Source organism: Sorex araneus, chromosome X (genome assembly GCF_027595985.1).
Source record: "Sorex araneus isolate mSorAra2 chromosome X, mSorAra2.pri, whole genome shotgun sequence".
NCBI lineage: Eukaryota > Metazoa > Chordata > Mammalia > Eulipotyphla > Soricidae > Sorex > Sorex araneus.
In genome coordinates, this window is record NC_073313.1 from 57,480,128 (window position 1) to 57,624,306 (window position 144,179).

At 39.2% G+C, this 144,179-nt stretch overlaps 3 protein-coding genes across 3 annotated transcripts; 2 read left to right on the forward strand and 1 right to left on the reverse strand.

Moving 5' to 3' along the window:
• Window positions 1–5,545: 5,545 nt before the first annotated feature.
• On the forward strand, window positions 5,546–12,685 carry USP51 (ubiquitin specific peptidase 51). The gene is given in 10 exon segments (XM_055121043.1): window positions 5,546–5,653; window positions 6,009–6,132; window positions 6,404–6,909; window positions 6,912–7,106; window positions 7,109–7,390; window positions 7,393–7,664; window positions 7,666–7,756; window positions 7,759–7,858; window positions 7,860–8,382; window positions 8,384–12,685. Coding segments are annotated over 8 exon segments (2,076 nt in total). The 5' UTR covers window positions 5,546–5,653; window positions 6,009–6,132; window positions 6,404–6,452; the 3' UTR covers window positions 8,540–12,685.
• On the forward strand, window positions 5,570–115,198 carry FOXR2 (forkhead box R2). Its single transcript, XM_055121045.1, has 6 exons — window positions 5,570–5,653; window positions 49,482–49,591; window positions 106,327–106,383; window positions 108,351–108,411; window positions 110,576–110,628; window positions 111,060–115,198. Exon 6 carries the CDS (start codon window positions 111,165–111,167, stop codon window positions 112,104–112,106), a length of 942 nt encoding a protein of 313 aa, XP_054977020.1. The 5' UTR covers window positions 5,570–5,653; window positions 49,482–49,591; window positions 106,327–106,383; window positions 108,351–108,411; window positions 110,576–110,628; window positions 111,060–111,164; the 3' UTR covers window positions 112,107–115,198.
• Window positions 66,156–67,653, reverse strand: MAGEH1 (MAGE family member H1). The gene has a single exon (XM_004606580.2). The coding sequence runs from the start codon at window positions 67,414–67,416 to the stop codon at window positions 66,757–66,759; it is 660 nt and encodes a 219-aa protein (XP_004606637.1). The 5' UTR covers window positions 67,417–67,653; the 3' UTR covers window positions 66,156–66,756.
• Window positions 115,199–144,179: the final 28,981 nt, after the last annotated feature.

A 144,179-nucleotide genomic window follows, 5' to 3' on the forward strand; every position in this document is an offset into this window, starting at 1 on the left:
AGGGAGGGGTACTCAAACATTGTATGAGGGAAACACAAATATGAAAATTTATAAATCTGTTACTGTACCCTCATGGTGATTCACTAATTTAAAAAATTTTAAAAATAAAAGAAAAAAAAACAAAATACTGGCAAATAAATTACAACAACTCATCAAAAAGATCATAGACCATGACTAACTAGTATTTATCTTGGCCATGCAGAGAGAATTTAACATCTACAAGTCAATCAACATAATACACCATATCAATGAAAGAAAAATACAAACCATATAATCCTATCAATAGATGCAGAGAAAGCATTTGACAAGATTCATTACCCATTCGTGATTAAAAAAAAACTCTCAATAACACGAGAGTTGTAGGAACTTTTCTCAATCTAATTAAAGCCGTCTACCACTAGCCCACAGCAAACAATATTCTCAATGTTGAAAAACTAAAAGCTTTCTATCTAAGATTGAGCACAAGACAAGTTCGCCCAGTCTCTGCACTCCTATTCAATACAGTACTAGAAGCACTTGGCATAGGAGTTAGGCAAGGAAAAGATATCAAGGGCATCCAAGTGGGAAAGTAAGAATTCAAGCTTTCACTATTTGCAGATAATATGATAGTATACTAGACTCTCAAATATATGATCATCTAATCTTTGACAAAGGAGCAATAAATGTGAAGTGGCACATGGAAAATCTCTTCAACAAATGGTGCTGGGAAACTGAACAGCTACCAGCAAAAAAAAAATGAACTCTGACTTCTGTATACCGCCAGGCAAAAAAGTCAGATCAAAGTGGATTACAGACCTCAATATCAGACATGAATCCATAAGGTACATGGAGGAATATGTAGAGAGAACCCTCCATGACATTGAAGCTAAAAGCATCATTAAGGATGAAACACCACTGACCAAGCAAGTGGAAACAAACATAAACAAATGGGAGTATATTAAACTAAGAAGCTTCCACGCCTCAAAGGAAACAGTGACCAAAATACAGAGAGAACCCACGGAATGGGAAAAAATATTTACCCAATAGCCACCTGATAAGGAGTTAATGTCCAGTATATACAAGGCACTAGTAGAATGGTACAAGACAAAAACCTCCAACATCATCAAAAATGCGGAGAAGAAATGAACAGAAGCTTCCTCAAAATAGAAATACAAATGGCCAAAAGTCACATAAAAAATGCTCTGCATCGCTAATCATAAAGGAGATGCAAATCAAAACAACAACAAGGTATCATCTTACACCACAGAGACTGATACACATCAAAAAGAACAAGAACAACCAGTGCTGGTGCTGATGTGGGGAGAAAGAGACTCTCATTTATTGTTGGTGGAATGCCGATTGGCCCAGCCTTTTTGGAAAATAATACAGGTATTCCTTTAAAAACTAGAAATTGAGTCTCCATATGACCCAGTAGTACCACTTCTGAGAATATATCACGAGAGTGCAAAAAAGCACAGTAGAAATGACATCTGCACCTGTATGTTCATTGCAACACTGAATAGCCAAAAACTGGAAACAACCTGAGTGCCCGAGAACAGACGACTGGTTAAAGAAACTTTGGTACATCTACACAATGGAATGCAATGCAGCTGTTAGGAAAGATGAAGTCATGAAATTTGCTTATAAGTGGATGGTCATGGAGAGTATCATGCTAAGTGGAATGAGTCAGAAAGAAAGGGACAGACATAGAATGAATGCACTCATTTGTGGAATGTAAAATAACATAACATGAAACTGACACCCAAGGACAGTAGACACAGGGTCAGGAATATTGTTCCATGGTTGGTGGCCTATCACTCAACACCTTTATTGCAAATCACAACACCTAATTAGAGAGAGAGAACAAAAGGGAAGACCCTGCCACAGTGGCGGGGATGGGGGGGCAGGGGGAGATAGGATTTGGGGGGGGGAGGGATGCTGGGTTTATTGGTGGTGGAGAATGGTCACTGGTGAAGGGATGGGTTCTCGAACTTTGTATGAAGGAAACATGAGCACGAAAATGTATAAATCTGTAACTGTAGCCCCACTGTGACTCACTAATAAATAAATTAAAAATTTAAAACAAAATCCCTAAAAAAAAAACTAAAAAAAAAATAGTTTGGGAATTTAAATGGAGAAAGAAAGTGGGCCCTCTGGTTTAGTAAGCATTACAGTAGAAAGGATAGTCAATGCTATATAAAAAAAAATGTAAGACTGGTCATTCTCATGTATAAGACTATTTTTAGTAAAACAGATGCTGTGAATTTACATATTGGCATGCAACTGATTTTATTATATTATATTTTTCTCATACTGCTTTATGATCTTTATGCTAGGATAAGATGTACTATTTTAAATGATCATATAAGTAATCTTTCTATTTCATGCATTTCACTCCAAAGCAGTAAATTGTTAGAAAAAACGTCATTATGCTGATTAGAACCTGTGATAATAATTATGTTATTAATAAAAATAAAACCACACGAGTAGCAACTTGAAAAAAAAAACATGGTTGGTGGCCTACCTCATGAACTCGGGGAGAAGACAGCTGAAGTAGAGAAAGGATCACTATGTCCGTGATGCTTAGAGGGATTGTTCAGGACAGGGGATGTGTACTGAAAATAGATAAAGGGCCAAATGTGGTAGCCTCTCAGTATCTGTATTGCAAACCATAATGCCCCAAAGTAGAGAGATTATATGGAGAAGATTGTCTGCCATAGAGGCAGGGGGAAGATAGGTTGGAGAGGGGGATACTAGGGACATTAACGTTGGAAAATGTGCACTGGTGGAGGGATGGGTGTTTGATCATTATATGACTAAAACTCAAACATGAAAACTTTGTAACTGTATCTCATGGTGATTCAATGAAATAAATAATAGTATACTTAGACAATCCCAAAGACTCTACAGAAAAGCTCATAGAAACAACAGATTTGTATACCAAAGTGGCAGGTTACAAAATCAGTACCCATAAGCCCATGGCTTTCCTATGTATACATAATGAAAAAAAGAAAGAGATTTTTTTTTAAATCCTGTTCATGGTTTTGCCTCAGAAAATCAAGTACCTTGGAATGAGCTTAACTTAAGAAGTGAAGGGTCTATACAAAGAAAACGAGAAATAAAAAGAAATAAAAATGGAGACAATGAAATGGAGACATATCCCCTGCTCATTGATTGAGAGGATTTACATTGTCAAAATCGCAGAATTTCCCAAAGAAGTATACACATTAAATGCAGTCCCTATAAGAATAGCCTTGACATTTTAAAAAGAAACAGATGAAATAATCTTGAAATTTATATTCAACAAAAAATCCACAAATAGCTAAAGCAATAAATGGGGGGAAACTTGGTAGGCATCACCTCCTAAAACTTCAAACTGTACTACAAAAGAGTAGTAATTAAACCAACATAGTATTGGAATTAAGACAGACCTGCAGATCAATGAAATAAAATTGAATATTCTGACACAGATCCTTAAATACATGATCATTTAATCTTTGATAAAGGAGAAAGAAATATGAAGTGGAACAAGGCAAGATTCGTCAACAAGTGGTGTTGGGAAAACTGTGCAGCTACATGCAAATACTTTTTAATGCCATGCACAAATGTCAGATCAAAACAAATTAAAGACGTTATGAATCCATAAGCTACATAGAGGAAAGTGTAGGCAAATCCCTCCCCTCCATGACACTGAAACTAAAGGTATATTCAAAGACGAAACACTGCTGAATAAGCAAGTCAAAGCAAAGACAAACAATTGGGACTACATTAAACTAGGAAGCTTCTACACCTCAAAAGAAATATTGACCAAGATACAAAAACAGCCCACAGATTGGGAAAATTTGTTTTTGCAATGCCCATCTGATGAAGGGTTAATATCCAAGATATATCCACTGGTGGGAATTTACAAGAAAAAGCATCCAACACCATCAAAAGTGGAGATAAGAAATGAACAGAAACTTCATCAAAGAAGAAATACAAATTTTCAAAGGGCACATGAAAAAAAATGTTCTACGTCGCTTATCATTAGGAAGATGCAAATCCAAAAAACAATGAGTTGCCATCTCACAGCACTGAGACTGGCACACATCAAATAGAATAAGAAAATCAGTGCTGGCTTGTATGCAGTGAGAAAGGGAGGTTCAGTCATTGTTGGTGGGAATGCCAACTGGCCCAGCCTTTTGGAAAACAATATGAGCATTCCTCAAAAATCTAGAAATTGAATTTCCATAAGACCCAGGAATGCCACTTCTGGGAATATACCCTGGGGTTCCAATAGCACATAGCAGAAATACAGTCTGCACTTCAATTTCCATCGCAGCTCTATTCACAGTAGCCTGAATCTGCAAACAATCCAAATGCCCAAGAACAGATGACTTGAATAAAAAAAAAAGGTACCCAATGGTACATCTACAAAATGGAAAACTACAGAGCCACCAAGAAAAATGAAGCCGTGCAATTTACTTATAAAGGGATGGGTATGAGATTATCATGCTGGGGACAGACATAGAACAAATGCACTCATTTGTGGGATATTAAAAAAAACAAATTATGAAATTAATACGCAAGGAAAGTAGAAACAAGGGCCAGGAGGACTGATTCAAGGCTGGAAGCTGCCACAAGTTGGGGGGTGGGCAGGGTAGTTAGGATTGAGGAGGGACCACTATGTCAATGATAGTTGGTAATGATCACTCTGAATAAAAGAACAGCATATAAGACAACATTTTAGTACATGTTTTGCGAAACACAATACCAAAAATGAAAGAGAAAGAGATCAAGAAAGAAAGAAAAGTACCTGCCATAGAGGCAGGCTGATCGGGGTGGAGGCGTAGGTTGGCTTGGGAAAACTAGAACATTGGTAGTGTGAAATGTACACTGGTTAAAGGATGGGTGTTGGAATATTGTATGACTGAAACCCAGTCAGGAACAATTTTGTAACTGTGTATCTCACTGTGAAAAAAATTAAGAGCTCTAAGAGAATTAATGTCTTTTTCTCCAAGACTCTAAGTATGTCCTTTTATCATGGGCTGATTTTAAGGAAGCACCAAGAAAGGGACATGTGAAAGATAAAGCTCACCATAAAAACCTTAAACAGAATATAATGTAGCGTTTATAGTAAGTTATCATAATTTTTACCATTTTTATTTAACAAAGGACTCAAGTAACACATAACTAAGTATTTTATGATTTCACATAACTAGCAAGCTCCTGGGTTCTCTCGAGTGAGACTAATTTTTTTGCATATGTTTCCTCTCTCCACACTCCAAAAATTACTCTTTTTCTACTTACATCCCAGGGATTTCACTCTGATAGATCCCTCAGGGATTTTTGCTAGACAGTTACCCACCCAACTCCAGTGAATCTGTGTTTTCCCCTGTGAAATATTGGCCTGAAATATGGTGAGGTCAGAACTTCCATTCCAAGGGCTTTCTCTAGAGTTCCATGCTGTTTCAGAATCTGTTCCAGGAAGAGATTAGTCTGACAGTTTGGGATAGTGGTGCCATTCATTGGTGGTAAAGGTTAGAATCCGGGTCTAGGGACCACACGTTGAGAAGGGAGGGGCCAGGGGGCGGTCCCTTGTGACCAGACCCAAGGAGAGGTCTGGAGGAAACCTGGCTGACAAGCTCCTGGACAACAGCTGCTGCTAGCGCGTATTAGCCGCCTGGGGCCCAAGGTAAATCAGACCTTTCAACAAGCAATGGGGTTGATTTCTGTTATGCAGGGAAAGGGGATGAAGGGAAGTAAGAGGAGACTTCTGGAGGGTCGCGCGCAGAAGATGGGGGTGGCGAACGCCTGAAATGTGTGAGATGAAGGAATCATAGGGAAATGTGAGCGCTGAGGCAAAAAAAAAATGTGCGAGAGGGTGCACAAGCGCAAGAGAGCGCGAGAGGGCTGAAGAGCGTGGAAAAAAAAATGCGTTGGGATTTAGGGGTGGGACCAGAGGGTCAAGCTCTTCCCCTGGACCTATTTTCCATAAATGGCCCCCATTTAGTCATTTTTAAGGTAAATGTTAACCCAGTGTTTTTTAGGATATAAGGAAAGAACGTCAGAGGAAACTGTGCCAAAACGAGGCTGTGCTAGGCGCAGGAAAGGCAGTTAGAGGGTGGCGTCATTTTAAAAGAAGATTCCACCTCTTTCCACCCTAAAACTCAGGTAATATCCCAGCCCCGACCTTTTTCTTCCTCACTGTTGCCCTCCAACCCCTCTTCCCCGGCTCTATTCTATCGCCTTTAAATCAGGTAACTGCCTTGAGCCTTAGTCTAAGCAGCTAGAGCCTGAGCAGAGTGGGTGGAGCCCGCAGCAGCCTCAGGCTGAGCTCAAAGGCTGGTGGGACTGATCCCGGGGGAGGGGGCCGCCACCAGCCACCGCAGCCATGATGTTGACCAGATCATTCACAGAAAATCCTGTCTCATTCCATCTACAGTCGCAGCTCGATTCCAGATGCCTTTATCCTTTCGCTGCGCGGTGAGCTGATGGCCCAGGTTCGAGAAGCTTCCCTGCCTTCTGGCTCTTTGGTCCTTTGGAGCTCGGGCAGTGGGGGAGGGGCCTTCCCGTAGTACGCTATGGAGAAGGAGGGGGGAATGGAGAAGGCGGTGGGGGAGGAGAAGGTGTGCTCAAGCCTGGGAGCTGAGGAGGAGATGAAGCTGGATCCATTACAAGGGCACAAGCTCGCGCAGGAGGAGGACTTGATAATGAGTGGCGGCAGCGGCAGCAGCGGCAGCGGCAGCGATGAGAAGGTGCTTCTCTCAACGCCCCCTGGCTGTCACAGTGGCAGCAGGCCCCTGTGTTTGCGCCGCAGGCCCCGCCCTCGGGCCCACTCCCGAGGTCTGCCGGGGCGTTCCGCTCCACCCCTACCACTAGCCCATCCTTCTGCGTCTCTGCTGCTACAGCTGCCTCCGGGTGCCCGAACCTAGTGCAGATCTCTGCGTAGGTCTCCCCCCCCAGATCCAGGCGTCAGACAAAGCAAGGCTGTTCTGGAGATCGAAGTGGCTTTGGGGACTGGTTGCTGGAGGTGGAGTTTGATCACGGGCCCACTGGCTGCTCTCGTGTGGAGAGCTTTAAAGTAGCTAAGAACTGGCAGAGGAAGCTGCTGTTGATCTACCAGCATTTCGTTTGGAGTGGGACCCCAGGACTAGGAAACGTAAGGCAGAGTCGTGCATCTGTCATATATGTAGTACCCGTATGAGGAGACTCCACTCTTGTCTCTCCTGTGTCTTTTTTGGCTGCTTTACTGAGAAACATATTCACAAACATGCAGAAACAAAACAGCACAATTTATCTGTCGATTTGTGTCATGGGGTTGTGTATTGGTTTATGTGTAAGGATTACATATATGACAAAGACATAGAACAGATTTCCAAAGAAACAAAAAATAAATTTAAATTATTAACTTCCACCTCAACAGAGGTTATTAAAAACAGTGTATGACATCAGGTATTGAAGATAGGCGATCAGCCTGTGAGTCCAAGAAACAGGAGACAAAATTGGTGAAACCCAAGAAAAGGAGAAAGCAAACAGTTTATACTGTAAGCCTGAGGGGACTGATTAATCTTGGGAACATTTGCTTTATGAATTGTATTGTCCAGGCACTTATTCATATTCCTCTACTGAAATACATCTCTAATAAGCATAAATGTGTAATGATAAGCCCTAGCTTGTGTCTTGTCTGTGAGATGTCTTCTCTTTTTTCATGCTATGTACTCTGGGATTCGAACTCCTCACATTCCCTATAACTTACTACACTTGTTTTGGATTCATGCAGAACACTTAGCAGGGTACAGGATGCCCATGAGTTCCTCATTGCCATATTAGATGTGCTGCATAGACACAGCAAAGGTGATGATATTATACAGGAGACCAATAACCCCAACTGCTATAACAGACCTAATCTTCACAGGTGGCTTGCAGTCAGATGTCACATGTCAAGCTTGCCACAGTGTTTCCACCACAATAGATCCATGCTGGGACATAAGTTTGGACTTGCCTGGCTCTTGTGCTACATTCAGTTCTCCGAATCCAGAGAGGGCTGACAGCACAGTTGACTATATACCAGGAATTCCTTCACTCACAGATTGCCTGCAGTGGTTTACAAGGCCAGAAGACCTAGGAATCAGTTCCAAAATCAAATGCAGTAGTTGTCAAAGCTACCAGAAATCCACAAAACAGCTCATGATGAAGAAATTACCCATTGTAGCCTGTTTTCATCTTAAGCAGTTTGAACATGTAGGTAAACAGATACAAAAGATTAATACTTTTATTTCCTTTCCCTTGGAACTTGACATGACTCCATTTTTAGCCTCTACTAAAGAGAACAGAATGAAAGAAGGCCAGCCACCAGCAGACTTTGTGTCTACTGAGAATAAGTACTTGTTTGCAGTAATAAATCACCATGGAACTTTGGAAAAGTGGACACTATACCAGTTTTATCAGGCAGCAGAAGGATCAGTGGTTCAGTTGTGATGATGCTGTCATTCCCAAGGCTACCATAGAGGATTTATTCTTAAGTGAAGGATACTTACTATTCTATCACAAACAGGATCTTGAGAAACAGAAAGACTAGTCTTACCAGACTACTTATCAGAAAAAAGTAAAAGGGATGAATAAACAAGGATACTAAGGTGACATGCAAACCAAATCTGGAATGGACAATAACAACCATACAACAAGCTCCTCTTGAAATATCATAAAACCTACCTGGAATGAACAATTGACAATAGTATCTATGTGATAATTAGTGTCTTGATATGAATAATGTATTTTAACATGGTGTGTGGGTCTGGTTGGGGAGAGTAAATACTAACCAGTGACCATTTAAACTTAAAAATGGGAGAAGGAAGAAGAGGCTATAAATGGTCACGTAAAGTATATTTCAATGATCAAGATGCTTCAGGTGGTGAGAATGGGACAGGAGATGCCAGCATGATATAATTTGTTTCTATAAAAAAAAACTGTGAGAAGTCAAGGACTTTCATTCACCAGAAGCATCATAATTGGTATTTAAACTACATCTGACCAGTCATAGTTTGAAAAAAGATAATAGTTTATGACCAGGGAGATAGCTCAAAGGGCCCTGACTAGAACAGCCCTGGTATCTCCTAAGCAATGCTCAAGTGTGGCATTGATGGCCCTAATTGTCAGTCGTGGTGCAAATATACCAAGTTTTGCCAGGAGTGGCCACCAGGCCCCTGGACTCTCAAGCAGAGCTGGGATATCTCCTTACCCCCATCAAAAAGTACTTAATATTGTAAAAGAAACCTTGAAGTTTTTTATTAAAACTTTTTTGACTTTTAATAGAAAGTGTTGTTAAATGTTGAAATATTAAGTTAAAAATTTCAAATAGATCATTTAAATGTTAAAAGAGTTTTAAATTTAAAAGTTTAAATTTAATTAAGAAAACAATTTTAAGAAGTTAGTCTCCTGCTTTGTTATTCTATATTCCACAGATAAGTGCAATCTTTCTGTCTGTCTCTCTCTTTCTGACTCATTTCACTTAGCATGATACTTTCCATGCTGATCCACTTATATGCAAAATTCATGACCTCATTTTTTCTAACAGCTGCATAGTATTCCATGGTATTAAATAAATTCAAAATAAAAAAGAAAACAATTTTAGAAATATATTTTAAGAGGTAAAATTAATAAAACAAGGAAAACTGAATGTTTACATGAAAGTTAAAATGAAGAACAGTTTTAAAGTTAAAAAGTTAAAAGATAATGAAGAAAGCTCCTAAAAGAAAATTTTTAAATGGAGTAATATGCTATGTAAATATGTTTATTAAAATTTAAAGCAGGGTACAGAACGATTTTATAGCAGATAGGATACTTGCCTTGCTTGTGGCTGACCCGCCTTCCATACCCAGCACCTAATATGGTCCAAAAATCAAAAGTTAATAAAAGTTAGCACTGTAGCACTGTCATCCCGTTGTTCATCGATTTTCTCAAGCAGGCACCAGTAATGTCTCCACTGAGAGATTTGGACTTGGACTGGAGTGATAGTACAGTGTGTAGGGCATTTGCCTTGCACACAGCGGACCAGGTTCATTTCCTCCTTCCCTCTCGGAGAGCCGGGCAAGCTACCGAGAGTATCCTGCCCACACAGCAGAGCCTGACAAGCTACCCGTAGCATATTCGATATACCAAAAACAGTAACAACAAGTCTCTCAATAAAAGTTAATAAAAATAAAATATTTAATAAGAAATAAGTTTTAAGAAATAAGAATGTAATTAAAATTTATATTTAGAGAAAGTTTTAGAAGAGGAAAGTTTAGAATTCGATAGAATTGTCTAAAATTTTTAAATAAAAATTAGAGAAAGATGAAATAGGAATGGCTCACAGAACTGGAGGGCATGTTTTTCAGATGGGAGTCCTGGGTTCAGTTCCCAACACCACATGCTCCTCAGATAACCACAGGTGTTGTCCTCTACTCAAATTGGAGACTTAATCATGGTGTTTAAACAATCTTTGATAAGTTCAAGTTGAGAAATTTAAATAAAAGCTAAATATTTAAACAGAAGATACAAGGAAGAAAACAGTCTTTAAAAAGAAAGATATAAATTTTAAAAAATAAAATATTTCTGGGCTGAAGCGATAGTACAGAGGGTAGGGCATTTGCCTTGCATGCAGCCGACCCAGGTTCAATTCCCAGCATCCCATATGGACCCCTGAGCCCCGCCAGGAGTAATTCCTGAGTGCAGGAGTGCAGAGCCAGGAGTAACCCCTGTGCATTGCCGGGTGTGACCCAAAAAGAAAAAAAAAGATAAAATATTGAAATTGAAAAAATTAAAAAGCCATAATATTTTATTTCAATGTATACATACTAAAATCTGGGTTATGAAAAGTGAGTGGAGGGGAATGAATAACAAGGGGTTGTGAATATATGTATTTTAATCATGTTCATATATAAATTCAATTTGAAAATAATATATAATTTAGATGTCAGTGTACTATCCAAGTGTGGGATTTCTGCAAAGTTTGATCTATTCTACCTTCCCCTCTCAGGTTTCATACCCTATTTTATTTCCTGAAGTAAGTATAGCTATTTATTTGGCAGAATTAAATACATCTATGAAAGACGAACTTTAAAATTGGAGGCCAATGAGTATAGCAGATCAGGCACTTGCCTTTCAAGGCTGACCAGAGTTTGATCCCTGGTATCCCATATCGTCCAACACCACCAGGAGTAATACTTGACTGCAGAGCCAGAAATAAGCCCTGAGGACCACCCAGTGTGCCTCCCTGCGTAAGAAAGAGAGAGAAATGAAAATTGAAGCCAGTCTCTCCATTACAACAGTGTTATTTATACAAATCATTCGTTTCTGTAGGAAGTTCTTGACAATTTGGGGGATTATAAATATTAAACTGAATCCCATAAACTGCTTTGAGGAAGTGCTGAACACCCATATACGAGGACCTCTCACCCTCTTCTTTCCCTATCCCCTTCCATGGAGAAATGGGATTTTAAAATTTCTATGCTAGAACACAAGTTTTGTGTTTGAAAATGCTTTTACTTATTCTTTCTTTTACTCCTTCTCCCCTTATTCCATCATTTATTCCTGGTTCTCTGAACCCTCACTTGTGGTCCTTCCTATGCCACCTGGTGGCTTCTACTCATCTTCAAGACACAGCTCAGAGATGACTTCTCTGGAGACTTCCTTAAATTCTCTATCCAGGTATAAGTTAGAAAATTGTTTGCTGTTCCTCTATCCCTTTCACTGTGCCTTCAAAATATTTTATCTGTACTTTAGTAATAGTAGTTATTCTACTATGATTCTACTGTAGTTTTGTAATTGTCTTCCTCTCTGCACAGGATTCTGCTAACAGGGTACCAAGCCTTACTCAATTTTATGCTAATAAATGCTTGCTGAATGTGAGAATGAGTTCAGTTATTTAATTCACTCAGTAAATATGATCTCACCCATTATTTGTAATATGGTATAATATGGTGTAATCAATGTTATATTTTTCCCTAAATATGGTGTAAGAAATGCTTCTTAGTTGTAGGGTCTGGATTTAGAAAGAAGGTACTAGGTGAAGAAATAACAGAAATAACCAGAAATAACAAGTGTCACAAGGAAGTGAGAATAGGCCTGAGAGTTGGTGGCCATGAGAAAACAGGTGGTAGGGAGAGCAGGAGCTGCAGGTGAGGTGACACTGGGATCTGTGGTATATATGTGGCAACACTTCCCTTCACCACAGTGTCCCAGAGCTCCCGCAATATTTTCTCATCTTAAAACGATGTATCAAAAAATCTCCATAGTGTGTCACATGATTTTACATTCCCAGGAGATAGCATACTTCACTGTTCCTTGATATAGTAATCCTTGCTTCTTTATTTTATTTTATTTTATTTTATTATTTTTCTTTCTCATAAAGCATTTTTTGTCATCTGGACTTTATTGATCTAATAAAATTACATTAAGAATTGAAATGAATTATACATTATTGTGCTCATGTTTCCCCCATACAAAGTTCAAGAACCCATGCCTTCACCAGTGCCCATTCTCTACCACCAGTAAACCCAGCATCTCTCCCACCCTCCCCAGTCCCGTCTCCAACCCCCCAACCCCACACTGCCACTATGGCAGGGTATTCCCTTTTGTTCTCTCTCTCTCTGATTAGGTGTTGTGGTTTGCAATAAAGGTGTTGAGTGGCCATTGTGTTCAGTCTCTAGTCTACATTCGGCACGCGTCACCCTTCCCCCGAATGACCTCCGACCACATTTTACTTGGTGTTCCCTTCTCTGAGTTGCCCAGAATGAGAGACCAGCCTCCAAGCCATGGAGTCAACCTCCTGGTACTTATTTCTACTATTCTTGGGTGTTAGTCTCCTAGTCTATTATTCTTTTTTTTATTAGTGAATCACCGGGGAGTACAGTTAAAGATTTATACATTTTTTTGCTCATGTTTCTCCCATACAAAGTTTGAGAACCCCTCCTTTCACCAGTGTCCATTCTCCACCACCAGTAAACCCAGTATCCCTCCCACCCTCCCCAGTCCCATCACCCCCCACCCCACACTGCCACTATGGCAGGGTATTCCCTTTTGTTCTCTCTCTCTGATTAGGTGTTGTGGTTTGCAATAAAGGTGTTGAGTGGCCATTGTGTTCAGTCTCTAGTCTACATTCGGCACGCGTCACCCTTCCCCCGCATGACCTCTGACCACATTTTACTTGGTGTTCCCTTCTCTGAGTTACCCAGAATGAGACCAGCCTCCAAGCCATGGAGACAGCCTCCTGGTACTTATTTCTACTATTCTTGGGTGTTAGACTCCTATTCTATTATTCTATATTCCACAGATGAGCGCAATCTTTCTATGTCTGTCTCTCTCTTTCTGACTCATTTCACTTAGCATGATACTTTCCATGCTGATCCACTTATATGCAAACTTCATGACCTCATTATTTCTAACAGCTGCATAGTATTCCATTGTATAGATGTACCAAAGTTTCTTCAACCAGTCATTCCATTCTAGGGCACTCGGGTTTTTTCCAGATTCTGGCTATTGTAAACAGTGCTGCGATATAAGTGCAGATGTCATTTCGACTATACTTTTTTGCTTCTCTGGGATATATTCCCAGCAGTGGTATTGCTGGGTCAAATGGGAGTTCAACCTCTAGTTTTTTGAGAATCGTCCATATTGTTTTCCAAAAGGGCTGAACTAGTCGGCATTCCCACCAGCAGTGTAGAAGGGTCCCTTTCTCCTCACATCCTCTCCAACAGTGGTTGCTTTTGTTCTTTTGGATGTGTGCTAGTCTCTGTGGTGTGAGGTGGTATCTCATGGATGTTTTGATCTGCATCTCCCTGATGATTAGTGATGTAGAGCACTTTTTCATGTGCCTTTTGGCCATTCGTATCTCTTCCTTGGTAAAGTTTCTTTTCATTTCTTCACCCCATTTTCTGATGGGGTCGGATGTTTTCTTCTTGTAGAGTTCAACCAGTGCTTTATATACCATTGATATCAACCCCTTATCTGATGGGTATTGTGTAAATATCCTTTCCCATTCTGTAGATAGTCTTTGTATTCTGGTCACTGTATCTTTTGTGGTGCAGAAGCTTTTTAGTTTAATGTAGTCCCATTTCTTGATCTCTGTTTCCACTTGGTTGGCCAGTTGTGTGTCATCTTTGAAGAAACCTTTATCTTCAAGATCGTGGAGGGTTTTGCCGACCTTGTCTTCAATGTACCTTATGGTTTGTGGTCTGATGTTCAGGTCTTTAATCCATTTTGATCTGACTTTTGTGCATGGTGTCAGGTCGAGTTCTAAGCCCATTCTTTTGCATGTGGTTGTCCAGTTGTGCCAGCACCATTTGTTAAACAGGCTTTCCTTGCTCCACTTCACATCTCTTGTTCCCTTATCAAAGATTAGATGATCATACATTTGAGGTTGTGTGTAGGGATACTCCACCCTGTTCCATTGGTCTTCGGCTCTGCCTTTGTTCCAGTACCATGATGTTTTAATTGTTCCTTGCTTCTTAATAGTAAGTATTTGAGTTGAGACTCTCTTAACCTAAGAAGTGAAACATAGGAAAGGGCTTCCAAGAACATCTTGGACTCATTACGAGATTAACTTTGATTTAATTTTTGGTCATCCAGTGTTTAGAAATCTTTTACTACTACCAATTTTTTTGGACCCGCCATATTTAGTTATACAATCCCACCATTGGGGGTACAACCTACTTTATGAAGCTAGGTTCTGCATCACTCCATGCATTATGGTTTTGATACAGAGGAGTAACATTTATTTTTGTTGTTGTTGTTTTTTAAATTTATTTATTTTTAATTAGTGAATCACCGTGAGGGTACAGTTACAGATTTATACATTTTTGTGCTCATGTTTCCCTCATACAAAGTTCGAGAACCCATCCCTTCACCAGTGCCCATTCTCCACCATCAGTAAACCCAGCATCCCTCCCACCTCCCCAATCCCATCTCCCCCACCCCACCCTGCCACTGTGGCAGGGTATTCCCTTTTGTTCTCTCTCTCTGATTAGGTGTTGTGGTTTGCAATAAAGGTGTTGAGTAGCCATTGTGTTCAGTCTCTAGTCTATATTCGGCCCACATCACCCTTCCCCTGCATGGCCTCTGACCATATTTTACTCGGTGTTCCCTTCTCTGAGTTTCCCTCTCCCCAGAATGTGAGGCCAGCCTGCAAGCCATGGAGCCAACCTCCTGGTACTTATTTCTACCATTCTTGCGTGTTAGTCTCCTATTCTGTTATTCTATATTCCACAGATGAGTGCAATCTTTCTATGTCTGTCTCTCTCTTTCTACTCATTTCACTTAGCATGATACTTTCCATGCTGATCCACTTATATGCAAACTTCATGACCTCATTTTTTCTAACAGCTGCATAGTATTCCATTGTATAGATGTACCAAAGTTTCTTCAACCAGTCATCTGTTCTAGGGCACTCGGGTTTTTTCCAGATTCTGGCTATTGTAAACTGTGCTGCGATGAACATATAAGTGCAGATGTCATTTCTACTATACTTTTTTGCTTCTCTGGGTTATATTTCCAGCAGTGGTATTGCTGGGTCAAATGGGAGCTCAACTTCTAATTTCTTGAGAATCATCCATATTGTTTTCCAAAAGGGCCGAACCAGTAGGCATTCCCACCAGCAGTGTAGAAGGGTCCCTTTCCAGAGGAGTAACATTTAATGGTTGTATTTAGTGGAGAGCTGAAGTTTGTTTAGCATCATGTCCTTCTCCCATTCTTTGTGGTTTCACTGAAGCTATCACTCTACCTTCTTCTTATTTATCTCCAGAAGTAATGTGATTCAGACTAGGACATATTGGAATTATCAATTCCTCCATTCCTCTACAAGATTCCTCCAGTTCTCCTACCTCCTCTTACAAGATTTTTTGGGAATAATCAAAGGACCCAAGAAGGACTAATGAGATCCCACTGCTCTATTCAATATACATAGTGTGAGAAAAAATGGCTTGATCTTCACCTCTGGTCCTCAACAATCCCCCCAATTCTGTAATAATGACACTAGAATTGCATTGATGTGTGTTTCTGAGAAGTTGATATCATTAGCACAAGAAGATAAAAAGAGTCTGAGATAATAAAAAAAAACATCATTTGAATCTTGTGGATCCAGCTGTGTCTATGGTCCCAACATTCCCAAGAATCTAAGCCAAAAATATATTCTTTTTCTTGGGTTAGTTTGATTTGTGATCCTGTAACTTGCAGCCAAGAATTTTGGACATAGTCAATCGATGGTAGCATCTTATTCCTAAAGCCACAAGGGCAGAGGAGCAATGAATGACTTCAGATGGACTTTGCCATAGAAACCAGAATGTGCCCCTGCATGTCTTTAAGCAGATATTAATGCAGCTACTGACCTGTGCTAGGATTCAAATCGTAAAGAAATTGTGCATTTCCAATTTCAATTTAAGCCAAAAAATGGCTCTAGTATTAACGAATACCAAAATAAGCCAGCAGATAGTAACTTTGATCTCTATTACTTCACTGAGCCTGTACAGCAATCATAGGAGATAGGCGTTTATGAACACACTTCACGGATTGAGAAAGTGAGACTCAGAAAGAAAAAGTCATTTGCTTAAGTTCATTCTATTGTTAAGTTGATTCTACTATTCATGCATATTTCATCAAAACCCAGTACAGTTAGTTGAAAATAATTTCCCCCACTTGTTTTTTTATTCTGTTTGGGGACTATTCTTTTTTTTTTTTTACTTTTTGGGTCACACCCGGCGATGCACAGGGGTTACTCCTGGCTTTGCACTCAGGAATTACTCCTGGCGGTGCTCAGTAATATGGGATGCTGGGATTCGAACCCGGGTTGGCCGGGTGCAAGGCAAAAGCCCTACCCCCTATGCTATCGCTCCAGCCCCTGTTTGGGGACTATTCTTAGTGGCGCTTAGGGCTTACTACTGCATCTGCACTCAGGGATAACTATTGGAGGGCCTCAGGAGACCATATGCTGTTCTGGGGATCAAACTCAGGTAGGCTGTGTGCAAGGCAAGTGCCCTACTATTTCTTCAGCCATGTAGTACTTATGCATACGTTGTTACAGAAGACAGCACAAATCAGAATGGTGCAGAAGCTTTCCATATACCCAGATTTGGATAATGTGGGAAATATGAGAGATAGTACAATGTGTAAGATATTTCTCTCACATGTAGCCTACACAGGTTTGATTCTTGGCACCACATATGGTCTCATGAGCACAGAGATAGGAGTAAACCCTGAGCATCACTAAGTTTGTCCCCCAAACAAAGCATATAACCTGGAGAAAGAAATCTACCAACTGATAATAAAGAATTGAACGTGCTACTTAAAAATATGTCCCTGTGCCTGTGGTTGAATCAGATTGTTGAGACCAAATGACTCTCCTAATGATATCCGATTGGATAAGGTAAAAACTCCATTACTGGACATAGAACTTCAGTCAACTTCAGCTTTACTCCTATGCATGGCTGAGTACCAAAACCTGGGATGTTGAGGTTTTTTTTTTTTGTTTTACTATGTATTAAACTAATACACATTTTGTTACACCAGACTACTTTCTGGTTCTTTTTTTTTCGCTTTTTGGTTCACACCCGGCGATGCACAGGGGTTATTCCTGGTTCTACACTCAGGAATTACTCCTGGCAATGCTCAGGGGACCATATGGGATGCTGGGATTCGAACCCTGGTCGGCCGCGTGCAAGGCAAACGCCCTACCTGCTGTGATATCGCTCCAGCCCCCAGAGTACTTTATAATTTTAATACCTTCAACAGTAATTGTGTGTCACTTTTACCAATGGTCATCTCCTGACTTTAGGATGTCCATAATACCAGACACGTAAGAACAGACACCACCTGTCTGTTAAGATCAGATTTCTAGGTTGTCTAATATTGTTTTTAGTGCCAAACTTTGCACAATTTTCATATCATTTGTCATAATTCCTTCCAAACACACAGTAGTAGGTACTTAGGGTCATGATTAGAACTATGTATCTATAAATCTTTAAGCCCTACCTCAATATATGGTAGTTGCTTAACATGCCTGCTTAATGAATGCATGAGTGAAAAAAGAAAAATAAATTCACCCTACAGTTAGATTCAGTAGTTGAATCCATTTTCTATCTTTCTGGGATCAAAATACTCATAAATGCCTGAATAATCCATATCTGTATACTCATCTCTATCTAGTCTCCATATCAAAACTAGTTTCAGAGGAAAAGGAATCCTGCTTCCTTACTATTCCTGACAGGAAAGGAACTTTGCTCTTATTATTATCTCCATCCCAGTAACAGCTGTTTTCTAAAATAATTTGCAGCAACTAGAGATTTTCTAGCCGTTCTTCAAAAATTCTGTTGAATCATATATACAAGATATAAGAAATGATAAGAAATGTCCTCCAAATAACAATACTTCCACCCAGGAAATATTGTAATTCTACTTAATATTTTTGTCCCTCAAAAAAACCAACCTGGGGCTGGAGAGATAGCACAGCGGGTAGGGCGTTTGCCTTGCACGTGGCCGACCCGGGTTCTAATCCCAGCATCCCATATGGTCCCCTGAGCACCGCCAGGGGTAATTCCTGAGTAAAGAGCCAGGAGTAACCCCTGTGCATCGCCGGGTGTGACCCAAAAACCAAAAAAAAAATCCTGTCATACGATCTTTTTGGATGTTTCATGTTTAAAATAAAAATTCTACCTTTTCTATACTAATGTTTTACTATTCCTCCTAGCATTATTTCTCTTCTCATGGTTAAACTATGCTATATGTTTTTCTAACATAATTTTACACTTGCTCTCCTTTTTTTCTTACTTGACTTTGCCTGTAACACTTCATTAAATAATTTTCAGTTACTCCTCTTTATTTTTAGTTCTCACATGGGTTCTGCCTGTACTACTTTGTATATACTCCTCCTTAAGTTCAAATTGACTTAATTTTCCTAGAAACTTTATTTTATCTCATTTGCTAGAGAAATGCATGATAAGTTAAGGCAGTGGGACAATTGGTACTTATTTATTTTAAGCTTTTCTCACAAATCCAGGTTATGATTTTGCCACTTTGACCGCAATTTATGTGGTTACCCTTTTACTACAAAAAGTTCTGTAAGGTCTGAAGGAGTGGAGACACTTTTTATTTGTTTGTTTGTTTGCTTAGGGCCTCTTATACTAAAGGAACCATACAGTAATAAAGATTGAATCTAAGCTTCTCACATGAAAAATATACACTCAGCCCATTGAGGTATATCTCTGACCCAAGGACGAAATACATTGGGACACAGAAGTGTTGGACTAAGATTACATCCTAGATCTACCACTTACTAACAGGTGACACTGCATCAGAAACAGAACCATGTACACAAACTTCTCAGGACTCAATGCAGTGGAGAGTAAATGCAGTGGTGATTATAAGACATTTAAAATAAAGGAATACACACAGAAAAGTAATTTCTCTTGCCCCCTTGTCTGTATTCAAGAATTCCCTTTGAAACTTTGGAACCCTGGAAGTTCATTTCCGTATTCTCTATGACCAGTTCTAACATTAGCAAGTTTTTTCTTCTCCTATGCATAGATATACCAATGGAGTCTGTCTTACTATTGGTTCTACTTTACAAGCAAGGGAACATGAGATCCAGTGAGTTCAAATGTCTTTCCAAATTCATCCAGTAAATAAAATGAAGAACTCAGGGACAAAATATTGAGCCAGGCCCCTTATTCACCAGTTTTTGCTGAAATTCATGAAATGTTGACTACTTTAACTGAAATAGAATTTAGGTAATACCCATTGTGTCTAGAAAATATAAGTACTTTCAGGATCTGAGTTAAGAGGATAGGATCACTATAGAGCCTTTAGCCTATAGGTTCCTCACTGCTTTAAGTATGCATTACCTCCCCAAATACAAAGTCATGTGAGGAACAGGAGCAGAGACAGGAGTAGAACCAAGGTTCTGGGAGTGTTGTACTTAAAAATATTTATCCTTTAAGTCTGTATCTGTATTTCTAAGGACACCAAAGTTCCATGTGGCTGGAGAGATAGTACAGTGAATAGCACACTTTCAGTGGATAGTACAGTGGATAGTACATTTTCCTTGCACATGGCCAACCAGGGTTTAGTCCCTGGCATGGTGCCCCAAACATCGCCAGGAATAATTACTGAGTGCAGAGCCAGGAATAACCCCTGAGCATCACCAAGTTTGGTCCCAAAACAAACAACAAAAAAGATAACTAGTCCCAATAGATCACTAAGTAGGTGACTAGGGCCATTGCTAATGGAATTCTTTCAAAGGTGAAAGTATTGGAAGCCTGTAAACCTGTCTATATTTCTTCCAGTCTCAGGGAGTCAGCAAACAGAGAAATCCGTGTTGGGCCTGACAATGAGTGAGATTATATTATTGCTATTGCATAAAATATCTAACCTAGAAGATAACACCTGGTCTTTGAAAGGGTAATGGAAACAGAATGAGGTTGGATTGATTGCTGTCTTTTAGAGTTGAGAAATTTGTTCATTTATCAGCTCTTTGCTAATACTGGATATTTGTTTCTTGATAGTGTGATACAGTTTCTTTAGACAGGAAATTATCTTCTAGGACTCTTTTTAGAGTGTAAAGACATCTTCTATCCAGCCTAGTAGTTATCAGCCAGGGGAATCTAATCTTTTATGCACCCCAGGATATTCCAGGAAGGCCATAGATGAAAATCTGCTTAAAAGACAGAATAATAGAAAGCTCAGTGGCAAACTGGTAGGATGTAGGTGCATAGGAAAGAAACAAGTTTGGAAGGGGCCATTGTATAAAGCAGGGTGAGAATCACATTCCTACACTACTGATACAGGTATTGAAAATCTGACATTTAGCCGTCAATTCTTGTTTACTCCTCTATGGTTAAGAATTGCATCAGAGCTGACACATAATAAACAGTCTGACTCTTTCTGGAATAAGTGTATTTTAATTAAAAAAATAGGCCAAAAGTCTCTCAAATGGAGCCAAGAACCTTACCTGTCTGTTTACTTGTTCCCCATTTATTTGTTTTTAATAATTTATTTATTTTTAATTAGTGAATCAACGTGAGGGTACAGTTACAGATTTACACATTTTTGTGCTCATGTTTCCCCCATACAAAGTTCGAAAACCCTTCCCTTCACCAGTGCCCATTCTCTACCACCAGTAAACCCAGCATCTCTCCCACCCTCCCCAGACCGTCTCCCCCCACATCACACTGCCACCATGGCAGGGTATTCCCTTTTGATCTCTCTCTCTGATTAGGTGTTGTGGTTTACAATAAAGATGTTGAGTGGCCATTGTGTTCAGTCTCCAGTCTATATTCAGCACGCATCACCCCTCCCCCGCATGACCTCCTACCACATTTTACTTGGTGTTCCCTTCTCTGAGTTGCCCAGAATGAGAGACCAGCCTCCAAGCCATGGAGACAACCTCCTGGTACGTATTTCCACTAATCTTGGGTGTCAGTCTCATAGTCTATTTTTCTACATTCCACAGATGAGCGCAATCTTTCTATGTCTGTCTCTCTCTTTCTGACTCATTTCACTTAGCATGATACTTTCCATGCTGATCCACTTATATGCAAATGTTATGACCACATTTTTTCTAACAGCTGCATAGTATTCCATTGTATAGATGTATCAAAGTTTCTTCAACCAGTCATCTGTTCTAGGGCACTCAGGTTTTTTCCAGATTCTGGCTATTGTAAACTGTGCTGCGATGAACATATAAGTGCAGATGTCATTTCGACTATACTTTTGGGCTTTTCTGGGATATATTCCCAGCAGTGGTATTGCTGGGTCAAATGGGAGCTCAACCTCTAGTTTTTTGAGAATCGTCCATATTGTTTTCCAAAAGGGCTGAACTAGCCGGCATTCCCACCAGCAGTGTAGAAGGGTCTCTTTCTCCCAACATCCTCTCCAACAACGGTTGTTTTTGTTCTTTTGGATGTGTGCTTGCCTCTGTGGTCTGAGGTGGTATCTCGTGGTTGTTTTAATCTGCATCTCCCTGATGATTAGTGATGTAGAGCACTTTTTCATGTGCCTTTTGGCCATTCGTATCTCTTCCTTGAGAAAGTTTCTGTTCAGTTCTTTGCCCCATTTTTTGATGGGGTTCGATGTTTTCTTATGGTAGAGTTCAACCAGTGCTTTATATACCATTGATATCAACCCCTTATCTGATGGGTATTGTGTAAATATCCTTTCCCATTCTGTAGATAGTCTTTGTATTCTGGTCACTGCATCTTTTGCTGTGCAGAAGCTTTTTAGTTTAATGTAGTCCCTTTGTTGATCTCTGTTTCCACTTGGTTGGCCATTTGCGTGTCATATTTGAAGAGACCTTTATCTTCAAGATTGTGGAGGGTTTTGCCGACCTTGTCTTCAATGTACCTTATGGTTTGTGGTCTGATGTTGAGGTCTTTAATACATTTTGATCTGACTTTTGTGCATGGTGTCAGGTCAAGGTCTAAGTCCATTCTTTTGCATGTGGTTGTCCAGTTGTGCCAGTACCATTTGTTAAAGAGGCTTTCCTTGCTCCACTTCACATCTCTTGCTCCCTTATCAAAGATTAGATGATCATACATTTGAGGTTGTGTGTGGGGATATTCCACCCTGTTCCATTGGTCTTCGGCTCTGCCTTTGTTCCAGCACCATGCTGTTTAATTGTTACCGCTTTGTAGTAGAGTTTAAGGTTGGGGAGGGTGATGCCTCCCATCATCTTTTTCCCAAGAATTGTTTTAGCTATCCGTGGGCGTTTATTGTTCCATATAAATTTTAGGATTACTTGATCCATTTCTTTGAAGAATGACATGGTATCTGTGTTCCCCATTTACCAGCATTTATTGGTTTTCATAATGTAGAACATATTACAAACTTCTAGAAGTCTAGAAAAAGTATTATTATGCAAGTTACATGGAATCTTTGACTCCATTCACTCAAGTAAGAAAAGAATTTAAGTTGTCTCCAGGGTTATTTGCAACCCTTAAAAGTCTGAATTATTGTTATTTCTTACCTATAAATAATGACAACTTCGCAATAATATTTTCATTGAAAAACTTAAATATGGTATGTTTTTTATAGTTTAAGCAAAAGGAACATGAAAGTTGCATATTTTAATAATTTCACAATATATCTGTCCTTGATAATAAAAACCAGTTGCTTTGTGAGATATACTTCAATGATTTCCCCTTTTTTGTCACTATAATCAATGTTACAAAGAATGTACTTCTTCACTGGCATTTCAATCATCTACATATCTACCAGAGGGAAAATATATGGAACTTTATTTGAAATCAGTTCCCTGTGTTTTATTGAGCTTCAGACTGGGGACCAACATACAAACTTGTTCCCTGACCTCAAATAGCTCACGAATTAGCAGGGGAGACAGATATGCCACGAGGCTATGAGATCCAGGAGAGGACAAGGGCTGAGGCGGTGGTGGTGGTAGGTGTAACACAAAGGAGACACTAACCAGAAAAATTAGTGTAACACTGAATAAATAACAAATTTCTTACATGAACTCAGGGACTTTTGTTCTTTCAGGTTCACCCTTACTTCTCTATCAATAGTACCCAGCAAGAATTTAGCATAATAGAAGTTTCACTAAACATTTCAGGAGGATAATGCCAGATCTTCGGTTCCATTGATGATGTTGGATGTTAGCTTTAACTTTTCTCCTGACATTTTGTATTGTGGGTAAATTACTACCTGAAAGTTCTCAGAATAGGTTGTTGATTAAGACCTCAGGGTATGCATTCAAACATGGTTTTCACACTATCAACCAATGCCTGTGTAAACTTCAACAGATTACTTTTTGGTTAAACAACTTAAAACCACTCTATATTGAATGATTTATTTATAAAATAATACATAACAATAATGGTAGGAGCTAATTTTTAGAGTTGTGGAGAGTATTCAATAAATAATACACATGAAGTGCATAGAACAGAGCCTGCTACCTACTAAAAGGTAAATAAATACATGTAAACCCAGTGATCCTCTCAAAATATAAACATTTGGGGCATGGTAGTTTGAAATATAGATACTGAAAGGTTATCATGTATATATATCATGTATATACCTGATTTCAGCACTCAATTCTTATCCAGTGTGATGATTTTTGACCACTATTGTCAAACTGGTCCCTTCTCTATCTTACCTACTGTCGACCCCCGCACAAAAATAAGGTAGATTTTAACACCGACAAGTCTACCTGGCCTCTGCTTTCCTTGGCCTTGGATATTAGTCTCATGCTATTAAGAATATACCACAAATGAATGCAGTTATTCTATATATGTCTATCTTATTCTGACTCCTTTCACTCAGCACGATACTCTCCATGTCTATTTATTTATAGGCAAATTTCTTTTTTAAAAAATTTTATTGAATCACTGTGAGATAGTTACAAGCTTTCATGTTTGGGTTACAATCTCACAATGATCACACACTCATCCCTCCACCAGTGCGCATTCCCCACCACCAATATCCCAGGTATACCCCCCCTTTCCCATCCTCCCCCTGCCTCTATGGCAGACAATATTACCCATACTCTTTCTCTGCTTTGGGATATTATGGCTTGCAACACATACACTGAGAGTTACAGGGGCTGGAGCAATAGCATAGTGGTAGGGCATTTGCCTTTCATGCGGCCGACCCGTGTTCGATTCCTCTCCCAACTCGGAGAGCCCGGCAAGCTACCGAGAGTATCTCACCCACATGGCAGAGCCTGGCAAGCTACCCGTGGTATATTGGATATGCCAAAAACAGTAACAATAAATCTCTCAATGAGAGACGTTACTGGTTCCCGCTCAAACAAATCGATGAGCAATGGGATGACAGTGACAGTGACACTGTTTATTTTGAGGTGCAGAAGCTTCTTAGTTTAATGTAGTTTCATTTGTTTATCTTTGCTTTCACTTGCTTGGTCAGTGGTATTTCACCTTTGAAGATGCCATTAACTTCAATGTCATGGAGGCCTCCTTTTTTTCCATGTGCCTTATAGATTCAAGTCTGTTGTTGAAGTCTTCAATACACTTTGATCTAACTTTTCTGCATGATGTTAGATAGAGGTCTGAGTTCATTTATTTAAATGTATCTGTCCACTTTTCCCAGCGCTACTTGTTAAAGAGGCTTTCAGTGTTCCACTTCATATATCTTGCTCCCTCATCAAAGATTAAATTATCATATATTTGAGAGTATGTGACAGAATATTTGACTCTATTCCAGTGGTATGCAGATCTGTCTTTATTCCAATAATGTTTTAATTACTACTGCTTTGTAATACAGTTTGAAATTGGGGAAGGTAATGCTGTCCATTTTCTTTTCCTCAAGAATTCCTTTAGCTATTGGGGGGTTGTTGTTCCATATGAATTTCAGGAGTGTTAAATCAATTTCTTTGAAAAATGTCATGGGTATCTTTATACGGACTACATTAAATCTGTAGAATGCTTTCAGGAGTATTGCCATTTTGATTATGTTAATTCTCCCAATCACAAGAGGGAGATATGTCTCCATTTCTTAAGGTCCTCTTTTGTTTCTTGACGTAGAGTTTTTGTAGTTTTTCTGTACAGCTCCTCTACCACCTTATTTAAGCTGACTCTGAGGTACTTGATTTTCTGAGGCACAATTGTGAATGGTATTATTTGATTAACATCACTTTCTTCTCTTTAATTATTTGAGTATAGGAAAGCCATGGACTTTTGAGTGTTTATTCTGTAAGCTGCCACTCTACTATATAAATCTATTGTCTTTAGGAGCTTTTTTTTGTAGTCATTAGGACTTTCTAAGTGTAGTATCATGCTATCTGCAAATAGTGAGAGCTTGACTTCTTCAGTTCTTATCTGGATGCCCTTAATATCATTTACTTCCATAACTGTTGTGGAAAGTACTTCCAGTACTATATTGAATAAAAGTGGCAAGAATGGACAACCTTGTTTTGTCCCCGAAATTTGAGGTAAAACTTTTAGGTTTTCACCATTGATAATCATGCTTACTATGGTCTTGTGGTAGGTGTCTGACTACATTGAGAAAATTACCTTTAACTCTCATTTTGTTGAGAGTTTTTGTCATGAATAGGTTCTGGATCTTGTCAAATTCTTTCTCTGCATCTATTGACATAATCACATGGTTTTTGTTTTTTCTTTTATTGTTATGATATATTATATTGATTGACTTGCAAATATTAAACCTTCCTTGCATCCCAGGATGAATCCTAATTGACCATGGTGTATGAACTCTTTTATGAGTCTTTAGGTTCCTTTTGCTCATGGTTTTCTGAGATTCTTTGCATCTGTGCTCTTTGGCCTGCCATGTTTTTCTTTTTTTGTGCAGGTGGGTTTCTCTGTCTGTTTTTAGTATCAGGGTGACATATGCCTCATAGAAACTGTTTGGGAGTGTTTCTATTTCAGTTTCCTAGGAAAGATTGAAAAGGGTTGGCAACAGGTCCTCTCTAAAGGTTTGGAACTATTCACCAGTGAATCCATCTGCATCTGGGCTTTTTTATTAATGGGGGTGTGGGGGGAGACTTTTGATTACTCTTTCAATTTCCTTGATAGTGATAGGTCAATTTAGATATTCAAAGTCTTCTTTATTCGCCTTGGGAGGTTATCATAATGCAGAAATTTACCCTTTCCTTCAAGGTTCTCTTGTTCCACGTCATAAAGATTTTCAAAATAGTCTCTGATCATCCGATGGATTTCTGTAATTTCCTTTGTGATGTCTCTCTTTGTATTTCTGATTTGGTTTATTAGGTTTTTTCACTCTCTGTTCTTTTGTGTGTCTCACTAGTGGTCTATCGATCTTGTTTATTTTCTCGAAGAACAAGCTCTTGGCTTCATTGATCTTTTGGACTATATTGGGGGGGATTCCAAATTATTGATTTCTGCTCTGTTTTATTATTTTCTTCCTTCTGCCTGTTTGGGCTCCTTTTGTTGATCATTTTCCAAAACCTTAAGTTGTGAGGTTAAGTTATTGATGTGGGCCCTTTCTTCTTTCTTAGAAAATGCTTACAGAGCTATAAACTTTCCTCTTAACACTGCTTTTGCGATGTCTCACAAATTCTGATAACTTGTGTCCTCATTGTCTTTGTTTCCAGGAATCTTTACATTTCTCCTTTGATTTTCTCTCTAACATGCTGTTTTTTCAGCAGTTAGCAGCTTAGCTCCCGGGCTTTTGATTTTACTCTTCTTTTCTGTGTGTGGTTAACTTCTGTTTTCAGTAAATTATGGTCTGAAAATATAGTTGATACAATTTGTATCTTCTTGACTTTATTGAGGTATATTTTGTGGCCCAATATGTGGTCTATCTTGGAGAATATTTCACGTGATTTTCAGGTATGAAAAGCCCTGTATATATCTACTTGACTCTCTCTTCCAGTTCTTCTTTCACAGCCAGTATTTCCTTGCTGAGCTTTAGTGTCTTTGATCTATCAAGAGGTGAAAAGGTGTTGTTGAAGTTTCCACCCTCAATTGTGCTGCTATCAATGTCCTCCTTGAAGTCTATTAGCAGTTATTTTATTCATTTTGCTGGTCCCTCATTGGGTGCATATATGTTTAGGAGTGTAATTTCTTCATAATGCACATATCTCTTGATTATCAAAAACCGCCTTCACTGTCTCTTCTAACCTTTATCAGCCTGAAATCTATGTTATCAGATACTAGTACCACCACACTAGCCTACTTGAAGGAGTTGTTTGCTTGAAGAATTACTTTCCTGCCTCTGGCTTTGAGTCTGTGTTTGTTCTGACTGTCCATATATGTGTTTCTTGTAGCAGCAGAATGTTGGATTCAGTTTTTTAAATCCATTTTGCCATTCTGTCTCTTTTTTGTGTGTGTTTAGACCATTATTCTCTAGAGATATTATTGTTATGGATTTTTTCCTTTCTTTAGAAATTGGTTGTTATTGTGAGGTTTGTCTTGTCTTATAGTAGCCCCTTAGTCCTTTTTTTTTAAGTTGGTTTTGAGTTTATGGTATTCCTGAGCTGTTGTTTGTCCACGAAGTTGTTGTATCATTCTTTCAAATCTGAATGAGAATCTAGCCAGGTAAATTATTCTTTGTGAAGCATTCATTATATTGAGTTTTTTCAGTATATCTCATCATTTGTCTTTATGCCTGGTGCATTTCATCTAATAACTCTTCTGTAAATGTGAGGTACTCTCATTTGTATGTAATTTCCTTCTTTGCTCTTGCCACTTGCAGTGTTGTGTCTCTATGGTATTCATTATTCTGATTAGGATATGTCTTTTCATTTTTTATTAGGGGAGAGGAGGAGGAGGAGGAGGGGGAGGAGCAAAAGAAGGAGGAGGGCTTTAATTTGTTCTCTTTTAGCTGGTATCCTTTGGGCTTCTTGCATCTGGACACCTACATTCTCCAACTCTGAAAACTTTCCAGCAAAACTTTCCAGGTAGTAAAGCTTTTAACTGTTACTACCTCCTTGGGATTTCCTCCCTTTCTCTAAGATCCCAGTGATTCGTATGTTGTTCCTCTTGAATTCATCTCCTAGTTCACTTGCCTGTCCTTGAGCTATTTTGAGGTCTTTTCCATCTTCTTTTGTTGCCTAGAGGTTTTCTGCAACTCATCTTTAAACTCACTGATTGTTTCTTCAGCTGTGTTACTTTACTTTTGAAATCAACCATTGAGTTTTTCATTTCATTACTGATTTCTTGTTAATGAAACTTCTGTTTGCAGTTTTCCTATTTTTGCTTTTACTTCCACCTGTATTGTATTGGCTGTCTGTTCCACTGTTTCTTTCATATCCTCTCATATTTTATTGGATATTTGTTCCACTGTTTCTTTGAGCTCATTAAACATCCTCACCATTTTGTCTCTGAATTCTTCATCAGAGAGATTATGTATGTGGGTATTCTTTGTGGAGACTTCAGGGCTCTTTTCTTCATCTGCTCCTCTTGGTGGGGATCTGCACTGTTTCCCCCATGATCCCATGGTAATCTGGAGGGGGATCCTTCCAGTACACTATCAGTGTCCTCCTCTAATTTCCAGGGAGGACTCTGAGGGAGTTTGGTAGATGGTGGTCTCCTCTTTCCCCCTCAAAGATATTACCTTCCTCTTTGATGCTCCTATGTAACTTGTGTGGGGCCTCTAACACTGACTGAGGGAACATATTCTTTGGTCTGAACTTACCATTAATTTTAGTTTTGGTGGTATTGATTCTTGTGTTCACTATTATTTTTTTTTAGTTTTAGGGATATGTTGAATGGACTACTGGCCTAATGTTGGGGTAACCAGACTGCCCTTGAGAGAGCTTGGTATATGAAGCCAAGATGTGGATCCAGTACAATATGTTAGAGGAGATTAACTGGTGGCCACCACCCAGGAAGCCATTCCCCATACCACCGGTCTACCTGGAGGGGGAGTGGCCCCCTACTGGCACAGATCCTTAGGTCACAGTTTGAGTTCCATTACTGGTTATCACACTTCTAAAATTGCAGATGTTCTCTCTCACTGAGGCACTTAACCTGGCACCTGTGACTGTAAAGTGACCTCTCAGTTCCCTGTTGCTTCATGCCACTCTACCCCACAAGCCATGCCCTTTCCTCCAGTCTATTTGGGGCAAGAATTGAGAAAATTTAAAGGAGAAAATATGGATAGTTCTATAAGATATAAAAGTGTTTTAACCTCAAAAGGGAACATTGGTTTTATATTAGAAACTATTAATTATATATACTGCTTAAGTATCTGCATTAACAAGTAAAAGATTATAATATAAAACTCTATTGGTGTTAAAAACAAAACACCTGTTCAGACATACAACATTCAATATAAAAGAACTGGTAATTTGTTATTAAAAATATATAAAAATCTCTTAGCCAGCTAGAATAATCCTTTCCTTATCTAGTAGAGGGCAATCATAAGCACCATGAGTGAATGCTATAATCAATACCAAGTGCTAAAAAGTTGATCTTGCCTTTTTTGTTTGTTTCATTTTGTAGCCATAGCTGGATGTGGTCAGGACTTAACTCCTGGCTCTGCTCTAAGGGATAGGTAGTCTTGTGGGACTATGAGGTATGAGAGATTGGACCCAGATAGATATTTGCAAGGCAAACGTATGCAAGGCAAACACGCACAAGGCAGAAGCATGCAACACAAGCAATTTACTTGCGTACTGTCTCTCCAGCCTCCTAGCCTTGTCTTTTTAAAAGGTGTCTAATGCTTTTTGCAAAATTTGTTTCAAAGCTTTGAATTCCCAAAACCATTGCCAGTCCCTGAAGCTCTGCATTGCTCCTTTAAATCTGAATGATAATCTAACTGAATATAATATTCTTGATGATGTTTTCATTTCATTGAGCTTTTTGTAATATATCCCTTCAATCGCTTCTGGATCAGAGTCTCATTTGCTATATGTAATGTAACTCTTATGGGATTTCCTTTGCATGTAAGTTCTTTCTTTGATCTTTCTGCTTTCAATATTCTATCTCTGAGGGCTAGAGATATAGTACAGCAGGCAGGGCACTTGCCTTGCACCACCCCCTTCCCGATCCAGGTTTGATCCCTGGTATCCCATATCATTTCCCAAGCACCACCAGGAGTGATCCCTCAGTGCAGAGTCAGGAGTAAGCCCTGGGCACTGCTGGATGTGGCCTGAAAACAAACCAAACAAAAAATCAGTATTCTGTCTCTGTCTTTTGTCATTCTGAGTACAACTTTTCTTGAAGTTTTTCTATTAGAGTCTACTTTAGCTGTGACCCTATGGATCTCTTGGATTTAAATACATGTATTCCTCAACTCTGAGAAATTCTTACTTAAGATTTGACTATTGGTTTTTCATCATTTCATCTTCCTGCTATTCAGGAACTCCAATGATTCTTATATTGTTCTTTTTTTAACTCATTCAGTGGTTGTTTGGTATATTGGTTTTTTTGTTGTTATTGTCAAGCTTTTTCTCTCTCCTGTTGTTTTCTAGAGCTTTCCTCCATCTTATCTAGGAGCTCCTCAATATTTTTCTTAGCTGCTATCATTCTGCTGCTCAGAGCTTCTATTGAGTTTTTTCTTTATATTACTTGTCATATTATTTGCTTCTGTAATTTTTATTATAGTTTTCTCATTTATGCTCTCACACTTTCTTTACTTTGCTGACTAACTATGTCATTGTTTCTTTGAGCTCATTAAACATTCTCACCATGGGATCACTAAAGTCAGTGTCTGGGAATTTAGAGCTGACTACTATTGTTTGAGTCTTCCATGTTATTGTTTTCACTCATTGAATTTGTTGGGTTTCTACTTGATGCATCTTCCCCATTGTCTTTGGTGTATTCCTGCTGCACTGAGCTAGCTAGTGCAGCAGGAACCTCTGTAGCTAGCTCTCTTGGGAATCTCTGAGTTTCTGAGGAACTAGGCAGGGAGTTGCTTTTTCCTCCCCCGACTGTCTTCATCCAGTGACAAGAAGTATTACTGTGAAACGTATGAGATTTGATGAGAAAGTTCAGTACATGTGGAGCTAGACCCAACAAAATGATGGTCAATTATGCTAACAGGACATAACTGAAAGGGAAGGGAATCCACTTTCTGATCCCCTAAAAATTCCCCAGAGATGTTAGCTGGGAAATATTCTCACCTGAAAGATGGGGGAGTGAGCAGAAGTTTAGATGATGTGGAGTTGGGCCCACTGATGCCTCCAAGCATGGATGCTTCCAGGCACTAGTCAGAAGGGAGGGAACTTGCATCCAGTTCCAAAAAGCCCCCAGATATGTAAGCTGGGAGATTTATCTCACCTGGAAAAGTAGGGGAGCAAATAAAGGTCCAGAAGATATGGAGGTGGGACTTCTGATATATCTATTCTCAAATAAGCAACTTTCAAATAAGCAACACAAAATTATTATTAACTAAAGTCATATACTTTATAACCACAAAATCTAATTGTTTTATAACCAGAAGTTTGAGTATTTGAGTTTCTTCACCCTTTTACTCCCTCCATCTTTATGTGTGGTGACCACCAATTTATCCTATATGTCTAATTTTTTGTTAATTTAGAATCCGTGTGTAAATGAAATCATGTACTGTTTGTTTGTCTGTATTATTTCACTTGGTGTAGTGCATTTTAGTGCCATCCATGTGGTTGCAATTTGCTGGATTTCAATATGCATTATATTTGAATGAAAACCTAATAGTATGTATATAAAATATTCTACATATGTATTATACTATCATATATGATAAACACTTAGATTGTTTCTATACATTGGTTATTTTAAATAATAGTATGTTGAACATGATCATATAGGATCATACAGTAGTGCCATTTTTAATTTTTTGAAGAACCTTCATACTTTTTTTAAATAATGGCTATTCCAACTTCCATTTTGAATAAAAGTGCAGAAGGGGGGACTGGAACGATAGCACAGCAGGTAGGACATTTGCCTTGCACACGGCCTACCCGAGTTCGATTCCCAGCATCCCATATGGTCCCCCGAGCACCACCAGGAGTTATTCCTGAGTGCATGAGCCAGGAATAAACCCTGTGCATCGCCAGGTGTGACCCCCAAAAAAGCAAAAAAAAAGTGCAGAAGGGTTTTCCTTTCTGCAGATCTTTGAAAATATTTGTTATTTCTAGTTTCTAATCTTTTTTGGTACGTCATTCTAATGTGTGAAGTGATGTATTCTTAGAGTTTTAGGTTTCTTTAATGATGAATAATATTAAGTGTCATATTTATGAATCTGTTGTGTGTCGGTTGACTTCCTAAAAAATGACTGTTCAAATATGTACATTTTTAAATGGGAACTGTTTTAATTCTATAGTTACATAAGTTCTTTATACATTTCTGACATCATAAGATATTTAATTAAAATATTTTATCTACTTGGTAAATTTTCTTTTTTAAAAAAATTTATGTATCGGGCTGGAGTGATAGCACAGTGGGTAGGGCATTTGCCTTGCACACGGCCAACCCGGTTCAATTCCCAGCACCCCATATGATGCCCTGAGCACTGCCAGGAGTGATTCCTGAGTGCAGAGCAAGGTGTAACCCCTGAGCATTGCTGGGTGTGACCCCAAAAGAAAAAAACATGTATCACTGTGTTGGTTCATTTATTTATTTATTTATGGTAGGCCCTGTAATTTGCAATACTGTTAATGGTAGGGTGGTAGCATTTTAAGCATACAACATCCAGCACCACACTCTCTACCAAAGTGTTTACATTCTTCCATCATTATTCCAGCCCCCCCATCTTATCCAGGCCCTGTTCCCAGCTTTGGTAAGCTCAATTCTATATACCAGTTCCCAGGTTCTGCTGTTTTAGTAAGTAAATGTCAGTACATTTTATTTTCAAGGTTATTAATAATTGAATTTTAGGCATACAATAATTCAACACCAATCCCTTCACCAGCATGAACTTCCCTCCACTCATGTTTCCAGAATCCCTCCCCATTCCAATCCCTAGTTCACCCCCACCTATCAACTTGACAAACAACATTACAAAGTTTCAGTGTCTGCACTTAGATCTCATGTTTTGAGTTCTGTTGAATCTGTATTTTGGATATATGCTGGTTATACTACTCACTTATATCACTGGTATAACTGAAGCCCTGATGACCATTAACCTATTACTTCTTGTTCTTTTCCCCTCTTGATTTATTTTCTTCTCTGTCTCCTCTCTTGACACTAGGATCAAGGGTGATCTGGGCATCATTTCTTCATCCAATATTCTATATTCTATATTCCACATATCATCCTGTGTTTGTATTTTTTCTTCTGGCTTATCTCACACAACATCTATCTTCTAACTCCAACTATGATCAGCAAATTGCATGATTTCATCATTCATTGCAGCTGCATAGTATTCCACTGTATATATACCACATCTTCATAATTCATTCGTCTGTTGTTGGACACCTAGACTGATTCCATGTATAGGCTGAGTGCCTATACTGAGTTTATTGTACTGAGTGCAGCAATGACATGAGTGTAAATATTTATATATTTAGAGGTGTCTAATACCAATCAGATTGGAAACTTTAACCTCTATCTAGCAGGAATCATTGACAGAGAATTAGACAAACAATAGTGAGACAAATCCACACAGACTGTCTGAGCTTTAGGATCACCTGGACAGTCAACAGTAGTCTCATGAGCAGACCATTTATTCAGTATGATATTGCTCCCCAACCTGGGATCCCAACACATGTACTATTGTTTAAGTTGAGAGACACATTAAGTACAGTTAGTAAGTATATCAACATACAGTAGGTACATGAAGAGCAGAGACTGGGGTATTTCACAAAGTAAATCAGCAGGAAATCTTAAAGTATAAAGTTGTGGCCATTTACTATTGTAGTTTTTACCCATGTTTTCCACTACATTTAAATGCCCCAATCATTTTTGAATTCAATTTTATTTTTTAAAGTTTTTCCAATAATTTATTGCATTCAGGGCCGGAGCGATAGCACAACGGGTAGGGCGTTTGCCTTGCACTCGGCCGACCCGGGTTCGATCCCCGGCATCCCATATGGTCCCCCAAGCACCGCCAGGAGTAACTCCTGAGTGCAAAGCCAGGAGTAACCCCTGAGCATCGCTGGGTGTGACCCAAAAAGCAAAAAAAAAAAAAAATTATTGCATTCAATATTTCAACACTATTCCCACCACCGTTACACCTTCCCACCACCATTATTTCAAATTTCCCCACCACCACACAAGCCTGCCCCAAAAAGCAGGTCCTAAATAATTTATTTTGTATTGCTTGTTATGAATAATCCATTCCATTAAAAATGATCCAAAAAATTTCCTTAGAGTAAAGTGTGTAAAGATTGTTGTATCTCACCCTGGATCCATTGAGCCCTTCTATAAGAGATTACTAATAAATTGTTGCAGGTTGAGCCTTTATGTGCTAATATTTTTTGATGGGAATAAGATCAGTTGCCTTCTACGTTACACTCCATCAATTGTGGTATGCTACTCTTGGTACACCTGTGGTGACGAGTAGGAGATGTCTAGGAATTCTAAAATTTTAAGTAGGGTGATAGAGCTGGAGTTAAATTTTTAACTGGATGGTGACTTTGAGATCAGGAAGCATCTCTGCAGCTTTTGTCTCTATTCCAATATTTATCTGTAAGTCTCTGGATCATGGCTGTTAATGAGCTTATTTGGTTCCAGAAGCAGTTCATGGGCATGACTTCTAGGCTCCAGGAAAAACAGGGAGATGGGAGGAGGTCGCTCATCACCAACTCTGTGAGATCCTGGAAATTTCAGTAACAACACCTAACAGGTTTTATGCTTTTCTAAGTACAAATTTGCATCTACATATATTTGTCATGTCTTCTAATTTTTCCCCATCATATTCTTTCCTGAGTGCACATTTGAAAATCCTTTGTATCCTAAGGCCTATTCTGTTTCACACAGGATAATTTCCCGTATTGTTTTTTTCTTTCTGTTGGGGGGGGCAATTTCCACATAGGTTTATAATGTTGCAGCATCATGTGTACAACTAAGATACCTACAGTTACTCACCACAGTTCATAATACATACTACACAGTACACGGTACATACTACATCCATCCACCATAGTTCATTAACCCTTTCAGTCCTCTCACCCTTTTATAACCTCAGTTATTTCATAAATCTAAGGATTTGTTTTAATTGGACACTGCCTATTCTTTTTTATTTCTGCCTATTCTCTTTTATTTCTTTTATTTTACATACATATGTGGTGTTTTACATACCACATATGAATGGGATCATCCCATATTCATCTTTCTCTGTCTGACTTATTTTTCTTAAAATGATAGTCTACAGTCCCATCTGTGACTTAGCAACAGAAATTATTGTATCATTTGCTATAGCTGAGTAAGTTTCCCATTGTACATGGGTAGTTGCCTTTCCAAATCTTAGCTATTGAAAATAACATATAAATCAACATAGGTATCCATATATCTTTTTTAATTACCATTTTTGAATTTTGAGATATATACTAAGGGTTTGGGTTACCATATCATATGCTGGTTCTATTTTAATTTTTTGAGAAAAATTCATTTTATGTTTCCTTTTTTAATTGATTTATCTCTGCATTTTAAAATATTTTATTAAATAACTGCAATTTACAAAGTTATTGATAGTTTAGTATTAGGCATATAATATTTCAACACCAAACCCACCACTAGTGCCAACTTCCTTCCACCATTGTTCTCATATTCCCTCCCAACCCTATGCCACATCCCCCTATCTCATGTCAACTTCACAAGAGCTTCGGTGGTTGCAGTTCTCATGTTTTCAGTGTTGTTGAGCCTATGTTTTTGATATATGGCCACATCACTCACCTATATCACCAGTATAACTGAAGCCCTGATGTCAGTTTATCCCTTAATTCCTATTATCTTCTTTCCCCCATGATTTCTTTCCTTCTTTGTCCTTCTCTCTAAATATTGGCATTAAGTGTGATCTAGACATTCTCCATTTACTATAATCATTTCCTCATTAAATATGTAAATAATAAATAAATGATAGATAATAAATAATCACTGTATCACTGTCATCTGTTGTTCATTTATTTGCTCGAGAGGGCGCCAATAATGCCTCCATTCGTCCCAGCCATGAGATTTTAGCAGCCTGTCCTTACTCATCCTTCCCAATCGTGCCATATTGGAGGCTCTTTCAGGGTCAGGGGAATGAGACCCATTATTGTTACTGTTTTTGGAAAATTGAATACTCCACGAGGAGCTTGCCAGGCTTTGCCATGTGGGCGGAATACTCTCGGTAGCTTGCCAGGCTCTCCGAGAGGGATGAAAAATGTATATAAGAGAATATAAGCAAGTATGTTAAAACCAAATACATGTGTGCTGCTTTAGGTACATCAGTGGGTTAGACTGTAAGAGTTTCCGCAGCTGCAATTGAGGCCATGTGCTTCTGGGAGCTTTGTTTTATAGTCTCTGTATCTTGGCCATTGATGGGATTACACAGCACTGGGGGCAGTTTGTGGGTGTGACTGCCAAGCTACTGGAAAATGGGGGATCTGGGTGGAGGAGGCCCAGTCCCAATCCAACCAGGCATGGAAATCTCATCCCCAGGTCCAACATACCTGGGTTCCTCTGCGGTTCCTTCATGTGTGAGGCTTGTTCAAGCGTGTGGAGAGTGGTCTTGAGCATGGCTGTTGCTGGGTTCTGGAGGTTTTCAGCTGCCAGGGCTCTGCTTGGAGTTGGGAGGGAAATTCATCCCGCCCCCTCCAGATAATAAATAAATAAATAAATAAATAAATAAATAAATAAATAAATAAATAAAGCGCTGGCAAGTGAAATGATCTGGTGTTTGTCTTTCTTTTGGTTTACTTCATGCAACATTCTATCTTCCAGTTACAACCACATTGCAGCAAATTGAATGATTTCATGCTGCATAGTATTACATTGTGTATATATATGCCACATATTCATAATCCATTCATCTGTCCTTGGATATCTAGGATATATGGCAGTTCAATTCTAAGTTTATTGAGAAATCTCCATACTGTTTCCACAGGGATTGTACCAGAAAGCATTGCCATCAGCAGTGGATGAGAGTACCTTGTTCACCATATCCCTGCAAGCAGAGATTGTCCCTACTATTTTTGATATGTGCCATTCTCACTGGTGTGAGCTGGTATCTCATTATCATCTTGATTTGGCTTTCTCTGATGATAAGTGATGCTAAACATTTTGAAATGTGCCTACTGGCCATCTGCCTGACTTCCTCTGAAAAGTGCCTTTTCATTTCCTCTCCCCAATTTTGATATGTTTTGTTGTTGTTGATCTTTGTGAGCACTTTATATATCCTCAATATCAAATTTTATCTGATGTTTTGAATTCAGTTATCTTTTATCTAGCTTTAGCTCGTGTTTCTTTTGCCATGCAGACGCTGTTCAATTTTATGAAGTCCCATTTGTTTAATTTTTATTGTGCTTCCTTGGCCAATGGTGGACTTGGACTGAAGTGATAGCACAGCGTGTAGGGCATTTTCCTTGCACGGGGCTGACCGGGTTCAATTCCCTCGTCCCTCTCAGAGACAAGCTAGAGAGAGTATCCCGCTCACACATCAGAGCCTGGAAAGCTACCCATGGCATATTCAATATGCCAAAAACAGTAACAACAAGTCTTACAATGGAGACATTACTGGTGCCCGCTCAAGCAAATCGATGAACAATGGGATGACCGTGACAGTGATACAGTGATACAATAATCTTGTAACCATTTTTGAAAAACCAGGCTACTCAAGTTCGAGTGAAAGATTTTCTGGGGACTAATACTTTTTTTTTTTTTTTGCTTTTTGGGTCACACCCGGCGATGCACAGGGGTTAATCCTGGCTCTGCACTCAGGAATTTCAGGAATTGCTTCTGGCGGTGCTCAGGAGGTGCTCATTGACCATATGGGATGTGGGGAATCGAACCTGGGTCAGCCGCATGCAAAGCAAACGCCCTATCTGCTGTGCTATCGCTCCAGCCCCAGGGGACTAATACTTTCAAGTGTTAAAATTGGGATAATCCTGGGTCAAAAGTTGGCTGGACACCCTTCCAGAATTTCAACAAAAGTCTTTCTAAAGTTTTTCTCAAAATGTGGAATTTGGAAAGTCCACTGTCTGAAATAATGTATCAAACTTCATTGTCTGTGCATGAGAGAATGAACTTAATGAGAAAATACTTATGTGAACATGTGTTGGAATTTGAAAAGATGTTCCTAGTTTAATAAAGGGGAGACAGTCTGAACTTTCAACTCACTTATCACATAATATACCAAATGTTTTACATAGGTGATAAATCATAATTTTTATTATCTCTGTCTGACATACAAGAAGTGTGAAGTAAATATTACATAATTCTTACCCAATAAAATTTTTGTTTATCATCTAACTTCAGGTACTCAGTGGAGAGAATCAACTTTCTGAAAAACAAGTCATTAAAATAGTGAAACTAGGAATGACAGAGCTGTAAAACAACTTGTAAATCACATTTAACAATGCACATACATTTAAAGTAATTTTTAAGATAGATATACCATGCATCAAAATTTTTATCATAAGTTGTTTATTCAAGGAACAAAATAAGTATTTATACTTAAGCTTTTCATTTATATACAGATGTATATATTGATTTAAATCACCAATATTTAAGACTTGCAAATTATTTTTTAATTTTCAGATTATTATTTTAAATTTAATTTTAATATTTATTGAGCTTCTATGGCTTACAATGATATAATGATGCACATAATTCCAACATTATACCCATAACACTCCTCTCCCAAAGGCCCTTAGACCCCTCCCTCCAAAGGCCCCCAATCAATTGTATGGATCAGCTCTCCCATTATGTTGCCTTTGGACCTTTGTTGCCATCTTGCCGTGTATCTTAAAGTCCCACATATAAGAGAGATCATTCTGTATCTATCCCTTCTGTCTTCAGTCATCATTATATCTTTTAGTTCTTTTAATGTTGCTACAAGCTGCATGATGATTTTGTTCTTTGTTAAAGATGCATAAAAACACTTGCAAACTATTTTAAATATCATATGATCGTGCTTGTGGCCTGCGTGTTTCTTTCCAATGTAGGCCCTCAATTAGTGGTAGGATTGGGTCTGAAAATCAGGGTAGATTCCTTCAGTTATTGGTTGGTTCCCTGCTTTGTTATTAGAATTTACACTTTTGCAACTTTATTTTTTGTTCGTTTGGGGCCATACCCATCAGTGTTCAGGATTTATTCCTGCTTCTGTATTCAGGGATCACTCTTGATGGGACTCAGGGCACCATATGTGGTGCCAGTGATCTAAACCACGTTGGATTCATCCAAGACTAGTGCCTTCTTTGCTATACTATCTTTCTGTCCCTGAAACTCTATTTTAACCACTCTTACAGGAGTTGTCCCACCGTATGAGTTCAAATGTTAGAGGATGCAAGTGACTTTAGATAGGGGGCAACCCTACACCACCCTCGTTTCCTCTCCTGCAAGCCCCACATCAGAGTTTTCCTATGATTGAGAAACCTGCGGTACCTTCCATCTACCACCTAAATCAATAAGATCTATGGAAATCAGAAGCTCTCGATTTTCAGGGAGAGGTTTGATTATACCTATTTTTATCATTTTGAAAACTGTGATTTGTTTAATGTGGAGCAAATGTGATTAAGTTTATGCATTCTTATGAGAACTAAGATACCTAATTCCCAAATCATAATAAAGTCAAAACCAATAAAACCAGGACATAAGATCCTATTTATAATATGATCTTAGCTAGCTAAAAACATGCATATGCTTAGAAAATGAGGCAAGTCAATATTTTGCAATACAAACAGTGGAAATTTAAGGTGATATGATAACATGCAACTTTCATAAATTGTTATAATGTGCCTTTATTACATCTTGGGTGAAAGGTCAGAAAATTGTTATATTTCTTCCATGTAAATTTTTCTTTATTATCTTATAGCTCTGTGTAATCCCACCAACGGCCAACATCCAGAGACTGAAAACCAAGCTCTCAGAAGTACCTTATAGCCTAGTTCTCCCTGTGGGAGAAACTGGCAAGCTACCGAGAGTTTCCTGCCCACATGGGAGAGCCTCACAAACTCCCCATGGTGTATTCTTATGCCAAAACCAGTGACAATGATGGGTCTCATTCCTCTGACCCTGAAAGAGCCTCCAATGTGGCATCGTTGGGAAGGACGAGTAAAGAGAGGCTTCTAAACTCTCAGGGCTAGGACAAATGGAGATGTTACTAAGACTGCTTGAGAAATTTGATGATCAACGGGATGATGATGATGATGATTATCATCATCATCATCATCATCATCATCATCATCATGGTGATGATGATCTTATAGTATCATTTTCTCAGAATGTGACACTATCTCATATAAACTTTCCAGCTTGGACCTGCCCCAAATAGACCACACATGCAGAGACACACACACAAATACACACACACAGCCCAAAATTTTGAGACCTAGTGTCCATTGCCCAGCACAATAATAAGCAGAAGTATGACATTTGGTGGGACACTATGGGAAGATATACACCCTTTGTAGAAGTTCCTAAAGAGTGTGAGATTCCTTTGATATATTGCTAAAATCTTAGGAAATGGTGCTGATTTTGGTCTGAAGAGGTGTGCCTTTTGTTTCTAATTCCTAAAAACCTTGTTGCACTAAATTTTTTTCTCTACCAAGCTCACACGTAGAAGAATTAATAATTTCCATCTCCTTTTTTACTTTAGGTAAGCACATTGTAAACGCTAACCCCCCAGCATTCCATACACCATTCTTATAGTGGTGCATATTACTGTATGCACAACCTACCAAATATGTCCTTCAATAAGTAGCACTGTCCTCCTGTTGTTCATCGATTTGCTCGAGTGGGCACCAGTAAAGTCTCCATTGTGAGACTTGTTACTGTTTTTGGCATATAGAATATGCCACGGGAAGCTTGCCAGGCTTTGCCGTGCGGGCAAGATACTCTCGGTAGCTTGCCAGGCTCTCCAAGAGGGGCGGAGGAACCAAATCCAGGTCAGCCACATGCAAGGCAAATGCCCTACCGCTGTGCTATCTCTCCAGCCTTCAACAAGAACAAAAATATATTTTAAAGTTGCTTAAGAAATCAGTAAGATATCCCCCCTTTCAAATTTGTTTATCTGGGTAAATAGACACTGTTTAAATTACAGAGTCATTGCCAAAAGCACTTATTTCAGGGTGACATAGTTTTCATAATCTATAATTGGCATGATGTCTATGATTATTAGGCTGTTATTTCACAGGCCTTTCTCATATTTTACTTTATTTTGATTCATGAATGCAACAATTTCTTCTTTCATCTTTTCCTCTTTTCTTACCCCCACATTTTCTTTAAAATTTTTTATTTTGGAAACTTTCAGGTATACAAAAGAAAAAAGAATAGCAAAATGCACTCCATTAAGTTCAAGTGTCATCAATTTTGATAACCATTAACTTTATTCAGTTCTTGTCTCATCTGTTATTATTCTTTACATTGTTATTTTAATTATTATTATCTAAAATTACTATCTAGAGTATCCTACATTAACACACTTAATGGAGGATAGGCCTATTAAATATTTAAGATTTAATATTTAATAATTTTCAGTCAGCCATTGCAAAAAAGCCTTGTATAGCTATATGTAAGACACTTAACTTGTATGAATTAGTTATTTTATCAGGAGAAAGTTTAATTAAAATCCCTATTATCATTTAAATGATTATTATTGATTTGAGTTACAAACAATAATTATTAGTATTATTAGCAAATATAAATAATTATTATCACCTCATTACTTTTTTATTTTTGATTTTTGGGGTTACACCCGGTGATAAACAGGGGTTACTCCTGGCTCTGCACTCAGTAATTACTCCTGGCAGTGCTCAGGGGTATGGGATGCTGTGAATCGAACCCGGGTTGGCCACGTGCAAGGCAAATGCCCTACCCACTGTGCTATCACTCCAGCCCCATCATTACTTGTTAACAGTGTAATTTTCTAGAGTGCTCTAAAATACATTGTAGCCATCAAGGCATTTCATCCAGAAATATAATTAAATAGATATGATCAGTTTTGATATAATTCTGGCACAGTAAATGATTTAACATCATTTACTTCCCAGTAACATTTTTGACAACATAAATCATCTTCTAAAATTAGTTTATGCAGTTTTTGACCAACTGTAAGAATTATCTCCCACCATATTACATGTGTGTGCTATGCTGCTTAGATTTTTATAACATATTGCATTTTCTCTTTATATTTTACATATCAAGTATTTGTTGAAGAATATATGACCTTCTTGCTTCTTCTTGAGGATGCATAAACAAAAAATGCTCTATTAGAAAAGCCTAGCTGGGCATAACTTATGCCTAGCTGGGCACTCACTTATCTTGGTCTTTCAGCCTGAGGATAAGTCTTAGGTAAATTTTGGATTATTCATTCCTGTTTATTTTTGTTGTAAAATCGCTTTTACTTGTACAGCTATGAGAAAAGACAAAATCATGCAATTTTTCATGACATTATGGAACTAGAAGTTACATCGGATACACTGAGAGAAGTGTATCAGCAGGAGGGGGATAGATACAGAATGAACTCTCTCATATGTGGAATTTACAGATACACAGTAACGGGATCAACAAATAGCCAAAGGTAATAGAACTGACATTGGTCCACAGAACTAAATTGAGTATGGGGGATAAGTAAGAGGATTTGAGCAAGAAGGGTCTGGTGGAGGGAAGTGGGTACACTAGTGGTGTGTGCAGTGTTGGAATGAGGTATGCATGAAACTATCATTAGTAGTATTATAAATCACAGTACTGTATTGCTTCACTTGTCATCCCGTTGCTCATCGATTTGCTTGATCGGGCGCCAATAATGTCTCCATTCATCCCTGTCGCGTGCTAGATGCCAATGGCATCTGTGCACTTCAGGAACACAAAGAGCATCAAACCGTTCGTTCAGTTTCTTGACGAAGAAGTCTGACCATCTCGTAGGTCTGTGGCCAGGCGTTCTTTTGACATCTCGTGGAATCCAGTCAGCAATAGCTTTAGTCCAGCAGTTGTCTCCAAATCGCAGTATGTGTCCGGCCCATCTGATTTCAACGCCTTGGCAAATGAGGCAGCGTCCCTGATTCTCAATCATCGACAGAGGTCGGAATTCTGGATTATTTCTCTCACTTGAGTGAAACGAGATATTCCAAGCATGGCTCTTTCGATTCCCCTCTTTGGAGACCTGAATAGCTGGGTTCTGAAAAGGATTCAGTACAATCAACCATATCCACATGGTAACCAAGCTCATTGAGGTTTGGTGAGAGCTCAAGATGCTGCTCTGTCTAATGTTCATCGATTTAAAGAAGGCCTTTGATTCTGTTGAGACTGAAGCGATCATTGAAGCCCTAGCCAAACAGGGTGTTCAAACTCAGTACATCAGGATCCTCCACGAGCTGTATTATGGATTCAGCACCAGGATCTCACCATTCTAAAAGGAAGTGATCATTGACATAAAGAGAGGGGTTCGGCAGGGTGAACCAAAAGTTTCACCAAAACTCTTCAGTGCCACCCTTGAGAAAGTCATGTGTAAAAATTATCTGCCAGGAGCACGCTTAGGGAGAGCCCTGGTGCAGGGATCTCCCTGTTAGCTGCCCTCAGGTGTTCAGGGGCTCCCATCTAGAGCGGCCAGGGCCATGGGGCAGATGGAAGAGCAAATGAGGGCCAAGCCTGTTGATTGATCAGTTGCCATTTATTCCATTCTCTCCACGTGCCTGTTCCAGTCTCTCTGAGCTCCCCATTTCTCCTGTCTCCTCTCTCTCCCCCAGCACTCTTCCTTCCTAGCTCCTCACTCCTCCATCCCTGATCTCTGGATTCTCTTCCTCTTCACCAGTCTCTCCCCTACTTGTCTCTCTCCACCTTGCCCTCTAGGCTACACACAGTCTGGTAGCAAAATCATCATAAGAAAGCCCTTCCCGAGTGCCCACCAGATTCAAAGGAAACACCATCTAGGGGCATTCCAAAGCCCTTCCTGAGGCCCCGCAGACAAAATACCTCTTAAGGTGTTTTTCTCATTTCCTCAGTCCAAAACTCCATCAACGTCTTAATACTAGTTATTTTTGCATGGACACAGTAAGAGATACATTGATGCTTCCAGGGCAACTCTCCTGGGAACATCTTGCAGACTCAGACTACAGCACTCAGGCCAGATTAATCATTCCTAACCCTAGCAGGGTCCAAATCTAGTTATTACCTTTTGGATCATGATAACATTTGCCCATGACCAAGCTCTTAACTTATAGTTAAGCATTAGGCATTTTGGCCAGGCCATCTCGATACCAGGGTAGTACATAACTCACTGCTTGCCCTGGGTCCGTCCTGTCCCTCATCAGAACCCTGCTTCCCCAAGGGTACTAGGAATAAGGGCAGCTGAGGCTTAAGGTCGAGAGAATAGATGCCCAGGAGGGAAATGACTCCCAGGTTACAAAAGCATAGCATTTGCTGCAGTCTTCCTGTGCCCATACAAAAGGACATGGCTCTGAATAAACTATGCAAAAGACTCAAGGAGAAGAGAAAAACAATATTTACAAGTCAACAGAACACAAAGAAAGAACTTACAAATAAACACAGAGGAGTGAGAGCACTGTGATGGGAGTAACCCAATAAACCTAAAGTACCTGAGGCTATGCATGCGACAACTGGAATGGCCAACTTCGACCATGAGTGTGGGAAGGTAGGACTGCAGCTGAATCTCATAAAGACAATGTTCATGAGAAATGAACTAGTTCCTGACGTTCCATTTGCTCTCAAGGGATCAAACAGCTCGGAATGCAGCAGTTATGTGTGCCTGCGTCGAGAAGTCAACATGACGAACAACTTGGCACCGGAACTGCGCAAGAGGAAGAAAGCGGCATGGAACGCCTTCAAGAACTTCAATGAAGTTGTTAAGAGGACAAAGAGCCTCCGGCTCAGGGCACATCTTTTCGACTCCACTGTTCTTCCTGCACTAACATACGCCTGGGTCCTATGAAAACAGGAAAACATAGTACTGTAATATAGATTTTTAAATATTTTTATGTATTTAATGTGTATAACTTTTGTAGTAAAAGAAAACAAAATAAAAAGACATAAAACCCTGTGCAGTCCATTTGCTCCAGTTTTTAATGCCAAGGTAGAATGGGTATGTGTCTCACATTCTGTTCATAGGATTTAGTGTTTATTCTCTCCCATCATTTCACTGTAGTGATGTAAGATAGATTTTACTGAACAAAATTACCTAGAATGATGTGAGGAGAGAGAAAGGGAGGAAATATGTGTTTGAAAGAGAACATGGGATTCTCTAGCGTGGAAAAAAAATACAAGCAAAGATACAAATTGACAAGCAAGACAGATACATTTTCAAGGGAGAACATGGACTTGAAGGCCTCTCCTCATCAATTTTTAATCCACAAACATACACAATAATCCTAGGAAGTATTCACCAGTTACTTTTCCTTCTTACTATTAGTGCACCATATAAATTGTGGTAGGATTTGGGAGGATCCATTGGAAAAGTTCCTATCCTCTACCCAAGAAGAAATATCCTTGAATAAGCCCTCTAATAGTCCAGGAAATGATACCTCTTTGTTTAGGTTTTCCAGGAAACAGTAGTAGAAATTAGAGACTAGGTTTCAAAATCCTTGACATCTCCTGCTTTATACTGGCCAAAGGAGCAGACACACCATGACACTTCTCATCAGTAGGCTCAGTAGAAGAGCTAGAGTCCAGGAGTAGTATTTGATGTTTTCTGGGCTGTGTAATTTTCAGAGACAAATTTGGATAATGAGGATACTCATTTGAAATAATAAATGTAAGCATTTGCTATTATTTTTGCAACAAATACTTCAATTTCCAATCACCATAACAATCCTGGGGTGGGAAAGAACATATGTACCTCTGAAAAGAATGATGTGATATAGCAGAATTTGGTCACTAGCTTTAATTCTAAGAAAAAATTACTAAACAGAAAACATTTTGTTTCCTTTCCAGAAAAATATAGGAAGGGAGAAAAGGTGGGCAGGGAAAAGGGATAAAAGGGAGAGAGAAAGCTTGAGGGGGTGTATGCGTCCAACACTAGAATCATTATGACTGTTGGACACTCAATTTATAAAGACACTCAATTTAGCGTGCATATAGAAAAACCACCCCCTCTGCACTACTTTAGTACCCTTAGAACAAATTAAGAATGAATGTATGACCGAAACCCCATCGTGAACAACTTTGTATCACATTGTGATTCAATTTAAAAGAGTGTCTCACTAGCCTCAGAAAGAGTGCAATGGTAACTGAATGTTTGTTGTTGAGCACACCAGAGTCACTCAAATGAGGTTGCTAGGATCTTTTAATAGAATCTGTCTACAAAATATCACATGCACAACATGAGGTGGGAACAACAAACTTCTAAGATGTAGGAAAGAAACAGAAAATCTATGCATACTTATTTTGATCACATCCTTTTTCATTTCTATCTTTCATATTTTATGATGAGTGGTATATACCACTAATAAATGTGCATGTCTTGAAGGTAAGTGTTGATAATATTTTATTATTGGTACATTACTATTTTACTGGGGCTTCTGCAACAAACGACTACAACTTGAGTAGTTCGAAAAAACAAATTATAGGGGGTATGGTGCCACCAACAGGTCAACTTACACTTGCGGTGCAAGTATATCAGCAGCCTGATAGTGCCTTCAGGTTTCCTGATACCCCAAAATTGCCACTATGCCTTTGGCCAGACCCCAAGAACTTGGGACCAAGTTTACCAATAAATTAAACAGCCAAAAGTTAGATATGTGGGAGCCACACCCACAAACCACCTCTTATACAAGCTCATTTATTGGCCTTATTTCAGAGACTCATAAATAAATCTCGAAAGAAAAGCCACAGTTAATTTTGGACCCATGCATGGCTGAACAGACTGGGGTAAATCGGAGGTGGGAGGGTTGTCCTAGTGGCTCACCCAAGCAGAACCCCCAATAGCCACTTGCTTCCACAAACCAAAATCACCACCGTACACCTGTGACTCCACTGTCTCAGTACAATTCTGGAAGGTGGGTTTTGTGATGGAAATCCCCAGTCTTTCTTAGAGTTGGGATAGGCTACCTCCTCCCACTTCCCAGTACATATGGAAACACTGACAGTCAACCCCACAAACCAACTCCAGCACCACCCTGTAAGCTCTACTACCGGCCTTGCTTCAGAGACCCCTAAATTAATCTCGAAAGAGATCAAGAGTTGCAGTTAAGCTCGGAACCATGCATGGCTGAACAGACCAAAGTAAATTGGAGGGGGCAGGTTGGCCTGCACCTGTCCAAGCAGAGTCCCCAGCAGCCACTTTCTTCCACAATCCAAAATCGCCGCCATACCTCCAGCCTGACTCCACTGTCTCAGGATGGATCTCACCAAGATATAATCTGCTGAAAATTTTCTGATGTGGACCTTAGCGCACCAACAGCCCTGGCTCAGAGACACAGAGGCAAGTCTCAGAAGACACCAAAGTGCCTCAGATCTCTCTGGGCCCCATACTGAGCCAATATCACTGGAGCACCCCAGATGGAGCAGGTGCAGTCTCCCTGCCTACTCCAGATGGAATCCCAGTGACCAAAAGTGTCTACAAGCAAGGCCCAGATATGTGGGTTCAGGACTAAATCTCCAGAACACGTGGCGACAGAGGACCTGGGCTGTCCCTCTCCGGGTCCCAGCCTGACCAGAAGACTGGCTGTCATGCCTACAATTTGCCTCCAGGTGCCATCTTAGCGCACAAACAGCCCTGGCCCAGAGACTCCCAATTGAATCCCAAAATGGATTAGTGCCATACAAAAATGTCTCTGGGACCCACCCATTTACAATCTAGAAATTTACATTTACAATCACGGTCATGCGAGTTCTCATGATATTCAAAATGAGCAATAGAAATTATCTAGCCTCTGTCCCTGGCAGGTAGGCTTGAATGGTGGTGGGAAAATTCAAGCAAAACTTAATGCCCCAAATTAGAGAGAGAGTATTGGGGAAATTGTCTGCTATAGAGGCAGGGTGAGGAATGGGATATGGGGAGGGGGGATATTTGGGACATCAGTGGTGGAAAATATGCACATGATATTCAAAATGAGCAATAGAAATTATCTAGCCTCTGTCCCTCGCAGGTAGGGATAGGTGTTCCATCATTGTACGGCTGAATCTCAAACATGAAAGCTTTGTAACTCTATCTTACGATGATACAATAAAATTAAAAAGTAATGTGGAGTTCATGCCCAATTTAATCAGCTTAATCCATGGCTAAACAAATAGCAGTACTCCTACATTATTTTTTAAAAATTATATATATTTCTCATAGATCTGGAGGCTAGAAGCCTAAAATAATACAATGCTCCCTTTCAGACCTATCAAGCAGTTTCCTTTCTTGACTCCTCCTTGCCTTTTGTTACTCTGGTAGTAGTTTTCATGAATTTTATGAAGGTTACAGTAATATTCAGCTTATGGGCCACCCAAATAAGTACAGTATCATCTCAAGATGCATCTGCAAAGACGCTGTTTCAAAGTGTTACCACTTTCAGAGGTTCAAGGTAAATATGAATCTTGAGGATTGTGTGAGGAAAAATGGTAATAAAACATTATAATAGCAAATATTACACTGGGCAGCTTTGTTGGAGTAAACTTCGAATTTCTAGAAAGTCTCAAGGGAAATAGGAAAGTCTAGCAAAAGAGCACTCCACTAAGAAATCATTATCCAGTTGAACGGCCATGTAAACAGAATTCAAATAACTCTCAGACTGAGGGTACTTCTGTATGTCAACATGACTTTACCATGCCACACCCTTTTTATTTTATTTTATTTTATTTTAATTTAATTAATCACCATGAGATACATTTACAGATTTACAAACTTTCACTATTGCATTTCAGTCAAACAATGTTCAAGTACCCATCCATCCCTCTACCAGTGCTTATTCTCCACCACCAATGTTCCCAGTATCCCTCCCTCCACCCCCACCCCTTCCCACCCTCTGCCTTTGTGGCAGGCACATTCCCTCTTACTCTCTCTGTTCTTTTGGGGGTCACACCCTTTCTCTCTATCTCTAGGAATCATTTCATGGAGAAGCGGAAGTAAGTAGAACTTGCAATTGACTCAATAATTTCCTGGAAGGAAGCAGCTAAAGAAAAAGAGACCAAAGAATCTTGATTCATAACATGTAAGTAGTCATCCTTTATTTGCTTTTAGTGCAGATTTCTTTCTTGACTTCTCCTTGCCTTTTGTTCCTGAGGATTAATCTTAGAAAACAAATGCATCACTTTGTCTTTGTTCAGGAGTATAGTGTATTAAAATTTGAGAGTTTTGTGTAAGTGGGTCTCCTTGTCAACTTATCCATCTTGAGGTTTCAAACTTTACCTGACAGCTAACACATCCTACATTGGTTTTCAGATAATGGAGGGAAAGATAATTAAGTATTTAAGACCAAAGTTTAGGTTCGTCAAGATGTAATTTGAAATCTTCATTCTGCATTTCAAAGGGACCTTGCAAAGCTGTGTGTAAGAAACCTAATCTGTCTGAATCCCAATTATCTCATCAGAAAAGTTACTTTATAAACCCTATTACACAGAGTTGTGTACATTAAAATCAGATAAGGGATGTCTACTTACATGTTGATGAGGGTGGAGTTATATAATATAATGGGTGTAAATAAATACATGTCCAGAAAATAGTAAGTGTTGTAACTGAAGCAGTACTACAATGGGTAGGGTGCTTGCTTTGCAAGTGGCATGATCCAGGTTCATTCCCCAGCGTGCTATGTGCTCTCCAAGCACCACAAGGAGTAATTTCTGAGTACAGACCTAGATGTTACCCCTGATCAATGCTGGGTGTGACCCAGAAACCAAAAATAGAAAAAAGAAAATAATAGGGTCTCAAGAAATCTCTAAGATATAGCTATGAATTTTTGTCCTTTCTCACCAGTGGCCAAATCCTGTAACACCTTCAGAGGATCCTATAAATAAACCTTTCTGGCTTTGCTATTATACAACTTAGCCATAGTTTAATGATTCATTGCACTTGCCGTGTAATCATTAGTGATATTTATATTTTAAAATCTACATCCTCCATTAAAAGATGAGTAGGTAATATTCTATTCTCAGCTTGTATCTTCTTCGGAGTGCTGTGCTAACTAAAAGATGTTATCATCATTACCGTTAAAAGTTTTCCATGAGATTCTCATACAGTCACACACCTAATTTTTGACTGTTTAATACATACTAGTTACTGTTATGACACCTGATCCAATGGAGTTTGCATTCTCCAAAACAACAATTGAACTCTGGACGACCCTGTGATCATATATTCTCCTGTGTTCTCCAGAGGTTTAATACAGAACAGACTAGACTCCCCCCACCTCCACATCAGCAGGGAAGTGATGAAACTTTAGAGTACATGCACCTATTTGTCATTGTACCTAGGAATGGTAAGAAATGTATTATCTGCTTAGCCCCCTTGCACTTTACAAAGTCTTTATACACACTTTGCCTCATTAAATCTTTCTAGGCATCTTGTTGGATATGTATTATTTTGTTATTTTCACTTTGTAGTTGGGAATACTGAAACTTAGAGGTCTAAGACTTTGTTCACTGTCACATGAGCTAGTGAAAGTGAGGAAGTCAAGCTTTTGTATTCCAAATCCCATTCACATCTCAGTGGCGAAAATAGTATGTGACCCTAACACATGCATATTGAGAAAGTGAATGATCATAATCTGGCAATATGTGTGCGTGTGTCGGGATGTTGGCTGAAGGAAAGTGAGTTTCTAAAAATGAAAGGATCATGTGTGCATTACAATTAGTATAATTATTGATAGTTTCATAGCTCTGAAATTTCCAACTCAACAGTCAAGGGTGAGCAACATACCTACAGGCTTTCTAGTTGACTCCTCCAGTCTAAAGAAAAATAGCCCATTTTTTTATCCTATCCCAGAACATACAATACCTGATTCAGTCAAGGCTTACTCTCACTCTTCAGAGATTTTTCTATCATCAAAGTTCATGCTCTTAATCACATGGCATGTAGAATGTTTGTTAATTCTATATACTAATTAAGAAATAATCAGTCGCCTTCTAGACTACCAGTGATTGGTTTAGATTGGGGGTAGGTTTGGAGAAGCAGCTGGCAGTAGACCCCTGAATTTGAAACCACTGTTGGTATCCAAATACCACAGAGGTGACTTTTGGTCATTGATTTTTCCTCTACTAAAGCAGTATACAGTTGGTTTCTGGGGTATTGGAAGGGAGAAGGCTACTGCAGTCCATAGGTTCTTAGCATGGCATTGATGTAACCTTTAGATTCTCCATTGCTTTTTTATCTCCCCTCTGGTGCCAGTTGCATGCATGGAGTTGTTTTCAACATAGATATAAGAATATGAATGTTGAAATCCTATCTTGAGGTTTAGCTGGACTCTTTCTGTAGGCATAGTTCTTGCCATCTCCTGGAATATTCAATTCTGACAATTTTATTCAAATAAATCATTCAGAAGCATTAAAAATACCAACTTTCTTGGTTTGTTCTTGCATGATCTCATGCTTTACCCAAGTACTTATTTTTAAATTATTTATAATTTATTTTTATTTATTTATCTTTATTTTATTTATTTTTAATTATTTATTTATTCATTTAAATTATCATGAAGTTGTTCATGATAATTTGTTACATTCAATATTCCAACATCAATCCCACCATTATTGTAAATTCCCACTACCATTATTTCCAATTTTACTGACAACCACACAAGCTTGCCCCAATAGTAGGCCCTAAATAACTTATTTTATATTCTTTGTTATGAACAATTAGCTAAAAATGAATCAAAAATATTTCCTTAGAAGAATGGAAAGATTGTTTATCTCACCATGGAGCCATTAAACCCTTGTAAAAGAGATTACTAACATGTTGTTACAGGTTAAGCCTTGTGTGTTAATATTTTCTTAATAGAAATTGGTTGCTTTCTACTTTACATCCATCCAATGTGGTGTGCTACTCCTGGTATATCAGTGGTGTAGAGTTTGAGATGTTGTGCGGCCATAAATGCAGCTGTGTGCTCGCTCCAGGAATTCCAAAATTTTGAATGGGGTGATACAGCTGGAATTAAATTTTTTAACTGGATTGAGACTTTGGGGTCTGGAAGCATCTCTGCAGTTTTTGACCTCTTTCAAGATTTATTTATGAGTCTCTGGATCATGAATCACCGTGAGATACACAACTATTAAGTTGTTCATGATTGAGTTTCAATCATACAATTCCAATACCTATCCCTTCAGCAGTGTACATTTCCTGCCATCAATGCCACCAGTTTCCCTCTTGCCCCCCACCAAGCTAACTCTGTGGCAAACACTTTTCTTCTCTCTCTCTCTCTCTTCTCTTCTCTTTTACTTTTAGGCACTGTGGTTTACAATACTGTTACTGAAAGTTTATCATGTATATTAGTAAGTTTATCATTTATATTAGTTTGCCTCCTTTCAGCACTCTGTTCTTATCCAAAGCGATCATTTCTAATTATCATTGTCATAGTGGACCCTTGTCTGTCCTAAATGCACTTCCTCCCAACTTGTGGAAAGTTTTCTACCATGAACCAATCCTCCTGACAAAGACCAGTTTCTGTCTTTGGGTGTTATTTTCGTATTATGTGTTTTATTTCCTGCCAATGAATGCAACCATTATGTGTCTGTCCCTTTCCCTCTGATTCATTCCGCTAAGCATAATGTTCTCCATGTTCATCCATCCACATATTTCTTTCTTGCTTCTTATGGAAGTAAGTGGGTCTTAATTAGGAGCCTGGCTGAAGAAGAGTTTTCCTCCTTATTGAAGAGTTTTCCTCCTTATTGAAGAGTTTTCCTCCTTATTGAGACTCAGGGTGTGGCCTGGGAACTCCTACTCCCAGCTTCTGGGGTTCTCTAACCAACCTTATGGGGATCCACTGAGAAAAAGAAGAGAGTTTGGGAGCATCAGATACATGGTGAGGGGAAGGAGGGACCATTATTTTTCTATAGACAGCATAAGCTTGATGGCCAAAACCCTGTTGTTGAAGCCCTCTTCTGTTGATATTTGCAGGAGTTTTAAATCTATATACTTGCTAGTTATATGTCCCAAGATTCATATCAAAAGTTGGCATGATATAGGCTGTAGATTTCTCAGGGAATCAGTTTGTTATATTTGACAGATCTGGGATATAGAATGAGATCTGGGGGAACCCTTAGATTTCATAGAAATCTTCACTGTATTGTCAGTTCAGGTCCCAGTATTGGATTCTACTGACTTCACTTCTCAATCTTCCTCTTTATTCCAGATACCACTCTGTTGCACTGCATGTGAATTCCCCCTATTCCTTGCCCTGGCATGTAGATTATTTGTATTCCTTCATCAACTCTGCACATGTCATATGTCTCAGTTCTGAAGTGGGTTTCTGGAGACTTATTTGGAGGAATATAGAATAGATTTGTTTTCCAAGAGGATTATGAAGGGGTGGTGGTATATGTGGAGAAAGAAAGCAGATACCATGAAAAGAAGTAGCTAAGGAGCAGGTTTCCATGTCTCTCGATTTGATGTTGTCTATACTAGATGCTAGAAAATGCTTTCTTCTGTGACTCAGTATCCCCTAGTAGTCATAGGTATCACATTCTCTTAGTAACTGCTGCTCAGGATCTATAATCATGCTACCTACCTCAACATTTATGCCCTATAATCTTTGTGGAAGATGTCTGAGAGCATTGTGTATGTTTTTGTGTGTGTGAAAAAATGTATAAATATTTACTTGTGTGTATATATGTGTGTCAGATGATATAAGTATGTGTCACTGTGTATGCATGCATGTGTGTTTACAACTGCTCATTTGGGGGCTTTAGAGTTTCTAAATACTTCGCACATTGTTTTGGATATTAGGGACTTGTTTTAAGATAATCTTAAGTAAAGGGAAGGAGATAAGAGGTACTAGTATCCAACAGTCAGTGCGGGCTTGTCAGAGTTCCAGAGTATATTTTTGGGTTCATATTTGTATATAGTGTTGGGAGCACAGTCGTACCATCAGCCTCTGCACAAAATGCAGCATAACTCTGGTACTGTGTCTGGGTAGCTGAATGAGAGAGTTCTTTGTGAGAAATGTTTGTATCATAGAGTTTATTACCTTACTTGGAAGCTGCACTGAAGTTCTCAGAAAACCTTAATATTGCATGCTGTAGTGAATGGGTGTGTCATATAGCAATTTGTGTTACCCTTTTGTGACTCTCAGACACAAAAATATATAGGAACTCCTTCCAGGACATCTGATGAGGTCAATAATGCTCTTTAGGGGACTCTAAGTCATGGTGCTAGGTTTTACATATGTGCAGAAAACTGGACTTAAATGTTGATTTAACATGAAATATTTAGAAATATACATATGCAGTCATTTATAAATGTTTTTAAATATTTACTATATTTTAGTATTATCATTATCATCTTCTTGACTATCTACTTAAAGTATCACACAGATAATAGCACCAGTAACCTCTGGATGATGTTGTTAAGGCTAAGTAGTTCTAAAACTCTATAGTTTTAGGTCTTGAAGAAAGGTGTGCGGCAAGCATTAAAGATTTTGTACGGTCATAAGATACAAAAAGCTACAAAGTGAGTTCTATACATTATTTTCTGTCAAGGTCCATCAGATGCCTTGACCATTATAATATCTTCTTTTTGAACTCCTATATAGCTTCCTGGTCATACCGCTCTCTTAACACTTGGTCAGCAATTGAATAATTTCATCTTTGATTCTACTTGCAATTTATTGTTATTTAATTTGCTTCATGATCAAGAGCCATGGACTGGAGCAATAGTACAGGCATAGGGCATTTGCCTTGCAGTTCCAACCATGTTAAGCCGACCTGGGTTCGATTCCTTCATCCCTCTTGGAGAGCCCGGCAACCTACCAAGAGTATCCCACCCTCACAGAAGAGCCTGGCAAGCTACCCGTGGTGTATTCAATATACCAAAAACAGTAAGAACAAGTCTCACAATGGAGACGTTACTGGTGCCTGCTTGAGCAAATCTGTGACCAACGGGAGGACAGTGCTACAGTGCTACATAATAAGAGCCATATTTGTAATAATTTCCTTGTAACAGCATCACTAATTGAATGTCTCTGATGGACCAGGCACCATACTAGAGCAGAACAAATGAAAGTGCTGTTGATAAACGCTCAATGCTTTGCAAAAGTATGTTACCAACCTGTGGTAAATACAGAAGTTTAGTGTATATGTTTAGAATGTTTTATAGATTTGCCAAGAGTCTCTATAATGTTACAAACAAATTTAGGCTTGTATTTTGTGTGTCTGTGCCATAGTTATTTCCATCAGTTCATATTGCTTGCATTGTGCAAATGTATTGAAGGTTAATGACTGAGAGATAAGGAGGATTAGGAGAAGGAGGAGGAGAAGAAAGAGGAAGAATAATAGTAGAAGAGAAACATTCTTCTCCACAGATCATATTTGAACAAACCGTATTCCAGCTTATGTATATCTGCTTAGGTTTAATTTTGCAAGACATCTGCAGGCATTAATCACGTTTTTAATGGTGTTCACCAAAGCTAGAGGTAGAGGACTGGAGTGATAATGAAGCAGGTAGGGCACTTGCCTTGCACGCAGTCAACCCAGGTTCAATCCTCAGCATTCCTTATGGTTCCCCAAGCACCACCAGGAGTGATTCCTGAATGCAGAGCCAGGAGTAACCCCTGAGCATTACTGGGTGTGGCCCTAAAACTAAAAAACAAAGATATTGATTATATGCCCTGAGTCTGAGATCAGCATATTTCCACAGAACTTGCATCATTTATCTCAGCTGCTGCTCCATTGGTAACTTATCTTATTTGGACTTCAAAGGTGCCAATTATTCAAACCTGCTGACTGGTATCCACCTTGGAGAATCACGTAAGCCAAGATGCTTCAATATTCACTCAGTTCCTGCCTTTATTGCAGTTGCTGCCTCAGGGCTGGGAAGCATGTGAAAGAGCTTGTCCTTGGAGGAGGAATGCAGTTCCAACCATGTTAAGTAAAGCTTTGTTTGAAAGAAAAAAAAAAACAATAAAATGATACTAAATGTCCATCTTCAGGGGAGTGGACACCTAAATGCCTTCATTGTTATCTTTAGGTTAGGGCTGCTAGAAGATGGGTTGTGTGCATTGGAGAAGCTCATCTATAAAATAAGCCTATCCACCAAATTCAAGTCTCAAAAGGCCCCACTGTCACTTTCCTTCCTCTGTTCCTTCATTTTCATAGAGTCTGTCCTCATTCTCACTATTTCCAGATCAGCTATATTAATGATTTTACCAGGATAAGTCTGTCTCCCTGTGACCAAAAGATCAAAATGTGAAAACCTTATCAGGCCTCAAACTTACTCTGTAGATGGAACCCCATCTCATCATCAATCTTGGGGTCATATAAGAATGGGATCTTTTGCAGACAAGTTTTGTATGGAGAAGGAGGATGAAAGAATGAAGCAGACCAGAGGAAGACCCAGAAGGACAAACAAACCAAACAGACCCTGTGGGTTTTTGTGTGAGGGCATGTGAGCTCACATGGATATGCTTTTTCATATATGTATGTGTATGTTTGGGTGTGTATGTGTATGAAAAACATTTCATAGAATAGTGTACCAAATAAAACAGTGGAATTTTTGTTTGATCATAGTTGTTAATGTCCAAGAGACTTCCAGAGACTAGGCTTAGGAAGTTAGTATGTTCTACATGACAACGAACAAACAGTACTGTGACTTTGGAGTATATGTTTCTCTTGGAGTTGGATTCAACCTTCACAGGTGGGGATGCTTTTTAAAAGTCAAAAATTACACAGCTCTGACTCTCAGACTCCGATAAATAATGTCCTCCAACACCAAAATAGCAGTGTCATACAGGAAAATGAGAAAGAATCCCAGGCATACAGACTGTGGCTATCGTGTGGTCATTCACTATTGCTTTCACTCATCTCCACCAACATTTCCCTTCAGTACAATATTATTTTTCCCATCTGAACTAAATATTCCCCTAATTCCACCAGATTCTACCAGAATTCCTTGCTTCCCTTTGCAGCAAAACTTCTTTTAAGATTTCTCTATATTCAGACTTCTCCCTTCCCACGAATGTGCTCTTGTCAAGTCAGTTGAGACCCTTGAATTGCTGAAATAAATGATGCATTCTCATTTGTTCTTTTATTCACCTGGCATCAGTTCATCTTTGGCTCTCCCTTGTTAAACTTTGCTTTCATGAACTGTCAGTGCACTCAGCTCTCCTTCTATTTCTACTAGTGACAACTTCACAGTCTCTTCAAATGGTTCCTGTTATCTTCTCTTCATCCCAATCACTTTACACCACAGACCCCTGTATATGATCTGCTCTTCTTTTTTATAATCACTCCCTGTCAGTTTTGCACAGACTTGTGAATTTTTAATGCCATTTGTACATCTTATTTTTTTCACTGTTTTTTTTTTTGGTTTTTGGGTCACACCTGGCGATGCACAGGGGTTACTCCTGGCTCTGCACTCAGCAATTACTCCTGGTGGTGCTCAGGGGACCATATGGGATGCTGGGAATCAAACCCGGGTCAGCCGCGTGCAAGGCAACCGCCCTACCCGCTGTGTAATCACTCCAGCCCCCATTTGTACATCTTAAACACAGTATTTCAGCCAGATTTCTTATGTGTTTACTTGTCTATACTGCTGCCTACTTAACTCACATAGATGTCTAGGAGATATCTTAATCCATAATGCCCAGAACTCAGTTGCTGATCTCCTCCCCCACCTAAAAGCTTGTTCCAACTAAGGTATTCCCCAAATGATTTGATATCAATTTCATTCTACTGGCTGCTCAGGCAAATACTTGACTCATATCTAATGCTCCACAACCAGGCTATCAGAAATTATAATAGCTCAGCTTCATGATATATCCAGAGACTGAGAAGCTCTCACCATATCTGCTATTACTAGGATGATTCAGAGTTCTATCATCAGGTCAGTGAGATAGTGAGATAGTACAGTGGGTAAGGTGCTTGCTTTGCATGAGCCAACCTGGGTTCTATTCACAACACCACAAGTGGTTTCCTGAGACATGAATAAGCCCTGAATATAGCCAGTTGTAGTCCTCAAACAAGCAAGAAAACCAAACAACCTCAAGCAATAGCTTTCTACTTGGACTCCTTACTCCTGTCCTTGCCTGTTTCACTCTATTCTCAAAAAAGTGGGTGATCAACATGATTATTTTCCTTCATATCTTCATATGTGCTACACCTTCATCCTTCACTATGTCCATCCTCCTATCTCCTACATTTCACTCAAAACAAGGTCCTGATATATTAATATGGCCTATCAAACCCCAAAACATGTAAGATTACTGCATAACTACTATTAATTCCTCTGGTATTACCTTCACCCTATTTACTTTTAAATTTTTTTTAAATTTATCATTTATTTTATTTTTTATTGAATCACCATGAGATATAGTTACAAAGCTTTCATGATTGAGTTTCAGTCATAAAATGATCAAATACCCAATCTGAACCAGTGTACATTTTTCACCACCAATGTCCTGAATATCCCTCCCACCACCCCCACCCCCTGCCTCTATGGCAGACAATTTCTTACTTGTTCTCTCTCTCTACTTTTGTGCATTATGGTTTGCAATACAGATACTAAGAGGCCATCATGTTTGGTTATTTGTCTATTTTCAGCACATATCTCCTCTATTTCCCTTTGCCCACTCATGCTAGACTCATCCAACTTGCCATCCTTCCTTAAACCTATTTGGCACTCCTCAGCCTTTCAGTCTTTTTTTAAAAAAAATTATTGATTCACCATGAGATATAGTTACAAGCTTTCGTGTCTGAGTTACAACCACACAATCATCAAACACCCATCCTTCCACTAGTGCACATTCCCCACCACTAATATCCCCAGTACACCCCCACCTTTCCCACCCTCCCACTGTCTTCATGGCAGACAATATCTTTGCACTGATTTATTTGCACTGCCTGAGCATGTAACTTTGCACTGCCTGAGCATGTAACTCCTCTTTAGATCAGCAAGGCAAAAATTCTGATCTTCATTTCTTTGTTACATGTTATGTTTCCAATTAGGACTATTCTGCCCCTAATCTACTATTGAGTGTAAATTCCTCCTGGAATTTTCATTTCTTTGCTTTTTTCCCCTCTATTTTATTCCCTTTCTTCAGTTCTTTCCTCTTTCCTCCTCTCTCTCTCTCCTTGCATTTCTCCTCTCTCTCACCTTTCATCCTCCCCTCATTCGCTGTCTTCCTTCCTTCCTTCCTCCTTCCTTTTCTTTCTTTGCTCTTTCCCTCCCTTCCTTCCTTATTTTTTCTTCCTTTTTCCTGAATGATACCATTTCTAATGCTTATGCCTTACTATTGAGCTACACCTAGTGTCCCTATCCTAACATTTTTCAGTCTACCTCAAGTCTTTGAGAGTTTACCAATGTTCCTTCCTTCATACAGATTAATTACTTATAACTTTCTAACTCAGTGTATAATTTTTTTAGTTAAAAAGCTTATAACCGAAGATGGATAGGACATTTGCCTTTCATGCTGCTGACCCATATTCAATCCTTGACATCACATATGGTCTCCCGAGCACTGCTCAGAATAATGGCTGAATGCAGATCCAGTAGTAATCCCTGAGCATCACTGGGTGTGGCCCCCAAACCAAAATAAATAAATAAAATTGAAAGCTTACCAACATTTATTTCATTTTGCGCAAAATAGCTTGTGATTTCTTCTCATATATATCTCAGATCAGTGGAACCATGGCAGGCACAAAGGGACCTTTCCAAATGTGTATTGAAGGAGTGAATAGATAAATATTTAGTTAAATACACTGATACACAGAAGATAGGGCGTTTGTCTTGCACGTGGCCGAGCAGGGTTTGATTTCTTTGTCCCTCTTGGAGAGCCCGGCAAGCTACCGAAGGTATCCTGCCCACAAGGCAGGGCCTGGCAAGGTATCCATGGCCTATTCGATATTTCAAAAACAGTAACAACAGTCTCACAATTGAGATGTTACTGATGCCCACTCGAGCAAATCAATGAACAACAGGACGACAGTGCTACAGTGCTACACCATTAAAATGATGTAGATCTTGTTATTTTGGGATTGTGTAGACCAGGAATGAATCAACAGTCTTCTCTCTCACAATTTTAGGAGAGATATTTGGCACTTTTCACATGTTTCTTTCACATGCTCCACTTTTTAATATAAAGTTTCAAAGGGTGTGGTGTGTCACAGGAGCTGAGGCAGAAGTTGACATTTTTTCACTAGTTGTTCATGGACTGTACCTTCCCCGCCAAATCACCCTCTATAACTGTTTATTGCCTTTTGAATGGTGAGAAGCACTAGCTTAAGTCCACTTTTCTTTCCAGAAGCTCTTATCCAAGTTCTGATCGCTTCCATGTTATTATGTTTTTATGGTTTTGATTGAACTGAGTCCACTTTCTTGCCCAAAGATCCTCATACAAATTTTAAATAAATCATATTAACTCTTTGATATTTAGATGTTATATGACCTGAGACCTCAAGTAACATGTGTTCAGGTCTCAGTACATCCTCAGCCACCCATCCTGCCCCCCACTGGCTCCACCACATTTACCACCATTTCAAAACTGTTTTCTACAGAAAACTGAAATTCTATGCTTCTGTTAAGTGATGGAGACAGAGAAATCCTAAAGGCCACCCACTTTGCAGCAGTGAACTTGAGCCTAGGCAGATTCATGATGTTTTTCATCATGGACAATGTCTCTGCATCTGATTACTGAGACTATAGTCAAACACTGGAACAAGGAAGAGCCTTATCAGCTTGGCCTTTTGTAGGGACAGATACCCAGTGCCTATTGCTCATAGGCTTTTACCGTTCTCCCTTCTAGATTGGAAACAGTATCTGCAAGTAATGTTACACAAAGATTGCTGTTTGGTTGGTTCTCTATGAAATATCTAGGATTTGAGGATTGATGGAGTGTTTAGAGTGGTAAAGTTTCTTGGAAATGTTTTATGATGAAGGAATACATAATTGTGGTGGGACAAAATACTTAAACTGCTTATAGTAATCCTTCAAGAATACCTATAGAGTGGCTGGAATGATAGCACAGTGGGTAAGGCTTGCACACGGCCAACCCGGGTTAAATTTCCAACATCCCATGTGGTCCCCCAAGCACCGTCAGGAGTAATTCTTGAGTGCATGAGCCAGGAATAACCCCTGTGCATCCCTAGGTGCGACCCAAAAAGAAAAAAATACCTATTGATTGGGATTCCAACAATAAAAATAACAGAACATCTCAATCTAGCCCCCAGATGATTTAACAACTTTATTTTACAATACCTCCTCATATTACCCCAGAGTGCTCCTTCTCACTTTTACCCTGGGCTGTGGTGAAGTTGGAAGATAGAATACTTCCCCAAGGCTGCTTGGAATCTCAGCCTTCCTGGTAAAACAACATATTAGCAGGAAGATATGTGGATGGCCAACAGGCATATGAAAAAGTGTTCATCATTCATAATTAGGGAAACACAAATAAAATAACAGTGATATTTCATCTCACAGTTGTGAGAATGGCAAATATCAAAAAATTTGGGAAAAAACAAATGGTGCTGGCAACACTGGACAGCTACATGCAAAAAAAATGGGCTCAGACCTATACCTAACACCATGCACAAAAGTCAGATCAAAATGGATTAAAGACCTCAACATTAGACCAGAATCCATAAGGTACATTGAAGACAAGGTTGGCAAAACCCTCCATGACATTGAAGCTACAGGTATCTTCAAAGAGGACTCGCCACTGACTAGGCAAGTGGACACTGAGATAAGCAAATGGGACTATCTTAAACTGAGAAGCTTCTGTACCTCAAAAGATACAGCGACTAGAATACAAAGACAGTCTACAGAATGGGAAAAGATATTCACCCAATACTCATCGGATAAGGGGTTGATATCAAGGATTTACAAGGTAATGGTTAGACTTCAAAAGAAGAAAACATCCAACCCCTTTAGAAAATGGGACAATGAAATGAACAGAAACTTTCTCAAGGAAGAAATTCGAATGGCTAAAAGACACATGAAAAAATCCTCCTCATCACTAATCATCAGGGAGATGCAGATCAAAACAACAATGAGATACCATCTCACACCACAGAGACTGGCACACATCCAAAAGAACAAAAGCAACTGCTGTTGGAGAGGATGTGGGGAAAAAAGGACTCTCCTTCACTGCTGGTGGGAATGCCGACTGGTTCAGCCCTTTTGGAAAACAGTATGGATGCTTCTCAAAAACTTAGAAATTGAGCTCCCATTTGACCCAGCAATACCACTTCTGGGAATATATCCTGAAGATGCAAAAAAGTATAGTAAAAGTGACATCTGCACCTATATGTTCATTGCAGCACTGTTCACAATAGCCAGAATCTGGAAAAAACCCGAGCGCCTGAGAACAGATGACTGGCTAAAGAAACTTTGGTACATCTACACAATGGAATACTACGCAGCTGTTAGAGAAGATGAAGACATGAAATTCGCATATAATTCACAACATGGAAAGTATCATGTTAAGTGAAATGAGTCAGAGAGGGACAGACATAGAAAAATTGCACTCATTTGTGGAATATAAAGTAACAGAATGGGAGACTAACACTGAAGAATAGTAGAGATAAGTATCAAGAGGAGTAATCCACAGCTTGGAAGCTGACCTCACATGCTAAGTGAAGAAGCAGCTCTAATAGAGAAGGGATCACCAAGCAAAGGGTGCTAGGCAGGCTCACTAAGGATAGAAGACACAGGCTGAAAATAGACTATAGACCAAACAAGATGCCTACTTAATACCTCTGTAGCAAACCCCAACACCCAAAAAGAGAGACTGAACAAATGGGAATGCCCTGCCACAGAGGCAGGGTGGGGTGAAGGGGACAGGGTGGGGATGGTGGAAAGGATGCTGGGACTATTGGTGGTGGAAAATGGGCACTGGTGGAGGGATGGGCATTGTATGACTGAAATGTAAGCATGAAAACCTGTAAGTCTGTAACTTTGTCTCACGGTGATTCACTAATAAAATAAAATTTAAAAAAATAAAAAATAATAAAAATCAGACAAATAAGGGCATATTTTTTAAAAAAATCTGGAAAATATCCATAATTGTCAGGGTTGTGGTGAGAAAGGAGCCCTCATCCAGGATTGTTGGGAATGTCATCTGGTTCAGCTTCTATGGAAAGCAATTTGGAGATTTAACAAAAAAATAGGACTAGAACTCCCATATGATCCAAAAATACTACTTCTTGGCTAGTATTCAACAATACTACTACTTTGTGTATTTCCCAAACACAAAAACACCAATTTGAAAGGATATATGCACACCTATGTTCATTGCTGTACTTTGATTTACATGCCTAACTGGATTAAGAAAGTTTGGTATAAATACACATTAGAATTCAATGCAGCTATAAGAAACAACAAAATCATGTAATTTACAGCAACATAGATCAAATTAGAGTACATCATGAAGTCAGAAAGAAGGGATAGATAGAAAATGAACTCCTTCATATGTTGGACTTAAAGATAAACAGCAAAATAGCAACAAAGGTGTAAAGGCAACATAATGGGAGAATTGATCCACACAATTGAGCTGTGGGGGAAGAGGCTTAGAGGGAATGATGTTGAAGTCCTTGGGGGAGTAAAAAGGCTACATTGCTATTGGTATGGTATTGAAATCATGTCCATGAGAAACCATAAGTAGTACTTTAAACCATAGAATCCAATAAGCATTTAAAAAATAAAAAATATAATAAAGAAAAATTTGGAGTGTTCTAGGACCCAGAAACCCAATATATTTTAGAGACATCCTAGTTACTAAAGTGGGAAAATTTTTAACTTACTTTGTGAAAAGTCTGATGAAAAGGGAACAGCTTAACTAGCAGATTTACATGGCTAGCCATTCCCAGCTTGTATCTCATCTGGAAACTGCACAAAACTAAAGAATTTATGTGAATACAGTAATAGTATCTTTTTATCACCACCTTCAAATGTCTCTTCCCTTGCCTCTCCCTTAGCCTTGTCATTCATTTCACAGTCACTTGGAAGTTCCTCCACCTTAATTCAGCCTTTACTTAATCAAATGAGTGGTAAATCTTGTGGTATCAATGTAGGATGCTAGTGGATAGGAGCGTTGGAAGACATACTTAACTTTCAGGCCCAGGCAGGAAAAGTGTCCATTAATTGCTTCTGTGCTGAAACAGAACAGATCACCCAATTCATTGCATCATACTATGGAACACCTTGCTGAGGCCCTCAGGAATTCTGGCAATTTTTTACAATGCTGCTTAAAGCCTGCTCTTCTTTCAGTGTTAGTTTCTTTGTTTGCCTGTAACTGCAATGAATGAGACTGACTCCCATATCTCCAGATTTGCTACAGGATGAAGTAGATGATTCAGAAGCCCCTTGATAGAAATATATGTATAAAGGCACTGATTTTCTTGGTACAGTGAAATAATGAAGTATGAAATCTGAAAGAATGGAAGGAAAGTGATGCCAGATAACATAACACTATGGGTCACCTTCTCAGGGTAATTCTATAAATTTCCCTGGCCAGAAGAGAGTCAGAATGCTATTTTTGCCTCCACTGTCTTGTGGACACACACACACATATATACATACACATTTAAATAATGTTAGTCCTAACACACACCTTTTGGAGTGAGGTGACTCAGTCTACACCTGGCAGTGCTCAGGGCTTATTCCTAGTTCTGTGCTCAGGGATCACTGCTGACAGTGTTGGGGGGAGGGATATGTAGTGCCAGGATAGAACTGGAAGCAGCAGGGTGAAAGGCAATACACCTTGAGATACTACATCTTAACCCCTGTACTATCTCTCCATTCCACACTTAAAACATGTGCATCCTAACACAGGCATGCATGTGCATTTTTAAATGATTTGTTAGTACTAACAAATCACAGTTTCTGTTAGAAGTGCCAGGATGCCACAAATTTTTCTCTGTCTCATCCATAAATCTCTTCCATTTGAGAGATTTTTCAAAATTATTCTATGGTCATTTACTATGTTCATTAAAATCAGATATAACTGCCACCCTTTGAGGCTCTGCCCTGGTTACCTTTTCCATTCATTTATTTTAGCCACGTCCCCCTTAATGACTTAGTGAAATATATGTTCTTACCTTAATATCTCCTGTCTTTAGTTTCTCCCTATGTACTCCCTTCCTTATGTTTAATATTATTTTCAGGCCTCAGGTTACCATCTCATGCAAGACTTCTCTGACTGTACCATCTTTGTACTTTTTGGATATTCCATAATGTCCTTTCTCCTACAAACAGCCCTATCTCTCAAGCTCACTTAATTCTTTTCTACTTCCATTATAACCTATGATGTTTTCCTTTTCTTGATCAACGTCTCCACTCTCAACTCGGTTAATTATCAAAAATACCTAATATAAATATTTTCATGGTGTGCTTGAGCATCCCTTTCAAGTATTCTGTGGTGATTTAAACATCTCTAAATCCACTTTTGTTTAAACTCTCCCAGCAGAGATTGCATTAAGGCTTTCTACATTTTCGTAGCACTTCATTCTCATTCTCTATTACAGCATTTATCACACTGCTAATTTATATATTCATCTCTCCCATGGTATCTAGAAAATTCTTTTGAATTGAGGAGTGTGTGGTCAGTATTATCCCCAGAACCTGGATTTGTACCTCAGCCATAATGAGTGGTTGTTTATTGGTAAATTAATTAAAAAACATTATTTATCATTATCATTTTATTTTTCTATGTGCTTCAATAACTAATCCATGTCACAGGAAATACATTCTTTACACAATAGCAAACAGGTTTTTCAGAAATGCTTAATATAAATCAAATTCTTTCCTTCTCTCACATATTCTGCTTAATTCAAACTTTCAATGTATTCTATACATTCAATGTAGCTTATATTCTATACATAAAATATGTAGCAGATCCCAAATTCTGATGTACATATTTAATTTCATAATATTCACCACACTGTTATACTAAATTCAATTACAAACAAAAAATATCTGCTTAGGTGTCAGATTTTATACTGTTGTGACATTAATAGTGTACATAGTGTACTAAAATTAATAAACATTTACAGTAGCCAAAGAAAATGATCTATTCGCAGTTAAACATTAGCACTGATCACAAATACCAAATACAATGTCCCCAATAAACAACCCCCCACCCCGGACTTCCCAGTCATTTTCAACATAGGACTCAGATGATCTACTCCTTGGGTACCTTTGATGCTCTTTCTAACCTCCCCCAAGGGTTTGACCCAGATTTCCCTAAAAGGCAGAGTAACCCCTAGCACCTGAATTGAGGATGGCCTCAACTTCTGCGTCATCATCCGAATCCCAGTCATAATTACATGGCCAGTCCTTGGAACACCGGTTACGAACTCTTGCCACAAAATGCATGACTTTCAGCTTACTGGATTCCACGTGTGCTCTAGGTCCCCAGAAGAACTCGTACTCCACTGGGCTGCTACGAGGCACTGGCTTATAAATCAGGTAGCCTCTTCGCACAAACTCTTCTGTGACAACCTTCTTGGGATCTCCAAAGATGCTGTGCTGACGGCCGGGCTGCATGCCCAACTTCCCAAGCACTTTCCAGACCAGGGCCTCTTTGGCGCTGTTGCCCATGATGAAGATCAGGGCCAATATGGACATCAGAAGACTCTTCTTGGTGCCTTGAAAATTGCTCCGGGCTACCGAGGGCTTTTGTGCTTGAGTAATGCTTGAGACTTCCTCCAGGGTGCTGGAGGTTTCCTCTGGAGTGCCGGGGTCGTCTTCTGGGCTGCTCAGACCATCGTCAGGTGTGCTCGGGACCAGACAGGCAGCGGAAGGCATCTCAGAGGTTTCTGAGGCCTGGATTTTGCGATTGTTGCGGTTCTCTTCTGCGGCCCTAGCATTACGGCGGCGCCTACTCTTCCGACCCCGCGGCATGTCTGCAGCTAAAGAGGTAGAGCCTGCAGCAATCAGAGGGAAGGATGACTCTAGCCTATGCAGAAAACGACTCTCTTTACCTTAAGAAAGTTTCACCACTGAAGTCATCGACATTAATAGTCTTTGCAGCAACAAAACAGAAGTTCTTAACGACAAAGATCTCTCCCACGTAATCCGACAGCCCCAGCAGCAGGCACCGGTGAAAACTCGGCAAAATTGGCCCCGCCTCTTTTGCCACGCATTCACAAAACAACAAAAAGGAAGTGGGCGTTTCTTCCACCCAGACTTCCGTTGTCAGAGGAGGGGGTGAAAAGGGCGGGTCCGGCTGGGGTGGGACTAGGTTAAAAATGACAGCCTGATTGGCAAGGGCAGGGAATGCAGACAGAAAATAAATCGCGAAGGATTTCTATATTTTTTTCAGGCCACTGAAAGTTGTGTGCGTGCATGTGTATGTGTTGACAGAGGTAGAGAAATATCTGGTTTGATCTTCTATCCTGTCTTACTACATTTGTTCACTCCCTGGTTCTCACAGAAAATTCGTGTATACACCAGATAAATTGGTTATTCCTAAAATACGGAGCAATGAAAGATGTGATTGCAAAATAGTGCAGTGTACCAGAGGTGAAGAGCCTTTAAAACGTTATATATTATTGGAATAATTGAGGAGGGAACTGTCTGGATCCGACTTGGATTTTTTTACCTGTAACGTTATTTTATTTTAATATTTTAATTTTTACGTTTTGTCGAGGTACGTGAATTTTAGTTATTTAAAAAATCTACTTGGGGGGCTGGAGTGATAGCACAGCGGGTAGGGCGTTTGCCTTGCACGCGGCCGACCCAGGTTTGAATCCCAGCATCCCATATGGTCCCCTGAGTACTGCCAGGGGTGGTTCCTGAGTGCACAGCCAGGAGTAATCCCTGTGCATCGCCAGGTTCGACCCAAAAAAGCAATATATATATATATATATATATATATATATATATATATATATATACTTGAATTTTTATTTTGTTTTGTTTGGGGGGGTCATACGTATCTATACTCAGGGTTTACTTCTGGCTCTGTGCTCAGGGATCACTCTTGGTGGGGCTCAGGGAACCTTATGGAATGCCAGAGATTGAACACAGGTCTGCTACATGCAAGGCAATTGCCCCCCCCCCTTCTTCACTTTGTCTCCTGACTTGGATTTTCATAGCTTCACAAAATGCAGACTATTGTCTAACCACTCAGTTTAGAAAGCAATTAGAATGGAAGCAAGACAGCTTTAGGAGCTTGCCATAGGGATGGAGAGGCAGGGTGATTGGATGAATTCCTGTTGACTTCAGGGTCTCTAGGCTCCAGTCTACCTAAACAGCTAATTTTTTTTTGCTTCCTTTCATTGGGTACAATGCAATTCAGAGGAAATTGAGTTGCATCTATTCTGGAATATGCTCATTGTTTCCCGTGTCCGAAATATCTTTCTTCTCTTTTCAGCTACTTTTCATCTCCTTACAGGCTTCTTCCCTGAAGTTTTTTTCATTTACCCAAAAGGGAAATGTGCCATTTTTTGCTTTGTTTGAAGGAGTTTAGAGCAAGCATCCTTTAACTTTTCAATGTAATATTTATTTATTATATCACACAAATTATTTCACCTCCAAATCTGTTTTTTCTATAATGCTGAGTTTAAGTACTAACCTCAGAAGGTTGTGAGAATTAAGTGAGATGAGAAATGAAAAATAGCTATCCCATAGGTAGCACAAGATTTTCCTCTCAGATGTTTTAAGCAGTATGAAAGATGGGTGTGAAATGAATATAATATGAAAAAATTGTTTTTTGTGGCTGTTCATACCTGAAATTTTGTACTGGTTTGACTGAAATAGAATAAATGTTTGCTTGAAAGGACCTCAATTTATAATCTTAGTGTGGGAAGTGGCCCTATCTTTACCCTGTCTAATAGCACTTGGTAAGGTGTGAAATAGGATATAAGCACATCTAATGAAAAATTTTAGAATGCAGTATTATGTCTTATTCTGTAAGCACACTTGTCAACTGAATTGCATCTAACGTCGTCCAGTAGTCTGCACATCTGTAAGAATGGAAAGGAAGAAGTATTTAGCACAATTTGGAACATCAATATAGACCCAGCCCATATAATTTCTCACCCCCTTTGACTCTGTGAATTCACTTAAGACCATGTCCTCTGATTTATTTTTCTTACAAAAGGAGACTTATTTCTTTAGTCTGTCTGCCAGGGTTGCTGTGAGTCTCCCTGAAAATACAATAGGTATGCATCATCTATAATGAATGAAATAAATTTCCCCTGTTCATTTTTTTCTCTCATTTATTTGCTTTGCTGTTTGTGACTATCTGTGCTTAAGGGAATATAAAATCATTTCTCTTCTTTAAAATGGCTTCTCAATTCTGATGAAATTTAGTGTGAATGCAATCTGGTAAACTAATTATCTTTCAAATGTTTTCTGTCTGTCTGAAATTTCTTTAACCAGTAACCTACCAAAGCCTCTATTAGCAAGGTCTACACATAAACCAATCTGAGATTGTGCATATTTATTGTTAGATTGTCTTCTGCACAATAAGTAACTGAGAAGTGAAGTGAAATGTGATGTCATTCCTTTCTCTGAATGAACATTTGTTGCACTTGACAAAGGTATGGTGGTTATGCATAGGAACCTGGGTATATTAGAGGTTGTACTTAAACACCTGTCCGCACCGCCAGTGGTGGGCATGTGTCCAGGTGTGGAGCCTGTTTGTTCTGACCATGCAGGCCCGTGTGGGGCTTTGTGGGCTCGGTGGGCTTCATATTTCTGGGAACAAGCATGCACTAGTATCTTTGCCATGGCCAGGCCCCGGTGTGGGGCTATATTGTGTTTGGTTTTGTTTTGTTTTGTTTTGTTTTGTTTGAGAAGCCATGCTGTTTTCAAGGCTGGGGGTGGTGGTGGGGTCCAGAGGGAGTTGAGGCCCCTTCTGATGTCAGGCACTGGATGTTCGAGAACAGTCACTCAAAATACAGATTTTTGTTTGTTTTTGTTTGGGGGCCATATCTGGTGGTGCTTATAAAACAAAGCTCCTGGAAGAGAGTGGCCACATTTGCAGTCACATGACCTCTTATTGTCAAGTTCTCCCTCTCGGAGAACCCAGCAAGCTACCAAGAGTATCCCGCCCACATGGCAGAGCATGGCAAGCTCCCCGTGGCATATTCAATATGCGGAAAACAGTAACAATGATGGATCTTATTCCCCTGACTCTGAAAGAGCCTCCAGTGTGATACCATTGGGAAGGATGAGTAAAGAGAGACGGCTAAAATCTCAGGGCTAGGACGAATGGAGACGTTATTAGCACCTGCTCGAGCAAATCGATGAACAACGGGATGGCAGTGACAGTGATACAGTGATACTTAAACACAGTACAATCTCAGATTGTGGCTTCCAATAAGTTTTTTTCAAAGGGTAAATCAGAAGCTGGAGCAATAGCAAAGCAGTAGGGCATTTGCCTTGCACACAGGTGACCTGGGTTCAATTCCTCTGTCCCTCTCGGAGAGCCCAGCAAACTACCGAGAGTATCTCGCTCACATGACAGAGCCCGGCAAGCTACCCATGGCATATTCGATATGCCAAAAACAGTAACAACAAGTCTAAAAATGGAGACGTTACTGGTGCCCGCTCGAGCAAATCAATGAGCAATGAGATGGCAGTGACAGTGACAGTGAAATCAGAAGCAAGACTTAGGTTGTGAGCTATTCTCAGTGTTTCCAAAAGATTAAAAGAAATAAAGTTTATATAAAATGTACAGATGAATTGCTAATACAAGGCATGGTGGTAACAGGAATAAATTATAAAACCATAGTGGAGCAATATATGCACACAGAACAAGGATGACTTGTCTCTACTAGGAGTGAAAAAAAGGAAAGGAAAATAACATTGTTATTTTATTTTAGAAAAATATTGGGGGATCTAGCGTGATAGTACAGCAGATAGGGCACTTACTTTGCATCACAACTAAGCTGAGTTTAATCTTTGGTATCTCATACGGTCTCTTGAGCTCCACCAGGAGTGATTCCTGAGTGCAGAGTCAGGAGTAACCCCTGAGCATTGCTGGTTTAAAATAGTTAATTAATTAATTTAAAAATCACTGTATCACTGTATCACTGTCATCCCGTTGTTCATTGATTTGCTCGAGCGGGCACCAGTAACGTCTCCATTGTGAGACTTGTTATTACTGTTTTTGGCATATCAAATATGCCATGGGTAGCTTGCCAGGCTCTGCGAGGCCGGTGGGATACTATAGGTAGCTTGCCGGCTCTCCGAGAGGGACCAAGGAATCTAACCTGGGTAGGCTGCGTGCAAGGCAAACGCCCTACCCGCTATACTATCGCTCCAGTCCATTAAAAAATCACTTGTATCACTTATCATCCCATTGATCTTCTATTTTCTTGAGCCAGTGCCAGTAATGTCTCCATTTGTACCTGTCACATGCTAGTGTAGCTCAATGGCATTTACTCTCACTCCAGGAACACAAGGAGCCTCAAACTGTTTGTTCAGGGTTTTGACGAAGAAGTCTGACCATCTTGTAGGTGGGCGGCCATGCGGTCTTTTGACATCCCGTGGAATCCAGTAGGTAACAGCTCTAGTCCAGTAGTCATCTCTAAATCACATTACATGTCTGGCCCATCTGATTTTTGACGCCTTGGCAAACGAGACAGCGTCTCTGATTCTTGATCGTTGATGGAGGTCGGAACTCCAGATTCCTTCTCTCATTTGAGTGAAATGTGATATTCCAAGCATAACTCTTTTGATTCATTTTTGTGATACCTGAATAGCGTTCTTGTCCTGTTTTTGTAGGGCCTAGGTCTCTGAGGCATATGTTAGTGTAGGAAGAATGGTGGAGTTGAAAAGATGTGCCCGGAGCTGGAGGTTCTTCATCCCCTTAACAACTTCTTCAACGCTCTTGAAAGTGTTCCATGCTGCTCTCTTCCTCCTGCACAGTTCTGGCTCCAGGTCATTCCTCATGTTGAGTTTTCGACCCAGGTGCACATATCTGCTGCATTCAGAGATGTTCATTCTGTTGAGAGCAAACGGAACGTCAGGGACTAATTTGTTTTTCATGAATATTTACTTAGTGAAATTCAGCCGCAGTCCAACCTTCCCACACTCACGGTCGAAGTCGTCCAGCATTTGTGCCACTTGGCTAATGTTTGGTGTTATGAGAACAATGTAATTAGCGAAGCGGAGGTGGTGTAGTTGCCAATCGTCTATCTTAACTCCCATTCTTTCCCATTCCAGTCATCACATGATGTTCTCAAGGGTGGCACTGAAGGGTTTCGGTGAAATAGTATCACCCTGCCAATGGTGATCACCTCTCTTTATGTCGATAATTGCTTCCTTGTAGAATGGTGAGATCCTGGTGGTGAATATGTAATACAACTCATGGATAATCCTGATGTAATGAGTTTGAACATCCGGTTTGGCTAGGACTTCAATGACCGCTTCAGTCTCAACAGAATCAAAGACCTTCTTTAAATCAATGAACGTTAGACAGAGTGGCATCTTGAACTCTCTCGAAACTTCAATGAGCTTGGTCACTGTGTGGATATGGTCAATCATGTTGAATCTTTTCTAAGGATCTATCAGTACAAATGAATTAAAAACATTGAAGCAGAACTTCAAAGAAAATTGAACATTTGTACAATGATAGTAGGTGATGAAAGATTCAGAGACAATTAATTTTAAAATAAAATGAACTACACCTTATATTTCAAATTGTCTTTTATAATTTTAAGTGGATAGCATTTAAAAATCTTTATTGAATCACAATGAGATACAGTTAAAAAGATTTCATGATTTAGTTTCAGTCATGCAATGATCGAACACCCATCCCTCCACCAATGTAGCTTTCCCACCACCAATGTCACAGTATCCCTCCCGATACCCCCACCCCACCCCACCCCCACCCCTTGCCTCAATGGCAGTTTCCTTCTTAATTTCCCTCTATTTTAATTGGATAACGTTTAAAATTAAACTTTATTTATTTATTTATTTATTTTGCTTTTTGGGTCACACCTGGCGATGCACAGTGGTTATTCCTGGCTCTGCACTCAGGAATTACCCCTGGCCGTGCTCAGGGGACCATATGGGATGATGGGAATCGAACCCGGGTTGGCTGCGTGCAAGGCAAATGCCCTACCTTCTGTACTATCGCTCCAGACCCTAAAATAAAACTTTAATAAACATCAACTTCTATCAAATAAGTGGATACATATATAATGTTATCTGAATACTTTTGGAGATTCATAAGAATATAAAGAAAAATTTCAACCTTTACTTTTTCACTAAGTATAGTTAAATATATTTTTCTTATTAACCCATGTAAAATTATGTTCATAAAAATGAGAATATTTTGATATGTAGGTAAATAATTATGCTTCAAAAGGGAATAACTTTTCATCTTATGTTATCATCCTCTATAAAGAAACCAGGGATAAAGATTTCTACAAAACTAGCAAACTATTCAAAGCACTTTTAAATGATTTCTTTCTTCTCCTGACTAACTTTACTCAACATGATATCTTCCGTTCCAACCAGGTTGCAACAAATTTCATCATTCCTTCAGTTCCATTTGTAGGACTCTTGATAGCCTGGATCAGTTCATCTTTAACTTGGTTGATTTTTTTCTTCCAGTGATTCCCTTAGTTCCATAGCCATTATATGGAGCAATGATTTGATTTCCTCATCAATAAGGCTTGAGAGTTTATTTGAGCTCAATTATTGGTCAGGACTTCTGTACCTGTTTGTCAGAATAGGTGAAATCTTTTGTTTCATTATTGTTCCTAAAGACTTTTGAGTGCTGCAATTTGAGTTTGAGATTCCAGATATCTTAGGTCTGATCTAATTTGTATTTTCCAGCAAGCAATATTTGTGCCCTCCAAATGTTGTTTCACTTGTCATGCAGTTCAGTGTCTAATATATCCATTTGTATAGAAGGGTTAAAATAGACATATCTGAGCAAATATATAAGACTCAAATACCCTTGACATTGGTGGGGATGACTGACACACTAACACACACCAGAGGCCAGTGTCAGTTTTCTGGTTTCTTGGGAGCAGGACCTGAATTACAGAGGGATTTGGATAGGGCTTCCTCAGCCCAGGGAACCCAGGAAGGTGTCTCAGATGGTGCAGAAATTTCGGGACAGGTGAGTTTACTAGTTTTTTTTAAATGAATAACATAAAACAGAACTGTGTTTATATTCATGCTTTAAAATGTTTAGTTGAAATCAAAGTTATTCATGTCTTTCTTTCTCATTAAATAAAAAACAAAATTTGCCTCAATAAATAATTATGTAATATAAAAGGCTGATTGAACTTTATCCCAAAGTCAGAGATTTATATATAACTGAATGGTTTATATCACGAAATTAATAAAGTCAGAACAGTGCTATGGGAATGGGTTGTCAGAGAAGGGAGAGAGTTAAGTAAAGGACTGATTATAAACTGTGCCCTTATTTAGGCTAATGACAGTGGTGACCTGAAGTAGAAGTATGACAATGATGACAGATAAAGGGAATTAATATCAGAGTTTATTAGAAGGCACAACTAACTTGCATTATATGGGTTTCTCCAATCTAGGCAGTGAAAGGAAGAAACCGTTTAGGTGATCTTCCAAAGGTCCTAGTTTGGAGGGTGAGTAATGAGACCAGGGTATTCAGGGGAAGAAATAGATTGACAACTTGGTTCTTCTCTTGGGTATCTTGACTTTCTGGTGGGGTCCATTTAAAATTTTATTTTGATTGAAGTACCAGAGTGTAACCGGTTATATGATTTAGGGATATGATGTTACTACAACTGGGAGGGGCCCCTTGTTTGGTCCATTCTCTATGATATCATTTGACTTTAGATGCCAGTGAAAAACTTGCTATGTTCCATTCTCTCTCAATATGCTGTTACAAGTTAAATCAGGGTACAATCCTACTCTCATAATTGTGAGGAAAACTGAGTATTTTCTATATTGTTTCTTTTGTGGAGGAAATTCTCTTTAACCAGGAGTGATTCCATGATGTATTATCCAAAGACTCTTCTCAGAAGCTTGTTACCACAAAACAGAAGTTATTAGGTCAGCATTCTTTAACCATTTTACACCTACAAATCAAAGCATGTGCTGCATATGGGTCTACAGATGGTACTTATAACCAAGACTGAATACCAGTGTTTTTCAACCTTTCTACATCTGACTCTGGTCTGTAGACTGGAGGTTGAAGGCTGATGCATTAGGTGATTCTTCACATCAAAAGTGAATGCACTCCTAAAACTCATCCTGAGTTTCTCTAGGGTCTTTAGGATACTGAATCCTTTCAAAGAATAATTTGAACAAAAATGTGGCAAATATTACACCATTGAAATCACACCATGTGTTCTTATGGTTCTTAGTTATATACTACAGGTATAATTTAGGATCTTTTCTTGACTACTGGATATGCCTAAAACTTTCTATAATGGGACTATAGATTCTTCATTTGTTATCAACAAAGACTCTGATGGAGAGGTGTACTATCAGTCTCCCTAAAATAAGTGCTCAATCTTACTGCATTTCCCTAGGTGTTATTTGAAATATCACTTATTCTCAGCTAATTAATGACTATTGCATTTTTCTCACCATATTTTATATTCTTCCTACTACTATTATTGATATCAGTAATAAGTAATTTCTGACATTTCTAAAATTTGGGGGTCTTTTGGAGGTGACCACACACAGTGGTTCTCGGGGATTACTTCTGGCTCTGTGCTCAGGGAACTAGATGGGATGTCAGGGATAGAACCTAGGTCAACCACATGCAAGGAAAATGTCCTACCCCTGCATTATGGCTCTGGACCAAAGGTTTTTGATTAAATTTTTATTCTTGCCACTGTCACTGTCATCCCATTGTTCATCGATTTGCTCGAGCGGGCACCAGTAACATCTCTATTTGAGACTTCTTGTTACTGTTTTTGGCATATCGAATACTCCACAGGGAGCTTGCCATGCTCTATCGTGCAGGCGGGACACTCTCGGTAGCTTTCTGGGCTCTTCGAGAGGGGCAGAAGAATCGAACCTGGATCGGCTGCATGCAAGGCAAATGCCCTATCTAGTTTATGTAATGTGGTTACAATAATGTTAATGGTTATTGTACTGATGTACAAAGTCACTGCACTCACGACAACCAAAATGCCTGAAACTTTCCACCTCTTTCCCTTTGTCTCCTCTAGTCCCATATTTTTTCCATATTTCCCCCATATATTTCTCCCACCTTCATGCTAATCTGAGGTTTGTAATTCAAGATAACGGTTTGCCATCACTATATTATCTATTCTCTTGTTTTGTCTCTATATAACAGACGAATGAGATAATATCATATTAGTCTCTTTCTGACAGGATACCTCCAGATTCTTCAGCCATTCTTTTTTTTAGGGGGTCACACCCGGTGATGCACAGGGGTTAATCCTGACTCTGCACTCAGAAATTACTCCTGGCGGTGCTCAGGGGACTATATGGGATGCTGGGAATCGAACCTGGGTCGGCCATGTGCAAGGCAAATGCCCTACCCGCTGTGCTATCATTCCAGTCCCTCTTTGGCCATTCTTAAAAAAACTTTATTCAGGTACTGTGATTTTACAATAGTGTTAATGATAGTTTCATGCTTATATCATTCCAACACACAACCCTAATTGTATGAATATTTAATCTTTGATAAGGGAGCAAGAAATGTGAAGTGGAGCAAAGAAAGCATCTTCAACAATTGGTGCTGGCATAACTGGACAACCACTTGTAAAAAAAATGGGTTTAGATCTAGACCTATCACCATGCACAAAATTCAGATCAAAATGGATTAAAGACCTCAACATCAGACCAGAATCCATAAGGTACATTAAAGACAAGGTTGCCAAAACTCTCCACGACATTGAAGCTAACGGTATCTTCAAAGATGACATGTCACTGACCAACCAAGTGGAAACAGAGATAAACAAATGGGACTATACTAAACTAAGAAGCTTCTACACTGCAAAAGATACAGTGACCAAAATACAAAGACAATCTACAGAATGGGAAAGAATATTCACCCAATACCCATCAGATAAGGGGCTGATATCAAGGATATACAAGGCACTGGTTGGAATCTACAAGAATAAAACTCCCAACCCCATCAAAAAATGGGGGATGGAAATGAACAGAAATTTTCTCAAGGAAAAAATACGAATTGCCTTTCCCCCAGCATGTGAGGCCAGCTTCCAAGCCATGGAGCCAACCTCCTTGTATTATATACTACTATTCTCGGGTGTTAGTCTCATACTCTGTTATTTTATATTCCACAGATGTGTACAATCTTTCTATATCTGACCCTCTCTTTCTGACTCATTTCACTTAGCATGATACTTTCCATGTTGATCCACTTATGTGCAAAGTTCATGACTTCACCTATCGCAAACCACAACACCCAAAAGGAGAGAGAGAACAAAATGGAATACCCTGCCACAGAGGTGGGGTGGGGTGGGGTTGGGGGGGACGGGATTGGAGGGTGGGAGGGATACTGGGTTCCTTGGTGGTGGAGAATGGACACTGGTGAAGGGATGGGTTCTCGAACATTGTATGAGGCAAACACAAGCACGAAGATGGGTAAATTTGTAACTGTACTCTCACGGTGACTTACTTATAAAAAAATAAAGAAAGAAAAAGTACGAATTGTTGTGTATCTTTTTTTAAAAAAGCTTTTAAATTGATTTTTCTTTCTTGATGAAGCGATTTACTGTATCTTCAAGTGTACTGATTTTATTTCCAACTTCAACAAAACTGTTTCTAGGACTTGGTACTTTATTCTTTGGATTCATTGCTTCTATTTTAAGGAGTTTCTAATTTTTCATTACTCTTTGAACTTAGTCATTATATGTTCAAATGTCATTTTAAACTCATTAAGAATCAATATTGGGCTTGAGCGATAGCACAGCGGGTAGGGTGTTTGCCTTGCACGTGGCCCACCTGGGTTCAATTTTCAGCATCCCATATGGTCCCTGAACACCTCCAGGAATAATTCCTGAGTGCAGAGCCAGGAATAACCCCTGTGCATTGCAGGGTGTGACCCAAAAAGCAAAAAAAAATCAATATTATCATTTATTATTGCTCTAAAATCTTCAGGCAGCTTATAAAGGTCTGATATAAGTGGTTTTACTGTATTTTTATACATCCTTCTGTTGACACAACTGAATTCTCTCATCTTATTATTGCTCCTGCTGCTACATTAGCTAGTGGTTAGTTTTAGTTTGACCAGTTGTTGGTCCATTCCCAAACAATGCTCTGTGGATTGGTGCCAGATTTCAGATACAGAGCCTTACACATCACTGGTCCTGGCCCCGGGTTCCTGGTGCTTTGTTTCCTGGGATGGTACAAGAGAACTATTGGACCAGAGTTGAATGTGGGCCCCATAGACCTGTGTGAGTGTCCTCTAGTCTCACTTTCAAGTGGTGGGAAGTTGTAAGGTCATTCTGGATATATGGGGCATACCTGAGGATTTATGGCAGGGCTTTGAATGTGTGAGGTGAGTAGAGTTGTCAAGGTGTCCATAATAGAATGGGACTCTGACATGGTGTGGATGACTGGAGCTTATGTTCAGTTGGAAGGAACCTGGATGAGTTAGCTTTCTCCATTAATCCATTAATCCATTCAGCAGCTTTCTAACCAACAGTGTGTCCCAGACAGGTAGAAGTTCCCAAATTCTGCTTCAAACTTTTTGGCAACGATCTTGTTTTTTTTTTTGTAAAGTATCATGTCCATATCTCATGAAAGTGCATGTTTTCTGTATAGCTCTGTTAATTTTGGCTGTGTGAACAACTGTCTCTATTCTTTCCTGCAGAAATATAAATAACAAACCCTAATTGATGGCTACATGAACACTGGAGTGTTAGGTAGAATATCTGCACTCCAGCCCTAGACATTTTACTTAGAGTATCATTTCCCATAAGTCCTTTCAAAATTCTGACTCATCTATGAAATGTATAAGGGGTATAACGACATTGTTATTGATATTGCTGCTTTCCAGGATTCATACATCAGGTTGCAGAGCTAGCACCCTTGGCCACAAAGTTCATTGAGGTGTTCACACTTGTGCTGGTAAAGGTTATATTCATTAATTGAGGCAACCAAGTAATGATTGTAGTGCTCATCAGGGCTCACTCTTCCCAGAAGTTGTACTACCTCTTCTTTTTGGATCCAGTGCTATCCAGGGGTTGCACAATTTTGTAGAGTTTACAAACACCTAAATGTGGTGTGGCTAGAAATCAATTGTATCGTAAGAGATCAACATTCTTTAATTATAATATAGGAGTTTATTGCTATAATTTGCTACCATATTCTAATTTCACTTCTTTAGTGGTATAACAAAGACCTTTTCCTGTGTAAAAAGTAAAATAGGTCTATCATTAGTGAAAAATTCTACAAATTTTATCAACTGTCTTTATTTTGCTACTACCACAGTTCATGGCATGACATAGCTATATCACCCCCTAAATATTTCCTTACACTATAATGTCATGGTTTTACTTTATACTTGTCTCTAAACTATGGCAACCACTGAAGTTTACTTCATTGCTAAGGTTTTGTCTTTTAAGGAAAGTCATAGACATAATATTATAAAGTTAGGGTCCAGAGAGATAGTACAGAGGGTAGGACTCTTTGCCTTGCATGCAGCCAACTCAGGTTCGAACCTTGGCATCCTTTATAGTTGCCAAGAACTACCAGAATTAATTCCTGAGTTCAGATCTAGGAGTAAATCCTGAGCATCAATGGGCATGACCCAAAAGCCAAAAAAAATTAAAAGTTAAGGTTCATTTCTTTTATTTTGTATTATACTTCCATCCATATTTTTTATGGATTGATAGTTTATTTTTGTCAAATAACAATCTGTAGTGTTTTTGTAGTTTTCAGAAGAGAAAATGCTCAATGAAGAAAACTTTATTTTGTGTCTCATATCTTTTGATAGCTTACATGTGCATTCTTGTTAGAATCCAAGAAATTTTTTACTTTCTTCTTTGATTTCCTCTGTGACTGAAAGATTGTTCAATAGTATGTTTTCCGGTATATGAGCATTTCTCTGCTTTCTATTTTGTGATTAATTTCCATTTTCAGAGCACTGATGTCTGAGAAGATACTTGACATAATTTTTACTCTTGATTTTTAGGATAATTGTCTTGTGTCCCAGCATATGATCTATTAATGTGTATCACTGTATCACTGTCATCCCATTGCTCATCAATTTGCTCGAGTGGGCACCAGTAACGTCTCCATTGTGAGACTTGTTGTTACTGTTTTTGGAATATCGAATATGCCACGGGTAGCTTGCCAGGCTCTGCCATGCAGGCGAGATACTTAGGTAGCTTGCCAGGCGCTCCGAGAAGGGCGGAGGAATCAAACCTGGGTCGGTCACGTGCAAGGCAAACGCCCTACCCACTGTGCTATCGCTCCAGCCCAATGTCATGTGTATATATATATTAAATATGTAACTATTTATTCATCTGATATTTGGACTGTTTACATACTATGTTTATTTACAAAGCACTGCAATAAATATTAGTGTGCTTATATGCTTTTATTGTTGCTTTTGTGTTTAATTCTTAAGTTTTTGAGAAATATATTCTATTCTTACTTTTTGAGAAATATGCACACTGTTTTCCATAAAGCTAAACCAGACAGTATTCCCACCAATAGTAAATAATGGTTGTTTTTCTCTATATTTCCACCAACACTGGATGTTTTCAGTCTTTATTATATATGCCATTTTCACTGGTGTGAGATGTTATCTCATTGTTACCTTGGTTTGTTTTGTTCAGCATGTGCCTTTTTGCCTGTTAAGTCAGTTAAATTTTTTTAACTGATATTGTCTTATTTGTTTATTTTTGGTTTTGTTATTTTTGCCTCTGTAATCAAATCATTGAACTTTGAAGTCTATATCCTGGGGAGTTTTGCCTATGTTTTCCTCAATGTATTTTATGTGTTCTGGTCTATGCCCAAGGTTTTGAATTCATTTTAAATCATATTTAACTTTTTTTTTTGCCTTTGGGTCACACCCGGCGATGCACAGGGGTTACTCCTGGCTCATGCACTGGGGACCAAATGGGATGCGGGGAATCAAACCTGGGTTGGTCGCATGCAAGCGAAACGCCCTCCCCGCTGTGCTATCACTACAGCCCCTCACATTTAACTTTTATGTGTGGATTCAAGTTTCATAATTTATCTTTTGCAAATAACTATTCATTTTCCCAATACAGTTTGTTGAAGAGGCTGTTCTTGCTCCACTTCATGCATTCAGCTTCTTTGTCACAAATTAACTTCACAAATACAATGGTCATCTCTGGACTCTCAATTTTATCTTTTTTTGGTCTAAGAATCTCTCTTTATTCCAGGACCGCAACGCTTTGGTTATTATAACTTTATATTATAACTTAACATCAGTAAATGCAATCGTACCTCTTATTTCATTTTTCTCAGAAAAGTTTTCACTATTTTGATAAGAGAAATTTATGATTTCCTATACGTTTTAACAGTTTTGTAAATCTTTGAAGAATTCCAACAAAGTTTTATTGGAATTTCATTGAATCTGTATAATGCTTTGGGTTAGATGGTCATTTTGGAAATGATTTTTAATGGTTTCATGCACCTTGCCCTTGAGCACACAGATTAATTTCTCTACATTTCTCATTCTTCATAGTTCCTCCAATTTTTAGTTTTTTAATATACACAACCAGGGGTTTATCCCTAAGAGAAGTTTCTCACATTCACTCTTTTCCTATTGGAGCTCTCTTTTTACTTTGTAATACATTCATGAATAGCCTTATCAATGTCATAAATTAACTATTTTATTTTTGCGAAGGAACACACCTGGCTCTTTTCACACCATGTGGGGTGCCCAGGATTCAACCTGGTTGCTGTGTGAATGACAAATGGCCTCCCTGCTGTACTAATGCTCCAACCCTCATAAATTAACTTTACACATACCTGAGACATTGGTTCTGGGATCTCAATTCCATTCCATTGGTCTGAATGTCTGCTTTTATTCCAATACCATATTTTAAATTGTTAACTGTTTTTTACGTACAAAGTGGGCAAGTTAATGCTATTTATTTATTAATCATCTTGTATAAACTATTTCCTCTCCAAAGCTACCCAGTTGCAGCTCCACAGTTCTGGCATGTCCATTGCTAAGAAAATGGCATTAAAGTAAGAAAAGATCATTCATGTGCTTTGTAAAATATGCATGTATTTACATGTATTTATACATTTAGTAAATTTAGTGAAGGATTTTCCCTCTCAGAGAGCCTGGCAAGCTACTGAGAGTGCTCCCCCTGCATGGCAGAGCCTGGCAGGCTACCTGTGGAGTACTCGATATGCCAAAAACAGCAACAACAACGATCCTCATTCCACTGATTCTGAAAGAGCCCCCAATATACTATTGGGCCACACTAGCACTTGACAAGGATGAATGGAGACGTTACTGGCACCTGCTCAAGCAAATCGATGAACAACGGGATGACAGTGATACAGTGATACAGTGAAGGATTAACAAATCCATGCATATATTTTTGTGCATCATTGACCATCTATTTTGTATGATACATTATTCTAGGGGTCAAGATTACAATGCTATATAATAGTGGAAGAAAAAATAAAGCGAATGTTCATTAACTTTATAATAACTTACAACCTTTTGTGTCTATTAAAAATGCTTGTGATTATAATAAAAAATTTATATATACCAATATTGAGAGCATAAAATAGTACCTCAGTTCTAGAAATTGTTTTAGTAGTATGTATCCAAACATTTGATGTGTTCATTCCACTTTAGAACAAGCAGTTTGGGAAATTGGTGGAAGGAAGTGGACACTGGTTAAGGGATTATTGTTGAAATATTGTATGCCTGAAACACAGTCATTGAATAACTGTTAATTTAACAGTGACAAATACAAAATATTTCTTTTTAAATGTATTATTTTTTAATTAGTGAATCACTGTGAGGGTACAGTTACAGATTTACACATTTTCGTGCTTGTGTTTCCCTCATACAATGTTCGAGAACCCAGGCCTCCACCAGTGCCCATTCTCCACCACAAATAGACCCAGTATCCCTCCCACCCCCAATCCCATCTCCCCCCACCCCACCCTGCGTCTGTAGCAGGGTATTCCCTTTTGTTCTCTCTCTCTAATTAGGTGTGGTTTGCAATAAAGGTGTTGAATGGCCATTGTGTTCAGTCTCTAGTCTATGTTCAGCACGCATCACCCTTCCCCCGCATGGCCTCCAACCACATTTTACTTGGTGTTCCCTTCTCTATCTGAGTTGCCCTCTCCCCAGAATCCTTGAAAATAACTTAATATAGAGACAGGAACAAAGTTTTAGATTGTCTATATTTATCTTAGTACAAAGGTCAAATATTCCTTCTGGTTGCCCTGTTTTATCTCCTGTTTTTTTCCATAATTTGGGGCCCAAAATTATTCTGCCAGAATACTTTAAACTTTAAATTCCTTTTTACCTGAAATACATATTTTTTGTTTTCTGGATACATTCTATTCAAAATGCATTCAAAACTTTTAACACTTAGATATTTACTTCCTAACTTCAAGATTGTAATCAGCATAACACTGATCGTCTCTATTGTCAACTCTCCTTTGCCTTAGCTGTGAAGAAAGAACAGGGAGGGGGGCAGCTATGTCTGTTCAGCTGTTCAGCTGCAAGGTCACCAAAGCCAAATGGGGCAGTTTTCTGACACTTGGATCAGAAGCTGGTCTGAAACTTCAGCAAGAAAACCTGGTATCTTTAAAACTTTCACGAAGGCACAATGCTGTGGCTTCAGACATCAGGTTGACATCTGAGATTAACTCATTACAACTCTTTGCTAAGTAGCTCTAGAAATTTTTAATTACCAAAAGTCTCAGAGAGCAAATAAAACACTGGTAGAATAAGTTTTGCAACCGATTTTATAACTCTAGAAAGCAGGCTAATTCTTCATTACCATTGTAAGATAAAGGCTTGCATTCTTTGAACTCTTAATTCACTTTAGTTTCAGACTCTAGTATTGAGCACTCAACACAGACAGAAAGACAACAAACATCCCACGTACATGTGCACATATATATACGTGATCGATAGATCTGACCCTTCAAGAATGGCAGGGAGAAAACTGATGGACTGAGGAAAGACGGGGTAGTCCCCAGGGCAAAATTTGCCCTGTTGGCCAATTGGGAAACTTTGTTTCCCCCCTGTTTCCCAGCCTGACCAGCCTGTTTTCTGCTTGTTAAAAATGGGTCAAGAAAGTGCTTTCCATAACATAAAGCAGGCAAAATAAATTATAACAAATTTGTAAGCCTAAGGTGGTCAGATGTTACCATTTTTTGACTTTCCTAGTTCTGAGACAGAGTGTTAAGAGTTTTCTTGTCAGACATGGGGATCAGTGGGAGTTCTGGACTACTGGGATGGTCCAGAAAATTTTTGGTGGGAACAGGAAAGGTGGCGGTACTAAACTTTGCAGAGGGAACCCATCCTTGTGGGTTTTGGATTTTCAGTCCTTCTTCCAATGATGTCTCTTCTGACACTGAGGGCAGAGAGTTTTAGGTGTGGAGGAATCTCCACTGGAGGAGTCCTTCTGGGGAGTTTTTTCTCCCGTGACCTAATTCACCACATTTAAAGCAGCAAGGGTTGCTCACGTGGTAATCCTGCAAGGCAGCAGCCATTGCTGCAGCATGGAAGGAAGATGATCCTACATCTTGAGTTTTTATGATCCAGTCCTTGTAATGAGCATGTCACATTCCCTGGCAGGCACATTTACATTCAGGAGTCATTCAATTCCAGACTAATTGGTGTACCATCTCATCCTGAACAATAGGTTCTGAGATTTTTGCGCTCCACACTTTCTTTGACTCTTTGAACGGAATTGGGGAAAAAGCTCTGTTGCTTTCTGCGCAGAGGGTCCGTCAGTGCCAGGCGTTAGCCTTTCCTAGGACTGATTTGCACATAAACGGACTTGGGAGAAAAATCCAGCTGGCTGTTGTAAGAGGGAGTATGGATCCCTAGCTACTCCCTCTCCCAGTAGGTGATCCAAGGTCCAAGTTGGTGGGGTGTGGGAGCGTGCATTAAGGAGGTCAGCCTCCAGGCACTCATCTCTATAAAAAGGCCTCCCACTGAAGGAAAAGAGAGCCTGGCAGGACAGCCCGAACAATGTCTCGCCAATCATTGAGAGTGTTAAGTGATAGAGAAATGGTGTACAGTATCCACTTTGTCCAAGTTGCCTTAACGCCTCCTCCTTAATGGAGGTGCACAGATCCTTGAGTTCTGAGAATAGAGGGTCTATGTATGGGGCGCTCCTGGAACTGCACGTACTGGATAAAGGGAGGTTGCTTCTGGCAGGAAGTCAGATGGCTCAAGAACTGGGTATGGGGGCGGGGTGGGGGGTGGGAACTGATGGCAGGTCCTGAATAGGGCAATTAACAGATTCAGCAGGACAAAGGAAAGGCAGATAGTGGCTTTCAGCTGGGCCCTTAGAAGCAGTATCTGACTCCTCCCCTGCAAGGGCCACCCTGTGTGAACTTCTGTCAGCCTGTGGATGCATCTGAGGCCTCCTGTGCAGTTCAAGCTTCTTCAAAAGACCTAAGGTACTGGCGAAGGGCCCGAAAGAATGGGAAAAATTTCAGGGGAACTACTTTCTTATCTCTCACCTGAGCCCTAGAGCCCAGGAGCTGGATTTGGGACCAGGTGATCCAGGGAGTTATCTCAGCACATGTCCCCCAAAAGCCTCATCCTGAGACCGGCTAAGTTTCATGCCACGAGAGAGTAAGATCTCTTGCAGGTTGTTTAGAATAAGAGAGTCCTTGTAGCTGATAGCTCCCATGGTTATGGATAGAGGGAGGAAGAGAGAGATGGGAGGGGATGGGCAACTCTCTGGTGCTCACCTGCCGGGGACCCCTCACGGGATCTTAAGGTTCCCTTGGCATTAGAGCTCGGGTATAACCACCCCCACCCCCCACCCCCACCAGGTTGCTCCCTGTGGGGCAAGTCTCCTTCAGCCATTATGGGATCCACAGACCTACAGATTGGAGCCCACTCAGACCCCTGTAGCCAAAGCCGTAGGGCCTATTCACTCACTCTCCAGACACTCCCTTGGCGCCCCTCACTCGCCCGGTTAGAATTCAAAGGTGAAAGGAAAAGAGGCTTCTCCAGCGCTGTGCTGGCCCGAGCTATGAACGAACAGAGAGAGAGAGAGAGAGAGAGAGAGAGCTCCGGATAAGATAGTTTCGCAAACAGCGATTGCTTTTGTTCTTTTGGATGTGTGCTAGTCTCTGTGGTGTGAGGTGGTATCTCATGGTTGTTTTGATCTGCATCTCTTTGACGATTAGTGATGTAGAGCACTTTTTCATGTGCCTTTTGGCCATTCGTATCTCTTCCTTGGTAAAGTTTCTGTTCATTTCTTCGCCCCATTTTTTGATGGGGTTGGATGTTTTCTTCTTGTAGAGTTCAACCAGTGCTTTATATACCATTGATATCAACCCCTTATCTTATGGGTATTGTGTAAATATCCTTTCCCATTCTGTAGATAGTCTTTGTATTCTGGTCACTGTATCTTTTGCGGTGCAGAAGCTTTTTAGTTTAATGTAGTCCCATTTGTTGATTTCTATTTTTACTAGATTGTTTAGTTCCGTGTCATCTTTGAAGATACCTTTATCTTCAATATCGTGGAGGGTTTTGCCGACCTTGTCTTCAATGTACCTTATGGTTTGTGGTCTGATGTTGAGGTCTTTAATCCATTTTGATCTGACTTTTGTGCATGGTGTCAGGTCGAGTTGGAGAGGATGTGGGGAGAAAGGGACCCTTCTACACTGCTGGTGGGAATGCCGGCTAGTTCAGCCCTTTTGGAAAACAGTATGGACGATTCTCAAAAAACTAGAGGTTGAGCTCCCATTTGACCCAGCAATACCACTGCTGGGAATATATCCCAGAAAAGCCAAAAAGTATAGTCGAAGTGACATATGCACTTATATGTTCACCGCAGCACTGTTTACAATAGCCAGAATCTGGAAAAAACCTGAGTGCCCTAGAACAGATGACTGGTTGAAGAAACTCTGTTACATCTATACAATGGAATACTATGCAGCTGTTAGAAAAAATGAGGTCATGACGTTTGCATATAAGTGGATCAACATGGAAAGTATCATGCTAAATGAAATGAGTCAGAAAGAGAGAGACAGACATAGAAAGATTGCACTCATCTGTGGAATATAGAATAATAGACTATAAGACTAACGCCCAAGAATAGTAGAAATAAGTACCAGGAGATTGTTTCCATGGCTTGGAGGCTGGTCTCTCATTCTGGGTAACTCAGGGAAGGGACCACCAAGTAAAATGTGGTTGGAGTTCATGTGGGGGAAGGGTGATGCGGGCCGAATACAGACTAGAGACTGAACACAATGGCCACTCAACACCTTTATTGCAAACCACAACACCTAATCAGAGAGAGAGAACAAAAGGGAATTCCCTGCCATAGTGGCAGGGTGGGGTGGGGGGAGACGGGACTGGGGAGGGGGGGAGGAATGTTGGGTTTACTGGTGGTGGAGAATGGGCACTGGTGAAGGGATGGTTTATCGAACTTTGTATGGGGGAAACATGAGCACAAAGATGTATGGATCTGTAACTGTACCCTCACGATGACTCTCTAATTAAAAATAAACTAATAAAAAAATAAAAAATAAATAAATTTAAAAAAAAGATAGTTTCGCAAACAGCAGTGTTATACATAGTCTTATATGCAGGTGCTTGGGAGAGGTCAGGAGGAAAATGAGACAAGAAAAGATAGTTGAGGGGCTAAAGAAGACCGGTATTGCCCCAGATCAGGTCAGAGGAACTCACCCATCTGAAAACCTCACCAATTACCTTCATAGATAACCCACGTTTCTGGGAATGCCATGAAGAGCATTTTTTCATGTGCCTTTTAGCCATTCGAATTTCTTCTTTGAGAAATTTTCTGTTCATTTCTTCTCCCCATTTTCTGATGGGCTTGGATTTTTAACTTCTAAAGTTCAACAAATGCCTTGTATATCTTTGATATACAAAAGGGTTTTGGATGAATAACCTTTCCCATTCCATAGGCTGTCTTTGTTATCTAGCTCACTGTTTCTTTTGAGGTACAGAAGCTTCTTAGTTTAGTGTTGACCCATTTGTTTATCTTTGCTTCCTCGTGCTTGGTCAGTTAGTTGCATTTCATCTTTGAATATATCTGTAGCTTCAATATAGTGGAAGGTTTTTCCAACCTTTTCTTCCATGTACTTTATGGATTAGGGTCTGATGTTAAGATCTTTAATCCATTTTGATCTGACTTTTTTGCATGGCATTAGATAGAGGTTTGAGTCCATTTTTTTTTGCATGTAGCTATCCAATTTTGCCAGCACCATTTGTTTTTTTTATTATTAGTTTATTTTTAATTAGAGAATCATCGTGAGGGTACAGTTACAGATCCATACATCTTTGTGCTCATGTTTCCCCCATACAAAGTTCGATAAACCATCCCTTCACCAGTGCCCATTCTCCACCACCAGTAAACCCAACATCCCTCCCCCCCTCCCCAGTCCCGTCTCCCCCCCACCCCACCCTGCCACTATGGCAGGGAATTCCCTTTTGTTCTCTCTCTCTGATTAGGTGTCGTGGTTTGCAATAAAGGTGTTGAGTGGCCATTGTGTTCAGTCTCTAGTCTGTATTCGGCCCGCATCACCCTTCCCCCACATGACCTCCAACCACATTTTACTTGGTGGTCCCTTCCCTGAGTTACCCAGAATGAGAGACCAGCCTCCAAGCCATGGAAACAATCTCCTGGTACTTATTTCTACTATTCTTGGGCGTTAGTCTTATAGTCTATTATTCTATATTCCACAGATGAGTGCAATCTTTCTATGTCTGTCTCTCTCTTTCTGACTTATTTCACTTAGCATGATACTTTCCATGTTGATCCACTTATATGCAAACGTCATGACCTCATTTTTTCTAAAAGCTGCATATTATTCCGTTGTACAGATGTACCAGAGTTTCTTCAACCAGTCATCTGTTCTAGGGCACTCAGGTTTTTTCCAGATTCTGGCACCAGCACCATTTGTTAAAGAGGCTTTCCTCGCTCCACCTAGCATTTCTTGCTCCCCTTTGCCTATCATTTCTAGGAGTTTTCTGCTAGAGGTTTTAGGGTCCTCTATATATAGTATAATGTCATCTGCAAATAGTGGGAGCTTGAATTCTTCCTTTCCTATCTGAATGCCCCTAATGCCTTTTTCTTCCCTAACTGCTATGGCAAGTACATCTATTGAATAGAAGTGGTAAGAGTAGGCCTCTTTATGTTGTCCCTGATCATAGAAGGAACACTTTTAGTTTTTTCCCCATTGCGATAATGCTTGCTGTAGGCTTGTGTTATATGGCTTTGACTATACTGAGGGAAGTTTCTTCAATTCACACTTTGTTAAGAGTTTTTGTCATGAATGGGTGCTGGATCTTGTCAAATGCTTTCTCTGCATCTATTTGATATGATCATATGATTTTATCTTTTCTTTTGTTGATATGTTGATTGACTTGCGAAACTACCTTTGCATCCCTGGGATGGATCCCATTTGATCATGGTGTACAATCCTTTGGATGAGAGGTTGGATTCCATTTGCTAATATTTTGTTGAGAATCATTTTTTTAATTCTAATAACCTATTTCATATATTCAGAATTTTAAAAAATTTTATATCTGATAACATACAATAGTTACTTTTTTAAATGAATCACCGTGAGGTACAGTTACAGATTTACAAACTTTTGTGTTTACATTTCAGTCATTTTGTTGAGACTCTTTGCAATCTGTGTTCATCAGGGATATTGGTCTGTAATTTTATTATAATTTTTTTGTGGAGTCTCAGTCTATTTTTGGTATCAGGGTGATATGTGCCTCATACCAACTGTTTGGGAGTGTTTCTGTTTCTTCGACTTCCTGAAAAAACTTGAAAAGGACTGATAATAGGTCTCCTTTAAAGGTCTGGAAGAATTCACTAGTGAATCCATCAGGATCTGGGTTTTTATTTCTGAGAAAATTTTTTATTATGTTTCAATTTCCTTGATAGTGATAGGTCTATTCAGGTGTTCCAAATTTTCTTGATTCAGCCTTGTGAGGTTATAGGAATTGTGGAATTTTTCCATTTCTTGTAGGTTCTCTTGTTTCGTGGCATACAGACTGTCAAAATAATCTCTGATGATCTTTTGAGTTTCTGTATTTTGCTGTGATGTACCCCTTTTCATTTCTGATTAGGTTTATTAAGATTCCTTTTCTATTTTTGTGAGTCTTGTTAGTGGCTAATCGATCTTGTTTATTTTTTTCAAAGAACCAGCTCTTGATCTTTTGGATTGTTTTTTGGGAATCTAGGTCATTGATTTCTGCTCTAAGTTTTATTATTTATTTCCTCCTTCCTGTCTCTTTCTAAGATCTTAAGCTGTGAATTCAAGCTATATGTGGGCCCTCTCTTCCTGATAAATGCCTGCAGAGCTATAAACTTTCCTCTTAACATGCTTTTGCTGTGTGCCACAAATTCTGTTAGCTTATGTCCTCATTGTCATTTGTTTCCAGGAATCTTTTAATATCTTCTTTGATATCCTCTCTATCCCACTGGTTCTTCAGCAATGAGCTATTTAATTTCCAAATATTTGATTTGATTCCCACATACAGAAGTTAATCTGTATGTGATTAACTTCTATTTCAGTGCATTGGGGTTTGAAACAATTATAGATGCAATGTCTATCTTCATTTTATTGAGGTATACTATTTTGTGACTCAGCCTGTGGTCTATCTTGGAAAATGTTCCGAACTTTTTGTCTTCCCATATACATTGAAAAATCTTCTAATTTCTCCATTAAGTCTCTTTAAGTAATTTTATTAAACTTTATTCACTAAGTTCACTGTCACTGTCATCCCGTTGCTCATCGATTTGTTCCAGCGGGCACCAGTAACGTCTCTCATTGAGAGACTTATTGTTACTCTTTTTGGCATATCCAATATGCACGGGTAGCTTGCCAGGTTCTGGTGCTCGGGCTCAATACTCTCGGTAGCTTGCCGGGCTCTCCGAGAGGGGTGGAGGAATCGAACTCGGGTCGGCTTCGTGAAAGGCGAACACCCAACCGTTGTGCTATCGCTCCAGCTTCATTCACTAAGTTAAATAATTTAAATCAGCGTCCTGGCACTAGACTTTTCCAGAAAGGATATATATACTGAACCACAGTGCCAATAAGTCAGAAAAGGGAAAAGGCCATGCTTGGCAAGCATTATGAATAATAAGTATGTTCAAAGCTAGAAAGACACATGATATTCTTAGGACTATCTTATATATTCAAGTAAACAAAATGGCACCTTTTATTGTGATGGTCCTGAATTGTGATCACTACACTTTATAAGAAGTGTGGTAGATTCATGTAGGAGCTTCAAAAGTAGATCAGACTCCTGCAAGAAAATGGACATGAAGACCTCTTTATAATATGTTAGATATAATCTCAGTTTTTAAAGTTGACCTACAGGTCATATTATAGTGAGACTCATTAGAATTTGAGTACGGGAGCAAAAGGCATGTAATATGTGATGTGGCTAAAATATGGAAATGCCATTATGACCCCCTGCCAGATAATGACCTAGTCCATTAAATGAACAGTACATAGATATTGTGGCTTGAAGTGAAAACCTCATAAAAGTGACATATGGTTCTTGATTTGATTCTCTGGTTATGTGTGTTATTAACTTCTATTTTCAGTGCATCATGGTCGGAAAAGTTAGTTGACACAATTTATATACTTTTGGTTTTACAGAGGTATGTTTTGTGGCCCAGTGTAGGATAACATAGAGTCAAGTAGTTAGGTTTATTAGGTTGTTCCCATCACAGTGCTCCCTGTCCTCTGTGTTTATTTGAAAATTCTTTCTTTGTGCTCTGTTGACTTGTAAATATTATTTTTCTCTTCTCCTTGAGTCCTTTGCATAGTTTATTCAGAGCCATGTCCTTTTGTATGGGCACAGGAAGAGAATAGTAAATTCTATGCTTTTGTAACCTGGGAGTCATTTGACTCTACATGATATTTTCCTCCTTGACATCTGTTCTCTCAGCTGCCCTTACTTTCTAGCATGCCCAAAGGCAGGGTCCGACCAGGGACAGGATGGACCCAGAGCAAGTGGTGAGCTATGTGCTATCCTGGCATCAAGATGAGCCTGGCCAAAGTGCCTAATGCTTAACTATAAGTTAAGAGTTTGGTCGGGGACAAATGCTGTCATGATCCAAAAAGTAAAAACTAGATTCAGACCCTGCTAGGGTTAGGAATGATTAATCTGGCCTGAGTGCTGTAGTCTGAGTCTGTGGCAAGATGTTTCTAGGAGAGTTGCCCTACAAGCCTCAATGTATCTCTTACTGTGTCCATGCAAAAACAGCTAGTATTAAGTATTGATTGAGTTTTTGGACTGAGGAAATGAGAAAAACACCTTAAGAGGTATTTTGCCTGTGGGCAGTCAGGAAGGGCTTTGGAATACCTCTAGGTGGTGTTTCCTTTGAACCTGGTGGGTCCTCAGGAAGGGATTTCTTATGTTGATTTTGCTACCAGACTGGGTATAGGATGGGCCCAGAGGGCAAGGGGAGAGAGACAAGTAGGGGTGGAGAGACTAGTGGAAAAGAGGAGAATCCAGAGAACTGGGATTGAGGAATGAGGGGCTAGGAAGGAAGAATGCTGGGGGAGAGAGATAAGAGAGTTGGAAGAGAGAGTGAGGGAGTCGTAGGGGGATAACCGGTCAGAGTCAGAATCCAGAGAGGAGAGAGCGAGCCCAGGCTGCAAGATGGAGTGCGGAGAGATGAGCGGGAGAGTCAGGAGGAGAAGGGAATGAGGAGCAGTGTGAGACTAGAATGGGGAGTTCAGAGAGACTGGAACAGGTGCATGGAGAGGATGAAATAAACGGCAACTGATCAATCAACTGGCTTGGCCCTTTTTTCCTCCTCCGTCTGCCCTATGGCCCAGGCCACCCCGGCTGGGCAAGCAACCCGGGACCACCCCGAACCCAGGCGCTGATGGGGAGAGCCGCCAGGGCTCTCGCCTGACTGCCCTGGGAGGTTTTATACAGCCCAGCATGTGATTTATCTTGGAGAATGTCCCATGTGCACTGGAGAAAAGATGTGTATTCAGATTTTGGGGATGAAAAAGTCCTGTATATATCTACTCACCCCCTCTCTTTCATTTCTTCCTTCAAAGCCTGAGTTTCCTTGCTGAGTTTTAAGTCGTGTTAATCTGTCAAGAGGTGAAAAAGCTGTGTTGAAGTTTCCAACTCCTATAGTGATGTTACCAATGTCCTCCTTAAAGTCCATTATAAATTGATTTAGGTATTTTGCTGATACCTCATTGGGTAGAACTACACATTGGGTCCCATGGCCTAGAATGGAACGAACAGGGTGAGAGACTGAATTCATCATGTCGACCAAGACCATCTGTGGTAACTCACAGTTCCAGAAGGCCGAATCTAAACGTTGGACATGGGAGTCTCCCGTTGGACAGTTCCACAACGGGACTGACCACATCATATTCAATTGAAGATTTTGCCTGACAATTTTACTTCTTTTTTTTTCTTTTTGGGTCACACCCGGCAATGCACAGAGCTTACTCCTGGCTCTGCACTCAGGAATCACCCCTGGTGGTGCTCAGGGGACCATATGGGATGCTGGGAATCGAACCAGGGCCGGCCGCGTGCAAGGCAAACGCCCTACCCTCTGTGTTATTGCTCCAGCCCCCTGAAAGTAAAATTTTATATTCTGTGGAATACTTTGAATCAAGTATAAGCATCCTCATTGGAGTAGAGTTCATAAACATGTCATGAATTTGAATAGTCACATTAGTCACATTCCTGTCTTTCTTCAGAGACAAATTCTGGGTAGCAAGTTTGTCAAGAAATGGTATTTTAACCTTCAAGAATCCCTTATCAAATATTATGGTCTTATTTTTTTTTAATCACATTATTTATTGGATTGATACCTGAATACACCTTTTTTAGACTCCAGGCTTTCCCTTCCAACATTAATATATGTGGGAGGAGGGTGTTCCTTTCGTTGGAGATATGTTCAGCATTGCTCACAAATTACTCCTGGCTTTGCACTCAGGGATCACTCGGGTGTGCTCAGGAGACCATATGGGATGCCAAGCATCAAATCCCAGTCAGCGTGTGCAAGGAAAGAGCTTCACCGATTGGACTGTCTCTCTGGCTCTCTTGGGATTGGATCTCTCTTTGGAAAGTTCCACTTCAAATTCTGTGTTGATAGTTCAGCAATCCCAGTACAGTACTCACATGTAGTAGGGTTAGAGCTAAAATGTTGCAGGTTTTCATTCTCACAGATCCAGTGCAACTTGCCTTTCCACTGTGAAATAAATCTTAATCAAAATTTGCATTGCCCATTGTAATGCGCAGCATGTACCTCTTCAGCTAAAACCACCTGCTTGGTTCCATGCCCCCAAATCTCACTCTTGTTTCCTGTTTTTTCTTTGCTGTGGGGAAGGAGAGAGTGTGGGTAGGTGTGTGGTGGGGGGGGCACGCCCCCTGCAGATCTCTCATCTCTCGGGGAGCTTTATAGTCATTTGAAATGGGCAGAATCAGAATAAGAAATGTCCGTCCTGGTGGCGGAAATCATGGGCAGTCATTCTTACAGAGCTGGGTGGAGCCTCTTGCCCCCTGCACGCAGTCGTTCACACACCATCAGTCTGTTAGAAGTGACATCTGTGTGGAATTGGAGCAGTGCTGCTGAATGCACTGTGGGGCCTACTGCCCACTTGCTCACTCCCACAACATAAAACCAGGCTGCACTTCATCCAGAATTTTCTAATTCTGACCCTCAAAGACTTCCGGTGTGCTGGGGGCAACAGCGCTTCTCTGACACCTGACATTTTATGCCCAGAAAGGAACAAAGAGTGTGTGTTTTCTTTTATTCCAACATATAAACTGAGGACTGATGAGGCTCTTAAATATTAGCTGCTAAATTGGAGGTCTTGGGTTCAAAGAGCAGCCTGAGTGTGTATCGGAAAAAGTCCCTCCCTTCCCTTTCCAGAATTCTTTTATCTAGTACTTGCCTCTGAAATAAGCTGATGATGTTAAGGGGCTGAGTTCAAAGCCAGGAGATCTCTCTACACAGTGAGAGAGAATTCTCTGGTTGACTTTATGCTGCTGGAAGGTTCCACTGTTTGGGAACTTAGAGCCTTGATGAAAAACAGTCTTCGTGCTACATAAGTTGGGCAGTCTGATCTGGAGGATTCTCACTAGTACAGCCTAGAATGGCTTCTTTGTTCTCACTGCTGTTTTGAAGACTCTGATCCAAGTTGTGCTTTACAGTGACGCCAATGTTTATGTCAATGCCACCATTTTCCAAATCATTGTTTCTGCCCAGTCAGGTTGGTAAAGTTTGTTTCCCTTTGTCATTTTGACTCACAAAAGGCTCTACTTGCTTCATTCTCTCTGGCTATCTAGACTTTTGCTGAATTCTTAATCCCAGAAACTTCATCCACCCCCCTCAAATAATTGAGAATTCAGAGATGTGTTAAGGACCCTGAAGTTTCACTTTGAAGAAGCAATAACTGGAGCGATAGCACAGAGGGTAGGGCATTTGCCTCACATGCATCAACCCGGGTTTGGGTTCGATTCCTCTGCCCCTCTCGGAGAGCCCATCAAGCTACTGAGAGTACCTCGCCTGCACGGCAGAGCCTGGCAAGCTCCCCAAGGCATGTTAGATATGTTAAAAATAGTAACAACAAGTCTCACAATGGAGATGTTACTGGTGCCTGCTCAAACAAATTTATGAGCAACGGGATGAGAGTGACAGTGATGTACCTTAGCAGGATTTTTTTTTTAATTTTGTTTAGTTTATTTCTCACACTTAATGGTCTCTCTCGACCTAATTATTTGAGTCTTTTTTTTTTTGCTTTTTGGGTCACACCTGGCGATGCTCAGGGGTTACTCCTGGATCTGGACTCAGGAATTACTCCTGGCGGTGCTCAGGGGACCATATGGGGTGCTGGGAATCGAATCCGGGTCAGCTGCGTGCAAGGCAAATGCCCTACTCACTGTGCTATCACTCCAGCCCCCCTGAGTCTTTTCTTAATAAATGCTAAAATGAAAGACATATTAATGTCCACCCACCTGTGGCAAAAGGAACTGACAGTTTCTGACAAGACCCCTTCAACAAGGGAAATGAACTCACTGCACGATTCTCTCTAGATCTCTTGATCACAAGGTCAGTAGCTGATTAGTTTTTTAAACATACTGTTTAACTTAATTTACAAAGTTATTGTTAATTGAATTATGAGAATATAATATTTCAACACCAATTCACCACCAACTTTCCTCTACTGGTGTTTCCATGCTTCATCCCTCCTCCCCCAATAAAAAATAAACTACATCAAGAAAATAGACTGAGAAAAGAAGAAAAACATCTCAAGGAGCTGTACAATTCTTATAGAAAATGTAGTATTCATATTAATCATAGCCTTTTAGGACAAGAAAATAAAAACTAGCACATATTTTTAAAATAACAACTTCTGTTTCCTCAAATTTCACAAAAATTTTAAACTTTAATGTTCAGGAAACTAAGATTATTATATGTTAAATAAACTTAAAGAAGACTACACCAAAATACATCATAGTTCAATATCTGAAAACTAGAAAAAATGAAATCTTGAGAATTGTGAGGAAGAAAAGGCACCTTATTTATACGGAAAAACAAATTTAATGACACTAGATTTTTCATTGGAACCACAGAAGACATAAGTATCATAACAATTTTAAATTGCTGAAATCAAATGAAAGGTGAAACCAGTATCCTATACCCTGATAACCACGGTTTCAATAATGCTGAGAAATATAATGTCTTCAGACCAGAGAAAATGATGAAATATTTATCATTAAAATAATGGTAAAGTAGTTTTGTCACAGACAATAAAATTATGAAAGGAAAAAGCTTGAAATAAAGGAAGGAAAAATTTGCACAGAATTTTTTCAAAGTAGAAGTATTCTTATATATCTTCCAACATCATTAACAACCCATTTTATGCATAATTACACTCTATGCTTATAACATATTAAAGTATGGCAAAGTCTCTTAATTTTAAATGAATTCATTTAAAAATATACCCATTTTAATGATTTACAATAGTGTTCATATTATTGTTTTACACTGACAATACTGCCTTATTATAGCTGTTACCAGTGTCAATAGCTCTCCACCATTATACAAATGTCCCTTATTTCTCTTCTCCCTTACCCCAGGCAGCCTCAGTTTTCCCTTATGTTGAAAATATGGTAGTTTATTTCCATTAGGCATTCTCTATTGCCTTTTAACTATTGTAACTATTTAGTTTTATTATTCATTGTTGTTTGTGGCAAGATAACATCTTTAAAATAGTGCCATAGCCTTGATACCATTACCAAACCTCATCAACATCAAAGTGTTCCAAATCATCCACCAATGCCCTATGTTACTTATAGGACACATCTTCATTTTCCCCATCTACCCTCTTAGTTTTGTAATCCTGGGCTAAGGGTTTGTGATCATTTGTTACTGTCTTGTTCTGTTTCTTTAAACACTACACATGAGGACTGCTACAGAGCTATATACTACACATGACTGAGATCATCCAGTATTTGTCTTTCTCCCTTCAATTTACCTAAATTATCTTTTATAGCTGAAGAAAAAATTGTAATATTGTCTGAAGTGATTCTGCATGAAAGCAGAAGAAATATTTAAGATTATTATAGATTCTATATCTTTTATAGACATAAAAGATATATCTATAACATATGCCTCAGAGACTTAGGCCCTACAAAAACAGGATGAGAACGCTATTCAGGTTTCCCAAAGAGGAATCAAAAAAGCTATCTTTGGAGTATCAGTTTCACTCAAGTGAGAGAAGGAATCCGAGTTCCAACCTCAGTCGATGGTCAAGAATCAGGGATGCTGTCTCATTTGCCAAGGCATGAAAAATAAGATGGGTCGGACACGTAATGCAATTCAGAGACAACTGCTGGACTAGAGCTGTTACCGACTGGATTCCACGGGAGGACAATAGACCACGTGGCCGCCCACAAGATGGTCAGACTTCTTTGTCAAAACCCTGAATGAATGGTCTGAGGCTCTTCCTGTTACTGGAGCGAGCAGGATATCATTGGGCTACACTAGCATGCGACAGGGATGAATGGAGACATTACTGGCTCCCGCTCGAGCAAATCAAAGATCAACAGGATGACAAGTGATACAAGTGATATCTTTTATAGAAATAAACAGAAGAGAATAATGATATGTAAAGTGTGGTAAGATTTCTACACTTTAATTATGAGATGCATTTGAGGATGTTTTAGAGAGAGATAGATGAGAATGTCACAATTTTATTTCCTTACCATTTTATTATTTTGAATTATCCATCACCATTCTCATGGGCTCTTTCATTTTATTCAGATTTATTCACTGGCTTGGTTTTCTCTTGCTGTTTCTAAGTCCCTTTCAGCTCATACTTCTCTGTTTAAAAAAATATTCCTTCAGTTAAAACAAACAAGAAAACACAAAAGAAGTCCTACTTATGTTTTCTCTTTTTTAAAAAAAATTTATTGAATCACAATGAGATAGTTATAAAGCTTTCATGATTGACTTCAATCATAAAATGATCAAAGTTTTCTCTTTATTTTTACTCTTGTTCTTTCTTTATAATGGAATATAATTGACATTTAACATGTATAAAGTTTGAGTTGTACAATGTGTTTATTTTACATATTTGAATATACTCAGTGATGATTAAAATATTAATAGAAATATCATCTCACAAAATTATCTTTTGTTTTGGTGGACAGAATGTGTGAAATCTACACTTGTAGTGGCTTTTATGTATGTAATATGGTACTGTTAAAAATGATTTCTGGGGCTGGAGCAATAGCACAGCGGGTAGGGCGTTTGCCTTGCACGCGGCCGACCCGGGTTCGATTCCCAGCATCCCATATGGTCCCCTGAGCACCGCCGGGAGTAATTCCTGAGTGTAAAGCCAGGAGTAACCCCTGTGCATCGCCGGGTGTGACCCAAAAACCAAAAAAAAAAATGATTTCTACATCTTATTTGAACTAATTAAATGAACCCACTTGACAGTTATCAGGATAGATAATGTAATACTCAGAGAAACCACTAACAAAGTTATAAAATAGATGCATGAAACCCTACACTAATAATTTGTAGCCCATTCTGCCTAACTTTTAAAAAATAGGTGAATAGAAAAAGTACATAACTAAAAATGAAAATTAAGAGACAATAAAGTCACATAAATGTAATTAAAACAGAAAAATTACAAAGAAATAATTAAAATAGAAAAAACTTAATAAAATGTCAGATTTAAGTCATAGAATATCAGTAATTATATAATAAGGAAATGGACTACTTCAATTCAAAGATCAGATATCAGAGAAAGAGATGTATTCTTCCCACTTCCAGTCAATATAATAGTGGAAGCTTTAAGTATTTCAAAGCAATAATGCAAGAATAATAAATAAATTGCATAGTAATTGGAAATGAAGAAAGTAAAGAGTTCCTTCATGTAGATATATTTATTTTCCACAAGGAAAATCCAAAAAAATATATAAAAACTACAGTTAGTGAGATAATCTACCAGAGTTACAGTAAATAAGATAAAACTCTTAAATCAATTTAATTTCTTTTTACTAATAAACATTTTAAACACAAAATAAAGACAGTTTAATTTACAATTGCTACAAAGAAGTTAAAATGTTTGTCCAGTAGCTGCCATCCCTGCCCTCTGTCTAGGGGGCCGTCATCACCAGGTTTCCCTTTTCTGACCCACGCCTCTGGTTTGGTGGTACCAACAAACCTCTCTGGGCACCGGGCACTACTGCCCTTCATCCCTGCCTGAGGACCTGGACTGGGTCCCTGGCCTTGACTTCTAGGCTCTGCTAGGTTGCGTTTTTCCCTCTCAGGGTCCAGACAGGCCAAGTTTCTCACCTCGCCAAAAAATAAATTGAAAATAAAATAAAATGTTTGTCAATAAACATAGAAAAATTGCATAGAATCTGTATTAAACAAATTACAAAAATACTGTGAAATATATCAATGAAAGCTTAAAAGTGTCTATGAACAGATGAATGGACAATATTTGTATTCCTATATACACTGATATATATGTGTACATATATAAATATATATATACACCAATGGAATATTATTAAGCAAAAAAAGACAGAAGTGATGAATTTGTAAAAACGTAGATTGACATTGAGGTCAATATTTTAAATTAATAAAGTCAGACAGAGAAACACATATTGCTATAGGAACTCAATTAAAGATGAAGGATTTGGTATTGAAACACTATGCATAAAACCACAACACTGATAGTATTGTAAATCTCATGCCTGAAATACATTTTTAATGTTTAAAATATGGTAAAGGGGCTGGAGCAAAAGTACAGAGGGTAGGGCATTTTCATTGTATGCATCCAATTCAGGTTTGATCTCTGTCATCCCATATGGTTCCCCAAGCACTGCCAAGAGTAATTGAGTGTAGAACTAGGGATAACCCCTAAGCATGGCTGGATGTGACCCAACAAGCCAAAGATAAAAATAAAAAAGGAAAGAAAAATATGGTAAAGACGCCAAATCTTCACAAATGGACTTATCGGAAGTGAATATTTGCCTCCTTTACCCCATATCTATACCAACATGCTGTTTTTGTTCTTTTTAATGTGTACCAGTCTAACTGGTATGAGATGATGTCTCATTTTTGTTTTGATATGCATTTACCTGGTAATTAATAATACAAAGATTTTTTCATATACCTTTGGTCATCTGTATATCTTTGAGGGAATCTCTGTTCATCTTACCCCTTCCCTTTTTAATGGAGTTGGTTGATTTTTCTTTGTAAAGTTATATGAGTGCTTTTCTTGGATACTAATACTTTATCAGATAAGTGAGATACTAGCTTTGGGTATATATCTTTGACACTAATCTTTTATCAGATATGAAATATAAAAATTATCACAAACTGATTTTTATTGATTTAAGTTTTGATAATTCTTTTTGCCCTTTCTTGTAAAAAGCAATATGAAGTAAATTTGTGTTTTATCATGGGGCGTACTGAGGTTCTGGGTGGGAAACCGATGGGGTGGACATCAAGCTGGTGGTGTGATTGGTGGTGGCTCATTTAATGCCTGAAACAACTCTATTATGAACAACTAGATAGATCATGGTATTATACTAAAAATTAAACAGTAAAAAAATGATGAGCTGTGGGCAAGTGTTCTCTCCCAGTATGTATTGTATCTTTTTATTCTGGTCCTTATTTATTCCTTTGGCAGTGCAGAAGCATCTTAGTTTGATGTATTCATGTTTATTTATTTTGCCCCCATTTGCTTCATCAGTGGCATTGAATCATTGAAGACACCTCAAACTTCAGTAGTTATATTTTACTAAACATAATTTATGTATTCAGGTCTGATATCAAAGTCTTTGTTACATTTTGATTTGTTTTTTGTGCATGGTGTTATGAAGGAGTCTGCATATATTTTTTGCTTGCGACTAATCAGTTATTTTAGCATCTTTTATTTGTTCATGACCTTCAGTAATCTAGAAACCACCTAATTAATGCAACAGTGTCTTGCTTTTCTGAGACCTAGAATATTGTTTATCCTAAAAGTAAACACATGAGGGTGTAAAGTGAGCTGGAATGTTAAGCTTTACCTTTTAAATATTTACAGTAATTGCCTACATGCTATATTTTCTACCTGTTTCATAGAGACCTTGTAATCTTTTTCAGTAAGAACCAAGTATTCAGACGTTAAAAGGAAGCAAGGATTAGCAGCCATGTTCAATTCCTCTGTTCATTCTTAAATTTCTTGAATAGTTCAAATGAAATGAGGAGTACAGATGAAGAGAAATTCTCACATTCCTGTTGAGATTTCAGTGGGACTGTGGAGGGATATTTACATCATACATCTACATCCAGACATGTTTACATATTTAGTTTAATTTTAGGAATGTTTTCTTCATAGAAAAATACTCCATTTATAGAGAAGGGATCACTAAGAAAATGATGGCTGGAGGAACCAGTTGGGATGGGAGATGCATGCCAAAAGTAGATAATGGACCAAACATGATGACTTCTCAGTGTCTGTGGGCAAGCCATAATGCCCAAAAGTAGAGAGAGAGAGTATGGGGAATATTGTCTGCCATAGAGGCAGGGTAAGGGTGGGAAAGAGGGGTATACCCGGAATATTGGTGGTGTCCCCATGTGCACTGGTGGAGGGATGGGTGTTTGATCATTGTGAGATTGTAACCCAAACATGAAAGCTTATAACTATCTCATGGTGATTCAAAAAAGTATTAAAAAAGAAAAAAAAGAAAAATACTCCATTTATGGGTTAAAAGAATTAATGTTGTCAAAATGACCATCCCCACCCTGGTGTATTAAACAGAGTCTATACAATTTCCAAAGAAAATTTTAATTATACAAGGACTTAGAACATTCAAAAATTAAATTTGTATGGAACTGAAAAATTCCCCAAATCACCAAACTCATTCTGAGAAAAAATGTTGAGTGGTATTACATTTTAAATTTTAAATTATCCTATCACTATCATGGATGTGAGGGAGATCTGACTGAGACATCTGTCACCCATTGATTGCCAGGGTTGATTCGGATGATCTGGCTGGCTAGGCGGGTGTCCCCTTCCTCCCTCACCGCTCCATAGGTGTCCCTCCCGAAGCTGCGCGCTCGGTCGAAGAGGACGGCCTTCCCCAAATAGAGACGGACTGGTCTTCTTTTGAGGGTATATGAATAGCGCTCCCCTGCTAGAACCTCCAAACAAGCTCTCAAATTATGCTATAAAGCAATAATAATCAAAACAACACAACACTAGACTAAGTATGGATTGTCATAACAATGAATTTAAACCAAGAGCCCAGAAATAAACTCTCACATCTATGGACAGTTAACCTTTGATAAAGAAGCTATAAGAATCAAGTGTAATAATGAAAACCTCTTAAATAGTATTCAGAAAACTAGATCAAGAAGAAAAAAGAAAGAAGGAAAGAAAGAAAGAAAGAAAGAAAGAAAGAAAGAAAGAAAGAAAGAAAGAAAGAAAGAAAGAAAGAAAGAAAGAAAGAAAGAAGGAAGGAAGGAAGGAAGGAAGGAAGGAAGGAAGGAAGGAAGGAAGGAAGGAAGGAAGGAAGGAAGGAAGGAAGGAAGGAAGGAAGGAAGGAAGGAAAAGAAACAAAGGGGTCAGGAAATGTGCAGTAGAGTAAGGAAGGCCTCTTTAATAAATGGTGCTGACAAAACTGGACAGCTACATGCAAAAAATGGACTTAGACTGCTACCTAACACCATGCACAAAACTCAGATCAAAATAGATTAAAGACCTCAACATCAGACCAGAAACCATAAGGTACATTGAAGACAAGGTCGGTAAAACCCTCCATGACATTGAAGCTAACGGTATCTTCAAAGATGACATACCACTGACCAACCAAGTGGAAACAGAGATAAACAAATGGGACTATACTAAACTAAGAAGCTTCTGCACTGCAAAAGATACAGTGACCAAAATACAAAGACAATCTACAGAATGGGAAAGAATATTCACCCAATACCCATCAGATAAGGGGCTGATATCAAGGATATACAAGGCACTGGTTGGAATCTACAAGAATAAAACTCCCAACCCCTAGATAAACAAATAGAACTATCTTAAACTAAGAAGCTTCTGCACCTCAAAAGATACCATGACCAGAATACAAAAACAATCTACAGAATGGGAAAGGATATCCACCTAATACCCATTGATAAAGGGTTAATATCAAGGATATACAAGGCACTGGTTGAACTCTACAAGAAGAAAACATCCAACCCCATCAGAAAATGGGGCGATGAAATGAACAGAAACTTTCTCAAAGAAGAAATCTGAATGGCCAAATGGCACATGAAAAAATGCTCTTCATCACTAATCATCAGGGAGATGCAGATCAAAACACAACGAGATATCATCTCACACCACAGAGACTCGCCCATATCCAGAAGAACAAAAGCAACCACTGTTGGCATGGATGTGGGGAGAAAGGGACCCTCCTTCACTGCTGGTGGGAATGCTGACTGGTTCAACCCTTTTGCAAAACCATATTGACGCTTCTCAAAAAATTAGAAATTGAGCTACCATTTGACCCAGCAATATCACTTCTGGGAATATATCCTGGAGATGCAAAAAAGTATAGTAGAAATGACATCTGCACTTGTATGTTCATTGCAGCACTGTTAACAATAGCCAGAATCTGGAAAATACCATAGTGCCCGAGAACAGATGACTAGTTAAAGAAACTTTGGTATATCTACACAATGGAATACTGTGCAGTTGTTATAAAGGATGAAGACATGAAATTTGCATATAAGTGGATCAGCATGAGAGTATCATGTTAAGTGAAATGAGTCAGAAAGAGAGGGACAGACATAGAAAGAATGCACTTATTTGCGGAATATAAAGTAATAAAATTCGAGAATTACACCCAAGAATAGTAGAGATGTGTATCTTGAGGATTGCTCCACAGCTTAGAAGCTGGCCTCATATGCTTGGGGAAAATATAGCTCAGATAGAGAAGGGACGACCAAGTAAAGGGTGCTTGGAGGGCCCACTCTGGATGGGAGATGAGAGCTGAAAGTAGACTATAGACCAAAAATGATGGCCACTCAATACCTATATTGCAAACTAAAACACCCAAAAGGAGAGAGAGAGCATAGGGTGGGGTGGGGGGGAAGATGTGGGGTGTGGGAGGGATACTGGTATCATTGTTCATGGAGAATGGACATGACACTGATGGAGGGATGGGTACTCGATTATTGTATGACTGAAACGTAAGCACAAAAGTTTGTAAGTTTGTAACTGTACCTCACAGTGATTCATGCAAAATTTTTTATTTTAAAAAGAGTAAAAGAAACAAAGAAAGAATACATGTATTTCATACCATATACCGAAACTTAATTCAAAATTAATTAAAGAACTGAAGATTAGACCAGAATCCATAAACTACATGGAGAACTTCAGGGGCTACAAAATGAATCTGACATCACTCCTCTTGAACTTATCCCATAGCTCTCTGGTGTGCTGCTTATTTATTTTTCTTTATATTTATTGTAACACCATTATTTACAAAGTTTTATGGTGCCAGGGACGGAACCCAGATATGCTGCATGCAAGGCCTTACCCACTGTACTATGGCTCCAGCCGAACTACCAACTTTCTCAAACATATATGGTTTATCCTGGTTTGACAGTAATGATTTTCCACTTCTTTTCATAACTGACCTTTGGTCTACTTTTCCCAAAGAAATAAAATTTCTTATTTTGAGTTCCTCCTTGACAATCTAGAGAGCAGCAAGACAATTATTTTGTTTTCACTCACTTTTTTAATTTCTGGCCCATATTTTCTTTGTGTTTTGATAAACTTTAAACTTAACTGTCTTCTATGGTCTGCCTTTCTTTGTAATTTTTCTAATTATTCTTTGTATATATGTAGTAAAAGAGAGAGGGTCACTAAAGTGTGTGACATCTCTGTGCCATATTAAATGTCTACAATATACAATTGATATATGTATGTTAATGTGATTTGTCTTTTTGAAAACAAAAAGTAATTGAGATTGTGTGAAATGTTCTCTAGATCCTGAGTCTAGTCTCTTTGTAATCTGGATATTCCTGGAAAATCATTCAATATTTATTTTAAGAACAGGTTTTTAATTTTGCATTAAATTTTATGAACTTTATCTCAAAATGTAGCCATTTCAACATGATTGTATTTGTTTTTCTGTTTTATTTTGTCTTTCAGAAAATTTTCTTCCATTGCCCAGCATCTCAGGTCGAATTCTAGAGGATGAAAGACACAGTAAGTGGCAATGAGTAGGGGTTATTGACTTTCAGATCAACTCAGAATACCTTAAAAGCTGTAAATAAGTGCTTTGCCCCAATAAGTTTAGACTCTTGGAGAACTTACATCCTTTAATACTTTTAATTTTGTTAAGCTGCGTTCTTTTTTCTTAGCTCAGACGTCAGCTGCCAAAGTAGGTGTTAACATTGAATCTCAAGATTTCTAAGTTAAATGTGAATTTGATGCATAGTAATTAAAAATTCTCTTTTGAGTCCAATATGATTTCCATTTGTTATATGCATATTTAATAAGTATATTCCCTTTACAATAGCGTTAATAATTTTTTTTGCTTTGGGGTCACACCCAGCGATGCTCAGGGGTAACTCTTGGCTCTGCACTCAGAAATTACTCCTGGCACTGCTTGGAGAATCATATTAGAGCTGGGGGTTGAATTCAGGTAGGCCAGGTGCAAGGCAAGAACCCTACCCGCTCTACTATCTCTCTAGCCCCCAATCTTTTATTTATGAAACTTTTTAAGTGTCAAAAGATACTAGAAATCTATATGTATTATAATTTAATTGAGGATATATACCTTACCAATGATGGAGCTATAGTGAAGATTGTAGGGCAGTTGCCTATCAATACATGTACAAGCCTAGCTATTTCAAATTTAAAATATTCAAAACTGAAATTTATAGTTTTAGATACAAGTATGAATAGTGAGATTTCTAGAAACTTGAACATTTAATCTGATTGCTAAAGAGAGAAATAATGAAAATAATAGTAAAAATTTTTCATATATTCTTTTGTTTTTTAAGTTTTATATTGAGAGAAATAGTTAATATTATTTGTCCTTAGTTTATTGCTCAATTTTGTTGAATTCAAGTAGCCATAAAACTTTAAAACTAATTTTTTGTTGACTAAATAGTGATATAAATTTCCTAATTAAAAATATATATAAATATAACATGGCTGTTGGCCAAAAAAAAACCTAAAAATTGAGCTTCCGTATGACCCCGCAATTACCACTTCTGGGAATATTTCCCGAGAATGCAAAAAAGTACAGTAGAAATGACATCTGTACCTATATGTTCATTGCAGCACTGTTCACAATAGACAAAATCTGGAAACAACCCGAGTGCCCTAAAACAGATGACTGGTTAAAGAAACTCTGGTACATCTACACAATGGAATACTATACAGATGTTAGGAGAGATAAAGTCATGAAATTTGCTTATAAATTGATAGACATGGAGAGTCTCATGCTAAGTGAAATGCATCAGAAAGAGAGGGACAGACATAGAAGACTGCACTCATTTGTGGAGTATGGAATAACATCACATGAGGCTGACACCCAAGGGCAGTAGATACAAGGGCCAGGAGGATTGCCCCATAGCTGGAATCCTGCTTCATGAGTGGAGGGGAGAAAGCAGATGGAATAGAGATGGGATCACTAAGAAAATGATGGCTGGAAGAATCAGTCGGGAAGGGAGATGTGTGCCGAAAGTAGATAATGGAACAAATATGATGCCCTCTCAGTGTCTGTGTTGCAAGTCATAATGCCCCAATGTAGAGAGAGAGTATGGGGAATATTGTCTGCCATGGAGGCAGGGGGAGGGTGGGAAAGGGGGTGGCATACCGGGGATATTGTTGGTGGGGAATGTGCACTGGTGGAGGGATGGGTGTTTGATCATTGTGTGATTGTAACCCAAGCTTGAAACCTTGTAACTATCTCACGGTGATTCAATAAATTTTTTAAAAAAAAACAATTCATAAAACTCAATTTAGTAAATGAAACCTACACATATACAATTATAAATGTTTTAATGATGCTACACTTAGGTCTATTCCTAAAAATGAACACCATGAGATTAATTTAGTTTCTCTTTATTTCTGCCTTTATAGTTTTACTTTCTTAGGCTAATGCTATTCTTGTTTTATCTTCCCAGAATTTCAATAATTTTACAATTTCTACATTTTTCTAGGATTTCAATAATTTTACCCAACTGAGCGGAAAAAAAGGAATACTCTCTTAAAAAGACTGAGGTAACAGAATATGTGTTATCAACCATTTGCTTCTTCAGGGCATCATAAATGAGGAATTCAAGATAATTTTAGCTATGAGTCATTGTCAGACATACTTTTAATAATAATTTAATAAGTATTTTATTTATTATTTAATGTTACTTCTGATTCTTAGTCACACAGTTATATTTTTGATGACTTATTTCTAACGGAAATTAAATAATCTTTAGTCTTTAATAACAGTATTTATTTTCTATCTTTTTATGATATATTTATTCTATAGGACAGACTATTAAGGTCCATGTATCATTTGGAATTTATTATATTTAGTAGACCTCTCTATAGGATTTGTTTCCTTAGAATTGAAAGAGTCAGTCTTCCTAAGTAGTTAGTTCTCTTCTTTATATTCTTACTCATCTTATAATACCTGTTAGACTTATTTCTACCTACTTTTATGTTTGACCCTTAGTGCTAATATATTTTTCCAGATTTTGCTGCACATGATTGCTGGTCTATTTGTCAAAAAACTTTCTCTGAGAGGATATAATCTATGGATATATGGGTTACCTAATCCTCTCTATGAATTATAAAGAGGTACATGTTATGGATTAACAAAGTCCCAGGATCAAGGCATGCAGCTTGAAAAACACAAAGAATCGGGGCTGGAGTGATAGCATAGCGGGTAGGGCGTTTGCCTTGCACGTGGCCGACCCGGGTTCAAATCCCAGCATCCCATATGGTCCCCTGAGCACCGCCAGGAGTAATTCCTGAGTGCAGAGCCAGGAGTAACCCCTGTGCATCGCCAGGTGTGACCCCCCCCAAAGAAAACCACAAAGAATCTACGGAACCATATAGAGTACACGCTGGTATGGTACCTGCCTTCTGGAACCACATTTGATTTACTAATTTTTTGTCGTGTATTATTTCCTGCTTACCTTCCTCTAGATACAAGTATGTAGCACTGCCGTCCTGTTGTTCATCGATTTGCTCGAGCAGGCACCAGTAACGTCTCCATTGTGAGACTTGTTACTGTTTTTGGCATGTCAAATACGCCAGGGGTAGCTTGCCAGGCTCTGACGTGCAGGCGGAATACTCTCAGTAGCTTGCCGGGCTCTCCAAGAGGGACGGAGGAACTGAATCCAGGTCGGCCGTTTGCAAGGCAAACAGCTTACCTGCTGTGCTATCGCTCCAGCCCAGATACAAGTATATAGATATATTTTATAAATAAGCATAAATTAAAATGAAGAAATACACAACCACATTTAACATTTCATGTGTAAAAACAGCAAGGCCTAAATATTCTATAGTTTCTCCTGGTTTTCTATTACAATATCTTTTAAAATGTTTAGGATTTAGTAACGTGGGAGAGTAGTATAACTATATATCCTAAGCACAGAGCCAACAAAACTAAAAATATGAGAGCTAAGCTGCAACCACTGAACTTTATAATGTGTATGTCAAGGTGAGAGGCAGCAGAGGAGTTAGATTAAGCATGGGAACACTTGTGGAGAGAAGTTAACACTGGTGGTAAGATTGGTGTTAAAATATTGTATGCCTAAAACTCAACCATCAATAAATGTATAAATCACAGTTCTTTAAAAAATTTTGAAAAAAATGTTCAGGTGTTGAGCTTGGAGAAATAGTAAAGCTAGTCATGCACTCCCCTGAACACAGTTGACCCGAGTTTGATCCCTGGCACCATTGTGATCCTCTGACACCCTCTCCCCGACCCGAGTGATCCCTGAGCATAGCGCCAGGAGTGACATAAAAACAAAAGAAAATGTTTAGGTATTATTATGGACTAATAATCATTTACAGATTAAACTAGTTTTAATCATAACACATGGGTTGAAAAAATTAATTTTGAAAACTGCCAAGAAACAATAAAGCTAATGCATAGACTCAATGAAAACTCTGGTGATTACCAGGGAGAAAAAGGAAGCAATGATCACAATCTAAGAGTCACCATTTTATTCTGAGATTTTGATTACAAATATTGCTATCTTCTTTATACAATACACTGAAGTTGCCTAAGAGGCAGTGAGTATGAATTGAAGGTTAGGAAGACAAAAGCTATGGTCTAATTCTTCAACTTATTTTAGATGTGGTCATAAATGTTCTGTATTTCTCTCAGTTCTTTTATGCATAACACTGGGTTAATAACACCCACTATGCTCTCTTACAGGACTGCCAATAGAATCAGTTACAGCCAACAATCTGAGGTTCACTCGACAAAAGGTACTTTATAAGCTAAATAATAAGTTAAATAATTTTAAACCATTAAAAGATAATTCAGAAATATAACATGATCTCTCCATGTTTTTATATCTTCATTAAAGGAAGCCAGAAAGACTTTAAATATATGCCATACAATTACATGCTATGCAAGTTGCTTTCTTTTATGCACAATTCAAAATTTTAAAGTTCTAATAAGGGAATACTCTACTTTCAATAAAAGCTGAGACATTTCACCTTGAACACTTTTCCTGCAGAAAACTCTTTTTTAGTGACTTCTCAGATTTGAGCTCTGTTCCATAAATTAGGTTGCTCTACCTAGAGACTTATCTCTGAGGCACTAGTTATCTACAATTAGCAGTACTTCCCACTAATCTATGAATTATTGGTAACTATTTTCCTAATATTTCTTTTTTCCTAATATTTCTTAATAGGCCACCTCATCAGCTACCTAGATGATGCTCCTGCAAGAGTTTTGAGAAGTGCTTAAGAAATCTCTGTCTTTTTGAAGTCTCATTTCACCTATTTCTCCACTAAAGATGGACCTAAAACTAAAAGATCCGGAGTTCTGGTACACATTACATGGAAATGTTCCAGGGATGCTGGACTGGGATATGGGAAATGAATTATTTCTGCCCTGCACCTCAGACCAATACCCCTTAACTGAGCAAAACCTTGTCAAATACAAACTCCGGGTAATGGAGCCCCCAAAGGTGACCCAAGGGAAAAAAACTAATATTGACAATGATGGTCCTGACTCTGAACCAAACTTATGGATGTGGGTAAATCCCAGTGTTGTGTGCTCCGTTGGCAGCCAAGAAGTCCCAAAGCCTAATAAGGAAAAGGATCTGACAAGAATACCTTCGTCCACTCGACCACTCCCAAAGAAATCTAATTGCTTAGAGACCATAGTAATTCAGTCCCTTCCATCTTGCTCCAGTGAACAATTTCCTCAACAGCAAAATTTCACTTCTCCCAGCAACTGGAAGTTCACAGAAAAGGAAACTGAAGAACAAGACAACGAGTACTCTGTGACTCTCCCACCAACTAAGAAAGGGAAAGGCTTACAGATCCAAAAGTTACGGCAAGATAATGGCCAGGAACAGAAGCTCTGGCCCCGTCCACCCCTCAATTACAGTCATCTAATTTCCCTAGCATTAAGAAACAGTCCTCCTTGTGGTCTCAATGTGCAACAAATCTACAGTTTCACCCAAGAACATTTCCCCTTTTTCTGGACAGCTCCACAAGGCTGGAAAAACACTGTCCGACACAACCTCTGCTTCCTGGGTAGCTTTGAGAAGTCCCCAATCAGCCTTGAGGATGAGACTAACACAAAGCCAAGGCCTAGACTTTGGAGACTTACTGAGGAGGGACACCGCCGTTTTCAGGAAGAGACTCGTGCCTTAGCCTCTGCTCGTAGGGAGAGCATCCAACAGAGCATGAGTCAACCGGATGTGATGACCTCCCTCTTTGACCTTTGAACTACTATTGATACCTTTCTGGAACACTGTGCCCTTACTGTGCCTACTCATGTCCTGATCGATTTCATTAATTCCTGACTGGTAGTTGTCAAACCTACTATATAACTATTACTTCAATAATGGTTTTAAGAGGTGGAGAATAGTACAGCTGGTAGGGTGTTTGCCCTGCATGCCGTCAACCTGGGTTCATTTCAGCATACTAGACAATCCTAAGAGCATGCCAGGAGTGATCCTTGAGAGCAGAGCCAGGAGTAATCCCTGAGCACTGTCAGGTATGCCCCCAAAACAAAACAAACAAACAAAAAAACAAATTAAAAGAATGCTTTTAGGGGCCGGAGCGATAGCACAGCGGGTAGGGCGTTTGCCTTGCACGCGGCCGACCTAGGTTCGATCCCCGGCATCCCATATGGTCTCCCCAGCACCACCAGGAGTAGTTCCTGAGTGCATGAGCCAGGAGTAACCCCTGTGCATCGCCGGGTGTGACCCAAAAAGCTAAAAAAAATAAATAAAATAAAAAAATTAAAAAAATAAAAAATTTTAAAAATAAAAAATAAAAAAGGTGGATCTTGGGCCGGAGCGATAGCACAGCGGGTAGGGCGTTCGCCTTGCACGCGGCCGACCCGGGTTTGACCCGGGTTCGATCCCCGGCATCCCATATGGTCCCCCAAGCACCGCCAGGAGTAATTCCTGAGTGCAAAGCCAGGAGTAACCCCTGAGAATCGCTGGGTGTGACCCAAAAAGCAAAAAATAAATAAATAAATAAATAAATAAATAAATAAATAAATAAATAAATAAATAAATAAATAAAAAAAAAGGTGGATCATTGGATCATAAGTCTAGGTGGGAAATCACAGAACATTGAATGGGGAAAGTGGCAGCTGTACATTTTGAGCAGAAGCAGAAAATCCTAAAAGTAATGTTAAGAAGAAATATTTTATGAGAAATTGAATTCTGTTTACTGAACAGTATTCTTACACATTTAAACGATTGGTGGAGACTAAAATATAAGATACAGGATGGAGCCAGGCCTAGAAGAGCCTGGAATGCCATGTATAGGTTTAAATGAATAAAGAAAACTGGATTTGGTGTTCAACTCCTGGAGATTCATATGTTCCCCTTTAAGGGACACATTTTCCCTTTGCAGGATTTATTTTTCTTCTGATATTGAACTTTTCAGCATATTTTTTTGCCATCTAATCCCATTATTGACAATTACAAGCAGCAAATTTTAAGTTGGATATTAAAAGCATTTGAATTTGAGTTTGCATAACTCCACATTTTTTAATGACAAACTTTTTCTTTTCAATTCTTGCATTCACCACACTTTTATTGAGGAAATGCTAATGTGTCTAAGCGCTAAAGAAAAAAAGCTGACAGTTTAGTGGAAGATATTTATAAACAGGTATTTTTAACACAAACGTGATGGAACAAATATGCAAGATTGATGTGGAAATGGGGAGATCATCCTGCGGAATACATTTAAATGTAAGTAAATTTTGAACCAGTTTTGAAGAATAAGGATTTGCTGAACATATAAGTGGATACAAAGTGAATTTGGTGTTTGGGTAAGTCATAGGAAGTTCACTGAAATTGAGTTATATTATAACCAAAAGGAGCAAGAAAGGAAAAAAAAGGCTTTTCACATACTACATTAAAAAGAAAGTAAAGGGGCAGGATGCTTCCATTGGATGCTGCTGATAAATTTAATCCCTAGCACTGCATAATCCCCAGCGTAGCCAAGAGTGATTTCTGAACACTGCCAGGTATGGCCCCACCTCTCAAAAAAAGACTTTCACATTCTACTTTGGTGTTTGTATTTTATATTGCTGACTGTTTTGAACCAAGAGATATCAGTGGTGTTTTATAAAAAAAATCAAACAACCATTCAGAATTTGGTTTTTCTAATTTCAAAATTCTCTTTAGTATCTTTTATACAAATATACTTTCAGTTACCATATTTAAGCATAAAGTTAACAATTTCTGTTTTTATGTTCTAGTACACTGTTAAAGAAATATCCAGGAGACTTAAGTAAACATTAGCTGTTTATTAATGCTTAAATAAACATTCACTTTGTGTATAGAAAAGCAATTAATTCAATATAATTTCAGTCAATTGAAATGTCTACTGTTTTGTAACTGTCTTCTATAAGTCACAAAAAATTGTATTGAAAAAACAATGCTTAAGGGGCTGGAGTGATAGCACAGCGGGTAGGGCATTTGCCTTGCATGCGGCCAACCCGGGTTCAATTCCCAGCATCCCATATGGTCCCCTGAGCACCACCAGGGATAATTCCTGAGTGCAGAACCAGGAGTAACCCCTGTGCAGAGCCAGGTGTGACCAAAAAAAAAAGCAAAAAAATAAAAAAATTAAAAATAAATAAAAAAAGAAAAAAATGCTTAAATAATGTTTTTACAAAAATAATTGTGATGCAGCTTCTTTATCATAAAACAAAGTGTGAGGATGACTTTGAATTAATAAAATATTCTGACTATAATACTCAATTCCTGATTCTTTTTTCCACTAAAATTAGCACTTATGATTAAAATAAGCTGCTGTGAAATTAGTATGACTATTTTATCACAAGATACATTTCTTATTGATATAATAGATCTATTTTTAAAACTTTTCAAATAGTGCAGACTTTTATTTTCAGAATTTTGAGCATTGGCGGTGTTGGTGGTATAGTGGTGAGCATAGCTGCCTTCCAGAATTTTGAGCATTAATTTTCTTTTGTAACCTGACACCTTAAAACTTTGAAATCCTTTGTCCAAATGTCTTCTGAAGTTCTCTGTGCTCTGGTTGGGAGAAAGGACTGTGTGTGACAGTTCTTCAGTTACCTTAGATGATTTAGATGGAAGTACTTCCTTCTGACTACTTTCTTGATCCTGTATTTCCTTCTTATCACTGTTCTGTACTTTATTGCTTCTTCATAACTATTTCTCTCCAAAGAGTTCCACTTTCATTGATGCTGGCAATGCTTTCATCGATGCTTGCAATATGATGCTTGCATGGGTGTTATCTTTCTTTGGTGTAGCTTCAAAATCAGCTTGGATATATGTGTCATACCCTATTCATATCAATAAAAGCTTTGTAAATGGGTGCTTTGATACTGGTAAGTAATAAGAGTTATTTTTTGACCATAATATCCTCACTGTTTTTAACATGGTCTGGAATTTCCTCCTGGAGGCAAAGCGAAGAAACTGCCTGCTTCCTAGTATGCCAAGAAATACACATAATTGTGAAAGGTCTTGACAGCCTGGAGTATGAGGGACTGTGACTAGAACATCCCTTTGCCTGTTGCATTTGGAGCCTAAAGTTTTTTGCTTTTCAGAATAGAAGAAACCGTAAAGTTAAGGGCCGAATTACCCCTCTTAGATGACACCTCCATGGAAGGAAGATTCCAAAGCAACACTCTCAAGAACACATTTTTGAGATGAGGTCAGTAAAAATTCCCCTTCTGGCAACTTTCTCTTAGAGGTTCTGCTTCTACTCCTACAGGGCACAGAGCTGAAACCATTCTAAGAGCTTGAAAACTGTACTTCTCTCCATCCCTAGCAACTGAGTATAGGGTGGGTTTGGAAACTGATTTGCAGGCCTGCGAAATAGTAATGTGGGTAAGCTATTTATCTTGCATGTGGCTGGCCTAGGTTTGATTCCCAGAAATGGTCCCTCAGCACCTCCAGGAGTAATCCCTGAGAGCCAGGAGTAACCCTCGAAGAACTCAGGGTGTTTCCCCCAACAACAACAACAAAATATCTTGGGCCTGAAAGCAGCTGCAAACCTGAAATTAGAAGGAGAAATTTTCTCTTGAAATTTGTCTCCACTTTTATGAAACACAGAACCAAAAGCTGTTCATTTTCTGAAAGATCTAAACCTAGTTTAGAACTAAGCATCCACACGTCTGTGGACACTTTCTTGGTGAGTGACTGGAAACCAGTGATGCGTAAAATTTTAAACTCTTCCCCTGTACCTGGGGCCTCAAGAAACTATTCTATTTGGAACCTGAAGACTACAACTTATATCTCCAGTCTTAGAGACTACACCCAAGGTGGGGCTTGAGGCTTATTTACCATCATCTGAAATAACCACTAGGTATAGCTAGCAGATGCTAGTCATAGTCTAGGGAAGTACTTAAAAAGTTTTACTTTTAGAAGTTATTTCTCTTATCAGAGCAGAAACAAAAAAGTAACTTTTATTCAAACACAGATTTTACAATTCTTGCTTTTCTTGTAAACATATGAAATAAATTTATCACTTTTTCTGGAAAGGCAAAGCTTAAATTAACCAAATTTCTCCTAGAGTAGAGATCCAAATAAATGCTTTCTTATCAACAATTGAAGGCACTATTTGTTATTTTCTTTATGACAGTAAAACCTGAAATTACTATCTTTTGTACCTAGCCAAATTCTGAATTTGTTGCTTCATGGGTAAATATAAGCTAAAGTTTAATATATTCATGGAAATGGAAAGAGCCACATAAACCACTTTTTCTGTTTGGACTGGCATCCACATGACTGCCCCTTTTCTAATTTAAAACCTGTTGTGGCCGAATTACATAGGAGGTGTAGACTATCAAATTACAAAGCAAAATGTCCTCTGGCAAGTAATTTTATTCTTAATGGTCCCAATTCTATGGAAAAAATGGCTGCTCTTTTTTTTTTAACTTTTGAGCTAAAAGCAACCTTGCTCATCCCTGGGAACTTAGCATAACTGTTGCAGGTGATTTATGTGAATTGGGTAGAAGACGGATTTGTAGCCTCTAAAGGGAGTCTACCACTTATTCTCTAACTGCTATGGTCACATAGGAAAATGCTTGGGAAATCTAGGACTGCTAAGAGTGTGCAATGAGCACCTGCATGGTATAGATCTCATGTTTTAAGCCCAGAAGGCAGTCATCAAGCCACACGTAGGTTTCACTTCTCGAAATGATCCCTGCCACCTGATTTCTTGAGGAGTCATGAAACCCAGGCTGGAGTAAGGAACTGCTCTTTTCAGAAAAGAAAAGTCAGTTCTAAATTCTTACCCAGACTATACAGGTCTGTTGCCTTGCTTGCCACAAAGAATTTCAGGAGAAGATAAGTAGCAAAATAAAGAAATTTTATTTAGAAAATGTGGGGTGGCGGGGAGAAAAGAGGAACATGTGCTTCTCCAAGGGGTAGAGGGATGAGCGAATATATCTGAGGTGAATATGTGGGTCAAACCCCTAGAATATTGAGGTGCCCGACTTGCCTTTGCAGAGTTGGTTTTATAGGTTTATAGCCCCCCCCCATACACACGGGGTCTGATATCTAGATAAGAGTCTGTTGCTACTCATTTGTGGAATATAAAATAACATAATAAGAGACTGACACCTAAGGACAGTAGAGACAGGGCCAGGAAGATTGCTCCATGGTTGGTAGCCTGCCTCATGAGCTGGGGGAGAAGGCAGCTGGAATTGAGAAGGGAATCACTAAGTCATGGCTGGAGGGATAGAAGATGTATGCTGAAAGTAGATGAAGAACCAAATGTGATAGCTTCTCAGTATCTGTATTGCAAATCATAGTGCCCAAAAGTAGAGAGAGTATGGGGAAAATTGTCTGCCATAGAGGTAGAGGGAGGGGTGGGATGGGGGAATACTTGGGATATTGGTGGTAGAAAATGTGCACTGTTGGAGGGATGGGTATTTGAATATTGTATGACTGAAACTCAAACATGAACGCTTTGTAACTGTACCTCACGGTGATTCAATTTTAAAAAGGGAAAAACAATTCTGCTGCTAGGGAATTGTCAAGGGGAAGAGCTTGAAAAGTTTTGGTTATCCACCTTCATAACCTTATCACAAACCTTTATTTCTTCTGGAGCTTCTCTGTGGAGGGAATGTGCTGGCACCAGTTGAAGTATTATAAGGCCTCAGTTCTTGTGGCCACAAAGTGGATCCAGCCATAATGTGGTTTGCTCCATTAGGGTTTGTGAAAATGTTCCTCTTTAAATTCTGCTTTTATTTTATTACTTCCCAGGAGCTCATTGTCAGGTATCTCCCCCATATACCTTCCCTGCCTCTATAATCACAACATTAAGTATGGATGCAGTGGGAATATAAGGATGGGGTGTTAGATAACCTAAAGATTTTTTAGATTATCTTTAATCTAAGGATAGAAGATTAAATAGTTAACCTAATGTTAATTCAATCAGATCACATAGAAAAGTATCCAATCAGGGATAGATGATGGGATGATAGGTGGGAAAAAGAACCAGATAAAAGGAGCCTCCTGCCAGCCTGACAGGTTGTCTCTCTCTGCATACTCTCCTATACCCAGACAGACTGCAGAATCAGGTGGACAGAATTAAGAATTAAGTAGAATTCTAATGCCCAAATAGGCTGCAGAATGAGTCAGGGCTCATGCACCCAGCCAGTGATGGGTATTGAGACCAAGACTCTAACCCACAGGCATATGGCTGTAGCAGGAGACAAAAAACCCCAACAACTTAAGAAAACTTAAGAGAACTGTTTAAGTACATAGAAAGGCCCAGTGATGAGATTTTATTTTATTTCAAAAAATTTTTAAGACTATAAAAAAGTACACTGGATAGAGAATAGCTTAGAGACAAGACTAGATCATTATACACTGGAGTTAACCAGCATTCATACCAGAGAGATACACACTATACACACGAAACTAGTGACATTGCACATGGGTGCAAGGAAAGACCTAAACATTGGGGAGAGACCCGAACCCATATATTTGATCTGCAATAAATTTTAACTCCTTAAGTATCTCAGTTTTATATGTAAAAATACATTAAATTCTCAAGGATCCATCAGCACAGGAATATTGATTTTTGATGTAACTATACCAGCGTTACAGTCATGGACTAAAGAAAGACTCTTCTTACAAATGAAGAAGCAAAATTGGCAACTTTTTTTGTGAATAGGCAAGACATAAAATCAATAATTTTCATGTCAGGTCAGATTAAAGAAGCAAACATCTTTAAAAACTCATTTCCCAGGCTCTCCATTTTCTTATAGGTGGAGTCTGGAGCCTTAACTCCACCAAACCTTTTTAGAGGGGGCTAGAGAAATATTACAGCAGGCAGGGCATTTGTCTTGCATTCAGCCAACCTATATTCAATACCCAGAACCACAGATAGTCCCCTGAGCACTATCAGGAGTGATTCTTGTGTGGAGAGCTGGATCCCCTTGAGCACCACCAGGAATAAGCCCTAAGCACCTCCATGTGTGCACTACCTGCCAACATAAAATAATAAAATAAGATAGATAAAATTTTTCAGAGGTATATACTTTTCACACCCTGTGAGCATCTTGGCTTTTTAAATCAATGAAGACATGTTTTACATCCTAAATCAAGGGGCCGGAGTGATAGCACAGCGGGTAGGGCGTTTGTCTTGCACGCAGCCGACCCGGGTTCAATCCCCGGCATCCCATATGGTCCCCCAAGCACTGCCAGGAGCAATTCCTGAGTGCAAAGCCAGGAGTAACCCCTGAGCATCGCTGGGTGTGACCCAAAAAAGCAAAAAAAAAGTTACATCCTAAATCAAATACATTTCTTCTACAATGCAGGGGTTTAACGTATACATTGAACTTAATGGCAGAGTCATGCCTATTGTTCATAGAGAATTTTTTTCATGGACCCATTGGATTTATTTTTAGCCATTTAAGAGGCTTTTCCAAATGAGGTTAATATGTTTGAGCTGGCAAAAAAAAATCTCTAAGATGGACATAGACCTAAAGAAACACTGATATAGGAAGACTAGAGGTAAAAGTAAGAACTAGAGGCAGAACCTCTAAATAACCCATCCTAGGGGCTGGATAAAGATGAATCGGTTGAGAAACTCAGGTTTGGGATCCCATTCTACACTATGCAGAACAATTGGTCTTCAGGCACTGCTTAACAGCTGACTCATTTGGCTGGTGCAGTATGAGCCTCTATGCTGTATAGGTGCTCGTAGCCAAATTTACCAAACCCATGCCAGGAATTTTCCCAGGGTGGCCAAGAGAGGTGAAAGCACTCTCTTTCTCCAGACTATCTCCCTTAGTCCTCACTTTTTCTAGCCACGTGCATCACATACAACACTTTACAAAGAATTATAGGAGGGAATGAATAATGAAGCAATAGGACTCACAAATGAATCTCGGAAGAGAGCAGCACACCGCAGAGACTCCCCACCCTGCGCCAGGCTGATTTTATCCAGGTGTCTCAGAGGTGAGTAGGTGTGTCCCTCCACCTGCCCAAAAAGAACCCCAGCAGCCTTAAATCTCCAGAACCAAATCGCCACCATGCTCATGGCTTATGTTCACAAACTTGTCCCAAGCCTCCCACGCATGAGAATGAATTCACAGAAAAACCCAGGTATGCAGGACTTGTGACAAATCTACAGGCTCTCACAGAGTTGGGAATGTGCTCTTTCTCCCATCTTCCTCTGCTTCTGGGTTCCTGGTAGACATGCCCACAAACTGCCTCTGAGCACTATTTAAGTGCAATAATATCTATGATCCAAAGACTCACAAATGAATCTTGGAAGAAAGCATCATACCATAAAGATGCCTCCAGACCCCCAAATTGGCATCCAGTTAAAAATCTAACTCCAAATCTAGCATCCTATTTAAAATTTTAGAATTCCAGGAGTGTGTGGTCATGATAGCAGCCGTGAGACATCTCATACATTATGTCACTGACATACCAAGAGTAGCACACCACATTTGATGGTGTGTAAGGTAGAGGACAATGAATCTTGATTATATATATAATATATATACATATACATAATGTATATATATGTACATATATATTAGTATGCAAAGGTCAAATTTTAATAACATTTTTTTTGCTTTTTGACCTTGGTGATCACAGTACTGTGCTTCTATCTGTGATATTCGTCATTCTGATTATGATACCTGTGAGGAAATTTGCCACGTCGGTGCCGAGTTGAATTCACAAGTATTATTCGTTTTTTTATTGAATCACAGTAAGATAGTTACAAGCTTTCATGTTTGAGTTACAGTCACACAATGATCAAAAAACCATCCCTCCACTAGTGAACATTCCCAACACTAACATCCTCGGTATACACCCCCTTTCCCACCCTCCTGCTGTCTCCATGCCAGACAATATTCCAAATACTTTCTCTCTACTTTGGGGCATTATGGTTTGCAATACAGATACTGAGAAGTTATCATGTTTGGTCCATTATCTACTTTCAGAACACACCCCCATACTGACCGATTCCTCCAAGCATCATTTTCTTAGTAATCCCTTCACTATCCCAGCTGCCTTCTCCCCTCCACACATGAGGCATACTTCCAACTATGGAGCAATATTCCTGGCCCTTGTATCTATTGTCCTTGGGTGTCAGTCTCATGTTATGTTATTTTATACTCAACAAATAAGTGCAGTCCTTCCATGTCTGTCCCTCTCTTTCTGACGCATTTCACTTAGCATGAGACTCTCCATGTCTATCCACTTATAAGCAAATTTCATGACTTCATCTCTCCTAAAAGCTGCATAGTATTCCAGGCTGCCGAGATGTGACCCCGGGGGCCGCACGCGCGTGCGGCTCCTCCGCAGCTGCACAAGCGTGAATCCAGACCCAGCTGAACCAACTTCAACATGGGCAGCTCCTTGCAGATTGTCTCCAGCCAGAGAACTAAGCCACGACCCCATGCCCAACCAAGGAGGGGAAAGGTATTTCTCTCTCTCACCTGTCCCTTCCCGGGGATGAAGGGCATGGGGACCGCCATATTATGACGACCACAGATGGGGTTTACAAGCTTGCAATGATCGAATATCCGGAAGAAATCTCCCTGGACTTAGTTGTTAAAGTACAGAAATACAAAACTGCGCGGCCGCTACTGCGGCTGCGTGACCTCATTTCTCTTCACAACAGGTCTGACTCTAGTAGGATGCTCCTAATAATAATGGTGAGGTTTGTGTTGAAATATTGAATGTAACCAAAGTAAATAGAAAGTAAAGTTAAATTTATCAGTTACAAGGCGGGAGGGGGTTGCGGGGGTGGGTGGGATGGGAGGTGTACTGTGGGTTTTTTTTTTTTTTGTCTTCGGTGGTGGGATATGGGCACTGGTGAAGGGATGGTTGTTTCACCATTGTATGACTAAGACTTAAGCCTGAAAGCATTGTAATTTTCCACATGGTGATTCAATAAAATAAAATTTTTTAAAAAGCTACATAGTATTCCATTGTGTAGATGTACCAAAGTTTCTTTAACCAGTCATATGTTTTACGGTCCTTGGGCTGTTTCCATATTTTGGCTATCGTGAACAGTACTGCAATGAACGTATAGGTACAGATGTCATTTCTACTGTATTTTTTTGCACCCTCGGGATATATTCCCAGAAGTGGTATTGTGGGGTCATACAGTAGCTCAATTTCTAGTTTTTGAAGGACTGTCCATATTGTTTTCCAGAAATACTGGACCAATCAACATTCCAAATAACAGTGAAAGAGTGTCCCTTTTACCACATATCCACACCAGCATCGGTTCCTTTTGTTCTTTTGAATGTGTGCCAGTCTCTGTGGTATGAGATGGTATCTCATTGTTGTTTTGATTTGCATCTCCATAATGACTAGTGATGTGGAGCATTTTTTCATGTGCCTTTTGGTGGTCCTATCAAGATAGCCATGACATTTTTCAAAGAAATAGACAAAATACTCCTGAAATTAATATGGAACAATAAACCCCCACGGATAGCTAAAACAATCCTTGGGAAAAAGAATGTGGGTGGCATCACTTTCCCCAACGTCAAACTGTACTACAAACCAGTAGTAATTAAAACAGCATGGTATTGGGCTAGAAACAGACCCGCAGACCAATGGAGCAGGGTTGAATATTCTGTCACAGACTCCCAAATATATCACCTCTTAATATTTGACAAAGGAGCGAAAAATGTGAAGTGGAATAAGGATAGTCTCTTCAACAAGTGGTGCTTGGAAAACTGGATAGCTACCTGCAAAAAATGAACTCTGCCTCTGTCTAATGTCAGGCTCAAAAGTCAGGTCACAGTGGATTAAAGACCTCAATATCAGACCTGAATCCATACGGTACATAGAGGAGAATATAGGCAGAACCCGCCATGACATTGAAGCTAAAAGCATCTTTAAGGATGAAACACCACTGACCAAGCAAGTGAAAGCACACATAAACAAATGGGACTACATCAAACTAAGAAGCTTCTGCACTTCAAAAGAAAGAGTGACCAAAATACAGAGAAAGCCCACAGAATGGGAAAGAATATTTACACAATACCCATTTTATAAGGAATTAATATCCAGGATATACAAGACACTAGTAGAATTGTACAAGAAAAAACCTCCAACGCCATCAAAAATGGGGAGAAGAAATGAACAGAAGCTTCCTCAAAAAAAGAAATGCAAGGGGCTGGAGCAATAGCACAGCGGGTAGGGCATTTGCTTTGCACGCGGCAGACTCGGGTTCGATTCCCAGCGTCCCATATGGTCCCCTGAGCACTGCCCGGGGGTGGCTCCTGAGTGCAGAGCCAGTAGTAGCCCCTGTACATCACCGGGTGTGACCCAAAAATAAAAAAAAAGAAATGCAATTATTATTCTTAATGGGGAGAAACTAAAAGCCTTCCCTTGGGTATAAGACAAGGTTTCCCACTCTTTTTTTTTTCTTTTTGGGTCACACCTGGCAATGCACAGGGGTTACGTCCTGGCTTTGCACTCAGGAATTACTCCTGGCGATGCTCAGGGGATAATATGGGATGCTGGGAATTGAACCCGGGTCGGCCATGTGCAAGGCAAACGCCCTACCCGCTGTGCTATTGCTCCAGCGCCGGTTTCCCACTCTTGTGGCTTCTATTGAATATAGTACTGGAAGTTCTTGCAATAGCAGTTAGGCAAGAAAAGGATATCAAGCGCATGCAGATAGGAAAGGAAGAAGTCAAGCTATCCTTATTTGCAGATGACATGATACTATATTTAGAGCATTCTAAAGACTCTACAAAAAAAGCTCCTAGAAATGGTAGGTTTGTCTAGTAAAGTGGCAGTCTACAAAACCATCACCCAAAAATCCATGGCTTTCCTATATACAAATAATAAAAGAGGGAGAAAAGATACTAAAAAAACCAATCCCATTCACAATAGTGCCTTAGAAAATCAAGTAACTCTGAATCCACTTAAGTAAAGAGGTAAAGGACCTATACAATTAAAATTGCAAACCACTATTTTGAAAAATAAAATAAGATGTTGGTTTCAGTTTCTGAATACATTTTGCCACTCTGTGTCTCTTAATTGGTGCATTTAGACCATTGACATTGAGAGAGATTATGGTTATGGGGTTTTATGCACCTCAAAAGACACTGTGACCAGAATACAAAAACACTCTACAGGATGGGAAAGGATATTCACCCAATACCTATCTTATAAGGGGTTAATATCAAGGATCTACAAGGCACTGGTTGAACTCTACACGAAGAAAACATCCAACCCCATCAGAAAATGGGAGATGAGAGCTGAAAGTAGACTATAGACCGAACATGATGGCCACTCAATACCTATATTGCAAACCACAACACCCAAAAAAAGAGAGAGAGCAAAAGGGAATGCCCTGCCACAGAGGCGGGGTGGGGTGTGGGGGAGGGTGTGAGGGTAGTGGGAGGGATACTGGGATCATTGTTTGCGGAGAATGGGCACTAGTGGTGGGATGGGTACTCGATCATGGTATGACTGAAACGTAAGCACGAAAGTTTGTAAGTCTGTAACTGTACTTCATGATGATTTATGTAAAAATAAAAAAAAATTTAAAAAATGAGACCCCAAGCAGCCGCCCATGAACAGCTCCTCCACTCCTAACAGCCATGATTCCAGAGGCACACAAACCAATTTCAGAACATAACGTCTGCTAGCATAAATTACCTCTGGACTTAATTACTAAAATACCAGAATTCCAAAACCACACGGCCACTTTTGCGGCCATGCAACATCATATGCTTTTCATTATCCTCAATAGAAAACAAATGATCTAATGATACCTTTTCGGCAGGTCTGATTGGGGGGAAATTCCAAATAATAATAGTGGGTTTTCTGTTGAAAATTGAATGTAATCAAAGTAAAGAGAGAGCAAAGTGAAAATCATCTGCCACACAGGCAGGGTGGGGAGTGGGAGGGGGTATACTGGGGTTCTTGGTGGTGGAACATGTGCACTGGTGAAGGGATGGGTGTTTGATCATTGTATGACTGAGACTAAATCCTGAAAGCTTTGTAACTGTTCTCACAATGATTCAATAAAGAGAAGAAAGATTACACAAAACCCCATGACAATAATCTCTCTCAATGTCAATGATCTAAATGCACCAATTAAGAGACACAGAGTGGCAAAATGAATTAAAAATCTGAACCCAACAATCTGATGCCTACAAGAAATAAATCTGAACAGTCAGAGCAAATGCGGACTCAAAGTCAAAGGATGGAAAACAATCATTCAAGCAAACAACTTCCTCAGAAAATCTGGGGTGGGGCTGGAGCAATAGCACAGCGGGTAGGGCATTTGCCTTGCACGCGGCCGACCCAGGTTCGATTCCCAGCATCCCATATGGCCCCCGAGCCCCGCCAGGAGTAATTCCTGAGTGCCTGAGCCAGGAGTAACCCCTGTGCATTGCCGGGTGTGACCCAAAAACAAAAAAAAAAAAGAAAAGAAAAGCTGGGGTGGCCATACTAGTATCCGACAATATCAATTTAAGCTGAAAAAGATTAGAAGGAACAGCGAAAGCCAATTTTTATTCATCAAGGGATATGTACATCAGGAAGAAATCACACTCCTAAATAAATATGGACTCAATGAGGGGCCTTCAAAATACTTAAAACAACTGCTAATAGACTTCAAGGAGGACATTGGTAGCAACAGAATAGTAGTTGGAGACTTCAACACTACCTTATCACCTCTGGATAGATCAGCAAGATTAAAATTCAGCAAGGGAATACTGGCTTTGAAGGAAGAAATAGAAGAAAGAGGGACAATAAATGTATACAGGGCCTTCCATCTCAATAAAAAAGGGCCAATAGATGTATACAGAGTCTTCCATTTCAAAAAAATCAAATACACTTTCTTTTCCATTGCACACAGACATTTTCCAAGATAGATCACATGCTTGATCACAAAACATACCTCGATAGAATCAGGAAGATAGAAATTGTATCAACTAGGATATACAGGTAGTAAGTGGCCATCATGTTTGGTCTATACTCTACTTTCAGCATGCATCTTCCATCCTGAGTGGGGCCTCCAAGCATCCTTTGCTTGGTGGTCCCTTCTTTATCTCAGCTGCCTCCCCCGCCCCCGCATGTGAGGCCAGCTCCCAAGCCGTGGAGCAATTCTCCTGGATCTTCTCTGCTATCTTTGGGTGTTAGTCTCCCATTATGTTACTTTATATTACTTTATATTCCATAAATGAGTACAGTCTGTATAATGAGTACAGAATATAAATCTCTGTCCCTCTCTTTCTGACTCATTTCGCTTAACATGATACTGTCCATGTCAATCCACTTATATGCAAATTTCATGACTTCATCTTTTCTAACAGCTGCATAGTATTCCATTGTGTAGATGTACCAAAGTTTCTTTAACCAGTCATCTGTTCTTGGGCACTCGGGTTTTTTTCCAGATTCTCGCTATTGTAAACAGTGCTGCAATGAACATACAAATGCAGATGTCATTTCTACTATATTTTTTGCATCTCTGGGATATATTCCTAGAAGTGGTGTTGCTGGGTCAAATGGGATCTCAATTTCTAATTTTTTGAGAAACGTCCATACTGTTGTCCAAAAGGGCTGAACCAGTCGGCATTCCCACCAGCAGTGAGAGTCCCTTTCTCCCCACATCCACCCCAACACCAGTTGCTTTTGTTCTCTTGGGTGTGGACTAGTCTCTGTGGTGTGAGATGATATATCATTGTTGTTTTGATATGCATCTCCCTGATTATTAGTGATGAAGAGCATTTTTGCATTGCCTTTTGGCCATTCAGATTTCTTCTTTGAGAAAGTTTCTGTTCATCACCTCATTTTCTGATGGGTTTGGATGTTTTCTCCTTGTAGAGTTCAACCAGGGCCTTTTATATCCTTGATATTAATCCCTTATCAGATGGGTATTGGGTGAATATCCTAGGATACCACTGAGTATGGCCCCAAAACTAAAACAATACATCTGACATATTTGTAGTCATGGCCAAATCACAATTAAAGAAGGCTCATATATTTAGTATGTCTGTATTTGTATTTTTTTATTGAATCACCATGAGATAGACCCTCACAAAGCTGTTTGCAATTAGGTTTCAATCATAGTGTTCCAATACCCATCGCTCCACCAGTGTATATTTCCCTGCACAGTGTCCCCAGTTTAGCTCCCATCACCCCCAGCCCACCCCTGCCTGCCTCTATGGCAGGCACTTCTCTGTCTCTGTCTCTGTATCTTTCTCTCTATCCTTTTGAACATTGTGGTTTCCATACAGATACTGAGAGGTTGTCGTGTATATTCCTTTACCTACTTCTAACAGTCAGTTCTCCAGCATGATCATTTCTAACTATTATTGTCATATTAGTCCTTTCTCTATTTTACCTACCATCTACCCCACACACACTTGTGGTAGGTTCTCAAATATTGACCAGTCCTCTTATCCCTTGTTTTCCCTAGCTTTAGATATTAGTCTTCTGGTATATACATATATGTATATATATGCACATATGTATATATATACATATATGTATATGGTATATACATATGTATATATATGTATATGTATATACATATATATACATATGTATATATACATATATGTATATATGCATATATATTAATATACCACAAATGAATGTAGTCATTCTATATCATTCTATATCCTTCTGACTCATTTCACACATATGATACTCCCCATGTCCATCCATTTATAAGCAAATTTAAAAACTTCATTTTTCCTAACCACTGTGTAGTTGTAAACTGTACCATAGTCTCTTTATCATGTAGATGTACCATAGTTTCATTATCCATTTGTCTGTTCTTGGACACTCAACTTGTTTCCAGATTCTGGCTACTGTGAATAGTGCTGCAATGTACATTGGAGAGCAGATGGTGTTCCTTCTGTGTGTTTTTGAACCCCCAGGGAATATTCCCTGCCTGCTCAAATGGGAGCTCAATTTTTAGCTTTTTCAGAAATGTTCATATTGTTTACCAAAAAGGCTCGACCAGTCGGCATTTCCACCAGCAATGAATGAGAATCCCTTCATCCCTACAGTGATGCTAGCAATGGTTGTCTAGTTCTTTTATGTGTGCCAGTTTCTGTGATGTTAGATTTCTCGTTGTTATTTTGATCTGCATCTCCTTAATGATTGATGATGAAAGTCATTTTTATGTGCCCTTTGACCATTTGAATTTCTTCTATGATGAATTTTCTATTCATTTATTCTCCCCAGTTTTTAAAGATTTTATTTATTGAATTACTGTGAGATCGACACTAACAAATAACAAAGCTGTTCATGATTAGGTTTTTTTGTTCTTTTTAGTTCATACCTGGAGATGCATAGGGGTTACTCCTGGCTCATGCACTCAGGAATTACTACTGGAGGTGCTCGGGGACGAGATGGGATGCTGGGAATTGAACCTGGGTCGGCTGCATGAAAGGCAAACTCCCGATCTGCTGTGCTATCGATTAGGTTTCAGCACTACAGTGTTCCAACATGCACCCCTCTATGAAGGTGGGTTTCCCAGAAACAGTGTCCCCAGTTTCACTCCATCACCCTCACTCCAGCCTGCCTTTATGGTAGGCACTTTTCTTTTCTCTCTCTGTTTCTCTCACTCTTTCTCTCTGTGTCCTTTTGGGCATTGTGGTTTGCAGCACAGATACCTAAAGGTTAGCCAGTATTATTTTCCCCATTTTTGATGGGGTTGGATTTTTTTCTTGTTAAGTTTACCAGTGTCTTGTATATTGTGGATATTAACCCCTCATCAGAAGGGCATTGGGTGTATAAACTTTCCCATTCTGTAGCCTGTCTTTGTATCTTGGCCACTGTTTTTTTTTAATTTATTTATTTTTAATTAGTGAATCACCGTGAGGGTACAGTTACAGATTTATACACTTTTGTGCTTATGCTTCCCTCATACAAAGGAACCCATCCCTTCACCAGTGCCCATACTCCACTACCAGTAAACCCAGCCTCCCTCCCACCCTCCCCAATCCCTTCTCCTCCCACCCCACCCTGCCACTGTGGCAGGGCATTCCCTTCTGTTCTCTCTCTCTAATTAGCTGTTGTGGTTTGCAATAAAGGTGTTGAGTGGCCACTGTGCTCAGTCTCTAGCCCTCATTCAGCCCGCAACTCCCTTCCCCCACATGGTCTTCGACTACATTATAGTAGGTGATCCCTTCTTTGAGTTGCCCTTTCCCCAGAATGTGAGGCCAGCCTCCAAGCCATGGAGTCAACCTCCTGGTACTTATTTCTACAATTCTTGGGTGTTAGTCTCCCACTCTGTTATTCTATATACCATAGATGAGTGCAATCTTTCTACGTCTGTCTCTCTCTTTCTGACTCATTTCACTTAGCATGAAACTTTTCATGCCGATCCACTTAAATACAAAATCCATGACCTCCTTTTTTCTAACAGCTGCATAGTATTCCATTGTATAGATGTACCAAAGTTTCTTCAGCCAGTCATCCGTTCTAGGGCATTCGGGTTTTTTCCAGATTCTGGCTATTGTAAACAGTGCTGCGATGAACATACATGTGCAGATGTCGTTTCTATTATACTTTTTTGCCTCTCTGGGATATATTCCCAGCAGTGGTATTGCTGGGTCAAATGGGAGCTCAACCTCTAATTTTTTTTTTTGCTTTTTGGGTCACACCCAGCGATGCTCAGGGGTTACTCCTGGCTTTGCACTCAGGAATTACTCCTGGCAGTGCTTGGGGGACCATATGGGATGCCGGGGATCGAACCCGGATCGGCCGCGTGCAAGGCAAACACCCTACCCGCTGTGCTATCGCTCCGGCCCCTCAACCTCTAATTTTTTGAGAGTCGTCCATATTGTTTTCCAGAAGGGCAGAACCAGTCGGCATTCCCACCAGCAGTGTAGAAGGGTCCCTTTCTCCCCACATCCTCTCCAACAGCGGTTGCTTTTGTTCTTTTGGATGTGTGTTAGTCTCTGTGGTGTGAGGTGGTATCTCGTGGTTGTTTTGATCTGCATCTCTCTGATGCTTAGTGATGTAGAGCACTTTTTCATGTGCCTTTTGGCCATTCGCATTTCTTCCTTGGTAAAGTTTCTGTTCATTTCTTCGCCCCATTTTTTGATGGGGTTGGATGTTTTCTTCTTGTAGAGTTCAACCAGTGCTTTATATAACATTGATATCAACCCCTTATCTGATGGGTATTGTGTAAATATCCTTTCCCATTCTGTGGATAGTCTTTGTATTCTGGTCACTGTATCTTTTGCAGTGCAGAAGCTTTTTAGTTTAATGTAGTCCCATTTGTTGATCTCTGTTTTTACTAGATTGCTTAGTTCCGTGTCACCTTTGAAGATACCTTTATCTTCAATATCGTGGAGGGTTTTGCCGACCTTGTCTTCAATGTACCTTATGGTTTGTGGTCTAATGTTAAGGTCTTTAATCCATTTTGATTTGACTTTTGTGCATGGAGTCAGGTCAAGGTCTAAGCCCATTTTTTAGCATGTGGTTGTCCAGTTGTGCCAGCACCATTTGTTAAAGAGACTTTCCTTGCTCCACTTCACATCTCTTGCTGCCTTATCAAAGATTAGATGATCATACATTTGGGGTTTTGTGTAGGGATATTCCACCCTGTTCCATTGGTCTTCGGCTCTGCCTTTGTTCCAGTACCATGCTGTTTTAATTGTTACCACTTTGTAGTAAAGTTTGAGGTTGGGGAGGGTGATACCTCCCATCGTCTTTTTCCCAAGAATTGTTTTAGCTATCCTTGGACGTTTGTTGTTCCATATGAAATTTAGGATTGCTTGATCCATTTCTTTGAAGAATGTCATGGGTATCCTTATAGGGATCGCGTTGAATCTGTATAATGCTTTGGGGAGTATTGCCATTTTGACAACATTGATTCTCCCTATCCACGAGCAGGGTATATGTTTCCATTTCCTCATGTCCTCTTTGATTTCATGGAGTAGTGTTTTGTAGTTTTCTTTGTAGAGATCTTTTACTTCCTTGGTTAAGCTGATTCCGAGGTACTTGATTTTCTGGGGCACGATTGTGAATGGGATTGCTTTTTTCATGTCCCTTTCCTCTGCCTCATTGTTTGCATATAGGAAGGCCATGGATTTTTGGGTATTGATTTTGTAGCCTGCAACTTTACTGTATAAATCTATTGTTTCTAAGAGTTTCTTAGTAGAGGCTTTAGGCTTCTCTAGATATAGTATCATATCGTCTGCAAATAGTGAGAGTTTTATTTCTTCCTTTCCTATCTGGATGCCCTTAATCTCTTTTTCTTGTCTAATAGCTATCGCAAGTACTTCCAGTACTATATTGAAGAGGAGTGGTGAGAGTGGGCATCTTTGTCTTGTGCCTGATCTCAGAGGAAAGGCCCTTAGTTTTTTCTCTGTTGAGGATAATGCTTGCCATGGGCTTGTGATAGATGGCTTCGACTATCTTGAGGAAAGTTCCTCCAAACCCCATTTTGGCGAGGGTTTTCATCATGAAAGGATGTTGGATCTTGTCAAATGCTTTCTCTGCATCTATTGATATGATCATATGGTTTTTATCTTTACTTTTGTTGATATGCTGGATTATGTTGATTGATTTCCGAATGTTAAACCATCCTTGCATCCCTGGGATGAATCCCACTTGGTCGTGATGTATGATCTTTTTGATGAGTTGTTGGATCCTATTTGCTAGTATTTTGTTGAGGATCTTCGCATCGGTGTTCATCAGGGATATTGGTCTGTAATTTTCTTTCTTAGTGGTGTCTTTGTTTGCTTTTGGTATTAGGGAGATGTGTGCTTCATAGAAACTGTTTGGGAGAGTTCCTGTTTTTTCAATTTCCTGGAAAAGTTTGAGGAAAACAGGCAACAGGTCTTCTTTAAATGTTTGGAAGAATTCGCCAGTGAAACCATCTGGGCCTGGGCTTTTGTTTTTGGGGAGGTTTTTGATTACAGTTTCAATTTCCTTAACATTGATGGGTCTATTCAGGTATTCCAAGTCTTCTTTGTTCAGTCTTGGGAGATTGTAGGAATCGAGGAATCCATCCATTTCTTTTAGGTTCTCCTGTTTTGTGGCATATAGACTTTCGAATTAGTCTCTAATGATCTTTTGAATCTCACTGGTTTCTATTATGATGTCCCCCTTTTCATTTCTGATTCGATTTATTAGGGTTTTCTCTCTTTCTTTCTTTGTGAGTCTTGCTAGAGGTTTATCAATCTTATTTATTTTCTCGAAGAACCAGCTCTTTGTTTCATTGATCTTTCGGATTGTTTTTTTGGTTTCCATGTCATTAATTTCTGCTCTAATTTTTATTATTTCTTTCCTTCGATCTGGTTTGGGTTCCTTTTTCTGGTCCTTTTCTAAGGTCTTAAGTCGTGAAGTCAAGCTGTCTATGTGGGCCCTTTCTTCCTTCCTGAGGAATGCTTGTAGAGCTATAAATTTTCCCCTTATCATGGCTTTAGCTGCATCCCATAGGTTTTGGCAGCTCGTGTCTTCATTCTCATTTGTTTCTAAGTATTTTTTGATTTCTTCCTTGATTTCCTTCCTGACCCACTCATTGTTCAACATTGAATTGTTTAATTTCCAGGTATTTTATTTGATTCTCCGTGTCGGTGAGTGGTTAGCTTCTATCTTCAGCGCATCATGGTCTGAAAAGACGGTTGATGCAATTTCTATTTTTCCGATTCTATTGAGGTATGTTCTGGGGCCCAGTACATGGTCTATTTTAGAAAATGTTCCGTGTGCACTGGAAAAGAATGTGTATTCTTTCTTTTTGGGGTGTATAGGTCTAATAGACCTGTATAGGTCTATTAGGCCTCTCTCTTCAATTTCTTCTTTCAGAGTCAGTGTTTCCTTGTTGAGTTTTGTTCTTGTCGATCTATCTAGAGGCGATAAGGCTGTATTGAAGTCTCCAACTACAATTGTGTTGTTAGGTCATTGTTTTTGTTTTTTTTTTTTTTTGAGGTGTATAAGCTTCTTAGTTTAATGTAGTCCCAATTATTTGTCTTTGCTTCCACTTGCTTATCAGTGGTGTGTCATCTTTGAAGATATCTTTAGCTTCAATATCATGGAGTGTTTTGCCTACATTTTCTTCCATGTACCTTATGGATTCAGGTCTGATACTGAGGTATTTAATTCATTTTTATTTTACTTTTGTGCTTGGTGTTTGAGGTGTGAGTTCATTTTTTATGTAGCTATACATAACATTTTAACATTTTATTTATTTTTTAAAAAGCTGTTCATGATTGGATTTCAATCATACAGTACTTGAACACCCATCCCTTAAGCACTGTAAATTTCCCAGAACCAGTCTCCCCAGGTTCCCTCCTATCACTCCCACCTTCACCTTCTGCCTTCCTCTTTGGCAGGCATTTTTCTTCTTTCTTTCTATCTCTCCTTTTGGGCACTGTCTTTTGTAATATTGATAGGAAAGGTTATCCAGAATATCCCTTACCTACTTTTAACCCTCAGCTCTTGTTCATCATGACCATTCCCAGCAATTATTGTCTCTTCTCTCTTTTACCTACCCTCAGCCCTCCACACATTTGTGGTTAGTTCCAATCATTGGCCAGTTTTCCTAACCCCAGTTTTCCCTGGTCATGGATATTACCCTTCTACTATATGTACATTTTTATATACCACAAATAAATACAGTAATTCTATATCTGTCCCTCTCTTTCTGACTAATTTCACTCATCATGATGCTCTCCATGCCCATCCATTTATAGGCAAATTTCATGACTTCATTTTCCTGACAGCTGCATAGTATTCCACTGTATTGATATACCATAGTTTCTTTATCCATTCGTCTGTTCTTGGGCACTCAGGTTGTTTCCAGATTCTGACTATAGTGAATAGTGCTGCAATGAACTTAGGAATGCAGATGGTGTTTCTGCTGTGTGTTTTTGGGCCCCCAGGGTGTATTTGCAGAAGAAGTGGTATTGGTAGGTCAAATAGAAGCCGAATTTCTAGTTTTTTGAGAAACATTCACATTGTTTTCCAAAAAGTCTGGACCAGTCAGCACTCCCACCAAGAATGAAGGAGAGTCTCTTTCTCCCCACGTCTATTACAACACCAGTTGCTTTTATTCTTTTGGATGTGTGCCAGTCCTTGTGGTGTGAGATGATATCACATTACTGTTTTGTTCTGTATCTCTCTGATTATTAGTGATGAAGAATATTTTTTTCTTTTTGGGTCACACCGGGTGATGCACAGGGATTAATCTCTGCACTCAGAAATTACTTCTTTCAGTGCTTGGGGGACCATATGGGATGCTGGGAATAGAACCCAGGTCGGCTTCATACAAGGAAAATGCCCTACCTGCTGTACTATCACTCTAGCCCCAAGTGATAAAGAACATTTTTTCATGTACTTTTTGGCCATTTGAATTTCTTCTTTGAGAAAGTTTCTGTTCATTTCATCACTCCATTTTCTGATGGAATTGATGTTTTCTTTCTGTAGAGTTCAACCAGTGCCTTGTATGTCCTTGATTTAGCCCCTTATCAGAAGGGTATTGGGTGAATATCTTTTCCCATTCCGTGGGTTGTCTTTGTATCCTGGTCACTGTTTCTTTTGAGGTGCAGAAACTTCTTAGTTTAAGATAGTTCCTTTTGTTTTTCTCTGCTTCCACTTGCTTGCATTTCATCTTTGAAGATACCTTTAGCATCAATGACAAAGCACCACTAGTTGAAGAGGCTTTCCTTAATCCACTTCTTATTTCTTGCTCCCTTATCAAAGATTAAGTAATCATGTATTGGAAGGTGTGTGTCAGGATATTTAACTCGATTTCATTGGTCTGTGGGTCTGGTTATATGCCAATACAATGCTGTTTTAATTACTACTGCTTTATAGTACAGTTAAAGTTGGAGAAGGTGATGCCTCCTTTCTTTTTCCCCAAGGATTATTTGAGCTATTCACAGAGGATTATTGTTTCACATGAATTTCAGGATGTTTAATCACTTTCTTCAGAAAATGTCATGGATATCCTTAAAAGGACCACATTAAATCTGTATAATGCTATGGGAAGAATTGCCATTTTGATAACGTTAATTCTCCCATTCCATGAGCTGAGATATGGCTCCATTTCCTAAGGTTCTCTTTTATTTCTTGAAGTAGCATTTTGTAGTACTCTTTGTACAGGTCCTTTACCTTTTTAGTTAAGCTGATTGTGAGGTACTTGATTTTCTGAGGCATGACTGTGAAAAGGATTGCTATTTAGATATCACTTTTTTTCCTTTCATTGTTTGCATATAGGAAAGCCATGGACTTTTTTGTATTGATTTGCAACTGCCACTTTACTATACAGATCTATTATTTCTAGGAGCTTTTTGATATACGCTTTAGGTTTCTCTAAGTATAGTATCATGTCATCTGAAGATAGTGAGAGCTTAACTTCTTCCTTTCCTATCTGGATATCATTTTTCTTCCCTAACCACTATGGCAAGTATGTACAGTACTATATTGAATACAAGTAGCAAGATGGGCAATCTTGTCTTGTCTCTGATCTTAGAGGGAAGGCTTTTAGTTTTTCCCAATTGAGAATAATGCTTGTCATGGGCTTCCGTTAGATGGCTTTAATTATATTGAGGAAATTTCTTTCAATTCCCATTTTGTTGAAAGTTTTCATCATAAACAGGTGCTGGATCTTGTCAAATGCTTTCTCTGCACAATTTCATATTATCTACGGTTTTATCTTTTCTTTTCTTGATATGATGAACTATGATTGACTTGCGAGTGTTAAACCACCCTTGCATCCCTGCAATAAACCCTACTTGATCATGTATGACCCTTTTGATGAGATGTTGGATTCTATTTGCTAATATTTTGTTGAGGATCTTTGCATCTGTGTTCATCAGATATATCGGTCCGTAATTTTCTTTTCTGTGATGTCTTTGTCTGCTTTTGGTATCAGGGTTATATGTCCCTTAAAGAAACTGTTTGGGAGTGTTTCTATTTCTTCAATTTCCTGAAAAACTTGAATAGGACTGGTAGTAGGTCCTCTTTAAAGGTTTGGAAGAATTCATTAGCAAATCCATTTGGACCTGGATTTTTGTTTTGAGGGAGACTTTTGAGTATTGATACAATTTTCTCGAACAGTGACAAGTCTATTCAGGTATTCCAAGTCTTCTTGGTTCATCCTTGGGAGGTTATAAGAATCCAGAAATGTATCCATTTCTTCTAGGTTCTCTTGCTTTGTGGCATATAGGCTCCCAAAATAATTTCTGATGATCCTATGTATTTCTGTGCATTCTTCTGTGATGTATCCCTTCTCATTTCTGATTCAGTTTATTAATACTGAAATTCAAAATGCAGAGAGACACCACCAAATAAAGAGAATTACATGTTGATGTCCCTAAAGAACACAGATGCAAAGAACCTCAACATAGTTCTAATAAATAGAATTCAACAACTCATGATCATACACAATGAATAATTAAGATTCTCTAGGGGATGCAATGATGGTTCAACATTTGCAAATCAATCAATAATACTCAAGGAACTACACCATATCAATGAAAGAAAAAATAAAAACCATAAAATCATACATATCAATAGATGCACAGATGTTATTTCTCAACATCCAGCACCAATTTATGATAAAAATAAAAACTTCTAACAAATTGGGTATTGAAGGAAATTTCCTCAATATAGTCAATATGATCAAAGCCATCTAACACAAGTCCTCAGCAAGCGTTATTCTGAGTGAACAAAAACTAAAATCCTTCCTTCTAGGGGTACAAGACAAGGCTAACCACTTTTGTCACTCTTATTCAGTATAGTACTGGATGTACTAGCCATAGCATTTAGGCAAGAAAAAGATATAATGTGCATCCAGTGAGGAAAGGTAGAAGTCAAGCTTTCACTATTTCTTGATGATATGGTACTATACTTAGAAAAATTTTAAAGGCCCTATAAAATATATGTTTAAAAAACCATTTACAGTTGTGCCTCAGATAATCAAGTGCCTCAGAATCAGCATACCTATATATGTGAGGGACCTATACAAATAAAACAAAGAAAACGACTTCAAGAAATAAAAAGGGAGATGAGGAAATGGAGATACATCTCCTGCACATGGACTGGGAGGATTAATATTGTCATAATGTCAGTACTCCCCAAAACATTATACAGATACAATGCAGTGCTTCTAAGAATACCCATGACATTTTAAAAAAGAAACAGATCAAACATTCCTGATATTCATATGGAATAATAAACCCCCCAAAATAGCTAAACCAATCTTGGGGGAAAAAAAAGATAGGAGACATGACCTTCCCCAATTTCAAACTGTATTCCAAAGAAGCAGTAATTAAAACAGCATATTACTGGAATAAAGACAGACCTGTTGATCAATGAAATAGTGTTGAATATCTTAACACAGACCCTCAAGTATATTATCATTTAATCTTTGGTGAAGGAGAAAGAAATATGATGTGAAACAAGGAAAGTGTGTTCAACAAGTGGTGCTGAGAAAACTGCAGCTACATGCAAAAAAGTAAACTCAGACCTCTTTCTGAGTTGAATAGCATGCACTAAAGTCAGATCAATATGAATTAAAGATCTCAATATAAGGTCTGAATGCATAAGGTACCTAAAGGGAAACATTGGCAAAACCTTCTATGACATTGAAGCTAAAGGCATCTTCAAATAAGAAACACCACTGACCATGTAAATGGAAGCAAAGATAAACAAATGGGATCACATTAAACTAAGAAGCTTCTAGAGCTCAAAACAAATGGTGACAAAGATACAAAGACAGCCCACAGAATGGGAAAAATTATTTGCCCCATACCCATCTGATAAGGGGTTAATGTCCAAGATATATAAGTCAACATTATAACTTTACTAGGAAAAAATTGCATTCAACCCCATCAAAAAATGGGGAGAAGAAATGAATAGAAACTCCCCAAAGAAGAAATACAAAGGGCCAAAAGTCACAATGGAAAAAAAATGATCACCATATCTAATCATCAAATAGATGCAAATCAAAACAGCAGTAAATTATATTCTGACACCACAGAGAGATGATATCTCAAAAATAACAAAAGAACTAGTGCTGTCGTGGATGCAAGGAGAAGGGAACTCATTCATTATTGGCAGGAATAACTACTGGTCCAGCATTTTTGGAAAATATGGGAATTCCTCAAAAAACTAGAAATTGAGCTCCATGACTCAGCATTCCCACTTCTGGTAATATACCCTGGGATCCAAAAGCACACAGCAGAAATGCCATCTTCTATGTTCATTGCAGCACTATTCACAACCAGAATCTAGAAACAACCCCAGTGCCTGAGAACAAATGACTGAATAAAGAAGCTATGGTACATCTACACAATGAAATACTAAGCAGCCATCAGAAAAAATGAACTCATAAAATTCCCTTATAAATGGATGGACATGGAGAGTATCAAGCTAAATTAAATTAATCAGAAAAGAGTGACAGGGATAGAATGATTGCACTCATTTGTGGAATATTGAAAAACATAGGTTGTGACTATTTCTCAAAGACAGTAGAAACGAGATCCAGGAGGACTGCTCCACAATTTGAAGCTTGCCACACTTGGTAGAGGACAGTTAGGATAGAGAAGGGATCATTATGTGCAGAACATAGCTACAGGCACTGGAGCAGATAAGACCCGACCTTGCAAAGCATTCCAGAGGGAAGCTCCGCAGTAGGGAGTATCTGAGCAAAATTGTCAAGAACAGGGTGTCAGCATCAGGTGTCTGGCCTTGAGCCTCAGTTGATATCCTAGTCATGTGAGCCCAAAACACACAAACTCTCACAAATGCAAGTCATCCTAACTGCAGCATCTAGCCTTGATTAGGATTGAACCGGGGCAAAGCAGAGTTGGAAAGGTAATAATGCTAAACTTTAAAGGACAATAATGCTAAACTTTATGTGCTTGGACCTTACTGTAAAGAAGAGACCCTACATAAAATATGTGTGTATTTAGCAATAAAGTGAAAAGCCATCAGCTGCTCCTGGAGGGTGTTTTCTTCACGCACCCATCATCCTTTGCCCCACGTCTCCCCGGACCCGGTGAGCAACGTGTCTAGGCACCATTAGGGAAAACTGTTTCCCAACAACAATGACAATGATAATTCATAATGATTACTCTCTACAAGAACTGAGCACTGGAAGTTGGTAACGGGATAGACATGATAATCTTTCAGTACCTGTGTTGCAAATGACAATCCCCAAAAGAAATGAGACAGAGAAAAAGAGAAAGAAGAAAAGTTCTTCCCATAGAAGCAGGCTATGTTGGAGTGGTAGGAGGGAAACTGGGGACATTGGTATTGGGAAGTGTACACTGATGAAGGGTGGGGTGTTGAAATATTGAATGACTGAAACTCAATCATGAACAACTTTGTAACTATCTCACTGTGATTCAATAAAAAAAAATAAACAATAGCTCTCTGGCTCCTGATAAGGCTGCTTAATGGCCATGATCCTAGAGACTCAGAAACAAATCTCAGAACCCAGCGGCTTTTGTCAGAAATGTGTCAAACTCCACATTAGGTTACTGACTCTGGGCCACCTCAGGTGGGAAAAGGTGCTGATTCACCGCCTGCTCCCCCTGGACGCTCGAGGGCCGCCATCTTCCAGAGGCCAATGAACTGCCAGGTATGGGTCCACAGTGACGGGACCTGGGAAGCCTCACGGGATGGGGATGGAGGTTGCCCTTTCCTCCCCTGCCACAACGAGACCCTGAGCCGCCACCCATGAACTGCCTCTCTGGCTCCTGATCAGGCTGCTTAACAGCCATGATCCCAGAAACTCAGAAACAAATCTCGGAACCCAGCAGCTTTTGGCAGAAATTCCTGCAGATTTAATTATTACAATTTCAGAATTCCAAAATTGCATGGCCGCGTGACATCATATGCTAATCATAATCCCACTTGAAAGCAAATTGTCTAATGTTGCCTTTTTGGCAGATCTGAGTGTTAGGGTAAAATCTCAAATAATGATGGTGGGTCAAAATAGTGAATGTAATCAAAGTAGAGAGAGAGTAATCTGGAAACCATCTGCCACAGGGGTAGGAGGAGGGCGTGGGATGGGGAGTACACTGGGGTTTTTGGTGGTGGAAAATGTGCACTGGTGAAGGGATGAGTGTTTTATCATTGTATGACTGAGACTTAAACCTGAAAACTTTGTAACTGCTCTCATGGTGATTCAATAAACAAATTTATTTTAAAAAATTTTAAAAATAAACAAAAATAATGCTTAAAAAGAAAATAGGGTTAAGAATGGCTAGTAGAAGGAAAGGAATTTTCCAGTCTGAGGAAGGTGACTGGTGCACTGATCCAGGATGCCCAGAGTACTAAGCAAAATAAAAACAAACAGAACAACACTAAGGTACAATATAATCAAAATGGCAAGATACAAAGAGAGAGATGGACAACTTAAAACACTGATAGTGAGGGCCCTGGATCAGGTACAACAGAGAGGGTGTTTGCCTTGCATGTGGCCGAACTGGGTTCGGTACACAGCTTTCCATATGGTCCCCCAAGAAATGCCAGGAGTGATCCCTGAGTGTAGAGCTGGGAGTAACCCCTGAGCATCGCCTGGTGTGACCCAAAAAGTTTAAAAAAACAGTGAGAGTGAAGCAAAATCTCCTACACAAGGGAAAGAGCATAAGATGTATGTTGCATATCTCAAATGAAACTCTAAAGCAGGAGAATGGAATGACATATACAAACTATCAAAGAAAAAAGAACATCCAACAAAATTTCCACTACCTTGCAAAGTTAATATACCAATTGAGAAGTCAGACAAACAACAACAGAGGACATTTTCTTCATCCAAATCAGTTCTGTAAAAATACTGAATTGCCACATATTAACAAAAAAATATTGTTGAATGGAGGACGGAGAAGTAGTATAGCGGTAGGACACTTGCATTGCACATTGCTGAGCCCGGTTTGATCCACATGCTCTCCAAAGAACCTCCAGAAGTGAGCAGAGCTAGGGGTGGCCCAACCCCCAAAACTGAAAGAACAAAATGACCAAAATATTTATATCAAATGAAAATATGTGCCTATCAATGGTTTCTATAAATAATAAGAGTTTGGACTTTCTGATCAAAAGTTACAAGTTGCGAGGTGAATCAAGAAATAAAATTCAACCTCCTGTTGCTGATGAAACACACACACTCACAATAAACATGGGTGGAGAATTAAAAGGTGGAAAACAATCATACATTCTAAAAGTAGATTAGAGCTCTCCCCGACCAGTTGTGTAAGCGTGCCGTGTGCCCACCCGCGCGGCCCCTCTCGCCACTGGACCTGCCCGCCGATCGCCCTACCCTGGCACCCATCGTCCCTGCCTGCTGCCCAAGGTACGCCTCTCCCGGGCCAGGTGTGAACGAGTCCCACACCAGATCCCAAAAGGTTACTGGGGGCTTGGCCTGTATCTAAGGGGGAGTGGCTTAAAAGGAGATGTGGCCTCCTGCGGAGTGGTGGCCATTTACACGGCCGGAGTTATTTCAAGCTGCACAAACCCTTCCTAAATAGAGCATACCCTTAAGCCTTCATGAGAGGCCCCACATAAAACAGGAGGAGCACCTAAGAGTGTGGAAGTATCCTAGAATAAGAACAAGGCTATCATCATCAACTTAGCTCATTCACAATCCCTTCTGCAGTGAAAGGAAATAGGGATAGACAACTACAAGGTGTCAAATCTATACTTACATAACATAACAATATGAAGAAACAGCAAAAATCCCCTAGACGAAGAGAGAATGAAGAAAAGATTCCGGAAGCCTCAGACAAAGAATTCAGAGAAGAACTCTTGAAGAGGTTCGACGTACTCAAAGCAACCATGGAACAGACATCCAATAAATTAAGGGAGGATATGAATGAAGCATTGGAACAGTCCACCAAAAAAATGCAGGAAGAAATGAGAGCAGAAATTTCAAAGCTACAAACAGAAGTCACACAAATAAAGGAATCGGTAGATGAATTAAAAAGCTCAGTAGGTGCACTCAACAGTAGAATGGCCACAGCTGAAGACAGAATCAGTGAGCTGAAAAATGAGCTGCAGAAAGCTTACAGACAACAACAAATAATAGCAAAAGACCTCAAAATGGTTATAGAGCGAATCAGAGTCCTTGGGGATGACTTCCAGAGGAACAATGTAAGAATCATTGGAGTACCAGAAACACAGGGAAATAACCCCAATGAAAAAACACAGTGAAAGATATCATTGCTAAGAAATTCCCAGAGCTGGAGGAGGCAGGCATCCAGATCCAAGGAGCCCGAAGAGTACCAGCAAAAAGAGACCTGAATAAAAAGACTCCAAGGCATATCATAGAATACGGATGCTGTGAATCACATGCAAAGGAGCACGACCTAGATTTATAGCAGACCTGTCAGAGGAAACCCTCTAAGCCCAAAGACATAGTGGGACATGGTGAGACATAGTGAAAAAAACTCAACAAAATGAACACATCACCAACAATACTTTATCCGGCTAAACTCCCACTCAAACTCAAAGGAACCATACACGATTTCATGGATAAACAACAGTTCAGGAACTTCATAGACTCAAAACCAAACTTAAAATAAGGACTAAAGGGGTTATTGTAAGACAAGGAAAAACCCTACAAGAACAACAAACCCCAAAGAAAGATGACACAAACCCCATGACAATAATATCTCTCAATGTCAATGGCCTAAATGCACCAATTAAAAGACACAGAGTGGCAAAATGGATGCGGAAACAAAACCCAACATTATGCTGCCTACAAGAAATACACCTGAACAGTCAGAGCAAATACAGACTCAAAGTCAAAGGATAGAAAACAATATTGCAAGCAAATAACTCCCTCAAAAAAGCTGAGGCGGCCATACTAGTATCCAACAACATAGATTTCAGGTTGAAAAAGATTAGAAGGGACAAAGAAGGTCACTTTCTATTTATCAAGGGATATGTACAACAGGAAGAAATGACACTCTTATATGTATAGGCACCTAATGAGCGACCGGCTAAATACTTAAAACAATTGCTAACAGACTTTTTTTTAAATTTATTTATTTATTTATTTATTTATCTCTTTTTTTATTAGTTTATTTTTAATTAGAGAGTCATCGTGAGGGTACAGTTACAGATTCATACATCTTTGTGCTCATGTTTCCCCCATACAAAGTTCGATAACCCATCCCTTCACCAGTGCCCATTCTCCACCACCAGTAAACCCAACATCCCTCCCCCCCTCCCCAGTCCCGTCTCCCCCCACCCCACCCTGCCACTATGGCAGGGAATTCCCTTTTGTTCTCTCTCTCTGATTAGGTGTTGTGGTTTGCAATAAAGGTGTTGAGTGGCCATTGTGCTCAGTCTCTAGTCTGTATTCAGCCCGCATCACCCTTCCCCCACATGACCTCCAACCACATTTTACTTGGTGGTCCCTTCCCTGAGTTACCCAGAATGAGAGACCAGCCTCCAAGCCATGGAAACAATCTCCTGGTACTTATTTCTACTATTCTTGGGCGTTAGTCTTATAGTCTATTATTCTATATTCCACAGATGAGTGCAATCTTTCTATGTCTGTCTCTCTCTTTCTGACTCATTTCACTTAGCATGATACTTTCCATGTTGATCCACTTATATGCAAACGTCATGACCTCATTTTTTCTAACAGCTGCATAGTATTCCATTGTATAGATGTACCAGAGTTTCTTCAACCAGTCATCTGTTCTAGGGCACTCGGGTTTTTTCCATATTCTGGCTATTGTAAACAGTGCTGCGGTGAACATATAAGTGCCTATGTCACTTCAACTATACTTTTTGGCTTTTCTGGGATATATTCCCAGCAGTGGTATTGCTGGGTCAAATGGGAGCTCAACCTCTAGTTTTTTGAGAATCGTCCATACTGTTTTCCAAAAGGGCTGAACTAGCCGGCAT

Bases quoted from the DNA above. Each gene is read 5' to 3' on its own strand.
- FOXR2 (XM_055121045.1), top strand. From the start codon at position 111,165: ATGGACCTAAAACTAAAAGATCCGGAGTTCTGGTACACATTACATGGA.
- MAGEH1 (XM_004606580.2), bottom strand. From the start codon at position 67,416: ATGCCGCGGGGTCGGAAGAGTAGGCGCCGCCGTAATGCTAGGGCCGCA.